General features: G+C 50.6%; 8 protein-coding genes across 9 annotated transcripts in view; 4 read left to right on the top strand and 4 right to left on the bottom strand.

Annotated features, from left to right (window-relative positions):
- Positions 1-11,417: 11,417 nt before the first annotated feature.
- Positions 11,418-33,002, top strand: SLC15A3 (solute carrier family 15 member 3). Its single transcript, XM_036764469.1, has 8 exons — positions 11,418-12,093; positions 17,992-18,278; positions 20,018-20,162; positions 27,726-27,842; positions 29,497-29,665; positions 30,625-30,783; positions 31,867-32,025; positions 32,726-33,002. The coding sequence occupies exons 1-8, from the start codon at positions 11,542-11,544 to the stop codon at positions 32,878-32,880; spliced, it is 1,743 nt and encodes a 580-aa protein (XP_036620364.1). The 5' UTR covers positions 11,418-11,541; the 3' UTR covers positions 32,881-33,002.
- On the bottom strand, positions 32,951-45,850 carry TMEM132A (transmembrane protein 132A). The gene is made up of 11 exons (XM_036764468.1): positions 45,626-45,850; positions 42,666-42,880; positions 42,059-42,277; positions 41,409-41,740; positions 40,605-40,754; positions 38,660-38,852; positions 38,148-38,291; positions 36,164-36,366; positions 34,992-35,268; positions 34,677-34,868; positions 32,951-34,301 (listed from the first exon to the last, which is right to left on the bottom strand). The coding sequence occupies exons 1-11, from the start codon at positions 45,723-45,725 to the stop codon at positions 33,240-33,242; spliced, it is 3,087 nt and encodes a 1,028-aa protein (XP_036620363.1). The 5' UTR covers positions 45,726-45,850; the 3' UTR covers positions 32,951-33,239.
- Positions 45,851-47,159: 1,309 nt separating this feature from the next.
- TMEM109 (transmembrane protein 109) lies at positions 47,160-56,244 on the bottom strand. Of its 2 annotated transcripts, none has more exons than XM_036764651.1 (4): positions 55,680-56,244; positions 50,367-50,611; positions 49,159-49,261; positions 47,160-48,820 (listed from the first exon to the last, which is right to left on the bottom strand). In XM_036764651.1, the coding sequence occupies exons 2-4, from the start codon at positions 50,598-50,600 to the stop codon at positions 48,432-48,434; spliced, it is 726 nt and encodes a 241-aa protein (XP_036620546.1). In that variant the 5' UTR covers positions 50,601-50,611; positions 55,680-56,244; the 3' UTR covers positions 47,160-48,431. The 2 variants fall into 2 exon arrangements, with proteins under 2 accessions (XP_036620546.1, XP_036620545.1); XM_036764650.1 differs by having other exon boundaries at positions 50,367-50,608; positions 55,680-55,982.
- Positions 56,245-56,351: 107 nt separating this feature from the next.
- On the top strand, positions 56,352-67,659 carry LOC118855198 (tigger transposable element-derived protein 1-like). Its single transcript, XM_036765287.1, has 5 exons — positions 56,352-58,007; positions 66,397-66,521; positions 66,662-66,816; positions 67,340-67,432; positions 67,544-67,659. Exons 1-5 carry the CDS (start codon positions 56,352-56,354, stop codon positions 67,657-67,659), a joined length of 2,145 nt encoding a protein of 714 aa, XP_036621182.1.
- On the top strand, positions 67,575-75,925 carry PRPF19 (pre-mRNA processing factor 19). The gene is made up of 15 exons (XM_036765473.1): positions 67,575-67,870; positions 69,020-69,169; positions 69,276-69,352; positions 69,938-70,153; positions 70,268-70,330; positions 70,591-70,632; positions 70,759-70,833; positions 71,354-71,429; positions 71,527-71,636; positions 73,273-73,428; positions 73,624-73,693; positions 73,788-73,873; positions 74,117-74,287; positions 74,395-74,500; positions 75,358-75,925. Exons 1-15 carry the CDS (start codon positions 67,852-67,854, stop codon positions 75,453-75,455), a joined length of 1,515 nt encoding a protein of 504 aa, XP_036621368.1. The 5' UTR covers positions 67,575-67,851; the 3' UTR covers positions 75,456-75,925.
- An 8,715-nt stretch (positions 75,926-84,640) lies between these two features.
- ZP1 (zona pellucida glycoprotein 1) lies at positions 84,641-93,261 on the bottom strand. The gene is made up of 12 exons (XM_036764541.1): positions 93,093-93,261; positions 91,867-91,988; positions 90,977-91,289; positions 90,731-90,790; positions 89,939-90,126; positions 89,745-89,842; positions 86,873-87,000; positions 86,592-86,781; positions 86,359-86,506; positions 85,447-85,528; positions 85,136-85,257; positions 84,641-84,863 (listed from the first exon to the last, which is right to left on the bottom strand). The coding sequence occupies exons 1-12, from the start codon at positions 93,259-93,261 to the stop codon at positions 84,654-84,656; spliced, it is 1,830 nt and encodes a 609-aa protein (XP_036620436.1). The 3' UTR covers positions 84,641-84,653.
- A 20,271-nt stretch (positions 93,262-113,532) lies between these two features.
- PTGDR2 (prostaglandin D2 receptor 2) lies at positions 113,533-114,714 on the top strand. The gene has a single exon (XM_036762501.1). The coding sequence runs from the start codon at positions 113,542-113,544 to the stop codon at positions 114,712-114,714; it is 1,173 nt and encodes a 390-aa protein (XP_036618396.1). The 5' UTR covers positions 113,533-113,541.
- Positions 114,715-115,059: 345 nt separating this feature from the next.
- CCDC86 (coiled-coil domain containing 86) overlaps positions 115,060-121,674 on the bottom strand; it is a 7,020-nt gene continuing 405 nt past the window's right edge. The window contains exons 1-4 of the mRNA XM_036762500.1: positions 121,119-121,674; positions 119,375-119,504; positions 116,227-116,301; positions 115,060-115,983 (exon numbers count right to left, since the gene is read on the bottom strand). The exon at positions 121,119-121,674 is cut by the window's right edge and continues 405 nt beyond it. Of these exons, the coding sequence (XP_036618395.1) occupies positions 115,864-115,983; positions 116,227-116,301; positions 119,375-119,504; positions 121,119-121,674 (881 nt within the window). The 3' untranslated portion in view covers positions 115,060-115,863. The remainder of the gene's footprint in view (positions 115,984-116,226; positions 116,302-119,374; positions 119,505-121,118) is intronic.

The raw sequence follows: 121,674 nt of genomic DNA, 5'->3' as shown, positions 1-121,674 counted from the left end.
GAATTATAAGCTTGTCCTCTTATGGTGCTCCAAATCTTCATAAATTTTTTCTTTCACCTCATTGGGGTTGTCATGGTGGGAGCATAGACACTGATGCCTGAGCACCCCACCCCTGCCTAAAGGCCCACGACTGAAAGATGCTCGGGGGAGTGGGGATGGAGAAATGAGAACGCTGGAAAAGTTGTGTCAGTGAGGTTAGACAGGACCCAGACCCGCGCCACCCTAATGGCCCATGGGGGGGGTCTGGCATCCAGCATGCCACCACTTACCACGTGCCAACCCGAGACAAAGGATGACAGAGGGGAAGGAAGGAAAAGAGAAGCCCGAGTCCAAGGGCCTGAACCGAGACGGCATCTGGGAACTCCCCTGAAAGAGGCAATTGCACTGTTGTGAGCTTGTCATTCACTCTTTTGGAAGGCATGTAAGCTTCTTGACTAGATTAGTTTTGATTGCAAAACCTACACCAGCTTCCTGGCGGTTCCCATCACTGTGAATACTCCAGAAAAAAACATACGTCCAGCTCTGACTTCACTAAGCTGGCCTTCATTTTCCAACCTTGTTTCACTCAGGGCTGCTATTTGGGTGAAATACCTGCTGAGTTCTCTCACAGCAAGAGCTGTTTGTCTTTCAGGTCTACTGGATTTTGTATCGTCCATAAGCATATAGTCCATGTACTTATGGTGAGTGGAATTATCTTGGCAGACATTTTTGTACCTTTTTTGTGTTTTGACCACAGGGTGGGATCCCCACCTGCCACAGTAATCAGGCCAGGGTTAGGGAAGCAGACAATTTTTAGGGCATCTTGTCTGGCCCTTTCTTCACACCAGCAGGTGAGAAGTGTGATCTTTAAAAGGCTGCTCGGACACCCAGGGGGCTGCTGAATCTCACTGCTGCTTCCAGTGAGAAGACAGCCCTTTGGCCAGGAAGGGGTGTGCCCACAGCCCCATTGTATCTGCCCATGCTGCTTCATCACTTACAAAGTCACCACATGACTTTGAGGTAGGAAAAAGTTGTAAAATAGTATGGGTGATAAATTTTGATCCATGCATAAATTGAATTTAAGCGAGGTGGTTACACAAAGTTGTCAGCATCAGAGTCCAGTGGCAAGACAAAAGTTAAGATGATAAACTGGATGACCATGGCATCTTTGATCTCTGAGTGCTCCACACTTGCTTCAGCCACTTTCATGCCCGTCATTCTCATACACCTATGGGGGGGTGGGAATCTTCATACACTTGGGGTAGACACTACCCTAACTCACCAAAGGGTTGCCCTCGACCTGGTTTAGGCTGTCTGCCAAGATGATTTTACTGAGACGTGGCTGCTGTGCATGATATGGCTTCTTGTAAGTAGGTAAGAGTTGGGTTAATCAGATGGACACCAAAGGTGGAAAGTGCCCTATACCCAGTCCCTAGGATACTCTGCTGGAGACCTCTTACCACATTGACGCTGAAGCATTAACAACTGGTCTTTGAAATGACCATCCAACCAGCTCTGAATCTATCTGCTCTGTTCCATATCACTCAATCTTCTCAGTAGTAACAGTGTGAGATGCTTTATCAAAAGCTTTGATAAAACCTATATCCATAGCATTCTCCTTAAGGAAAACCCCTCTCCATGTACAAGTAATTTCATTCCATCCCGCTGTCTCCAGTAGATTCTCTCCTCCATCAAACCTACTCTCTCACTAAGCTTTCGTTTCTTTGTGTCTGCTGCTTTGTGCTTCCCTAACATCTCCAAAAATGCCCATGTCTTCCCCATTCTGAAAAAAGAACTGATGGATCCATCCATCCTGGCTAGCTATTGTCCCATATCTCTCAGCCTCCTTATCCAATCTGATGCCATGGCCTGTCCATTTCACCTTGGCAGCATCTCTCCAATATTCTCCCTTCTTTCCTCTGACGCTGCCACCATCCTGGTGCAGCCCTCATCGCCTCACACCTGGCCTATAGCAATAAGGACCCTGCCTGCCCAACCTCCTTTTAGGCACCAGAGTAATGTTCCTAAAGTGCAGGCCCAACCGTTGTCCCCTCTCTCCCCATTAACCTCCAGTGGCTCCCTATTGCCTCCAGGATCATATAAAATGTTCTATTTGGTGTTCCAAGCCCTTCGTATCCTGGCCCCCTCCTACCTTTCCAGTCTTCTTACATCTTACCCCCAACAGATCCTAAGATCCAGGGACACTGGTCTCCTGGCTCCATCTCCTGATTCTGGGTATTTTTGCTGGCTGTCTCCCAGGCCTGGAAAGCATTTGCTCCTCCTCTCCACCTCCCAACTTCCTTAAGTCCTAGCTAAAATCCCAAGAAGCCTTTCCCGATACCCCTTCCTGATGGGGCCTTCTCTCTAGGATTACCTCCAATTCATCCTGCATGTGTCACATTGATTCAGAGGTGTTTGCCTGTTGCCTGCTCCCCACCCCACCTCAGACTGTGAGCAGAGGCCACTGCTGGCCTTTCTTTGTGTCCCCAGCACTGTGCAGAACAAAGACCTTTACAGATGTGATCTTAGTCGATCCTCACAGCTACCCTGGGAGGTAAGGGCTGTTACTGGTATTCCCTCTTCACAGATGAGGAAAGTGAGGGTAAGTGACTTGTCTAGGGGCTATGTGACTCCAGGCCCAGTGTTCTATCTACTGCACCTCCTTGGGCAATATCGTGCTTGTTGAGTGACTGACTGACTGATCGACTGATTCATTCGCTGGTTTTATAAACCTGGACAAAAAGGAAATGAGACCAGTCTAGCATGACCTTCTCTTGATGAAGCCATGCTGGCTCTAGGTAATAATCACCACTTCCCCTTTTTAGACAATTACCAACCATCTCTCTGATGAGCCAGTCTAGAATTTTCCCAGGAATAAAGTCAAGTTCACTGACCTATAATTTACAGACTGTTCTCTTCCTTTTTTTTTTTTTTTTTTGAAAATCAGGACATTTGCCTTTCTCTAAACTGTGATTCGTTGTGCTGACCTCATTGTCATATGCATGTGAAACCTGGACAGCTTCCATCTTGAATGGCTTCCATTTGAATTGTCTTAAGTAGATTCTGAAGATCGGCTGGCAAGATAAGGTACAGGGCACTGAGGTCCTTCTTCCAGCTGAACTACCATGCATTCAAACTCTACTGCAGAGAGTCCAGCTCTGATGGGCTGGCCACGTTGTTTGAGTGCAAACATACATTTACCTAAAAGACTGTTCTATGGAGAATTCACACAGGGCTAGTGCTCACAGGGAGGTCTGAAGAAGCAATACAAGGGCGCTCTCAACATCTCTCTTAAGAACTTTGGAGATGTGAGTGACACTGGCACAGGACTTCCTAGCACAGTATGCCGGCATCAAAAAAGGCAATGTGCTCCATGAGCCAAGCAGAATTGAAGTAGCTCAAAAGAAATGCAAGATGTGCCCATTTAGGGACATCTCCACTTCAAATGTTCATGTGGACAGATGTTCATATTTGAGCCTGACCTATGGTAGAGCCTTCTGAGCTCTGTTGGTCTGGTCGGCCACAGTCAAACACACTGTACCTTGACCCCAACATAGTGATGTCACTTTGGTGCTCTCCAAGAAGGAAGGACAACAACCTCACCTCCCCCTCCCCCTTCCACCAAGTCTTCCTCTTTGGGTTAGGGCACAGGCATGCAGAGCCATGGGGTTTAAACCACCAAGGCTCAAGGATGCTGCGAGGTCAAATTTGCCTCTTTGCATTCTGAACTCTGATTTCTCTTGTGCGTTGCCTAAAGTATGGACATATGTGTGCAGATGTTTGAGGCCAGAGGTTTTACTGCTGGCTTGTTTCTGAGATTTTGTCTCTGGAGAATTTCTGGATGTCTCAAATGCTATTCTTCATTTGCAGCAATGCTCTAAGGCAGAGGTTCTTAATATGGGGTCTATAAACTTGTTTTTAAGAAATATTTTGATAACTCTTTCAATAGAATTGGCTTCCTTTGTAATCCTTTGTATTTTAATTTTTGCATTTAAAAATCTGCAAAAATTATGCAAACATAAAAACCTTCAATTCTCCTTCCTTCCCCTTCCTGCCCCTCCCCTTTCCCTTCCCTTTCCCTTCCCCTTCACTTTCCCTCCCCTTCCCTTTCTCTTTCTCTTTCCCTTTTCCCTCCCTTTCTCTTTCCTTTCCCTTTCCCTTTCCCTTCCCTTCCCTTCCCTTCCCTTCCCTTCCCTTCACCAGACAGATTGCCTAAGGGAACCATGATGTGAAAAAGGCAAGAACACTTGCCTATGATATGTACAGAGACTGTACAGTCTTCTCCCACTCCCATCCCTTTTGTTTTAAAGCCATTTTTATTAGATTCGCAAAACACTGGTCAAACGCATTCTTTCAATCTTTCCTTAGTCCACTATCTCTGCCCAAGATCCATCATCTCAATGCTAATGCCAGGTCATAGCCAAGGTCAAGATCCCCTGCTCTTTGCTGCTCTCTCTGCCCGGGATGCCCACAGAAGCCCAATCAAACCTCCCAGGGCCCACAGCAATCAGTATTCCCAGCTTTCCTCTCATGCCCTGTTAAAACAAATGGAGGACAGAAACCCTCGGTGCAGGTTATGGTGGCTATCTGCCCACAGAAGATGCAGCCGCTTCCAGTGTGGGAACCTGGGCACAGAACCCTTTGGAATTTGGTCAGCTTGTGTGAGTGTTTGTGTGTGTGTGTGCATGTTTGTGTGTGTGAGTGTGTGTCTGTATGTGCTTTTGTGTGTGTGTGTGTGTATGTATGGGGGGGTGTTTGTATATGAGTTTGTGTGTTTTTGTGTGAGTGTGTGTATTTGTGCTTGTGAGTGTGTATATTTGTGCTTGTGAGTGTGTATGTGTTTGGGGTATGTGTGAGTGTGTGTGTGTGTGTGTGTGTGGTGGGGGAGGAGAGGCAGAGAATGTCAACAGACAATTTTCACGCAGTCCTCGGATCAGCCAGGCATTTGATTCAATTCAGAGGCTTCCTGAGCTATTTCTCATTCCCTGGGAAAGTGATTGGGTGCTGTCTGTCTCTTCTCACCTTGGATGGGATTGAACTGATTTTTTTTAATCCATCCTCTATTTCACGTCTGTCTGTGCTCTGAATATTGAGCAGGAGGCTGGCTCACAGCTGGTTGCTCTAATTAATTGGCTTGATTATATTTAATACAGTTGCAGTTTGGGCCTCTTGAACTCAATTTACAAGCTATAGGCAAACAGCCTGAGAGCTGGATGGTGCTTCATTGCTGAGAGCCCAGACCATCTTGACAAATTGTGTGCCCTCCATGCACAACACTCAGCGGGGAGCAGATAGGTAGAATACGGATGATTTATTCTGGGAATTCTAACTCAAGAACCGGACCACACTTCTCTCATGCTGACGGGTCAGTCATTCAGTCAATAAACATTTATTAAGAACCTACTAGAGCAGCTAGTAATGCAATGGATAGAGGGCTGGGCGTGGAGTCAGGAAGACTCATCTTCCTGTGTTCAAATATAGCCTCAGACACTTACTAGCTGTGTGACCCTGGGTAAGTAGCTTAACCCTGTTTGCCTCAGTTTCCCACCTGTAAAATGAGCTGGAGAAGGAAATGACAAACCACTCCAGCATCTTTGCCAAGAAAACCCCAAATGGGGTCATGAAGAGGCAGGTATGACTGAAAAACAACTGAATAAAAACAAGCACCTACTCTGTGCCAGGCACTCAGTCCTTCTGGTTCCTTCCCTCCCCTCTCCTCCCTTCCCCTCTCCTCCCCTCCACTCCCATTCCTTTCCCTTCTCTTCCCTTCTCTTCCTTTCTTTCTCATATAATGTCAGTGATGGAAGGCAGATGTGCAAAGCACTTTGCAAAGCTTAAAGCACTATATAAATGCTGGCTATTTCTGTCCCAGCTATTATTATCATTACCTCAGGGACCGGCTGGTTCCACACGCCCCTGCAGAAGGATTTCTATAACATCCTCAAGGAGTGATTAGCCAGCCTCCGCTTGAAGACCTCCAGCATTGGGATATCCACCAGCACTTAGAGTCGCCCATTCCATTCCCAGATGCCCAGATTGTTAGGAATCTCTTCTTGACATCAAACCTAAATTCATCTCTTTCCAACTCTCCCCATCATTCCCAGTTCTCATCCATCAGAGCCAACTCCAACGTCATCTCCTTCCAGAGTCTCCCCTGGCGATGCCTCTTCAGAAAAGATCTCCCCTGTCCTGGACTCCACAGAGAAGTCTGATCTCTCAGGCTCTTCTTTCGAGTCTTGTTGTTGCTGTTGTCCTTGTAGTCTCGCTGCTGCTGCTGCTGGTGGTGGTGGTCCTTCATTTTAAAAGAAAAGCCGTGACGTCACGTTATTGGTGAGTGACGTTTGGACTTGTACGTGAGTTGGATTTAAGTGAGGCAGAGTAGCTCAAAGTCATCGATCGGCCTCACTCTCTCTTCCAGAGGCATCGAAATCCAGTGCTAAGACAAAAGTCAGGATGGCTGGGAACAGCCCAGGGTGCGGTGGATGATGTTGGCATCTTCAGAGCCACAACACCTAGGACCTCATCACTCAGCTGAAATTGCTGTCTCCCAATGCTCTCAAATCCAGTGACTTTATCTCAGTCCTCAGTCTTTTTGAACTCACTGCAGCATTGGACACAATTGACCTCTCCCTTCCTCTGGATCCTCTATGGGTTTTCATGACTCTGTTCCCTTGGCTCTTCTCCTACCAATCTGACCACTCCCATTCAGTCCCCTTTGCTGGATTGTCATCCAGGTCCGAACCCCTAACAGTTGGCTATATCCCACAGCTTTCTCCTTGGCAGTCTTCTCTCTCAGTATACACTCCCTCCCTCAGCAGTTCTTCATTCAGATGGCTCCAACATCTATGTATCCAGCCCTAGCCTCTTTCCTGAATTCCAGTCCTGCATTGCTGACTGCCTGCTAGACATTCCAAACTAGAGATTCCGCAGACAGACATCTCGAACTCAACATGTCCAAAGCCAAACTCATTTTGCTCAACTCATTAAACTCCAGGACACCCCCAGGGACTTCTAGTCTCCCAGGACAGCAATTTCTGCCAAACTCCCTTATTTCTGATGAAGGCTCTGCTATCCATGGTGCACTGGATATCAAATTGTTTTTGAAGCCAGAGGTCCTGGGTTCAAATCCTGACCCTGCCATTTACTACCTGTCTAACCTTGGGCAAATCTCTTATACTCCCTGGGTCTTGGTTTCTTCATCCATAGAATGAGGGGGTTGTACTTAATGGCCTTTGAGGTCTATGATCCCAGGATACTCCCAGCCCCCAAGTCCATAACCCCCAAGTCATCTTTGTCTCTTCCTTCTCCTGTACCCTCATAGCCAACAGTCATCAGGTTTTGCCCATCTCACCCCCATACCACCCCCCACAGCCATCCCCTTTTCCACCCTCACATGGCCATCCTGGTCGCCTCTCACCTGGACTATGACAGCCTCCTATGGCTCTACCTACTTCTTCTCTGTCCCCACCTCCCTTCTCCCATCCATCCTCTAAATACCTGTCAAAATAATCTTCCTAGGGCTCTCCTACTCAGGATCCTTCCGTGACTCTCCGTTACCCACATGACAAAATGCAGACTCTTGGCATTTACAACCCTTCCCAGGTTGCCTCTGATCTGCCTTTCCAGTCGTCTTTCCCACGATTCTCTTTAGAACTCTGCTCCCCAAACCCAGCATTCCAACTGTCACTAGTTTGCACTGCCAGGCTGGGATTCCCTCCTCTCTGAATCCTTGGATTCCTTCAGTTGAGGTACCACCTCCCTCGGGAAGCATTCCTTGATTCTCTCCTTTCTCAATGTATAATATACACATAGCTACCATGTTTATTTAAATACATGTTCTATCCTTTGCTGCCCCCAGCCACAAGGAGATCACCATCCCTCTTTTACAGTGGCTTGCCTGTTTCCCTGCTTTGTTCAGGATACCCCTCCTTTTCACCCCTTTCCAGCCCTGGAACCACAATCAGATCAGTACTACCATGACAAGGAGTGCTAGTCTTAGAGGCAAGAAGACTTGGGTTGGAATCCTACTAGCTGAGTGTCTCTGGGCAAGTCACTTCCCTGCTCTCTGAGGCTCAGTCTTCTTATCTGCAAAATAGGGTTAATAAAAGCACCTACTCCCAGTGTTGTTGTGAGGATGAAATGAGATGTTTGTCAAGTGCTTTGTAAACCTTAACATGCTATAAACTATTATTATCGCTCTCAGGAAAGGCATGTTGTCAGTCAACTCCCCTAGGACTTCAGTCGCCTGCTCCTGTGGCTTCCTAGACCAAAACACCCAGCTCCAGGCACGACTCTCTCCTCTATATGTTGTCTTTCTTGATTAGAAAGTAAAATCCTTGGGGGCAGAGACTCAGTTTTGTATCTGTATCCTCAACCCTTAGCTCAGGCCTCGGCACACAGTAAGTGCTTCATAAATGCTTTTTCATTCATTTGTTCTTTGAAGGCAAGAGACTGTTTCATTTTTGTTTTGGTATGTTCCTGGAATGTAGATGCATTTAATGAATGCTAGTTGAATTGCCTAAGTAGTCATTACATATGTCCTTGTTTTGTCTCTCCAGAAGAACCACTTGAGGACTGAACTTGTTTCATCATTCCCAGGATTCTAGAATTTAAAACTGGAAGAGAGAGAAGAGCGAGATCTAAGCAAACTCCCTCATTTTACAAAGAAGGACGGCTAGGTGGCGCTGCAGTGGATAAATCACAGGCTCTGGAATACGGAAGATCTGAGTTCAAATGTGACCTTAGTCGCTTCTAGTGTGTGTATAACCCTGGGCAAGTCACTGAACGCTGTTTGCCTCAATTTCTTCATCCGTAAAGTGAACTAGAGAAGGAAATGGTGAACCACTCCAGTGTCTCTGCAACGAAAACCCCAAATGGGGTCACGGAGGATCAGACATGACTGGAAGGACTCAACAACATTTTACAAAGAAGGAGACTGAAGCACAGAGAGAGGTAGTGATGTATCCACCTACAGAGTTGATAAGTCACAAGACCAGGATACTACCCTGGTCTTTGGGCACCAAATTCAGTGATCTTTTCTGTAGGTCATGCTCACTGAAATGAGATCATATTTATAAAGCACAGGGTAGGGCACAGAAAAGGTACTTAAGAAATACTTATCTCCTCCTCTTCCTCCCCCTACCTCATTCAAGTCAATAAATACTGATTGAAGACTTTTATGGACAAGGCACCCTGATGGGGGCTCTGGGAATACAAGGATGTTTCACCTTGTTTCCCTTTCTGTGGGGAGCCTAGAATCCCTGTGTAGAGCACCTAGTAGTATCTGTTAAAATGAACATTTTCCTGCCACAGCATCAAAGGCTTTAGGCCTTTGGAATCATCCTGTCCAACCTTCTTAATTTACAGGGGAGGAAACTGAGACTTGGATATAAAGGGATGTGTGGCTAGATGTAAGACCCTTCTGGGGACTTCCTACTACATCACCTCGTCTCATGTGTGCTGACTATTCTCTCCCAGGACAGCTCCTACAGTTTAAGGCCATCTATGAGCTGGAGAGAATACAAAGAGGGCACCAAGGATGCCATGTCACATAAGGATCTGTTAAAGGAACCAGGATGTTTAATGTGGAGAAGAAAAGCCTGGGGATGGGGGAATGGAGAAGAGGAGGAACAAGATGACTGCCTTGAAATATTTGAAGGGCTGTTCTGGGGAGGAGGGATTAGACTTATTCTGTCCTCAGCTCCAGTGGATGGAACCTGAAGTAGTGGATGAAAATTACAAGATGACCAATTTAGGTAGAATGTCAGGGAAAACTTCCTAACGATGTTGTTGTTGAATCATTTTTTGGTTGTGTTCAGACTTTTGGTGACCCCATTTGGGATTTTCTTGGCAAAGATACTGAAGTGGTTTGCCATTTCCTTTTCCAGCTCATTTTACAGATGAGGAAACTGAGGCAAACAGGGTGAAGTGAATTGCCCAGGGTCATGCAGCTGGGAAGAGTCTGAGGTCAGATTTGAACTCAGGAGGATGAGTCTTCCAAACTCCAGGTCCAATGCTCTGTGCACTACAGCACCTCCTAGCTGTCCTCCTGACAATGAGAGCTGTTTAAAATGGGCTGCCTGGAATAGGGGGTGGGTTCCTGGTCGATCGGAGGTCTTCCTGGATGACCAGCCACTTGCGGTTGGGTTATAGTGGAGATTCCTTTGGTGCCTGTGTTGGACTAGATGGCCCCTGAGGTCCTTTGCCACCCTCCAACTCTGAGATGCTGCCACTCGTCGGCTCGAGGGCTGAGCCTTGCTCTTAGCAGCTGGCAGACATGTCATACTCACATGGCAGTTCCCTGCAGTAGCAATTGCCCCTTGCCTTTGTGTTTACAGGTGAGGAAACCGAGGCTCCGGCTTTTATAAGCTCTAGAGCTCTTGTCCGGGTCTTCTGACTCATCTTCCTGGCCCTAGGATAACAGAGCTGAGGGGCACGTCAGCAATCAGCCCGGCCAATCTCCCTCTCCCTCCACAGCCCCGGCCCCAACCCCCAGCTTATTTCACAAAGGAGGAAATTGTAGAATCAGAGACAGGAAGAGATTTGCTCAAAATCACAAAGCTTTGACAGCAGAGCCCTCGCCTAGGTCTCTTTGTTCTGATTTTAGCCCTGTTTTCATTACACCACACTCCCTCAAAAAGAAAGTTTCAGAAACTCACAGCTCCCCGATTTTCTCTCTCCCTTCATCATGCCTAGTAGAAGGCTAAACACATAGTCAGGGCGTAGGATTTGGAAGGGGCATTACAGATTATCGGGTCCCAACCCACCATTTTACAGATAGAGAAACTGAGGCCCCAAGTTTGTGCCTGAGGTTACACATGCAGCAAAAGACTGAAGCAGTCCTTGGATTCCAGGGATACCTGTTCATTCACATGGGGTGGGGTGGTATTTTCCCAAGAATTGAAAGTGAATGAGGACAATTTGGCTTCCTGACTCTTTGCAGCTGGGGAATGAGTGGGGGAGGGAGAGGGAAGCCAGGCAGGAAGGATTTAGAAAGCTGTATGGTGCAGCACTGCTGGTCTCCGACTTTCATTTCTCGTAATAGAACATCATGTGATGATATTGGTCTGGGAGAGAAAGGGGAAGTGAGGAGAACACGGAGAAATAGAGTCCAGAGGGTCATAAAGAGACAGAGCTCTCTAAGAGAGAGCCTGTGGAGGGAGCTGGGGGAATCTAGACTGGGCTAGAGGGATGGGGAGAGGGAAGAGGTGACAGAAAGGGAGGCAAGACAGACCAAGTGAGTGGGTTTGGGCCTGGAGCAGAGAGAAAGCCCCTTAGAAGGACAGGCAGACTAGAGCTGGGTGAGTGGATGGGTGGGTGAGTATTTGGGTGGGAGAACCAGAAAGGGAAAGGAGAACTTTGGAAAACAAGAGGAAGACAGAAAGAGTGGGGAAGAGAGGAGGGAGAGAAGAGGGAAGAGTGAGGCGGGGAAAGGGGAGAGTTGAAGAGAAGGACGAAGGAAGAGTGGGAAGAAGAGGGAAGAAGGGGAAGAGAGAGAAGCTGGTTCGAGGTGTTTAAGGTGAGGCAGAAGGATGGAAGGCTAGAAAGGAGTCAGTGAGAGCTATGGATGGGGATGGAGTGCCTGGGGAGCAGAGGCCCCTTCTGGGCCCCACCCAGAGGAGCCGTGGCCAAGTGGTCCAGGGACGCCGGCGGGCCGCATGCATTGCTGTGCTCCTGGCTGAGATGCTCGAACGAGCCGCCTTCTTTGGTATCTCCTCCAACTTGGTGCTCTACCTCAACAGCTTCAACTTCAACTGGGATGGTGAACAGGCGTCTCGGGCTGCCCTGGTCTTTTTAGGGGCTTCCTACCTTCTGTCCCCCATTGGGGGGTGGCTGGCAGACGTCTACCTGGGCCGTTACGCTACCATCATCACCAGCCTCCTTATCTATTTGGTCGCCTCTTGCCTGTTGCCCATTACTGCCTTCCCTGATGGCCGGAGGTCCTTCTGTGGGGAGATGCCGTCCTTCATCATCCAGCCCTCCTGCCCTGCCAAGGGCTGCCAAAGGGAGTCTCCCAGCCCCTACTGTGCCCCAACCATGTATGGAGGCCTTCTGCTGCTGGCCCTGGGCATCAGTTCAGTCAAGGCCAATCTCACATCTTTTGGTGCTGACCAGGTAAGCAGAATGTGAAGAGTCAGGGTGGGGGTTGGGGGAAGGGAGGGTCCTGAAGCAGGAGACCAACTTTTTGGTCCATGGCCTATTACTGAACATTTCTAAGAGGTGTGGAAGGAGTCACCTGTGCCCCCAGGGCTCCCAGGCCCAGTGGCCTGGCCCACCCTGTGGGAGAGACCAAGATGACAGTGGCTGGGTCTTAGTGATGTCAAGAGCCTCTGGGGCTAGGGTTGCTTAGACCACCCTGTGGAATGGGAGGAGGCAAGAGACACTTGTTAAAAGGCTGAATCAGAGAGCCATGTCAAGTTGGTAGCAGTCCCACGCCCACCCGCATCTTGGGGGTCCAAAGAAAAACAGGAAGTGGAGCACACTGGAAAAAATGTGATTGATCTTCTCTGTGACATCTTTGTGGGGCTTCAGAGGAGTCGCTAAATGGGAATGTCCAGAGGTGGGCAGCCAGGACAACGAAGCCACATGGGGTCAGTTGATAGAACTGAAGATGTTTAACTAGAAGAAGAGAGGGCAGAGGGGAGACATGAGGGTTGACCTCAAGGACTCCACAGGCTGGCCTATAGAGAAGGGTGAGACTTACTCTGCATGGACCCCAAGGAGGGGAAGTCTCAGCAAGATGACCTTGGGCTTGAGGTCAAGAGGAAATTTCTCAGTCATTGGAAATTCCTCAGTTCAAAAATGGAAATGGGCTGCCTGGGGTCAGCAGGTCCCCCCTTACCCTTGATGGGGGCTTTCAGGCCAACAGAAGATGCCTGTTTGCTGGGTATGTTTAGAGAGATGTTTGTTCAGACACAAGTTGTATTGGATAGTCTTGGAGGCCACTTCCAGCTCTGAGGGTCTGGGATTCTTTGAAGGGATGTTGCTTGAGAGCTAGGTTTGGTTCCAGTAGCCTGGCCGTCCTTACAGCTCCCTCCCGTCTCCTTTCTTCTGGGTTCTAAGGTCCTCCCTGCTCAGGCAGTCCACATTCTGGGGTCCTATAGCTCCAATATTTTGCTATAAGGTCCCTCCTAGTTCTGACATGCTGTATTCTAAGGTCTTCCCAGATGAAACAGCCTCCATGCTAAGGTCCTTCTAGCCCTAATATTTTGGGTTTTGAAGTATCCCCCATCTCTGAGGACCCTCCCCACTCTGACAGTCTACAAGTTTCTAAGTGTACTGTGTGATACAGAGAGATAAAGACAGAGATAGACAGAGAGAGAGAGATGAATATGAGAAGACATCATAACTGCACTCAGAGATGAGCTGTATCTGAGGTCAGTGTGGTGAGAATCACTTTGTCAGGCTCCTGGAGCCAAGCCAAAGGCAGGAAGGAGGAGGTGTTGAACGAAGATGCAAATTCTGAAGCCTTGGCTTCCCAGGTCTAGGGCACTCAGCACTCCCAGAGCTCTTCTGTTAAGTCGAGAGCAGGAGGGGGAAAACCGGTGAGATTTCCCCAGCAATCAGACCTTACAAGCTCTGGTTCCCTCCTCTGCCATTAGTACCTTGCTCTGTAACTCTGCATGAGTCACTCCCTCTCTCTGGGCCTCAGGAAACCCACTAGGCTATGACACACTAGATAATAGCAACATGTATCTCTAAGATGAGAACAGGACAGAAGGAAAGGGCCCTCACCCTCCTGAACCTGGCTCAGGAATATCTGGGAGGAGTCTTCAACAGAGCAGGGATTTTAGAGGTGAAACCAATATGCCCCAAGACCTGTTGCAAATATGGCCCCAGCTTTTGAATGGAATAATCATTGATCTGTGTCAGTGTAATGATGGACCCATTCCTGGAAGGTGGGGGAAGGGAGAACTCAGTCTGGCCCTAGGGGAGCTTGACCTCTCAAGAGAGATCTGCCTCTTTCTTGAAGTCTCTGGCTCTTTAGCCCCTACCCCAGAACTCTGGGGAAAATCACTGAGGTTTGGCTTGCATCCAGGATTCCCCCTCAAGAGAGGGAAGGGATACTCAATATACAATATAGATCAGTCATAGGACAGCTACTTTTCCACAAATGCAAGACTGCTTATAAGACAAAAGATTCCTAAGTATGCCCTGACCAAGACGTAAGAGGGAGGAAAGGAATAAGCATTTATATAATGTCTATTTTTGCCAGGCATTGTGTAAGCACTTTATAAATACCATCTCATCTGATCGTCACAACAATCCTGTGAGGCGGGTACTGTTATTATCTCCACTTTACAGTTGAGGACACTGAGGAACACAAGTTAAATGACTTGCCCAGGGTCTCAGACACCTTTGAACTCAGATCTTCCTGACTCTATGCCCAATGCTCTATCCACTGGGCCACTTAGATGCCTCAAAACATGATTTGGTAAAACAAAATACGGTAACGTATAATGCCTATACAGTAATCTATACTTTTCTGGGAGTCTGATAGTTAAAACACTAAAACATAGAAGACTTAACCAGACTAGTAAATGGGCATTTCGCCTTCATCTCATCTCAGTGTTAATGCCCAAGTTTCTCGAGGTCCATGTCTTCTAGCAAGGCAGGCCAGGGCTATTGATGGCCATCTTCTCCTCTAAAGAACATTGTAGTAGCTACAGGAAGCCTCTCCCCCAATGTGTCCAGCAGTGAATGAGGGACCCAGGAGCTCCTTGAACCCAAGAAATTGCCTCCCAGGCTGGAAACGTTCATCTCAGGAGCACTGTTTGGTCACCTATGTTCAGGGAAAGAAACACAAAGTGGAAGAGGCATTGAGGGCCTCTAGAATCTCCACTTAGGCTCACCTAGCTCACATGTGATGCCAAGTATATGCTCTAGATACCATATGTGAGCAGTGGCCATAGGCACTCCTCTCCCTTGTGAGTGGTGTGTGTGTGTGTGTGTGTGTGTGTGTGTGTGAGAGAGAGAGAGAGAGAGAGAGAGAGAGAGAGAGAGAGAGAGAGAGAGAGGAGGGAGCGATAGAAGAGATAGAAGTCAAAAGAGGTATGGAGTGAGACAGAAACAAGGAAAGAGACACAGAAACACACAGAGACAGAGAGATAGAAAGGAGAGTCAGGGTTGGGGGGGAGAGAGAGACACAGAGAGAGAGAGACAGAGAGAGAAGGGGCAGGGGGAAAGAAACAGAGTCCTACTTTGTGGACAAAAGAACAAGAAAACAAAAGCAGAAATTCTCTTTCCCTTTAAAATTTTCTGAGTGGGTGGCTCAGTGGTCACCGCTTGCCACTGTCACAGGACTAAGGGTTCCAAAAGAAGGCTCTTTAGTCATCCCAAAACACATGTTCTTCAATTCTGTGTCACACACAGCACTGGAAACTGGCAGGAGAGAATCTTGAAGTGAGGGAGACCTCAGAGGTCATCTAATCCAATCTGTGCCTGACCAAGCAACTCTTTTGCAGCACATTCACTTAAAGAGGAATCCACCATCTCCCAAGGCGACCCAATGCACTCTAGGCTAGCTCTGAGGATCAGGCAGTTCTTCCTAACATCCAGCCTAAATTTGCCTCTTTTCACACTCTCCCCTTCCACCCTTCCCCCCCCCCCCCCATTACTCCTGGTTCTGCCTTCTGGGGCCAAACAGAACAAAGCTGATCCTTCTTCCAGAGGATAATCCTTCAAGATACTCGAAGACAGCAGCCATGTCCCTTCCAAGTTTTCTGTTCTCTGGGCTAAATATTCTTGGTTCCTTCTCTGATCTATCTAGGTCTTTATAGACCTTGAATCATTACTGCCACCCTCTTCTGCAGGTAACTCAACTCTCTTCTGTCTTTCTGAAAATAGTGTCTGGAACTGAAGTCATTCCAGAGGTATTAGCTAGATTTGCTCTGGATGGGTCCAATCTTCAGTCTAGCACTGGATGTTCCAGCATAGTCTAAACCAAGCCCAAGAATTTAACCAGATCTCTAAGGAGTTATGAATCTGTAGCCAGTAGTGGCCAGTATTGGCCTTGAGTTAGAGACCAACTCTAGAGCCAGTAGGAAAAGGGAGGGTGGGATTTGGGGAATTAGAGCTGGGAGGGACCTTGAAGATTATCCAGGCCAAACCTGTCATTGTGCAGATGGGGAAACTGGGCCCCAGAGAAGGAAAGGACTTGCTTACGTATTAATGCAAAAACTAGTGTTAATAATAGCATTTCTAGAGTTGTTTACGTTTAACAAAACTTTTTCCTCATTTTATAGCCCAGTGAGGCATGGAGCAAGTTTTGCAGATGCATGAAATTTGAGGAAGTCAGACCACAGCCAATGGTTGGAAGGATGATAAGTCCCATTTTTATGGTGCCAGAATGTTTATGGAGTGGGAGTGAACCTGTCTGGGGCTCACCCAGGCAAGCATATGTTGATGATCACCATTGCCACATGCTGCCACCAGCCCTGGGCTTTGGGGAGGTTGGGAATCTGTCCAGAACAGAATCTATTTCTCCTCTTCTTCTTATAGCCTATTGAGGGGGTGGCTCATGCTGGCTCATTTGCCAATAATCTTCAACGCAGTCTTCTGGTCATGAGGGGCAGTCAAGGATCCCAAAGCATGAGTGTTTTTCCATTGAGACAGACCCTACATCCCTCCCCATGGAAACTGAGCTTGCTTCCCCAGCTCCTTGGAGGCACACCAGTCCAGCAGCTCAGGGCCCTCTCTGGGCATCCCCACTAGACTTACACAGTGCTGTTTCTCCCAACTACCCTCTGAGGTAGAAAGCCCAAAGACCGATTTTATAACAGGGGCCAGGGCAGTGAAGCAAAGTAACAAAAGCCACACAGACAAGTGTGAAGAAGAATTTGAGTGTGGGTGGCTGGGACTTCAAGGCCAATACATGTCCTGTGCATCTGTGCTTCCCTTGTCAGCAGACTTGAGCATCCCAATGGCCCAAACATCCTGAGAATATGTTGTAGAAGAAACAGCTCAAAGCTAGGGTTCAGAAGCCCTGGGGTCTAGTCCTGGGTCCAGCAGTGATCAGCTGTGTGACTCTGGGCCAGTCACTTTCCTTCCTGATCTCAGTTTCCCCATCTGTTAAATGGAGATAAGACAATGCTTTCACTTGGATTGCTGTAGGTCAAGAGGCTACAGTATAATAAGTGTATGTGCTCTCAGCAGCAGCAGAGTACCCATAATCTAGTCTCAGGGAGCAAAAGGATTCATATTCTTTATGGAGGGAGCTGGCCAAGAGTCTGAAAGGGTGGGGCAGTAGAAAGACTGTAGGAAGGTTGGTATTAACAGCTGAACCCAATCGCATACTCACAAGAGGAAGTTGGTTTGATACAAACTAAGGGAGAGGGCCCATGCCCTCCTCTCTGGCACAAGAAGGTACCTACATGTAGTTGTGTTAAGATAATAGATGACACAGGAGATAGAGTACCTGACCTAGAGTCCAGAAGACCTGAGTGTGAATCCTGCTTCAGACAGGTACTAGATTTGTGACTCTGAGGAAATTGCTTACCTTCTCTCAGCCTCAGTTCCCTCATCTGTGAAACGGGGGTTATCATAGGACCTATCTCCTAGGGTGATTGTGGGGATTGAGGGAGATAATATTTGTAGAGAGGGCTATCAAAGTGGTAGCTGTTATAATGGCTAACAATTAAGTAGAGGCTTTCTTACACGCTCTCCTTGGAGATTCACAACCCTATGGGGGCAGGGGGGGGGTCTTGCAGGGATTCTTAGCCAGGGTTTGCGGATGAGGAAGGAGGTTAAATGATTTGCTCACATGCAGTACATAGACAGTCGGTATCAGAGGTAGGATTTGAACTCAGGTCTTCCCAACTCCAGGTGCCAGACGTGGAGATGCTGCATAAATACTTTGCTAGTCTCCACAATGTCATGCTGCCTTGGTGGCACAAGGAACAAAGGTTGGAAGGGCAGGCTGGAGCAGGGCAATATGCATTGGGAGCTGGAGATGGGGGCTTGGAGCCCTATGAGCTCCCACCCCCTCACATCTGCCTCCCTCGCCCCCGGTAGGTGATGGACCTTGGCCGAGATGCCACCCGACGCTTTTTCAACTGGTTTTATTGGAGCATCAACCTGGGGGCAGTTCTGTCCCTGTTCCTGGTGGCCTTCATCCAGCAGAATATAAGTTTCCTGGTGGGCTACATCATCCCCGTGGTGTGTGTCGGCCTTGCCCTGACCGTCTTCATCTGCGCAGGCCCTACTTTCATCACCAAGCCCCCCACTGGCAGCCAGGTATCTTCCGTGCTGAAGCTTGCCCTCCAAAAGTGCTGTCCTCGGTGCTGCCCCTGTTTGGTCAGGTAAGGTGATCATTCTGGCAGTGATGATGACAGTGGTGATGTCAAGGAACACAGGACTATAGCTGGAAGGGAGCTTTGAGACCATCTACTGAAACTTCCTTCATTTGACTGATGTGGAAGGGGAGGCCCAGAGAGCAGAAGTGACTCATGGGATCCTGGATAGAGAGCCAGAAGGTCCTTCTGAGGCCCTCTAATCCAAATCCTTCATTTGACAGAAGGGAAACTGAGGCCCAGAGAGGTTAGGTAACACATCAGGATAAGACTCAGCTGATCAGTCATTTATTAAGAACCTACTATGTGCCAGACTCTGGGAATACAAAGACAGAAAGTGCAACAGTCTCAGATCTCAAGGGCCATCTAAATATTCTACTGACAAAAACAATGTATACATCATTCATAGTCTCCCTTGGAGACCAGAAGTGGAGTGTTCCATATCTTATCTGTCTAAATATATCCCTGAAACATGGGCCTATCCAGAGTCCCTTTGGTACTGGTGGAACCATTATACATATGTAAGTATACAAAAATAGACACAAAATCAATTTAAATTGACATGGGTGAGCCCTAGTGGTTGAGGGCAGGGGGTGGGGTGGAGAGGAATCAGTGTGTAGAAGGTGGTGATTGAGCACAGTTTTGAGGGAAACTAAGAGTTCTAAGAGACAAAGGTAAAGAAGGAATGCATTCTAGGCCTGGAGGACAGGCACAGAGACCTAAGGTGGGGAATCATGTGTGAGGAGCAGAGAGAAAGTCACTTTTGTTAGACAGTAGGAGAGCAATCTATGCAAATGTGGAATGGTGGGTTGGAGCCAGGTTGTGAAGGGCTTCAAAGTGGAATTTGTACTTGATACTAGTGGCAATGGGAAACCACTGGATTTTATTGATAAATTTGAAAGTTAATTTGATGGTCATGTGAAAAATAGGTTAAAAAGGGGAGGCTCAAGGCAGTAAGGAAGCCATCGCAATAATCCAGCTGAGAGATGATGAGGTTCTGAACAAGGGTGATGCTTATGTGGGTAGAGAGAAGAGAGGTGTTGGTGAAGGTAGAAGTGCCAACATCGATGACTGGTTGGATATGTGGGATGAGAATGAAGAATTGAAGATGGCTGGGCTTGGGAACCTGGATGACTCAAGGATAGTGATATCCTCAATAGAAATAGGAAACTTCAGGAAGGGGTAGGCAGCAGGTGGATTTGGGAGCAAAGATCACGAATTCTGTCTTGGAAAAGTTGAGTTTGAGGTACCAGTAGGACATCAAGGAAGAAATATCCAATAGGCAGTCGCTCACGTGGGAATGAAATTCGGGAGAAAAGATGGTGATCGTACATTAAATTTCATCTCTTACCTCCACACCTTTGTACAAATTGCCTCCTATCCCAGGAATGCACTCTCTCTTTATCTCTGCCTCTTAGGATCTCCAGATTCCTTCAAAGCTCATCTAGTGCCACCTCCAATACAAGGCCCATTCTGATACCCTCTATTGATACCCCATCTCTAAAATTATATGTATTTTGTATTTACTTATATGTTCCTCCAATAGACTGTAAGTTCTTCAGGCCAGAGATCATATTATTTTTATCTTTGAATCCTTCACACCTAGCACAGTGCCTGGAACACTGTAGACATTTAGTAAATGTTTGTTGAATGAATGAATGAATGCTGAGGTTGAGGTTGTGGAGGGGGTGATAAAGACAGAGATGATAACTACATTGGCTGCTGTCTGCACACTGCTCCCCTTGTAGATCCTCGCAAGATGCAGATGAACTGCCTGGCAGGCGGTCACTATGGGGTGCTTCCCACCATGAAGATGTCGCTAACTTCTGGGTGCTGATGAGGATCTTGCCAGTGATGTTGACACTGGTACCTTACTGGATGGTGTATTTCCAGGTGAGTGTCCCTCACCCTCTTCCTCCTCAGCCAGAGAGTTCAGTACCTGTGTTGCCCCTGAGGGCCAGCTTTCAAGATGGAATCTAGGCATAGGTGCAGAATAGGAATGGGAGATGCCAGGCAGTTCCCTAGAAGGTCTGAAATGTCTGGTGCAGATGTTGACTAACAAATCCTTACTCTTCACGAATCACTGTATGCCAACAAAACACTTTCATCTCCAGGCTCTTGTTTAATCCTTACAAAAATCCCATGATTGGGGGAGGGGTTATTGTTGTTCAGTCGTTTTCAGTTGTTTCTTGCTTTGTTGGCAAAGACACCCTTAGTGGTTTGCCATTTCCTTCTCCAGCTCATGAGGATGCTGAGGCAAACAAAGTTAAGTGACTTGCCCAGAGTCACACAGGTAGTAAGTATCTGAGGCTGGATTTGAACTCAGGAACATGAGTCTTCCTGACTCCTGACTCTGTGCTCTGTGTACTGTGCCATGATGAGGGGTAGGGCATATATAATGTTCTTTTTGAGAGCCAAGGCTCTGCTACAAACTGGCTTTAGGGGGCACCTAGTCCAATTTATGCCTGAAAAAAAATCCACCTTTTAACATCCTTGACAAGAGATCATTCGTTCTTGGCTTTCCAGTGGAAGGAAATCTCACTAGCTCCCAAGAAAGCTGTCCACTCCATTTCTGGACAGCTGTGATCATTGAGAAGGTTTTCCTGATGTCAGGCCAGATTTGCCCTCTGCTCCTTCTACCCATTACTTCCCTCAGAGCAATGGAACAAGCCTAATCTCCCCATACATGACAGACCTTCAAATACTTGAGGATGGCCATCCTGTTCCCCACCTCTTCTCTTCCTCCAACTTCCTTCAACCAATTCTCATGTGATTTGGACTCAAGGCCCTTCACCACGCCCGTGGCTCTCCTCTGGATACTCATCACCTCAGCAATGTTTTTTCCTAAAACATGTTGCCCAAAGCTAAAGACTACAAATGCTCTAGATGGAGTCTGATGACAGCCTGGTTTAGTGGGATGGTCACCTCTTTTTTTCTGTTTTGGCTGCCATATTTTACCACTGACTCATTTTGAACTTGTGGCTCACTAAAACCCCCAGATCTTTTTCACAGGAGCTATTGTCTAGCCATACATTTTCTACCTCCTACCTGAAAAGTCGATGTTTGAACAAATGTGAGCCTTTACGTTTATTCCTATAGACTTGTTTCATATTTGATTCAGCCTAATCTCCTAGCATGTCAAGATCTGTTTGTATACACATTCTGTCATTCAGTGTATAAGCTGTTCCTGCCTGCTTTGAACCATCTCCCAGTTTAATGGCTATGCCCTCAATGTCTTCATCCAAGTCATGGATAAACATGACAAATGGCATAGGATGAAGCACCGATCTCTGGGGCCCTCTGATGCAGACTTCTCTCTCCCTTAGGTTTCTTCTCTATAAAATGAAAGGGTTAGATTGGTGATCTCTTCCAGCACCACATGAATCCCTGAGATTAGGAGACAAAGGCACAGAGACTTTCTCCAGCTCATTTTACAGATGAGGAAACTGAGGCAAACTCATGAAGCAAGTTGGAGGCAGAACTGGAAAGAGACTCAGGACCCCAGACTTCTCTCACAGTGCTCTTTCTGCTCCATAGCCCAATGGCATTTGTTTTTAAAAATTTTGAGTTGCAAATTCTCTCACTATGGGACCCCCTCTCCCATTCCTTGAGAAGGCAGACAATTTGGTGTCAATTATACATGTGCAGTCATGCAAAACTTTCCATATTAGCTATGGTATGCTTCAAAAGAAAAAGCAAATAAATAACAAATACAAATAAATAAACAAATAAAGAAACAAACCCCAAAAATAATAAAGAAAGTTTAAAAAGTCTGCTTCAATCTGCATTCAGACTGCATCAGTTCTTTCCCTTGGGGTGGATAGCATTTTTTATCCAGAGTCCTTCTGAATTGTCTTGAATCATTGTATTGCTGAGAAGAGCTGTCATTCATAGCTGATCATCATATGCTATTGCTGCTACTGTGTACAATGTTCTCCTGTTTCTTCTCATTTTACTTTGCATCAATTCATGTAAGTCTTCCCAGGTTTTTCTAAAAACCATCCTACTCATAATTTCACACAATTATTCCATCACAATCATATGCCACAACTTGTTCAGCCATTCCCCGGTTGATGGGCATCCCCTCAATTTCCAATTCTTAGCCACCACAAAAGGAGCTGCTATAGATATTTTTGAACATATTGGTCCTTCTCCTTTTTCTTTGATCTCTTTGGGGTACAGACCTATTAGTGGTATTACTGGATCAAAGGATACACACAGTTTTATAGCCCTTTGGGCATAGTTCCACATTGCTCTTCAGAGTGGCTGGATCAGTTCACAACACCAACAGTGTACTAGCATTCCTATTTTTACACGTTCCTTCCAGCATTTCTCATTTTTCTTTTCTGTCACATTAGCCAATCTGATAGGTTTGAGGTGATACCTCAGGGTTGTTTTAATTTGCATTTCTCTAATCAATGGGGATTTAGATTTCCATATGACTCTATAAATAGCTTTGATTTCTACCTCTGAAAACTGCCTGTTCATATTCTTTGACCATTTGTCAATTAGAGAATGACTCACATTCTTATAAATCTGTCTCAGTTCTCTATATATTTGAGATATGAGGTCTTTATCAGAGAAACCTGCTGTAAAAAAAACTTCCCCAGTTTCCTGCTTTTCTTATAATCTTTGCTGCATTGGTTTTGTTTGTGCAAAAACTTTTTAATTTGATATAATCAGAATTATCAGTTTCACATCCTGTTATGTTCTCTATCTCTTGTTTTGTCATACATAAATCTGACAGTTAAATTCCATGTCCTCCTAATTTGCTTATGACATCATCCTTTGTGTCTAAATCATGTACTCATTTTGACCTTATCTTGGTATACAGTGTGAGATGTTGGTCTATACCTAGTTTTTGCCAAACTGCTTTCCAGTTTTCCCAGCAACTTTTGTCAAATAGTGATTTCTTGTCCCAAAATCTTGGATCTTTGGGTTTGTCAAACACTAGATTACTATTGTCACTTGCTACTGTGTATTGTATACCTAATCTATTCCATTGATCCACCATTCTATTTCTTAGCCAGTACCAAATTGTTTTGATGATTACAGCTTTGTAATACAGTTTGAGATCTGGTACAGTTAGGCCACATTTCTTCACATTTTTTTCATTAATTCCCTTGATATTGACCTTTTCTTCTTCCAGATAAACTTTTTTCTAGCTCCATAAAATAATTTTTGGTAGTTAGATTAGTATGGCAATGAATAAGCAAATTAATTTAAGTAGGATTGTCATTTTTTAATATGGCTCAGCCTGTCCATGAGCAAGTAATATTTCTCCAATTTTTTTAGATCTTACATTATTTGTGTGAAAGGTGTTCTCTAATTGTGTTCATATAGTTCCTGAGTTTGTCTTGGCAGATAGACTCCCTAGTATTTTATGTTGTCTACTGCTATTTTAAATGAAATTTCTCTTTCTATCTCTTGGTGCCAGACTTTGTTGGTAATACAGTTATCCTTTCCACATCGTGCCTTTCCCCATCATTTCAATATATTGTGGGTGAGCAAAAGCAATTAAACGGGAATTTGGGGAGAGTTTTCTGGAAGCCACAGATGACATGTGAAGGCCAGCAGATGACACAGAAAACGTTTAGAAACTCAGAAATGCATAAAATACATGTATGGTATTATATAATATCAACCCAAGTTTTACAACAAGGTATTATAAATACCCCATAAAAGAAAAATAAGGCATTCAGACTTCTTCTCTGATATGAAAGAGGGCATAAAATTTTACACAGATTTCCCATATTATGGAGACACTGTGTCCCTAACTCCTATGATATGGAAGGGATAACTGTATATGTAGGCTTATTTTATATTCGACAACTTTGCTGAAGTTGCTGTTTCCTGTAGCTTTTTTAGTTGATTCTATAAGATTCTCTAAGTGTATCATTATATAATCTGCAAAGAATGATAGCTTTGCTTCCTCATTACCTATTCTATTTTCTTCAATTTCTTTTTCTTCTTTTATTGCTACAACTACCATTTCTAGAACAATAATGAATAATAATGGCGATAATGGGCATTCTTTCTTCACCTCTGATCTTATTGGGAAGGCTTCTCGCTTATCCCCATTACATATAATGCTTGCTGATGGTTTCAGATAGATATTACTCATCATTTTAAGGAAAGCTCCATTTATTCCGATGCATTCTAGTGTTTTTAATAGGAATGGGTGCAGTATTTTGTCAAAAGCTTTTTCTGCATCTAGTGAGATAATCATGATTTTTGTTGTTTTTGTTGATATGGTCATGACTGATGTGGTCAATTATGCTGATAGTTTTGCTAATATTGAACTAGCCCTACATTCCTGATATAAATCCCACTTGGTCATAGTGTATGTTTCTTCTGATATATTGCTGCAATCTCCTTGCTAGTATTTTATGTAAAATTTTTGTATCAATATTCATTAGGGAAATTGTTCTATGGTTTTCTTTCTCTGTTTTTGCTGTTCCTAGTTTAAGAATCAGCATCATATTTGTGTCTTAAAAGAATTTAGTAGGATTCCTTTGCCTATTTCACCAAATCATTTATATAGTATTGAAATTAATTGTTCTCTAAATGTTTAGTAGAATTTGTTAGTGAATCCATCTGGTTCTGGGGACGTTTTCTTGGGGGGGGGGCTCATTGATGGTTTGTTTAATTTCTTTTTCTAAAACAAATTTATTTAAGTATTCTATTTATTCCTCTATTATTATGGGCAATTTATATTTTCATAAATATCATCCGTTTCCCTTTGGTTGTCAGATTTATTGACATATAATTGGGTGAAAAAGTTCTTAATCATTGCTTTAATTTCATCTTCATTGGTTATGAATTTAAAATATTTTGGTTTTCTTCTTTCTTTTCTTAATCAAATTAACCAATGGTTTATTTGTTTTATTGGTTTTTTTTTTCATAAAACCAGCTCCTAGTTTGATTTATTAGTTCAACAGTTTTCTTACTTTCAATTTTATTAATCCTTTGATTTTCAGGACTTCAATTTTGGTGGTTAATTGAGGATTTTAATTTGATTTTTTTTCTAAAATATGCACAATTCATTGATCTGCTCTTTTTCTATTTTATTGATATAAACATTTAGAGATATAAATTTTCTCCTAAGTATTGCTTTGGCTGCATCCCATAAATTTTGGTATGTTGTCTCATTGTTGTCTTTCTCTTTAATGAAATTATTGATTGTTTCTATGATTTGTTCTTTGACCCACTCATTCTTCAGGATTAGATTATCTAGTTTTCAATTATTTTTAATCTATGTTTCCATGGCCTTTTATTAAATATAATTCATTGCATTGTGGTATGAAAAGGATGTGTTTAATATTTCTATTTTTCTGCATTTGGTTGTGAGGTTTTTATACCTTAATACGTAGTCAGTTTGTGTGAAGGTGCCATGAACAGTAGAGAAAAAGGTATACTCCTTTCTTTCTTGTTGTTCAGTTTTTTTCAGTCATGTGTGACTCTTCATGACCCCATTTGGGGTCTTCTTGGCATAGATACTGGAAGGGCTTGCCATTTCCTTCTCCAGCTCATTTTGCAGATGAGGAAACTGAGGCAAATAGGTTAAATGACTTGCCAGGGTCATACAGCTAGGAAGTATGTGAGGCCAGATTTGAACTCAGGAAGATGAGTCTTCCTGACTCTAGGCCTGGTACTCTATTCACTGTGCCAACTAGTTGCCTATATATACTCCTTTCTATTCTCATTCAGTTTTCTCCAGAGGCCTATTATATCCAACTTTTCTAGAATTCTATTCATCTCCTTAACTTCTTTCTTATTTATTTGATTTTTAGATTTATCTAGTTCTGACAGGGGGGAAGTTGAGGTCCTCCACTGGTATAGTTTTACTATTTCCTCCTGTAATTCGAGTTTTCCTTTAAGAATTCAGATGCTTTAGCATTTGGTGCATATATATTTATAACTGATATTACTTCATTTTCTATGGTACCTTTTAGCAAAATGACCTTTCCCAGCTTCTCTTTTTTAATTAGGTCTATTTTTGCTTTTGCTTGTCTGAGATCACGATTACTACCCCTGCTTTTTTTTTTTACTTCAGCTGAAGCATCACTAGATTCTGCTCCAGCCTTTTACATTTACTCTGTGTGTGTGTGTGTGTGTCTGTTTCAAGCATGTTTCTTGTAAACAACTTATTGTTGGATTCTGGTTTTTAATCCATTCTGCTATCCACTTTGGTCTTAAACAGAGCCTTTCTTAAGTACTTACTATATGCTAGGCAAATACAAAAGCAAAGACAGCCCTAAAGAACACACACATAGGAGAGAAGTAGCCAGAGAGGAAGGGGCAATCTATGTTATCGGAATGGTGAGTGGGGCCATTGGATTGGAGATTGAAGCATTCCTTCTAGGAGCATTGTAACTGATTTGGTCTTGGTTCCAAGATCAATGAGTGATGACAGCAGGGAAAGGCAGGTGGGAACAAAGCAAAGGTGGTGAGGCCGTCTAGAAGAGGAGTGTAGAAGAGGGGACAGATGCAAAGCACAACAGATTCTGCCTGAAATGAAGGTCTGCCCCACTTGGGTCAGCTGGACCCATGGGAAGTTCAAATAAAACCGCTAATTTGAAGACAGAGAACTTGGGTTCAAATCCTGATTCTACTTATTCAAATCCTTTGTAGATTAAAATCCTACTTACCTGTGTGACTAAGTAAGTCTGTTTCCCTTTCTGGGTCTCAGGCTTCTCACAGGGAAAAAAGAGGGTTGGACTAGTGTCTAAGTCTCATGAAGACAACCAGCATTTATTAAGCCCCTACTTAATGTGCCAGGCACTGTGTTCAGTCTAAACCATCAAGCTTGAAATCAAAATACTGCGAATTTATTTTGTATTGTATTTATTCTGTATATACTTGTATAGTGGACATATTGTATCCCCATAGAATATATCTAAGCTCTTTGAGATAAAGAACCGTTTCATTTTCCTTTTGTCTTTCTATCCCCTGTGCCTCAGTGTTTGGCATATGGTAGGAACTTAATAAATGCTTGTTATTTTTTTAAGTGGCTTTCCCCTCAATTCAATCCAATCCAACACTCTAAGTGCTTGGGAAGTCAGTCTGGCAGGAGTAGGTTGAAAGCTGGCCATGGACAGGAAGACCTGAACCAGGCCACTCTCTAAGACCATAAGCAGCAGGGCAGATTTTCTTATTGGGCGTTCCCTTCAGTGTAGGTCTGGACAATGCCACAGACGACATGGAAGGCACTGTGTTGGGATAGCTCAATTCTAGGAAAAGGGACCCTGGGAAAGTCCCACCTCCCCGCCGATGCTAGAAATGTCACCCACTCTGTTCCTTAGTAACTTGAGGCAGACAGGGACTAAATGGAAGAGGGGAAGGCAGCATTTTACCTAAGAGTTGGGAGCATCCAGGAGAATTCTGGGAGACTCTTCAGGAATCTGGGGAAATCTGTGACCCTGACTCTGTCCTCTGTCTCTGTCTGTACCCCAGATGCAGTCCACCTACGTCCTCCAGGGCTTGCACCTCCAAATCCCACATATTTTCCAGACCCACTTGGACAATGGCAACAACAGCAACAAGCTTTCCCAGGACAGCAGCAGCTATAGGGTGAGGCAAAGTCTCATCCTTTCCATCTGATCCTCCTCCTCCCTGCCAAAACCAGGAGCCAAAACAGCCTTGCCCCGACCCATTGCCAGCTCCCTAAGGCTTCTGGGAGACAGGAAGTGAGTCTTGGTCAATAGATAGCCTGGGTCAATTCCTGTAATTCCGCACGAGGGCCAGTGTGCAGGGGTGGGGGATGGGGATGGAGAGGTAGCAGAACTGGGTCTGACACTTATTAGCTGTGGGACCTAGGCTAGGCTGCTTCCATTCTTTCAGCATCAGTTTCCTCATCTGTAGAATGGACTTCCTATTGACCAGGGTCAATTGAAGAATTATGGGTTTGTGGGAATTAGAGCTAGGAGGAACCTAGAACATCAGAACTAGCAGGAACCTTGGAAAACAGAAAATGGGTTGTCAGAGCCAGGAGAAACCTCAGAAAATAGGACTGGAACTCCCTTGAGAAACACAGAGTATCTGAGCCAGGAGGCCCTTAGAACAGAGAATGTCAGAGCTGGAAGGGCCTTAGAATGTGGAACGTCAAATCTGGAAGGAATCATGGAACACAGAATGTCGGCACCAGATAGACAGAACCTTGGAAATATTCCAAAATGGAATATTGGAGCTGAAAGAGGCTTTCGGAATGTTAGTGTTGGGAGGGACGTTAGAACACAGAATGCCAGAGCATCCACAGCCATTAGAAACAAGAACACAGAATGCTCAAATTAAGAGGCCTCAGAGACCAGTTGGTCCAGCCAGTCTCAAACTGTGGTTGGGGAGAGGGTCTCCTGAGGGTCCCTAAGACCCTGTCAGGGGGTCCTCAAGGTCAAAATTATTTTCATAATAATGCTAAGGTGTTTTATTCCTAATATTGGCAGATAGAACTCACATACGCCAAAGCACTTTGAAGGGGGTCTGCAGACACTTTGAAGAGTATAAAGGGGTCCTCAGACCAGTTTGAGAACTGAGATCCCAGCATGCCCAGCTCATTTGTCCTGTCAAGGATGCTCAGAGATGTTCATTCAGTTCAATTCATAGGAACATCTCCCCTTTCTCCAGTGCTCTGGTTACAAAGCCCTTCCTCCTGCCAACCTGTAGGGAACACAAATAGCCCCATTTTGCCTGTGAGGAAACGAGCAGCCCAGAGAGGCCAAGTAAAAGTTCATACGGCTGCTAAGTGTGTGGACCAGGACAGACTCAGGTCTCTTGATTCCAAATCCAGCTTTCTTTCCAATTAAAGCCCCACTTCCCCCCTGAATTTATTCCATACATTCTGTGAACAGAGGCCTTTACTGGGCCACAGGGAAGATATGGAGCTAGAGTGAGCCTTAGCTCCTGGCTGGACCCTGAGGCTCCTAGGAAGCATCTACTCAGCTACCCACTTATTTCTGCCTTTTCCCCCACCTCTCTGACCTATGGTTTCTGGGAGGTGGGGGTCCTTTACTGGGTCAGGGCATCCTGAATCTCACCTAACTGGTAACCTGAGCTGGTATGTCTAGTCTGGTCAACAACCGGTTAAGAGTATCCCCAGGCTCTCCTCCTCTGTCCCAGATACCTGGGGACACCCCATCAGCACATGCACTGACCCTGACCCAGTCCCCCCTCCCACCCTCTGCTTCTCAGGCATCATGATAGGTCCTGATCTGGTTCCCTCCCCTCCCAGTTTCCGGAAGCCTGGCTCCTTTTGGCCAACGTGGTCATGGTGCTGATTCTGGTCCCCCTGAAGGACCACGTCCTCGATCCGTTCCTGCAGCGGCGGAAGCTGCTTCCCTCACCCCTCAAGAAGATGGCTCTGGGCATGTTCTTTGGTTTTACCTCCGTCATTGTTGCAGGTCATTCTGGGAATGGGGGGCGGGGGCCCTACTGGGCATAGGGGAGGGCAGCCCGACAGCCCACAGTGTAGTGTGGGGGAGCTGAGATTGGATCTGGCCATCATAGGCAGAGATTAAGGTTGTTTTGTACCAGTGATGCAGGCCCTAAGGCTAAATCAGACACACCACGGTAGGAAAGATGAAGCTGCTAATCCTCGTACCAGAGCACATTATGCCAGAACTAAGTGGGGCCTTAGAACATGGGGCATAGAGTGCCAGAGCTGAATAGGAGTTTAGATGATGAGCCATAGAATTTCAGACCTAGAAAGGACCATAGAACATGGAACAGAGCATGTCAGAGCTGAGAGGGACCTCAGAACTTGGAATACAGGATGTCATAGAAGCCATTGGGCCCTAAAATATAGAATGTCAGTGAAGGGTGACACATTTTAGGACATATAAGATAGCACGCTGCAGTTAGAAGGGACTTTGGAACATAGAATGTCAGAGTTGGAAAGAACATTAGCATGTAGAATGTCAGAGCTGGGAGGGTACCTTAGAACATGGAATGTCACAGTTGGAAGGAACCTTAGAACATGGAATATCAGAGTTGGAAAGGTACCTTAGAACATAGAATGGGAAATCTGGGAGGGTCCTTCTGAGGCATCTAACTCAACCCCTTCTTTCACAGAGCAGAAACCTGAAGCCAAAGCAGGTCAATGATAAAGCAGGGTCAAACACAAGGATGACAAAGTTGGGTCTCAAACCCAGGTGTCCTGATCGCCAGTCAAGGGGCTTTTCCCTTATACTACACTCTCCCCAGAATGCTATCAGTGCATGGGCACTGTCCCTTGACTACTGGGGCAGTCCTGTGCTGTAGGGTTGTGTCCACTGGTGGGTAAATTAGTATTGTAGATGAGGCTGTGAGGCTGTAGCCCACAGTAGTCCTGAGTTTCTCAACCCTGATGACTCCCCAACAGGCATACTAGAGACCAAGAGGCTCCAATACATTCACCACAATGAGACGGTGGCTCAGCAAATTGGACAAGATGTGTACTTTGCCGCGCCTATGTATATCTGGTGGCAGATCCCTCAGTATCTCCTCATTGGCATCAGCGAGATCTTTGCCAGCATCCCAGGTACCACAGTGATCCTCCTTAACTCCTTCCCCACACAAGGCCAGAAGCCTAACAGGGGTCTGCGCATGGGTATTGAAGGAGGGATGGTTGGATGGTGGGTGCCATCTTGATTGAATGTAGCTGGATGACTCAGTGTGTATCTAGAAGTTCAGTCAGAAAGGCTCCCCACCTGGAGATTGCTAATTATGAAGCCAGAGGCCCAGAAACTTAAGAAGCTTTTTCCACCCCAATGCAGAAAAAGGGGCTCTCCCTGGATCCCCTGCTTTCTCAAAGAAAGAACCACCAATCTCAAAATTGGAAGTGACCTTACAGAGAGGGCCAAATCCCACCTCCAATTTGGCCAACAATTACTCCTCCAGCTGCCACCTACAGACCTTCAAGGAGAGGAAATTTACCACCTCTCAAGGCGAATTCCACCCGGGGATAGTTCTGTTAGGCAGTTTTGCCATGTGCCAAGCTATAATCTGCTCCTCGGGCACTTCTGCCCGTTGCTTTTGGTCTTGGGCAGAAGCTTGCAGAAATGTAGAAAGAAATCTGAGGTTGCCACCTGGAAACAAGCAGGGATGGTCACAGGGAAATTCTGTAAGGCGTGGGTATCTGAGTCTGTGATAATGGGCAAAGCCAGGACCAGGTCAGTGTTGGTCCAGAAGTGCCCTGTAGGCACCAGGCGAAGCTATCATGCTTCCCTGGGTCCAACAAGGAGAATGTCCTCATACAGGGCCAGAGCCAAAGTCTTTACCTGCACCCTCTGTAGCCCCAACATAAGCTGGTCCCATTCTTAGCTCAGTCAGTTAGGGAAGTGCAGAAGTCTGGACCTTCTCTAGAACAGAACCAAACCAGGCTGTCCTCCAAGGCTCATCAACCCAGGTCTCTGCTCTGCTCTGACCCTGAAATATGGTCACTTTCCTCTTCTTCAGAACTAAGCCCAGAACCAGTGAGCAAAGTGGGCAGGCAAAGGGGTTGAGTTTTAAAGGAGAAGCCCATTTCTATCTTCTGTGGCTTGGGCTTGGGGTTTCCTTCCCTGTCTACTCTCCAGCTGCCCTGGCCTCCCCTGCTCATGTCTGTGCCCTTCCTCTCTCCTAGGTCTGGAGTTCGCCTACTCAGAAGCTCCCCGATCTATGCAGGGAGCCATAATGGGCATCTTCTATTTCCTGTCTGGGGTCGGCTCAATTTTGGGCTCCGGCCTGGTGGCTTTGCTGTCCCTCCAAGCAGGGGGCTGGCTGCACTGTCCCAGGGATTATGGTATGTATGTATGTGGGGTGTGTGTGTACTGGGGGTGTGGACGAGAAGGGGGTACATGAATAAAGTTAGGGGTCAGGAAGGTTAGAGTCCCCTGCCTATTCTGTGCCTTCAGACACCCAATGCCCCAGAGGTGAAGATCAGATGCCTTTGGACACAGCCTTAGTGTTAGAGAGTCATGATCACCAGTTCAGAGGCACTAGTCCAAACTTCTCAGATGGGAAACTGAGTAAAAGAAAAGCAGCTTGCTCTGTCCCACAGTGAGGGAGCCACAGAGCCAGGGTCCCAACCCTGCTCCTCCTGCCATATGTTAAAATATGACACCTTCCCCACACTGGCATCTCAGAAAAGGTGATGAGCAAGGCATCCATTGTACAACCCAAAGGGATCCCCCTTTCCTGGGGAAGGAGGCCAGACTGACTCCTGGGGAGAGGAGAAATAGAGGGGCAAGCGGTAGTGATGCTGGAGCCCCCTGATGCCCAGGATTCAGCAGCCAAGTCCCACTCAGCCCTTCAAGGTGTGTGAGGGTTGGGGGGTAGTCCCACACTTTCCTTTCCCAGAGGGGGAACCCAGGGAAGTTTGATGACTTGTGGATGGCATCAAAAGAGACTTGAACCCAGATCCCTTGTCTCTGGCAGGTCCCTCTTGGGCTCTTGAGGGCAGGGGCAGGGGCCTAGTATACTTGATCCTCTCTGTCTTGCAGGAAACATTAACAACTGCCGGATGGATCTCTATTTCTTCCTGCTGGCTGGCATCCAGGCTGCCACTGCCCTCCTCTTCCTCTTGATCGCCAACCATTACGAGTGGTCAGCTCCTGCTCCCACCTGCCGCCGCTGCCCTGGGCGAGAGGGTGGCTGAGGGAGGGCTCCAAGGGCCAGGCCCAATCAGAGTCAACAACCACAAGGGACAGGCCTTGCCACCTCAGGGCTCTGATTTCCTTTCCACTTTATTTTGTACTCAACGTAAGAATAAAACATTTGTCATAAATAACAGGGCACCAGCCCTTCCTCACCCCATGGCATGGGGAGTGGGAGGGAGTGGGGAGCCAGGGCCTTGGGTGGGGGGGGTTGGGAGTGGCAGGCAAGGAGATGGGAAGACTTGGTTCAACACCCACAAGAAAAATGTCTGCAGTTGGGGAAGGGCGTTCTCTGACTCCCACCCCCAGGACTCTGGGCCCAACGGCCCTAGACTGGGCATCAGGGAGAAGGGGCTGGAGGTCAGGAGCTGCCCCGGATCCTCTCCATGTAGCTTCTCAGCTCATCAGGGTCCCTTAGCCCCATGTCCTCACACACCCAGCGGATGTCATCTTCCCCGGCCACCAGAATGGACTGCACCGCCGGGGCCGGAGGCTCCTCAGGGGGCTGGGCCGGAGGTGCTGCTGCAAAGGTCACAAACTCCACCCGCTTCCTTCGGCCCCCTGGCTCCTTCCGGGGCAGGGTGGCCCCCAGGGGTGGGGTGGGGTCCGGGCTGCCTCCTCCTCCTCCCCCTACCTCACAGTGGCAGCCCCCCTCTCCTGGGGCAGGGAGGGCTGGGCTTGGGGGCCTGTCTTCCCGGGGAGGTCGCCGGTCCAGCTGCCGGTCCAGCTGCCGGCTCAGTTCCTCCTGATCTGTCCCCAGCCAGACCCAGTTGTGGGGCTGGGGGGAAGTGGGGCCCCCAGAGGCTGGGGCATCAGGGGGCTCTTTGCGCTGGTAGCGCAGCACAAAGACCACGCCATTAACAAGGAAAATGAAGATGGCCAGGCAGAAGATGCTGAGCAGGGCGTAGAGCCCCAGCTCCAGGTCCGTCACCCTCTGAGGGGCCCTCACCATCTCCTCCTCCTCCTCCTGCTCTTTCTCGTCCTCCTCCTGCTCTTCCCCGAGGTCCTCTGGACGCTCAAACTTGCTCCTCAGTCCCCCCTCCCCCCCTGGCCCCTGATGCCTCCCCCCTCCCCCATTGCTCTCAGTGACCGGGGGAGCAGAGGGGACTGGGGGGACCTGCTCGTGCTGCTGAGGGGGCACGGGGGGCACCCCCAGCCATGCCGTGGCTGAGGCCAGCGGGGGCCGGTGTTTGCCCCGACGGCAGGACTCTGGGGAGTGCAGCCCCACCTGCAGGGGCATCCCCTCATTGGCCCCTCCACTCACCAGCCCCCCAAAGAAGGCCCCTCGCTCCCTGCCAGGGACCGCTGAGAAGGATCCCGGCTCCTCAGTGGAAACTGCCAGGGCCAAGTCCCTGTGGTCAAACAGCTCTGCTGGAGCCAGGGTGTGGTCCGAGAAGGCCAGCCATAGGGAGAAGGCAACTTCCTACAGGGCCACGGGGGAGGGAGACACCGTGCAATGGGAGACCAGAGACACATACGCAGACACACAGACACCACCCATGTGGACACATACACAGAGACCCACACGAAAGAGGCAGGAGACGAGATAACACAGAGAAGCAAACAACGGGGAGAGGGGCGAGTTAATCGCCTACCGGTCTTCAGCCCCCTCCTTTACACCCCAGAAGGGGTTAACCTGAGCATTTTCCTTTTTGTGGTCATTCAAGGGCCTCCCTCCTCCCTACTACCTCCACCCCTCTAGGCTCCATCCTTCAGTCTTTGGAGCCCCTGACCCTGTCTCCCTCTGGGGAGGTTGGCCCTGCCCATCCATGTACCCATCTCCCACCCTGGCCTTCACCTGTTTCAAGTCGGGTGGAGTGGTGTGGGCCCAACATGTTGCAGTGATCTCCCCAGGGTGGGCAGTGCCCCGGCTCAATGCCAATGAGATGCTCATCACTGGCTGTGCCCGAAGTTCCAGCACAGAGACCTTTTCATCTGTCACAGACAGAGTCTGTTCTCCAAGGATGGAGTCGGATAGTGGTGAACGGACCTAAGGCGGGAAGGAGAGCTTAAGGGGGAGGGGGAGAGCCTTCCTGGAAGGGCTCTAGACCCACACCTCCATCCCCTGTGTCAACTGTTTCTCTTGCCCCATCTTCCCCACATTCGCTCTCACCTCCAAAGAAGTAACCCCTGGCTCCCGTCCAACCAGTATGCTGCCACCCTCCAGAGTGGCCACTCGGGGGTCTTGGACATGGGCATGGGGCCCCACAAGGTGAGACACATCCAGCAGCCAGTCGGGGCCCAGGAGGTATGTAAGATGGCGGCCTCCATCTTGAGGATGGGCCACAAAAGGAACGAGGAACCGGACACCAGCACGCTGGTACTGCAGCCGGCAGCTCCGGGCCCGCCGGTCTGCCTCTTCGCCTCCTTCCTCGGGCTCGGTGGGGGCACTACCCAGCCAAGGACAAAGCGGTCAGTGGAGGATGGCCTGGAACTCCCCTCGCCGACCCATCAACTAGGCTATTCGCACCCCCTGTCCATTCTAGGACAACCCTCCCTTGATAGTATCTGCTCCTGTCCATTACTAGTCTACAATGGCCCTATTCCTTGCTCCTGCTGGGCTGACACAGAAGAATCCAGAAGTTCTGGATGGGACTGTGAACTTAAAGAGAACACCTGATAACTCCATTCCATAGAACTGGTTTCTTTTTAGATACTATGTAGTTTAATTTATGCCTTTAAAACATGGTTCTGAATAGGGATCCCTCGGTTTCTCCAGACTACCCAAGGGGTCCAGGACACACAAAAAAGATGAAGAATCCCTGAGGTTATAGGATCATAAGATCGGGGGTTTAGAGTCAGAGGGATCTTAGAAATCATGACCCAGTATGGAAATGAAGCCCAGAGTCTGGAGAAGCTCCACAAGAAGCAACCATATTGGTAAAGGGTCTCCAGGCCACAGGATCATGGTTGAAAGGGACCTCGGGGTCCCAGACCAGTGGCAGAGCCAGGGTTCTGGAGGGGTCAGTATATGGGCACAGGCCCCTTATGACTGCCCAAGAATGGTTCTCCTATTCAAGAATGCAGAGTCACAAAACAGGGCAAAGAGCCCCACCAGCTCCTTCTGACCAAGGGGCAGAAGGGAAGGAGTTATTCTGGTGACTTCCATCTTGCCCTCCCACACTTGCATCCCAGCACAGTCCGTCCCATCCAGAGGCTCCTGCTCCTGCCCCTCTTGCCGTATCCTGACACCTCTCTGCTCCTTCCAGTGTCCAAGCTGCAGAGACAGTTGGCCAACCCAACCAGACCCCTGAAGTGAGCTGGTTACCCATGTCCTGAACTCACCCATTGGCCGGCCCAGGTACCCTCCATCCTCGGACTTGTTCCAGGTTTGTGTCTGTCATCTCGATTCGCAGCGGCAACAGAGGAGCCCACACAGTCACCCGGAGTGAGGCCCGGAGCCGGCGCCACCAGAAGTCCACCTGAACCCCCCGGGCCCCCTGGCTCTCCTTGCCTTCCACAAATACCTCATCACAGGCCTCTGACACCTGAAGGGAGGCACGGGGCTCAGGAGGGCGAAATACACCTGGGCAGGTAGCTGAGAAAAGGTGTTTTATCTATGGCTGACCACGTGGTGAAGGCAGATGAGAGCTGGAAGTGAAAGACCATCTAACCTAACCTAATTTTACAGAAGAGAGGCCCATGCGGGGGAAGTGACTTGACCAAGGTCATAATTCAAAGACTTAGAACTGGAAGGAATCTCAGAAACCAACAAATCCAACCCTTTCATTTTTCAGAAGGGAGCACAGGGAAAAGAGCAGAGAAAGTGACTCCCTGTGGTCATCGATTCAGAGACAACACAACACCAGGGAGAGAGTGCTGGACGTGGAATTAAAGACCTGGGTTCAAATCCTAGATGGTTGACTCTAGGCAAGTCACTCAATCTGTCTGCCTCAGGTTCCTCTGCCACAACATGAGGTTGTGAGACTCAATGGTCTGGCTCTAAATCTGTGATCACCTGGAAAGAGCCTCAGACACCATCGAATTCACCTTCAAGGGAGGAGACGTAGGCTCAGGGGCAGAGAAGAGGAAGGTGACCACCTCCAAGTGGTAGAGACCAGCCTCTGACCAAGGACTTGTGACTCCAAATACACCACCCTCTTTCCACCACACTGACTTTTCACTGACACGTCTGTTGTGTTTTGCCTCTCCAGACATATCATCTTGATTACATTTCATGTAGGCTGATATTCAAACTAGTCTGGGTTCCCCGAGCACACATACACTGCTCAGGGGGCTTTGGAGAAGAGTCTGAGGGGCAGGCAGAAAGACCATGGAGACCATGAAGATGAAACATTGGCTGTAGTTAGATAATGAGGAGTTGGCCATATTACTGAATCATTATGGTTGTGGTTGCTACCAAGTCCTGGCCTGTTCTTCCCCCAGAGCTCAGTCCTAATCCACACCACTGAGAGCAGGCCTTTCACTTGGCTCTTCATACTTAAATTTGGTCTTGCTCAGAGTGTTTGGACAGGGTCCAGAACCAGGGGTAGGGAACCTGCAGCCTTGAGGCCACACGTGGCTTTCTAGGTCCTTAGGTGTGGCCTTTTGACTGAGTCCAAGTTTTACAGAACAAATCCTTTTATCAAGGGAATTTGTTCTGTGAAGTTTGGATTCAGTCAAAGGACTGCACTTGAGGACCCAGAGGGCTACATGTGGCCTCATGGCCGCAGGTTCCCCACCCCTGGTCCAGACAAAAGGGACCAGGATGGAAAAGGGTTTTGACACCATAGGAGCATAAATGCAAAGGACATCAGAGGCCATGTGTTCCAACCCCTCACTTTATAGGTGAGGAAAGGGAGGCCTGAAAAGGTTAACTGGTTTGACCAAAGTCACATGGAAAGTGACAGCCAGAATTTGAATGCAGGTCTTCGGATTCCAAACTCAAATGCCGGCCATTGTGCACCACGCTGTATGGAGTTGAGCTGAAGGAACTGGGGATGTGTAGCTGGCAGAAGAGACCTCCCTGGAAGGATCACTTTTTTCTGCTTGGCTCTAGTAAGCAGAACCAGGAGCAATGGGGATATGCCAGGAAAGATTTCCTTGGAGCCGTCTGAGGGTGGAAGAAGCTTCCTTGGGAAGTGGGGGGTTCCCTGTTTGGAGACCCTTAAGCAGAGTCTGAACCACCCCCTTGTGGGGAGGGCCCTGGGGGGATTCCATCTGGGAGAAGGGGGAAGGAGCCTCAATTCTGGGTAGGCCTAGAGAGAGAGCTGGCCGTGGGCAGAAGAAGCAGGTGCAGGGACAGGGCAAGAGGCCGCAGGCCACTCACCTGCAGGACTTGAGTGTTGGCTGATTCACAGCCCACCTGCTCGGTGACCTCCACTACAGCTCCACCCAGCTCCACAGTGACCAGGCGTATGGGTACTCTTCGGGGAATGCCAGTCAGGGGGGCAGTATTCACCAACTCCTCAGTCTGCAAGGCAGGGAGGGGGGTAGGTCATCCATTAGCAGGGCCAGTTAACTAGGATTCCTATGCCATCCTATGGTCCTCAATTCAAGGTTTTTCCCTAGGGCCCAACACACCCCCATGCCATCTTGGCAACCGTATGGGGGCCTGACACTGAATTCTGGTTATTTGGCACACACTGGCACTGACTCCTGGACTCTCCGAGAATAGTCCCTGTAGATGCCTGGCATACATTTTCTTGTACTCTATAATCATAAGGACCCCCAGGGACTTTCCTGGTATGCCCTTGGGCCAGGAAGAGGGTGAGACTCAAGGTCCCGAGGTGGTGGCTGTGAAGAGGCAACCCCACCGTAGCCTACCCCATGGTCTGTTACCTTTGCCATAGGGACAAGGGCCCGGATGTCCCGCTCAGACACCAGGATCTCCCACACCATCTTATCCTTCTTGGCCTCAGGAACCTGGCTTGGGTATTCCAGCTGCCACGTGACAGGACGGGTGGAGGATGTGGCCCCTGTACCATTCTCCACGGCAAAGTCCACCCATAGGAACTCCGAGAATCCAGGCAGGCTTCCAGGAGGAGGAGGAGAGTCAAGCCAGAGAATGGAAGGGAGGACCAAGGAAACTACCCCATCCCTCTTCCCATTCATGGATTCTCCATTCTCTCCCTCAATCACATCTCCTCCTCACGGTGAACCCTGGCCCTCCTGTTTTCCTCCAATCCCCTAAAAGAATGCCATAAAACAACAGCAGCTCACGCTGCTACCTTCTAGGACTGGCCCTTCCTTCTCTGGTCAGCCTTTGCTCCTGTCTCTAAAGAAGTGGTTCTCCCCTAGAAGAAGTACCCTTAATCCGGCCCCCCTTCTCCCTCTAATCTTCAATCCCTCCCACCTACTGGCTCCTTTCCTGCTGCCTTCAATACACCCAAGTCTCTGCCCTTCTTTACAAACCATCAGGAGACCCTCCCATCGCCATTCACTACTACCCTGTATGTCTCTGACCTCTCAGACAAAGTCAAAACAGCAGCTCTCTTTCTCTCCTCCAAGCTCTCTATAATGTGGCTTTCACCTGATCACTCACCTGAGATGCCTCCTCCAAAGTCATCCAGGATCTCTGGGCTCTAATGGCCCTTCCTCAGGCTGTGTCTTTCTTGACCTTCCTGCAGCCTGTTACACCACTGTCCACCTCCTCCTCCTCCTCCCTGGGTTTTCAGGACCCTGCTCTCTCGGTTCTCCCCTACCTGCCTGACCTCTCCTTCTCCGCCACTGTTTCTGGATCACCATGCGGCTGTGATCCCAGACTCTTCTAGACAAGCTCCTTTTTCTCTCTAGGCTCTCTCGGCTCTTACAGGTTCACAATTCTCCTCGCTATGCAGGGGACACCCAGATCTACAGAGCCCACCTCGGTCTCTCTGGGGAGCCCCAGGCTCCCAGAACCACTTGCTTGTCAAGACTTTTCAAACTGGGGGTTACCCCAAACTCCCTATGTCTGAAACATAACTTGTAACCTTTGGTCTCCCACACCCCAACCCTCTGTCCCTCTACCAAGCTTTCCTGCTCTTGTCAAAGGCACCAGCCAGATCTGCAGCCTTGACATTCTCCTGGACTCCTCACCCACTCCCCATATCTGGTCAATTGTCACATCTCGCCATTTCTACCACTGACTCCCACAGCCGCCATCTTAATTCAGACCCTCATGACTGCTGGCCTAGATTGTTAGCCTCCCAACTGCCCTCTTTGCCTCAAATCTCTACCTACTCCAATTCAATGTCAGCGCAGCTGCCAAAGGGATTTTCTTACAGCCAAGTGTGACCACATCACCCTTCTCCTCACTCAAGTGAGGCAGTAGTGACTCCCTACTACCTCCAGATATTAACTTCTCTTGGGCATTTAAACTCTTCCCAACCCCACCCCTTTCTACCTTTTCTGGTCTTGAAACATAGAACTCCTCCCTAGAAATTCTATGGTCAAGCCATACTGGCCTGTTTGCTCCATCTCCCACCTCCACGTCTTTGCTTTGGCTGTCCCCATGCCTGTAATGTACTCCCTTCACCTTTGTCTCCTGGAATCGCCAGCTTCCTTCAAGGCTCAACTCCCACCTTCTGGGAAAGGCATTTCCTGATCCCCGTAACTGCCACTGTCTTCCTTCCCCCAAACTACCTCAGAATCATTTTGCATATAATTATTCTCATACATAGTTTGTCTATCCCACAAGAATGTGAGCTCCTTTGGGGGAGGAGCAGTATCTCTTTTGTCTTCATACCCCAACACCTGGTACACAGGCATTAACAAAAGCCTCTGGGATGGAGGGGACCAGTCCTACCTGGCGTCTGACCACTTAGGGCCAATGGCTTGGCAGGTGATGAGCACCGTGTGATGTTTGGAGCCTTTTAATTTTTCCAGTTTGGCTGTCCATAGGGAAGGATGAGCAGGATGGGCAGCTGTCACTTGTAACCCCTTCTTGACCTTGATCCTGGAGATGGCAATCAGAGTCACTTACCTGTGTCAGTTGTAACACAAGCTGAGTCCCAAGCTAGGCATCTTGGAAGGATGGGAGTAGGTGGGAAATTGGGAACACAGCCCTCATTCTCAAGGGGCTAATAGTTTAAGGAGGGAGGGAAGAAACATGTGGAAAAGACTTGAGAGACCTTCATGAACCAACTCACAAATGTGGGGAAAGTAGGCACAGCCCCCAAAACTACCTGTCAGTACTATTACCATTGAGTATTGGAATCGGGGGTGAAGTGGGGAGGGGAGACATTCATGGAACCCCAGAATGTCTGAGCTGGAGGAGACCTCTGAACATAGCACAGAGAATGTCGGAGGGACGAAGAAGCTCAAGACACAGAATGCCACAGCTGGGCTGGAGACCTTAGAACACGCAATATCTGAACTGAGAGGGACCTTAGAACATAGGATGTTAGTGCTGAAAGGGACCTAAGAACACAGACATAGGAGCCCAGACTGCTTCCACGTCAGCTGGTATCAACTTGTTGTGGGCCCCCAACCCGCTTCTCTTCTATGCCTACACACTCTCACTTGGGGATCCTATCAGCTGGTTTTTGAGACTGGCAAAGCTGGCACAAAGCAGTGGAAGGGGAGGGGAGGTGTGTCTCAGGAGACTCACCAGAGCGTTAGGGAGTTATCAGTAAAGTTGTGTCTCAGCAGGATGGTAGCATTAAAGGACTGCCCTGGCCTCATGGCAGCATCGGATACTCGTAGGCGGACAGCATCATCCAGGGGCACCTCTTGCTGGCGAGGGGGATCAGCCTGCTGGATCTCTACCCACCCGACAGGGAGGGGCCGATCTGGAGGAATCCCTTCGCTGGCTGGAGCACACTGGCCAGGGTCCTCTGCTGCTGGCTCCAAGGTATAGGCCAGTTCAGCCTTGGTGGTGGCGATGCTCGAGAACCAGTGCCGTGGAAATTCCATTTCTACCACGCAAGCCCCCAGGGATGGCTGGAGAAATGGGAGAGAAACCTCTGATTTCTAATCCAGATCCCTGCTTTGGGAGATCCAACCATCCCAAAAGGAACTGAACCCCAGCAGAGCCTTCATCTCACCCAAGGTAGCACATACCCTGTAACCTCCCCCAAGCCACCACGCCCCCCCATGATAGTACCACCCATCAGCCTTCCTTCAGTGGTTGAGGGACCCTATCCCTCTCCTGCTACTTATTCATCTCTACAGGGACTCCCCCAACCCCATTACATTTCTGTCATGCCTTGAGACTTCCCCCAGGTTCACAATAGGATGTGGTCAGGGTGCCCTACTCACTTGGAAGCGACAGGCCTGGTGTATAGTGCCCAGAGGGTGGATGGCATGGAGCCGGGCACAGGGCAGATTTCGGGGGCCAGGCTGCCAGTCCTGCCCTTTGAGGTAGAAAAGGACCCGGGCATGGGGGTCCACTGGTGTGAGTACGGTCTCCACTGACACAGCCCGCACATCCCAGGTGGCGAGCAGACCAGTGGGCTCTGTGGCCCAGGCTGGCACAGCCTGGGGGGTAGAAAGAAGAGACTGAGCCAGAACTTGGCACTGGAACAGCAGGGCTTCAACTCTAGTCAGGGAAAAGGACCTTAGGGAGCCAGAAGGAACTTGAGAAAGTATCTGACCCAACTGCCTCATTTTTACCCAGAAGAAAACTGAGGTCTAGAGACAAGTGACTCACCCAAGGTCACAAATGTAGCTAAGCCTCAGAGGCAGGATTTGAACCCATGTCCTCTTTCTTCAAATCCAGTACCTTTGTACTGTGCCCCACGTCTCCATTTCTCCTGCTAAATGGGAAGGGCCTGAAGCCACCGCTGCTGGAGCTTGGGCTCTGGGAGCCTCTCTCTGCTCACAGCTCCCACCTCCCAAAGCTTGCCCTTGGGGGCAGCCCCCTTACCTGCTGGGTAGTGAAGGGTGGGTAGGATGCCCGGAGGAGGGGCTGGGCCGTAGGTCGGGGCTGGAGGAGCAGGAAAGTCTCAGAACGGGAGCCCAGAGAGGAGTTGGCAGGAGGGTAGCGCCCAATCTGCTGGAGGCGGAAATACTCTGGGGCATCTAGGAGTTCCAGAGTGGCTGGCAGGTAGATAGGGTCAGGGGACTCAGTGTCCCCACTCCCTAGAAGGGGAAAGGGCAGAGAGGATGGTGGCTGAGCAGGGTGGGGGCAGAGGAAGTCACTGGGCCAAGTGAGCAGTGGGCTTCCCAAGTGGAAGAATCACAGAATTCTAGTGCCTGAGGGGGCCATACAGGCATCTCGTACATGCCACACCTGAGCCTGAGTTCCACCTGTAACATCCTGTGTTGTCCATTTCCAGTGATAGGGAGTTCACTACTTCCCTAGACAGGTTAGACCTAAGAGCAAGGGGTGAGGAGTGGGGGGCCCTTGGGTGCCCAGGATACCTGTGCCACCTGTCTTTATAACCTACTCAATCCCTCCCTCCATGTCCCATGCTGCTTTCCTGAGCTTTCCTTCTGGACGAGCTTGAAAGGCCAGATCAGTGTGACTCCTGAGGTCCTGGGGGACCCTTCTCTTCATAACTAACAAAGACTGCCATATCTGTAGGACTTTCATCATGACCCCTCCCACTCCTGCTAGGGAGGCAGTGAAATATCATTGTCTCCATGTACTAGCCCAGGAAACATGTTCAGAACAGGGCAAGAACTAAGGGGACATGGGCGAGATTCAGGACCAAGGGATAATCAAGAACGCCCTCTCCCTTAAGGCTGCGGATCCCTGTCCTTCTAGAAGGTGGGACTGGTAAGAAAATAGGGTCATGAGACTTGATTGCTGGCTAGACAAGGGAGGTATGGCTTGGCAGAAGTACATCTGGGGGGAAAAACCTGGGGGTCTCAGTGGACCACAAAAAACACATTGTGAGTCAACCATGTGATATGGCACCCAAAAAGATGATGTCATTTAAGGCTGCTTTATGAAAGGCCTGGAGCCCAGGACTAGGGTGACGGGAGTCCTGCCATCCTCTGTCCCGGTCAGACCTCATCTGGGGAGCTGGAGAATGTCCAAAGGAGGGCACACAGGAGGGTGAACGGCTTTGGGTCCAGGCCATGTTTGGATGGGTTTGGCCAGAAAGGAAGACTCGGGGGGAAACATAACTGCCTTCAAGTATTTGAAGGACTGTCGTGTGGAAGAGGGGTTCACTTTGTTCTGTTTGGTCCCAGAGGATGTAACGAGGAACAGTGGCAGGAAGTGACAAAAGGGGAAACTGAGGCTTGGGGTCAGGAGAAAACCCTCCTATGATGGGAGCTTTGGGAAGCAGGTGGAAGGTGGAGGACTTCCAGGAGCATCCAGATGCCTCCCCCAGCCCTTTCAGGGATTTGGCCACGAGGAGATCCTTGTTCAGGGCAGGTTGGGCCAGGTGGCTGTGTGGGCAGCTCACTCTCTTTCCAAGCCTCAACTTTCCCATCTGTAATGAAGGGATAATAACACCCGCCATCCCTGCCTCTGGGGTGAGTGATGGGGTGGATCCAAGGCCAGGGGCTTGATGCATGGGAGAAGCATTTCAAAGGACTGCCCTAGTGCCGGTCTGGAGGGAGGGGAGCAGGTGGCTGAAAGATCTCAGTCCCCTCCAAGAAGGAGGGAGGCCCTGTCTGGGCTGGCATGCCCGGGCCTGAGAACTTCCCCTCCTCTTCTCCATGCTCCAGGCCCCAGAGCCAAGCTTGTAACAGGTGGATGGCCCCATAGAGGCCCCGTCCTCCCTCCCACTGGGCTGCATTTCCCAGCTCTGGAGGACTAGCTTCCAACCCTACCCCCTAGACCTCCTGCTTACTCTCCAGCTGGTGCTAACTCAGGCCATGTTTCCCATCTGCCCCAGAATGGGATCATCCTGCTGAATTCCCTGAGGAAGGCTCAAGGGCCTCCAGCCATAGCTCTGCCCTCCCCATCCCGCCACATGGAGAAACAGGGTGGATATTCCCTGCCCCATCCACAAAGACATCATGGTCCCTCAGTGGGGAAGGGGCTGTCCCCAGCACATCTGAGCTTCCCCAAGTAACAACTGACACAGCGAGCTCAGGCTTCCAAACCACTTTATCTCATTTGTCTAACAGGTGGGTGATGGCCTCCTCCTCCTCCTCCTCCCTGAAGGTAATGTCTACCCTCTTTCTCTCCTTCCTTCCTACTGGGAAGCAAAGGACCAGTGAAGACCAGGTGGGAGGAAGGGCTCCTGAGAGGAATGACTGCTTTCCCATGGGCCCTCCCAGGAGCAGAAGACACAAGAGACCAGCTATCTGAGGCAGGAAAGTCAGGGACAGAATCCAGGGGATGCTCCCTCATCAGAAATGTAAGCAGAGGGGGATGTCCAGGTGCTAGGGCCCCTTGGAAGGACACTGAGAAGCCCAGACCAATGGATTTTCCTGGGGTAAAAGCTGAGAAAGAAGGCAGAAGTATCTGAGATATCTGGGAAAAAAGGATCAGACCCCAGAAGGCCAGAGGTGTCTGGGGAAAAGAAGGGGTCAGACCCCTGGAGGCCAGAGGAGTCTGGGGAATAGAAAGGGTCAGACCCCTAGAGGCCAGAGATGTCTGGGGAAAAGAATGATCGGACCCCCGGAGGCCAGAGGTGTCTAGGAGAAAAGAAAGATTGGACCCTGGAGGATGCGGGTCCCAGGGGAAGCTGCCCTAGACTCGGGGATTCCAGAAGGTCTTTTGGGTGGGGAAGAAAGGTAGTGAGGTCAGGGACCCTGGCGTCAGGGGGTTGGGTCCAGGACTAGATGCGAAGGAGTGGGGGGAGCAGTGCTCCTCAGTCCAGCAGACGAGACTCGTCCTCTGGGGCCTCCCGCCCCAGCAGCCCCCGCAGCATGCGGCAGCCCTCCGAGGGCTCCCCCATTCCGCCCCAGGGGCCCCCTCACCTCGCACAGTCTTCAGCGCGAGCAGGGCCACCCAGAGGTAGCCGAGCCCGGGACGCCCGGGGGCCCGCGAAGGAGCGCTTCGGGCACTGCCGGCGCCCATGCTCCCGGCACAGGCTTCAGGGGGCGCCGCTCCGGCCGCCAGGCATGCCCAGACTGCGATGCCCGCACTGCCCGCCTGGCCCCGCAGCCCCGGGGCCGCCGCTGCTCCGAGCCGAGCAGACAATGGAGCCCGAGCAGGCGGGCGGCGGGGGTGGGACCCAGCTAGGGACGCCCCGCCCCCGACCCGCTGGGTCTTAGCGCCCGCAACTAACTTCCCCGCTCTCGGCCCAGGGTCCTGGCTCCTCCTGGCCCCAGGCCCCCGCCCCTCGGGGGCCCTGTTCGGGAAGGGAAACCTACAAGGGCAGGGGGTGGGGAGGGGGGAGGAAACCGACACCAGGGAAGGAGGAGAGGGGAGAGAGGAGCTGATCCAGGCTTGGTACCTAGGCTTCGGTGCAGACCCTGGGGGCCCTCGAGATCGTGGGAGAGAGGGGCGTGCCTGTGTGCGCTAGGAGAAGAGTACCTGGGGAGGGAAAGCTTGTCCCTAGGGGTGTGTGTGTAGGGAGGGGAACATCTAGGGGTGTACAAATGTGTGTAGGAGAGAACATGGAAGGGGAGGCTTGTCCCTAGGGGAGTGTGTGTGTGGGCGCGCGCGTGGGAGATGGTGTGTGTGTGTGTGTGTGTGTGTGTGTGTACAAATGTGTGTGCAAGAGTATATGAGAGGACATGGAAGAGAAGGCTTGTCCCAGGCAGGGTGTGTGTGTGTGTGTGTGTGTGTGTACAAGAGTATATGAGAGGACATGAAAGAGGGTGTGTGTGTGTGTGTGTGCGCGCGCGCCCGCGCCCGCAGTATCTGGAGAGGGAAACTCAATCTAGCTGTGTGCGTGCTTGTGTGCTAGGAGGGGAGCATGGGTGGGGGGGTGTGTACAAATGTGTGTACTCCAGCTCTAAAAGAGAACTTATAAAGAAATGCTTGTCCCAGGTGGGTTGGGGGGAAGGGGTGGAGCAGCACCGGGGAGAGGGGAGGTGGGGCGGGGACATCCTGGGGAGGGGGGAGCGCATTTCTGGGAGGTAGGGGGGAAGGTTTGTCCCAGGTAGGATGGCTGTCTGTATACGCTGGGAGGGGGGAAGCACCTGGGGAGGAAAGGCTGGGCCCGCCAGGTCAGCCGGCTTGCTCTCCCTCTCTCCCCGGAATCCTCAAATCCTTCGGCCCTAAACCTTGAACTCCTTTTTTGCATTGCGCAAGCGCAACTGCGCGGAGCAGGGAGAGTCCGGGTGCGCCCCTCTGCGCTAGGGCTCGTTCGTTCGCCCCCTAGGGCAGCAGCCGTCCCAGACCTGCGCCCTCCTCCAAGCTCCCCCTGGTGGCAGCGATTGGAACTATGCGGAGTTTCCGCCCCCCCCCCCCCCCCCCCCCCCTGCTGTGAAAGGGGGAAAATTGAAATCAGGGAAAGGAGGTGGGGGTGGGATTAAGTTGGGAAATCACAAGCAACTCTGAGACTTTGATTAAACATGTTTTATATGGAACAAGATAAAATAGCGTGCATTTGTTTAATTTAAAACCCAATGAGCTTCAATACAAATCGAGATCACTGGCAGCCGATTCCTCATCAATCCCTGGGCATTTGCCCTAACCCCACAGCTGGGCCCCTTCCCCAGACTTCCCGGCAGAAGCTGCCGGTTTTCCCTTGCCTTCCTCTCCCCCAGATTCCCCGTGATAGCGGACAGAAGTCCAGTGATGGTGGACAGTTTCTTCATGGGCACTGTTACTCACAGGCCACCTGGCTGGGCTGGCTGGGCAGTGATGCTGGAGGGGTAGGGGATAATGAGGAAGCTGGTTCAGGCTGCTATATTGATTTTCCCCAAAGAAGCCTTGGGAGCTTGGTGGTGGGGGGGGTCCAAAATCCCAAGTCCGTTCTGATGGATCCATTCTATGGGGCGCTTACTCCTTACAGGCCCAGGGACACTCGCTAACCACCAGAACAGAACCCAGAGAGGCTGCAATATTCCCTAGCTTGCTCAATGGGGGCTCTTTGGCTGGTGCAGTGTCAGGATTCCAGGAGGCTCCTCCTTTCTCGACTCCAAAGACACCATGATACACATTCCTACATACAGCAGGCAAGAAGCAGGCACTGCTGGCTTGATTGAAGGCACTTGTCACAGATTTTACACCCATCCCGGCCCCAAAACTGAACCCCTAAGACCTCAGGGGAGCTTCTGTTTCCAGCCATCCTCAAGTGGCCAGCTCATGTTTCCTCCCCACCATGTGGTTGGTGGTGCACAGGACACATGGAGCTGCCTGCAGGACGCGGGCCCGGGAGGGCCAAAGGGAAGCAAAGAGGGGGTCAAAAGCAAGAGGGGGTAGGGGCACCAAAGGCTGGGGTCCCAGGACAGCAGCGAGAAAGAGGCGGGGCATGCTGCCCTGAGGTCCATCCGTGCCATGAATGTCTGGAGGTCTTCGTGAAGGCCACGGCAGTGGTATGTTTGAAGGGTAGGAACAGGAGATGGAGAATAGTCAGGCCCTCCCCCAATTCTCCATGGCCCTGCTAGGCTGGGGGAGAGGGAAGGCTTCTACAACCAATCCAGCAGAGACCCTCTTTAAAGAGAAGGGCCCCTGAGGAGGTGAGAGGGACAGGGACAGAGCGGGGGCATTGGCCTTCATCTCCTGGCTGGGGGCAGGTGGAGGGCTCGGGGACCAAAAGCAGCTCAGCTCTTTGGTGTGATGACAGTGGCAGTGACATCCAGGGCTCCCTCGCCTCTGCCCCAGGCCCCCTCACTCCTCAGCACTCCGGGAGGCCTTGGCGGCTCTCCGCTGCCTCCAGCGGAGTTCCTCCACCTGCCTCTCCAGGCCTCGAACTTTGGCCTCCAGCTGGGCTCCCGAGGCTCGGCTGCCGGTCAACCGGCTTAGCAGAGCATACAGGGTCAGCAGCCCCAGCAGCATCAGGGCCCGGATGGAAGGGTCTGGCACAGACCTGACCACAGCCACAAACCCCACAAGGAAGATGACCAGCTTAAGGCCCCACAAGATCCGGCCCAGCAGAGCCAACAGCAAGCCCAGGAGCAGGGCCAGCACCCAGTAGGCAACGAGAGACCCCACTCCCCACAGGAGAAAGGTCTGTACTTGGGCAGGGCTGAGCTTCAAGCCTTGGGTGAGGTGGTCACCTAGAAGAGGAAGGCAGAGCATTAGCAGAACCCACAGAGAGAGTGCCAACAACACTCAAAAGAAAGCCTTGGGGTGGGGGGGGCAGTTTCTTCTCCCCTCCCCTCAGGATGAGAAGAACCCCATTTAGGGAGAGGGGAAGATACGCACCCCTCAAAGAAGTAAACCTATTTTTCCAGCCTCTCTAGGCCTAGAATCCTCCCCCCAGGACAGCCAGAAGCATGAGAAATATCAAAGTGCTTGGAAACAGAGCCAACCCCCGCCCCATCCCCTCCAGAAGAGCAGGCTCTAGGCCCGGATGTCTGGCCTGGCCTACCCAGCCAGTCCTCCCCCTCCTTACCATTCAGCCCCATGGTATTCAGGAGCTGTGCTGAGATCCCGGACAGAGCAAAGAAAGCCACGGAGATAGCTGAGGAGATGGCCCACAGTGCCTGAGATGTGGTCTAGGAAAGAGGAGAGGGCAGGGTGAATCTCCCCTGGAGGCAGGACCAAACAAAAGCTCGGGGGCTTTTGGATCCAGTGGCAGCCATAGTACTAGCTACAGTGAGATGGGGGATTAGACACTGAAGAAAAAACAAACCCCAGACTCAGAAGACTCTCCTGGGATCCAGCTCTATCTACCGAAGGATTTCTCAAGTAGCAGCAGGAAGGGGTCCCAAGGGCTCCGTGGAGAAAAAGCTGGAGGCCTGTGAACTTGGCTGGGGCAACATCTTTATTTTCACGAACCTCTAACTGAAATGTAGCATTTCCTCCTTCAGTGATCAATGTGGGCCACAAACCATAGTAGCATCAGGTTTCACCAGGCTGACTGCCCAAGGGCCCAGGACACAAGAGAAGTGAAGGACCCCTGCCCTAATGATCGATGATGATGCTATGTGTCCATCTAGTCCCCTAGCCTGGGATTCTGGGCAGGTCAGCTGCAGCTGACGGTGACTGAAGCAGGAACAGAGGCCTTATTTTACATCTACCAGCACTATAACCAAGGTCAGCATAGGCCTGCCTTCTCCCCACCAGAGGGACCCTGGAGGCTTAGGACCAACTTCTGAGTTTGAACTGGCTAAGCACTCAACGAGCAGGCCTTCTGTTAACGTTTACACAATTAAAGGATATTATCAGCCCGGTGGAACTATCCAAGACATGGACTCCATTTGAAAAAACTTAAATCCCCAGCCCCAAGCCTTTACACCAAATCTCACTCCTCTCCACCAAGAAGGCCAAGTCAGACTTGACAGGCAGGCAGACTTGTCCAGTGGACTGGCTCTTTTCCTACCTTTCTCCCTTAAAGAAGGGAAGGAATCAGGGAGTGATGCACACACTGGGACAAGGATAACAGCTGAAGGGTAGGCTTACATGTAGCGCTGAGCCAATCCTTCATGCCATATGTTTATCTTACTCTTCCCTAAACACTTAACTTCGGGGATCCTGGTACCCAACAGAATCTGATCCTAGAAGCGATGGCTATAACCTTAACTGGGCCTGTCATCCAGCCAATTTCCCCTTCCACAGACAACCCTCCTTGCTCCCTGAGTCAGGAAATCTCATTCTTACCTCAGCCACAACATGCATGATCTCAGGTCCGATCCATGCGTCCAAGGTCTGCCGAACTGCTGACCCTGTTTGGGACAGGAAATCAGCCGGGGGGTCCCTCTTCTGCTGTTTTCTGGAATGGAAGTCTTGCTGGGAACTTGCCATGTGCAGGACAAGGAGGAGGGCCACAAAGGCCACCAAGAGTGCTTTGGGCATAGTTCGACCCATTGAAAACCTATCGCCCAATCTCAGCATGGCTCTGCCTGCTAGAAAGAAGAAGAAAAAGGCACTATTATAGATTTGGTCTCTAGAGCCCCATAGAAGTCTTATCCTCTTACTGCCTGATGTTCAGCCAGGTGGGCTTACAGACCAAGCCCCGACTCTGGAAAAAGACCAGATGCTGGCTGGAAAGCATTCATGATGGAGACCATGGGGCCTAGCACTGGAGCCACAGGTAAGCAGCTAGTGCATGGCTCCTCTTTCATTAAGCTTCTCTTTACCTACTGCTAACAACCAAGACTACAAGGGGCAGGGGGTGCACACTGCTAGATTCTGTAAGGTAGGGCACTTGCCCTCAGGGAGCTGAGAATCCAGAGCGGGGGCAAGGAGGAAGGGCATGACACCTACACGATGTCTCACACAAAACGCTGTTCAAGGGCCAAGGACGCTTTCCTAGAAGACAGGGTGTGAGAATGGGGCCTCAGAGGGCAGCAGAGACAAAGCTGGAGGCGTTCCGGAAATGAAGAACAGGGTGCTAACAGCACGGAGGCTCCGAGCTGACCTGGAGGGCAGTGTGAGGTAAGGACACAGAGGTACCAGGGACCTCGGGGCTGTTGTCCAGTCGTTTCAGTCAGGTCTGAGTCTTCTCGGTAAAGATACTGGAGTGGTCGCCACATCCTTCTCCAGCTCATTTCACAGAGGAGGCAAACAGGGTCCAGTGACTTGCTCAGCGTCACAGAGCTAGTGTGCGAGGCCAGATCTGAACTCAGGAAGAGGAGTCTTCCTGACTTAAGGCTTAGTGCTCTATGCACGGCTGCACCCACCTGCCCTACAGGGCCTCGCTACCAGGCTAAGGAGCTCAAACTTGACTTGATCGGTGATAGAAGGCTATTGCAAGATTCTCAGCAGAGATCAGCCAAGTTGAGTTGGGCCGGCATGGTAAGAGATGGTTTGGAGTAGAAAAAGGAACAGGAGCAGAAAGACTTCTTAGAAAGCCATGACATCAAACTGGCGACAGTGGCACATGTCCGTTCCAGATGAGCACACACGGCCCAGGAACCATCAGACAACCAAAGTGGGCCAGAAACAGTACAATGAACAGTGTAAAGAGCAGACGTGACCCGGGGCCAAATCCTGGCTCTCACTTACACCTGTTCAACCTCAGACGAGTCACCCTCCGAGGGGTGGACTCAGTGGCCTAGTCTGTCTAGTCCTTACATTCTCAGCTCCTGTGAGTCTTCCCAAGTACCAGAGTTATTACTATCCTTATTTTATAAATGAGGAAACTGAGGCTCAGAGAAATGACCTGGCCAGACACACACAATAAATGGCAAAAGCGAGACTTGAACCCAGGACTTCCTGACTTCAGGTCCAGCACTCTCCTCTCAGCGTGCCCTTCTGAGTCTAGAACCGTCAGTCCGTGTGCCTCAAAGGCTAAGTGGGGCAGCAGATACAAGCATGAAAGGAGTCAGGGCTATGAGGAATGACCTCGATCCTCCAGTGCTGGTTCTGATACCCCCAGATGATGAAAATGACTGTAAAGGAAAGGCCAAAAAGCAGAACGTGGTGAGCATTTCCAGCACCCAGAGTATTCAAGAGTGGAAACTGACAGCCAGGGGGTGATTCACTGAAAGACTGAGCCTTGACTCCCCACCCCAAGCACTGCTGGGGGCAAAGAAGCACAAAGGAAGGTAATCCATGGGGTGAGGAGCAGCCAATGCAAAGGCCTGGAGGTCAGCTCTGGGTTTGCAGCAGCTCCCCTGAAATGCCCAGCAGGAACCAGTTGTCTTCTTCCTCTTCTTCTAGGGGCATGAGGGAGGGAGCCTGAAAGGGAATCTGTATGCTTCAGGGCGTTCCCATGATTCACCTGATACTGAGACAGGGAAGCACAGCCAAGTGTGCTTGGCTACCGCGGAACTCAAACAATTAGCTGGAAATCTCAGCCCAAGAGCACGAACGGGAGAAATTGTTTCCCAGCTTTGAAGGAAGAGAATCCGAGATGGCCCAGAAACTGCTCTTCCCTCTCCTGCTTGAAGTAGTGATCTCAGGCCTGAAGACAGCTGCTAGAAAAGCAGCCCGTGAGGAGGCAAGTTGTACCAAAAAAGCCTCTGATTCCACTGTGTGCCAGGGACAGATGGCTGCTGCTGTCAACACACAGAAAATGAGGCAAGCCAAAGGCGGAGGCATCTGGGTCATAACCAAGTCAGGAACTTGCAGAGGAGGACTGGGAGCCTGAATTAAGATCCAATATCACAACCCCCCTCCAGGGATGATGGAACAGAATATCACCTCCTCCGTTCCAAAAGGTCAGTGCGGGTGATCACTTCTGCTCAGCTGGCTAGATCAGCCTTAACTCCAAAGCTGGCTGTGGGCTCAAGGCAAGAAAAGGAGACATCTGCTCCTCTGACCTGTCAGCTGATCTCCGTTTGGTCTTCTTTTTTTTTTTTGAGGAGGAAGGCAGGGCAATTGGGGTTAAGTGACTTGCCCAAGGTCACACAGCTAGTAAGTGTGTCAAGTATCTGAGGCCGAATTTGAACTCAGGTCCTCCTGACTCCAGGGTCGGTGCTCTACTCACTGCAACACCTAGCCGCCCCGCTTGGGTCTCCTTTTACAACATCCTAAAGCTGTCTGACTGTCGTCTCTACCCCAGTCTTGATCTAGGAACGACAAGAGGCAGGGAAAATCCAGCAGGAGCCACTCACTGTGGTGCCCCACCATCCAAAGAGGCTGTCAAGGAACAGACACAAAGATCACAGCTCACGGGGCCTCGGGCTCCCCTGAAGCACCCAGCCCTGGGCACAGGAGGAACTCAGTGGGTCTAGATGAATGAGAACCTTAAAACTGGGAGGGACCATAATGCTCTTTGGGCCTCTCTTATTTATGAGAGGAGATCTGAGGCAGCAGAAGGTCAGAGTGGAGGGAGTGTCACATGGATGTGGGGTCCTGAGGCCCATTTTAACCTCTCACCGAGGCAGGCGACTACACCGATAGAAGCCATTCTTTCATCCATTAGTTCCTGATGCCAATGAAATCACAGGACCAGTGTCTATCACACCCATTTTACAGAAGAGAGAAGGCTCAAAGAGACAAAAGGGTTTGTTAGGATCAGGAAGGTTTTTTCTTCTCTACTCTGTATGACAAGGGAAGGCTCACTCAGGGAGGGGAGGGGTGCCAGGAATGGCGCACTGGGGAATGAAGTGACATCCCAACAAAGAACATCGGTTTTTTAAAGAGCTTCTGTAGCAGCGGAGCTGGGACCTGCATTTGGGCCTCCTAACTCCCAGTCCTGTGCTCCTAGCAGAGAGCTGCCCCTGCAGACACAGTCCCTGCCCTCCAGAAGCCCAAGGCTTTAACCAGGCAACATCGACAAGTTTAAACAAAGACCCACAAAACAATAGACAGCCAACCCAGATATGACCCACTTGTGAAAGCCAAGTCTCCCAAGGCCTAAAGCACAGGGCTTGGAGTTCCTGGTTTTGTGTCAGGGGCATTCGAGGAGGCAACGCCTCTTTTTAAAGGTGGTTCCACGGAGTTAGAAGCCGCAGAGGGAAGGTTCTAAATTCTTTAGCAGAGGCATGCAAAGCTGACAGGGTGGGGCAGCCCAGCTCATCCAGATGCCCCCAGTTCCTTCCTTCTACCTTGGGCTTCTCTGAATTCTGAGTCACTCACTGGATGGTGGTTAAGGTCATTAACTTGCTGCCCTCTGCTGGCTCCTGGCCACCTGGTTCCCTTCAGGAGATGCTCCTAGGGCAGTTACAGAACTCAGGATAGCCTGGAGCTGGACCAGTAAGAGGGAAAGTGAAGAGGAGTCAGGGAGGGCTGAGATGAATGGGAAGGGGAGCTATTACTAGGCAGCTAAATGAAGGCTCTTGGAGGGCAGGGGCTGATTCTTGTCTTTGTATCCTGGAAGCCTGACACTTGCTGGCACTTAATAAATGTTAGCTGAATTGAACTGAATTCAGATGCTACCATTAAATGAACTAAAAAGCCATTATCTGGGGCAGCTCAGTGGTGAAGTGGATAGAGCACCGGGCCTAGAGTCAGGAAGACTCATCTTCTGAGTTCAAATCCAGCCTCAGACACTTCCTAGCTGTGTGACCCTGGACAGGTCACTTTACCCTGTTTGCCTCAGTTTCTTCATCTGTAAAATAAGCTGGAGAAGGAAATGGCAGAACACTCCAGTATCTTTGCTGAGAAAACCCCAAATGGGTCATGGAGAGTGAGACACGACAGAAAAGCGACTAAACGACAAGAAGCCATCAAGTCAGAGACAGAACCATGTCTGAGCAGCTGTTGGCAGCACGGTGCAGCAGCCCGGATGGATGGGTCTGGAGCCAGAGGACCAGAGTTCTGATCCCAGCTCCCGGCCCCTCCATTTATCACCCGTACGCCTCGGGGTCTGTCACTCATCCTCAGGGCGGCACAGTGCAGCAGGAAGTGCTCCAGATCTCCAGTCCAATGAACCAGGACCACCGCCCTCCTCTAACACCCCGCAAACGACTAGCCCAAGGTCACAAGGTCCGGGGCCGGGCAGGTCGGGGGCGTGGAGGCTGCTACCTAGGGGCAGGGGCTCCGAGCCCTTCCCCCCCAGGTCCTGGCAGCCCGGGCCGGCCGGCTCACCCCCTGACAGCTGCTGTCTAGCAGCTGTCAGGGAAGGCCCCGCAGCCTCCCGGGGCCCCGGGGCAGTGACCAGGGCTATATTCGCACGCGGGGCTCGTTGCCAAAGCCTGCTGGGCGGCGCCTCCGGCGGGGCAGGGAGCGCAGGCTGAGCCCGGAGGCCCGGAGGACCCCCGCGGGGGCGCCTCCCAAGGGGCCAGGGCTCGGGGCAACGCCTGGCCGGGGGCGCCTTCCGCGCGCCCCCGCCCTAGCCCAGCTCCCTCCGGACCCTGGAGAAGCGCTTTGCTGGGCGCTGGGTTGCCTAGAAACACCGCCCCCGGTTGCCTAGCAACGGGTCCCCTCTCTCGCCCTCCCCCGGCCCCCGGACCCTTCCCGGCTCCCCTTCGACAGACCCCCCGCGGCGCCCCGCTCCGCACACGAGAGCCCGCACGGCCCCAGGAGCCAGGTGTCTCGCCTCCCCGGCCCGAGATGACCCTCCCCGCCTCAGTTTGGACTCACGGGCGCAGGCGAGGTCGGCCCTTCACGTGGGGATCCGCTATAAGCGAGCCGTGGCCGGCCTCGGCGCCTCAACTTGGGAGCCTCGGTTACGATCTGCGCCTGCGCGATGCGGGAGGTGAGGGGGGGAAAACCGCCCGCCCCGGAGAGAAGCAGCCTGCGCGTGCGCGCGGAGTCAAAAAAAGTCTCCGCACGTAAATTGCTCTCCCTGTGACCACATCCCCAGCCCTAGAGCGCCGCAACTCGGCGCATGCGTTGTGGCCCGTTCCAAAAAAAATTCAGAAGCGCTCGGAGTCCCTCCCTCTCCCAGGCTGGGAGGCTGGCGCATGCGCTATGTGAGGTCAATTTGCACCCCCACAGACCGCTTCTTCTCCTCCTTGCCTTCCCCGTGGTTCCATTCAAAGGGACATCAGTTCTGCCATAAGGCGCGAATTTGTCCCAACTTGATGGCTACGTCAGGCTAGCTCAGCGCCGCGCGTTCCGCATCTGCTCGTGGGCGAGAACGGCGGAATCGCCCCCGAGTCCGTGCCCCAGCCCCCTCGCAGTACGCAGGCGCAAACCGGCAGCCGCCGTCGGGGGTCCGCGCCCCGGGGGTTCTACTCCGAGGTCAGGTGGGCTGCGGTGCCCGCGTGACTGTCTCCCGGCAGAAGGCCCGCACCCGCCCCCGGCCCGACCATGTCCAAGCGCCCCGGCTCCAACCTGTCCGGCGGCGGGGCCGGCAAGAGGAAAGCCCTGAGCATCAAGGAGAAGCTGGACATCATCAAACGCTTTGAAGGCAACGAGAGGACTTGCGACATCTCCCGTGCCACAGGCCTCAAGGAGTCCACGCTGCGCACCATCCGGGACAACGCGGTCAAGATCAAGGAGACGTCCCGCACGGGCAGTGGCACGAGCGCGGCCAAGTCCATCCGCGCGCGGCCCAGGGAGATCGAGGAGATGGAGAGGCTGCTGAGCCTGTGGATGGAGGGCAAGCGCTCGGGCACCACCTTCCTCACGGCCAAGGGCAAGGCGCTGTCCATCTACGCCGACCTGAAGCGCAAGTCGCCCAACCCCGGCGACGTGGCGCCCTTCCGGGCCAGCTGCGGCTGGTTCAGCGGCTTCAAGCACCGCTACAACTTCCAGAGCCTGCAGCTGCTAGGCGAGGCGGCCAGCGCGCAGCTCAAGGCGGCCAAGGAGCTCCCCGCGCTCATCCAGAAGCTGGTCAAGGACGAGGGCTACACGCTCGACCAGATCTTCAACTTCGACGAGACGGGCCTCTACTACAAGCGCATGCCTCGACGCACCTACATCTCCAAGGCGGAGAAGCACAGCCCCGGGATGAAGGCAGCCAAGGACCGGGTGACCGTGATGTTCGGGGCCAACGCCAGCGGAGACTTGAAGCTGAAGCCCGTCGTGGTGTACCGCTCTGCCAACCCCCAGGCCCTGAGAGGCATCGTGAAAGCCAGCCTCGGCGTGCACTACCGCTACAGCAAGAAAGGATGGATGACCGCCCAAATCTGCATCGACATTTTTGCTGAATTCTTCCCCGTTCTAGAGGATTATTGCAAGAAAAAGAACATGGCTTTTAAGATTCTTATAATTATTGACAACACGCCAAGCCACCCCCTGACGATAGCTGAACTCAACCCGAATGTCAAATTCATCTTCTTGCCTCCGGAAACCACGTCCCTGATTCAGCCCCTTGGTCAAGGGGCGATAGCCCTGTTTAAGGCTTACTATCTCCGGCGAACATTTAAGATGTTACTCGCGGCTACTGGAGGTGAGAACGCAGAAACTGTCATCGCATTTTGGAAGAGATTTAACATCAAAATGGCCATTGATATCATCGTTGAAGCCTGGAATGACGTCACCAAAGAGTGCTTGCATCGGGTGTGGAAGAAGATGCTCCCTGACTTGATTCACGACTTTAAAGGATTTGAACCTTCAGAGCAATTAAAAAAAGTCAAAGCAAGCTGTGTTGATCTGGCAAAACAAGTTGGATTTGAGGGGGTCAAGAAAGAGGATGTGGACGAGCTTCTAGAGTCTCCCCTTGACCACCTGACCACCGAGGACAGCCAACAGCTTGCCGCCGATGGCCAGGTGGAGGCAGAAGATGACGAAGACGACGACAGCCAGAAGGCTGCGCCGAGGCAGCTCGACACGTCCCAGTTATCGGATGTTTTAGGTGTAATTGAAAAACAGTTGCAATGGCTGGAGGATAACGACTATAATGCCGAACGCAGCAGAATAGTGGCTCGGGGCATCCGGACCAATTTGGAGCCATACCGGCGCCTTCAGTATGAAAGGAGGAGGCTAGCCAAGCAGCAGAAATTGTATGTATATTTTAAGCCGGTACAGAGGAGACCAGAAGTCAATGACCCAACCACATCTGGTGGTCCAACTTCTCTTGTGACTTTGGATAACCCTCCTTCCACCGCTTCAAAATAATTCACAGGCTGCAACCCTTCGGATCTAACCCATTTCGACAAGCAAACTTCAGGTCTTTTTCAAGGTGAAGTGCCATTTAACATGTATAAAACTGTGCTACCATTTTAAAAATTATGTTTCTATTTTTTTTAATGTGTTATTTACAAAGTTTTTGAGTGTGGTGCCCCAACTTCCTCTTCCCCATATACCCTGTGGCTTTTATGGCACAATTTTGCATAGGGAGGTGATTTTTTTAAGAACATGTAGATCAAGTTATTGCATAACTGGCTGTATTTTATTAAGTGACTTCTATGTGAGCACCCTGAGTTGGGGGACACAGAGGTAACAGACAATGGACCAGTCAGCAGGCTGAGCCAGGCACTGTGCCAAGCCCTGGCATACTGAGAAAAAGTTGTCCTTGCCCTCAAGAAGCTTACAGCCTTAAAAAAAAAAAAAAACTCTGGTGGCGTTCCTTGTCTCTACACTTTCCCATGTCCACTTCCCAGTAAAAAGAATGAATGACCTTTAATTAAAACCAATCCACAGTCTGAGGTTCTGTCCCTGAAGAGCCCATCATACTCTACAGCCACAGAACTGGCCTCTCTGTGGAGAGAAAGGGGGATGTCTTTCCTCATCCACTTCTATTCCCAGGTGCAGAGACAGGCCATTACAATTGTTTAACCAGGTTCCATAGTTTCTTCCAGAGACATTAGAGATAATGTTACTGTATCATGCAGAAGCAATGGAATCTTGGAATGATGGTTTGCCACTGGCTGAGGAGAGCTTAAATGTGATTTAGGAGTCACTGGAAACAGTGATGGCTGAGGCCAAGGCTGGGAGAAAAGGACTAAGAACTTATTTCTTAAGAGAACTGAAGGGAAAGGCGGGGGAATGAGAGGGACAGAAGTCAGAATTTGCTGATTTTTAAAAAACAAAATTTAATTAAAAAAAGAAATTACGTCTTCCAGGAACTGTTTCCCTTTGAGTCAACAAGCATTTATTAGATGTTTGCTATGTATGCACCAGGGCCTGTGCTAGCTCTGGAGATAGGAAGACAAAAAGAAAACAGCCTCTGTCCTCAAGGTGCTTACAGACTCGCTACTGGAGAGTCAGGTAAACAGAGAAGTAAATACAATATATGGACAAAGTAAGTAAAAGTAACTTTGGGGATAGGACACAGGGGGAAGGCACTAACCATCAAGAAAGGTCTCAAGTAGGAAGTGGCTTGAGCTGAGTGAGTCTTGAAGGCAGGTAAGGAGGCAAAAGTGAGGAGTGAAAATACACCAGGCCTGTCTCATGCAAAGACTTGGCAGTGGTAAATAGCTCCAGAGATGAAAGAAACCTCAGAAGCCACAGCTCAGGCCTCATCAATTTGTACATTGTAGGTAGGGGACCTGATGCCCAGGGAAGGTAAGTAACTAGCTTGAAGGCAAACAGGGAAGCATCAGAAGTGGCATTTGAATTGAGGTCCTCGGATTCCAGACCTGGGTTGTGTCCCGTGAAATGTCATGTCCTGACAGAGAACGATGGATTCAGTGCAGATGAAGACATATCTTTTTTTGGCCATGGCCAAATTGTTTTGACTAAGCATAATTGTTACAAAGGTTCTGTTTTTCTTTCTTGGGGGGGGGGGTTAGGGGGAGAGGACAATACAGAGGTGAGAGGGAGAGAAGGTATATTTTTAACTGACAAAATAAAATTCAATTTTAGACAGATGTTATATGGGGAAAACTACCAGGAAAACTGGTGATCTGTCAGAAAATACATTTAGATCACCGTTTGCACTACATTCTACCATAAGCTCCAAATGGATACTTGACCTAAATATAAAAGTAACATCAGAAAAAAGAATCAGCAAATCAAAGGAGGTGCCTTTCACAATTATAGGCAGGGAAAGAATTCTTAACTAAAGAAGGGTAGAGCTGTTCATAAAAGGTAAAATAGAAGTTAAGGAAAAAAAACCAGAAATTAACCTTTATCTTGGGAAGAAACATGAAGAGAATTCATGAGAAAAGATTTTAACGGGTACTCTGAGAGAAAGCAAATGGTGGGCCTGTGCCAAACCAGAACCAAGTCAGCTCTCACAGTAATGGCTGAAGGGAACTGTGAGCTTTCTCACGGCTGACATAGTGTAAATAATTTTTTGCCTGTTTGTTTTTATTGTTGATTGCAAATAAATTTTATGGCCAACAACCTTGATTATTATTTGTCTAGAAGATTAAGGGATTTAACAGAGATGAGCAAAAGCTCTTAAGAATAGGGTGAGAGATCACAGCTAATGGATGAATTAATGAAAGATGTGGCAATCATATTTGTGTAGTGTACACTGTGACCTTCTTTCCTAGAACCAAGAAAGTACATCTCTTCTACCTCAGGGGTTGCCCCACCAGCTGTTTCCCTCATTTTGAGGGGCATTTCCCCACCCTCTAGGAGCATGATACTCCCTCCCCCTCCCCCTGGCTCTCCATACCCTCTGAATTACAGCACGATTAGATGCCTAACTTAGCTTGAGTTACTACACAGCATAGGCTATACCAAGATCATGCCCAGAGGCAGCTCAGATGCCAGATGAGTCCTACTGAGCTGGAGTCTCCAAGGTCACTCCAAGGTTACTGATGCCAGGCTGGGCAACACCTGAGCTGGATTCCTATAACTCTCACTCCTGACCTAGATAAGAGGCCCTATTCCCTTTACCTAGAACAGAAAAGAAGAAACGAACAGGCCAAGGAGGCCTCATTTCTCAGGAACTGCATGGTCTCAGAGGAGAGGGTGGGAGGCCTTACGGCCCTTCCCTTCATCCCATGCTATCTTCACTCTTGATGAGAGTCACAGAGTACCTCCAGGAGTGGAGCAAGAATGAGCCAAAGTACTGACTCTGACTTTTCTGAAGACATCAACGTTTCCAGATACAAACCAACAAAACAAAGACTCCTCCCAGCCATGTGGCAGGTCAGCTGGAGCCAGTCACAGAACATCCATGGGCACTGCAGTCTTTCCAAAGCACTTCCATATAATGATGGTTGTGATTACCCAAGGAGTAGGCTCTGAGCCCCTTCACTTGGAAAGGCGCTGTCTCAGGGGATCTGAGCATTGGCTGGATCTCAATTATGCTTGCCAATTTAGGACACTGCTTTTTGGCCATTGGAAGGGAGCTCCTTGCTGTCGCATTCTCTACATCTCATCACCCACTCTCTTCTCCTTCCCCCACCAGACATCCTTCTGGCCAAGGCCAGCACCTCTGTTTTTGGACCAGATGCCATCCCCTTGTGTCTTCTCCAGCGGATGGAATCCTCAGTCCTCTTCAGCCTCACCCTGTCAGTTGGTATACAGGGTGAATTTAATTAGAGGGAAGGCACTAGCCTTGAGAGAGTCTCACTCCTCAACGTTTAGCAATCTGGCTTTCCACCTAACTCATACTGTTCTAAAGTTACTGATGGCCAAATTCAATGGCTTTCTTGATCCTCTTCCTTCTCTTCACCCATCGGCTGCATTTGAGGTGGTTAATCAACTTCATGTTCTGGAAATTCTCCACTCTTTCCTGGTTAACCTCCTACCTGTCTCAGCACTCCTCAGTCTCCTTTGCTAATTGTTCATCCTAACATCTGTGCTATACCAAGCTTTGTCCTAGGTCCTGAGGCAGCTGGTAGCATAGTGGCTAGAGGTCTGGGCCTAGACTCACAAGTTCAGAACTAGCTTCAAAAACTTACTGTCTCTGTGACCCCAGGCAAGGCACTTGTTTGCCCTAGTTTTGTAAAGTGAGGATAGTAATAGCACCTACCTCCCAGGGCTGCTGTGAGGCTCAAAGGAGATCTTTATAAAGCGTTCGGCCCAGTGCTTGGCACATGGTTGGCCCTATATGAAGGCTCACCCCGTTCCCCTCTTCTCTTTTCCTTCTACCGGGGGTTCTCAACCTTTTCTGTGCCTCCGACCACTCTGGAAGTCTGGCGAGGACTCTGGATCCTTCTGAGCAGCCTTTCCTGACCCCCCCACCCCAAACTAGCTTGTGTTTTAAGTACTTTGTACATGTTTGTATTTGTCCACCTTCTATTGATGCTGTCTACGGTTTCATATGTACTTCTCTCCCCACTGGAGTGTGCGCTCCTACTCCCATTAGAGCACTGATTATTCCATACTTTGCACTTATTTCCCCAACACACCTCCAGTTTATCCTGTATATAGCTCATCAGTACACAGTTGTTTCCCCCATTAGACTGGGAGCTCCTTGAGGGCAGGGAATGTCTTTTGCCATTATAGCCTCAGAGCTAAGCACAGGGGCTGGAATGCAGCAGGCACTTAATAAGTGCTCGTGGGTTGACTTGACTTCTCCAAGAATTGAACCCTTAAGGAAATCTCCCCCTAGCCTGGTGTTCTTTACCTAGAGACCCCACCCAGCCACCCAGGGGTCTATGGATAGATTTCCGGTAGAGTCTATGAACTTGTGTTTCTAATATATCGATAAGTGAATTTCAGTATAATTGGTTTCCTTTGTAATCCTCGGTATTTTGTTTAATTCACTTATATCATTCTGAGAAATGGTCCATGGGTTTCATCAGACACTGCCAAAAGGGCCCATAACACAAAAAAATGCTAAGACCCCCCTACTTTAAAGAGCTAATGGCTGAACTCTCACACTTAGGACCTACTGAACCTGGAAGTCTCAAACATGGGGTTACCTATGGGGCAAGCCCCAGGACCAAGCAGGCACACTTTTGCCATATGCTTCCCCAGGAGATCTCTCAGGGGCCTGGCTGTTACCATCTCTAGAGCTGGGAAAGTCCCCTCTTAGGATGCTTGAGCAAGAACATGCCAATCTCCTGGGCCTTGACCCCCACGTCAGCCATTTTTAGTTGGGAAGGGAAGGAGGAGAATTCTGTCCCCTCTCAGCCTCCGGAATCCAGACCCATTTAGCGGAGCACTGCTCTGTCTTCTGAACTAGGAAAGCCGGGTCTATTAGCTCATTTTTATAAACCAGAGAGGAGAGAATCTTCTAGCAAAAGCCAAGCTTCACAAATCCCATCAGATTATTACCCTGGAGGTAGCCCAGGTCTCTGAAACCCAATGAATAGTTCTGTGTTTTCTCAGCAAGCCATGCTGAAATTCCATGCGGAGGCGCCCCTCAGATGCCACAGGGGCTCAAACTGCTTTCTGTCATGGACCCTTTGGGCAGTCTAAGGAAGTCTATGGACCCCTTTTCAGAGTATTGTTATTAAATGCGTAAAACAAAAGACAGGATTACAGAGGAAACCAATTATAATGAAATAAAATTATCATTTAAAAAAACACACAAATTTATAGACCCTTATTCTAAACTCCTGTCCTATAGTTTCGCTGAGTTGACTGGGGAAACTCATCAGACTGAACAATGACTCCTCAGATAAATCCCCCTACATATATTATTGAGGTCATTCTCTTGTTTATGCTTTTTGGTATCATTTCATACAAGTTCTCCTAGGATTTTCTGAATCTATCATAATAATTATTTTTACTATGCAATAATATTCCATTACGAGATTCATTCATCCAACAAATATTTGGTAAATGCAATATGGAGCACACATTTCCCCAAATGACAGGCAACTACTTTGTTTCCAGCTTTTTGCTATCATATAAAAAGTAAGAAGATTATAGTTTACTGGAGGACCCAAGACATACACAGGGAAGTCATTAAGGGAACATTTGCAGAGGGGGAGAAGATCAGCGCAGGCTTTCCAGAGGAGGCAGCATCCAACTGATCCTTGAAGACAGATGAGGATTCTGAAATGAGTGGTGAAGGGGTCATCCTGGGTGTGGTGCACTGTGTTTAGGAGATGGAGAGGGGATTCACAGAAGAGCTAGGAGACTGACCAGAGCAGATCATAGAGTCTAGGAAGGTCAGGAACGTAAAATGACAAGAAAAGGCCTTAAACACCAGGCTTGGCATTTCTGATTTTCTCAGAAGCCACAGGGAACCAGTGAATATTTTTGAGGGGTAGAGTGACACAGCCACAACTATGTCTGAGGAAGATGACTTTGGTGGTCATTCAGGGGGTCAACAAGCATTTAATAAGTACTTACTATGTATAAGGCAGCTGGGTGGCACCACATTGGATAGTGTTGGGCCTGGAGTATGGAAGACTTGAGCCACTTCTTAGCTGTATGACCCTGGATAAGTCACTTAACCTGTCTGTCTCAGTTTCCTCATCTCTAAAATGGGGGTGATAATACAAGTACCTACCTTACAGGGCTTTTGTGAGGATCAGATAAGATAATCCACATAAAATGCTTTACAAACATTAAAGCGTGTATAAATGCTAGCTATTATTGCCAGGAACTGTGCTGGAAGCAGCTTCGTGGAGGATATGGGCCAGAAATTACTAATCTTTTCTTGGTCACTTTTTTCTTTTGGTAGTAAGCCTAATTTTTGCTGAATATTTTGTCTCCTGCCCTCCTGAGAACTGTCCCCTGCCTCTCTCTGAGCCTCCTCCACATCCGTGGTCCAGCCTGGCAGTTCTTCTTGGCCCCTCCTCCAGGGCTGTGCTGTGAAGAGTCCACTCTTGGTGACTGCCCTTCACTGTCCACAATTCATGGAGCAAAGAGAGTTTGGGCTACAGACAACACCAGATCTGTTCCCTCTTTATCCTTTCATTTGTCTCTAAATGCCCGAAGAATGGCTTTGCCCAGTTGTGTCTCTTGCTAAATTTTCGGTACCTTGTTTTCCCAGTACTTTTGATGACAGGCAACTACTTTGTTCAGTCTTCCACTGCGCTTCTCCATAGGATTTCACAAATGGGATTATGGTCTAAACCAGGACTGCTTTTGGCCTCCACATTTCTCTGCTTGGCAAGGAAATCAAGCATCTGTTGACTATGGCAGCATCTCTTTGATAGGGCAATTGATTTCCATCAGTCAAAGGTCCATGGGTGCAGAGGACATCCTTGCTACAGATATGAAGAAGGAGGAAACAGGGTTTCCCAAACTCAACAGTCACATAAATGATTGACAAATAGAGAGATGCCCACATGATGCTTATTGTTTCTTGACACTGAAGAAGGATTTGATTTGGTTGAGCCAAATGCCACTTGCATGGCTCTCTTCCACCAAGGAGTCCCCTACATATGTCAAAATCCTTAAAAGATATAATGATATGGATAATTCTGGTTGATGAACCTTCCAAATTTAGCATCAAGCAAGACAAGGCAGGGAGATGGATCCAGGTCACCAAAGGCATCGGCCACTGTCCTGGAGAGGGGAGCCAGTCAGCCATTGATCAGTCAACAAACAAGCACTTCCTATGTGCCAGACACAGGATCCCGTAGAGACGGCGAGGTCTTCCAGGTCTATCCTTGTCAGAGGATAACATTAGGCTAACTGGGGGAAGGGAAAGGAATAAGAATTTACATAATGTCTACCATGGACAAGGCACTGTGCTAAGAGCTGTTCACAGATATCTCAGGTGGTTCCCCACAACAGCCTTGGGAGGTAGGTGCTATTATTATCCCCATGTTACAGGTGAGGAAACTGAGGAAGACCGTGGTTAAGTGACTTGCCCAGGGTCACACAGCTAGGAAGTGTTTAAGACTGGATTTAAACTCAGATCCTCTTGACTCCAGGCCAAGTGCCCTATCCACTGCAAACTTGACTGCCTCAAGCTCTGGAACGTTCACCTCTTAAGATTCCTAAGCAATCAAGAGAGTACAGAAAAAGCTCAGTGGATGAGGATTTTTTTGTATCCCCAGAACTTAGGGCAATGCTTGCTACTCATCCAGACTGTAATGTGTACTCGGACATGTCTTGGAGCTAATCTACAATTATGTATGTATGTACGTACATACAAAGTACATGTGTTTATACACGTCTCTTATATATAAGTAAACAGGCATACATATATTATGTAAAAACCTATTCTTTTTTTCTCTCTGGGCCCAGTGCCTCTCTCCTATACCAGTTTGTAATACTTTTCTTGGTGTAGGTGATGAGTGAAATCCCAAGAACAAATGGGGTCACTGGGGGAGTGTAGACAGAGAACAGAGAGCTCCTGCCCAGCAGGGGCTGGGGCTGAGACCCAAATGGTCTCTGAGGTCCCTTACAGTGCTGGATCCCACAATTCTAGCCCTGATCCCAGGACTTGCCCAAGGTCATTCACCTGGTAAGCTGGTGGGCTCTGGCTCCTGAATGCATTGCACGCCCCTTGCTCCACAGAGTGCACCAGTCCGAGCTTGCCTCTTTCTCCCCGGCTGCCTCCCCAGCTTCCTGCCGCCTCTGGGCCCTCTACCTGGCCCTTTGGCCCAACCTGGCCCTACAGAAAGAATGATGTTGCCATCTTTCTGCTCCCCAGGAGCCAGCCACTTTTCCAACTCTGTCTCCCCGCCCTCCAGCTTCCCAGGTTAGAAACCTGGGGTCTGCCATCGGGCCCCTCCGGGTGCCTCGTTCCCTGCCGCATCCTGTGCATCACCGGGTCTGGTGGGGATGCTTGCAGGGCTCTGACCCTACATAAGCTGTGAGCTGGTACCCCCGGCAGGAGAACAGGGACAGCGGCCGGGCTTGCCCTCCCTGGCCGTTGTTTGGGGGCTTCAGAACGTTCATCTTCTTCCTGGGCTCAGCTCGGCTCGGCTCTCGTCCCCTCCCCTGGGAAGCTTTCCTGGATCCTCCCGGATCCCCCGGGCTTGTCAGGCGGTTCTCTGCCTTTGGCTGAAAGTGTCCTCGGAAGCCTCCAACCCTCTAACTTCGCGGATGCAGAGAGCCCAGGAACCGGCACGTCTGGCCTTGGGACCCCAGAATCATGGAGTTAGGGCCAGAGAGTCCAGCCCCTCATTTTACAGGTGGGGAAACTGAGGCACCGGCAGGTTATTGGCGACCCACCCGCGGCCCCACAGCCATGACAGGGTCTGAGGAGAGATTCAAACCCAGCTCTCTCGGCTCTACCAGGACGCAGCCTGGGCTTAAAGGTGTTGCAAACACTTTGTACGCTGTACCCTGCGCCCCACCCCCCCCCCCCCCGCCCCCCGCCTGAAGGTACTAGCGGTTGTATTGGTGTCTAATACATTCTGAACGGGAGCACCAACATACAGTCTTTACCCGGCCAAGCCACTACTAGGTAAGGGCTGCACTCATGACTGTGACGGGAAAGTCCATTATCGGTATTTTGTGCTCTATGATGGGAGCATTATTCCTTCCCCCTCCCTGGGCCTCAGTTTACCCATCTGTAAAATGGGAGGGAGGGGGTCTGGATGGTGTCTAAGGTCCCCAACTGCTCCACCTCTGTGGTCCTGTATCTTTAGATTTAAAACGCGGCCGGCTCATCCGGGCCAAGCCCCTCACTAATACCGAGACCACCCACAGGTCCAAACAGATACAGCGGTTTGGAGGCAGAGGTAGTTTTAAGGCCAAGGCCCGTAATACCAAATCTCGCGATCTTTCGACCTCCCCTTAGACCTCCGGGGAATTGGGCGGGTCCTAGTCCCTCTGCATCATGGGAAATGTAGTTCCTGATGCCATGTTCTTCCGGAAGAAACCGAGCACGGTCCGGAAAGTCCGAATAGGAGGGCGGGAGGGCTCCTTCCGGGCCCATTGCATGCCGGGAAGCGCCAGTTTCCGTTAGTTGCCCCAGGACCCTGCGCGCAACGGGTTCCCCCACGTGAAGCCCCGCGCTCCCGGTCCTCCTCTTTCCCCCTCGAACCGGAACAACCCCCGGGAGAGGGGGGAGAACCGGAAGTAGAGGCCGCGGCCCCGGAAGCAGAGCCCGGCGGGAAGGGAGCCCCAGCGCGGCGGCGGCAGCGGCGGCGGTGGCGCCATGTCCCTCATCTGCTCCAGTGAGTAGTGGCCTCCGGACCCCCGACCCCGGCCAGGCCTCCCTAGGTGGAACCGGGACCACGGCCCGGCCCAGCGGCTCCCTGCCGGAGTGACCCGCCGCGGCCTCAGTTTCCTCATCTGTAACATGGGGCCGGGAGGGTTGGACGGGGTGCTGGGGTGGGAGTGGGAGAGCCTCGGAGCCGGAGCCAATGCGTCAGCCTCTTGGAGATCGGTCCGTCAGCCGTGAAGCATTTATTAGGCGCCGCCTGTGTGCCGCGCAAGGCGCGGAGCCAGGGCACGGCCTCAGGCAGCCCCGTACCTCCAGGAGTCGCTAGTCTAAGGGGGCGCGGGCAGAGGTGGGAGGGGCGGGTCCGGGAGAGCGTAGGAGGGGAGAGGGAGGGTCTCGTCTCCTTCCGCACCGGACCGGGCACGGTGGGGGTGCTCACCCCCTGCTGCGCCAGCCGGGGAGGGACCCCAGGGGACCAAAGGTGGGTCAGCGAAGGCCCGGGGGCGGCGGGTGGTCCCTGGCACCCGTCCTCTGCCCTCCCACCTCCGGAACCCTTGCAGGGAAGCCCCCCGGGGAGGCGGGTCCTGGGCCCTTTCCCCTCGACCCTGGAGTTTCCTCTTCCGCAGGACGGGGGGCTGGAGCCGAGCCCCCCGCCGCCTCGGGGCATCCCTCCTGACCGCCAGACCTTCCCTTCCCGGGTGCCCCAGATGCGCTTGTTGGGTGCGCAGTGTCCGAGGAGGGGGGGCCCCCCCGGGGCAGGAGGACTCGGCCGCACTGGGCCTCAGACGCCTGGGTGTGTGACCCTGGGCCAGTCACTTCACCCCAGTGGCCTGAACAAACACCAAGAAGCCTTTGGTGCGTCCTCTGACCCTCCACACCCTGTGAGGGAGGAGGCCGGGCCGCCCCCCCACTCCCACCCCCCAAGGATAGGAAAGAGGCGCCCAGAGAGGCGGGGTGTCTGTCCCGCTGTCACCCGGCTGGGTCCGAGATGTTCATACCCTCCAGTGACTCTGGCCCAGATTATTGCGGTGTAGCCCCGGGGGGATCAGCGAGAAGCTGCCCCCCTCCTCCGCCCGGGCACCTGTGCCCCCGTGGTCCGGGCCCCCGGGAGCCCTCTGCCCAGACCCCTCCAGCAAAGCCCCTGACGCCTCTCTCTTGGCAGTCTCCAACGAGGTCCCCGAGCACCCCTGCGTGTCCCCCGTGTCCAACCACGTGTACGAGCGGAGGCTCATCGAGAAGTACATTGCAGAGAATGGCACCGACCCCATCAACAACCAGCCCCTGTCCGAGGAGCAGCTCATCGACATCAAAGGTGCCTCCTCCTGCAGGGTCTGCCCGTCCAGGGTCCAAGGGGAGCAGACGGGGAGGGTAGACTGACCCAGAAATTTGTCAAGAACCTCTCTCTGTCTCTCCGACAGTTGCCCACCCCATCCGGCCCAAGCCACCCTCAGCCACGAGCATCCCGGCCATCCTGAAAGCCTTGCAAGATGAATGGGTGAGAGCCCCGAGGAAGAACAGTCTCTCTCCAGCGCAGGGCAGAGGGTGGGGGGTTGTGTGTGGGCTGGGGCTCTGGGAGCCAAGGAGTCACTCACTAGTAATACAGCAGTTCTGTCCTGAGCAGCCCACTTTTCCTTTCTCAGATGTGTGGATTGGAGGGGGGTGGGGTTGTAAACGTGACCTTGTCAGCTCATTTCAGCTGTGCCCTTCGGTGCAAGGGGGCTATGGGGACAAGGATGGCTTCTTGTTTCTTGGGTACCCACAGACTTCTTGGTGGGAGCATCATAGCTCCCCGAGGGCGATGAGGGTCAGCTCTTCTTAGTCAGGGCCCCAGGGGGCCCGGCTGGCCTCCCAAAAGGCAGAATCATTGAGAGTGGGCCTCTCCCTGTTGGTGTGGCCAGACTGGGCTAGGGGAGGGCTGTGGGAAGGAGACACACATTGTACCCAGAGCTCCATCAGCTTCCCTCGAATCTTGTCCGTCATCCTCTCCCTTTCTTCCTGGGGCAGCATCAGCTGCAGACGTGGCTCAGCCTGGCATCAGGCTGGCTGCTTCTGCTCTCACCCGGGCCCCTTTCTCCCCAAGGATGCGGTCATGCTCCACAGCTTCACCCTGCGCCAGCAGCTGCAGACCACCCGCCAGGAACTGTCACACGCACTCTACCAGCATGACGCTGCCTGCCGTGTCATTGCCCGTCTCACAAAGGAGGTCACTGCTGCCCGAGAAGCTCTGGCCACACTGAAGCCCCAGGCTGGTCTCATTGTGCCCCAGGCCGTGCCAAGCTCTCAGCCCAGCGTTGTGGTGAGTGCTCTGCTGATCGGGACTGTGTGTGCCCACGGCCGAGTCCTGATGGGCCTCTTGCCTGTCCTGGACTTGCTTTGGGCTTCCTCTCAGCCTTGCTCTTCTTTCCTTTAGGGTGCTGGTGAGCCGATGGATTTGGGAGAGCTGGTTGGAATGACTCCCGAGATCATCCAGAAGGTAGATACCTTGATTCTGTGTTTTAAACTTGGCAGAGCTCCTGTGTCTTCAGCCTTTGCCTCCCTTCTTCTGTCTTTGCTGGTTCCCTGGATAAAGACTTAGTGTCCTTCCTGTGAGATTCAGGGGGTCAGATTGAGCCCCAGCTCCCTTTATTGTCCCTGGGTCTGGAGAAGGAAGTAGGTGGCGACCTTAGGCCTCCACATGGGGTGAGCAGTCGGGTCTCTAGCCTGAATTTCATGGTCCTTTGCTCTCCTCTCCAGCTTCAAGACAAAGCGACGGTGCTCACCACAGAGCGTAAGAAGGTAAGTCCTGCCCGCTAGAGATGGGGACCTACATGAATTCGGGCAGTAGCTCTGAGGGAGGGGGCTTAGCAGGGACCTTTGTCTCCACTCACCAGCATACACCTCTGGGGCTGTTCTTTTTGTCAGAGGGGGAAGACAGTGCCGGAGGAGCTGGTAAAGCCAGAGGAGCTCAGCAAATATCGGCAGGTGGCATCCCATGTGGTGAGTGGCGCACCTCAAAACCAGACCCAGGGCCCAGTTGTGGCATTTTCTTTCTCGTGATCCCTGGGAACCAAATCTTCTCTCTGCTTCTGTGTAATCTCTAGTTCTCCAGTAGAAGGGCCTCCTGCTTCGTGCCCATCTCTCCTTTTAGGGAGATGGAATGCTAGTGTCCTGGTGGAAATCTGCCAGGCCCCTGGGCCTCCCGCATGGAGGCATCAGGTGATCACAGTGGGAGGGGAGGTTGTCTTTGAGAAGAGTGGTTTGAACACTCTTTTTCTCTACTCAGTTCAGACCACCTCTCCCACTTGGTAAGGTCCCTGCCTGAGAGCAGAATGAGAAATTCCTGACTTTTAGTCAAGTCGGGTATTTGGAGGGAGATAAGTAAATGCAGGCTTTGAGTCACAGGGCAGTGAAAGGGAAGCAGAAGCTACACTTGTGCCCCTGGCCTAGGATCAGACTTTAGCTCCAGGGACAACCTCAGTTAAAATTGGGTTGGTGAGCCACCCTTCTCTCTGTAAAGGGGCTGCACAGTGCCAGCATCCCAGGAATCCTTGCCTTGGACCTCTGTCCCTCGGACACCAACAAGATCCTCACTGGTAAGTGGCTGGGTCATCACGCCCTGCATGTTCCTTGGGGGGGGTTCTGGAGGGTGGGGCCCTTCTTGACAGCTCTTTGAATGTGGGTCATTTTCAGGAGGGGCGGATAAAAACGTTGTCGTCTTTGACAAGAGTTCAGAGCAGATCCTGGCCACACTCAAAGGCCACGCCAAGAAGGTCACCAGTGTGGTGTTCCACCCATCCCAGGTAAGGCTCTTGCTTTTTGAGCATCTCTTGCGAGCAGCTTCATAGGCCTCGGTCACTTGGAAGTTACTTCCACAGGCCCATGGTTACCAGGATGCTGGTGGGCTAGATTGACATGAAGGTCAGAGGTCAGAGTGGTTGCCTTTTCTCTCAATAACCCTTCAGTGGGCTGGGTTTTACTTGGAGGATTCCAGCCCTTAGACCTGGAAGGACCTTCAGAGGTCACTTAGTCCAACCCTCTCATTTGACAAGCGGGAGAACTGAGCCTGAGTTGAGAAGGAGTTATTGAGTTCCCCGTAATGACGTCCTATGACCGAGTGCCCCCATTCCCACTCAGTGTGCCCACCGACCTCCTAGGGAGAGTTTCAGAGACTCAAGGGGCCAGACTCCAAGAGGAAACATCCTTATCATGTAACCTGTTGGGTGGAACAACAGGTTTGCTCTTTCTGCTGGGCTGTGTTTGTTAACAGTGGTCATTGGGGCAGCCCTGCTGCTGTGACACACATGTGAATGAAGCTGTCCGGGACTGTAGGACATCCATTGTGTGTCACTGCTCTAACCCCTATCGGGGCTAATTAATGGACACTGGAGGCTAGGAGGCAACAGAGTCTGCAAGAAGAGTTCTGGGTTCTAATTCTGTCTCTTCTTGCTTCTTGGGTTACTTTGGACAAGTTGCATCACCTGTGGGCCTCAGAGGGGATCAGAGGAGGTGAACTCGAGGACCTTCTAGCTTTAGTTTGATGAATCTGCTGTCGGTGAATGTGTTGACGCTTGTCCTTAATGTTAACTAATGACTGCTGTCTCTGTTTAGAAGTTCATTGTGGAAATTGGGTCCTTTTGATTACTAGGAGGTGGTTGGGGGGATGGTTGAGTGGACCCTGAAGCTGGTCTGGATGGCCTGTTGTACCCATCCTGTAGGAAGGATCATTAATGACCTCTCATCACAATGTGTCCTGTTTGGGGAACTTTGGGGAAAGCCAAAGATGAAACAGTCACTACATTGGCCTGCCCTGCCGCTAGAAGGCGGCATGGCCTTGTCGGCGAGACGACCTGCTGGTTCCATTGTGGGCCACTGTCTATACTGAGCTCAGACCTGGACTCCAGCAGTGCAAGGGCAGATGGGCTTGGGGGGGAGTGGAGAGGAGTGTCGCTGAAAGCTTTACAGAGACAGTCCACTTGTTGGGGTGTGGGGAGGCATTCCAGCCCCGGGGCAGCAAGAACAAAGGCAGAGGGCAGAGCAGTAGTTTTGCTAGACATGAGGCACATGAAGGGGAGGGGTATAAACTAAGGCTGGAAGACACGGCATTGCTGAGGAGCTCAGGAGCTGACCCTTTATTTGATGGGCATTGAAAGTCCCCTGATGGTGTCTGGTGGTAGAGTGAGAGCACTAAGTCAGGAAGATCCTTCAGACAGCAGCATGAGGACCAGAAAGGCAGGAGGCAGGAACGTGCCCAGGACACTCCTCAAACCTGGGGAAAGACACAGGCCCTTTTTTAATGGGGTGAGCCAATGGGCAAAATTGGCAATGGTGAAGATGGGGCCCCAGAATTGTGGCCCTCCCTGGTTTCCATTCATCATAGTCTCATGTTCTGTCTGTCTTGTTCATTTCTGATTTCTTGTCTCTTTTCTTCCTCCCCAGGATCTGGTGTTCTCTGCTTCCCCGGATGCCACCATCCGTATTTGGTCAGTCCCCAATGCTTCTTGTGTGCAAGTTGTCCGGGCACATGAGAGTGCTGTGACAGGACTCAGTCTTCACGCCACAGGCGACTACCTTCTGAGCTCCTCTGATGATCAGGTGAGTTCCTCCTCATTGGGAAGCCAAAACCTTCACCTCCTTGGAACCCTGCGACCATGAGCAGGGAATGCCTTGCCTTTTTGCGTGACGTTAAATCGTGGAACCCCCTCTATCTCCAGGCTTCTTGTGTTCCCCAGGGGGCAGCTGTATCCCCCCACCCTTCATCTTTGCTTGGTTGTCTGTGTTTGTTTATAGTACTGGGCCTTCTCAGACATCCAGACGGGACGAGTGCTCACCAAGGTCACCGATGAGACTTCAGGCTGCGGTAAGTGGCCCAGAAGGCCCTGCCGATCCCTCTCCTTTCCATTTGTCATGGTCAGGCAGGCATGGACTCAGCTAGTTTTCCCTTCCTTCTGCAGCTCTCACTTGTGCTCAGTTCCATCCTGATGGGCTTATTTTTGGGACGGGGACCATGGACTCTCAAATCAAGATCTGGGACCTGAAGGTAGGCGGGAGGCCTGGACTCTGATGCTGTTTGACCAGCATTATTTAGTGTGCCTGGCAGCCGTGGCGGGTTGATGTTGGAGAAATGGTTGCAGTGATCCCTTTGTTGCATGCAGGGGGTGCTTTCCTATGCTGGCTTCCCTCGCTATCCTCCTTCTGCCTAAAATACCCCTGTATTCCCTCCTGAGGTCAGACCCCAAGAAGCACCTCTAGAGCTGACTTGTCTTCTCTCCCCCGGCTGCAGGAACGCACCAATGTGGCCAATTTCCCTGGACACTCTGGCCCCATCACCAGCATCGCCTTTTCGGAGAATGGTTATTATTTGGCTACTGCGGCCGATGATTCATCCGTCAAACTCTGGGATCTTCGCAAACTCAAGAATTTCAAGACACTGCAGCTGGATAACAACTTTGAGGTGGGTGGGGGTCCTCGTCCCTGCTTTGAGCTGGACCCTCGTTCTGCTCTCTGTTCACCCAGGGTCCCCGCCTTCTGAGCCTGATTTTCTCCCTGTCTCTCTGGCAGGTGAAGTCACTGATCTTCGACCAGAGTGGCACGTACCTGGCCCTGGGAGGCACCGATGTTCAGATCTACATCTGCAAACAGTGGACAGAAATCCTTCACTTCACAGGTAGGAAGTTCTTCATTCGTGGCCCAAGTCGGGGATGGGCGGGAGAGCACTGGGAAGACTCCCTGGAGGCCAAGGCCCGCCCACCAGGGGTGTCCTGTCCTCTGGGTGCAGAGAAGGATGACCCCAGAGCTTTACCAAGGCAGAGATGGGCTGGGCTGGGGCCGCCGGGCTTCTCTGTGCTCTGCTGTCCAGTGCTTCTCCCAGTTCGGCAACAGCCCAGCCAAGGCCACAGCTTCTGCTTTGTTCCCTGTCACAGGAAGTTCTGATGACAGTCTCTTGCTTGTGCCCCTGCGCCCCTTGGCCGTGTACACCTAGCAGTGGGTCTGTGGGTCAGAGCACGTGGATGTCTCTCCACATTGCTTCTCCCAAGAGTTAGGCCAGCTCTTCTTCGTCCACAGTCGCTTGCCTGTTGTGAGCTCCTTGAGGGCGGGGCTGTTGTTGCTTTTCTTTGCTGCCTGGCACACGGAAGGCGTTTAATAAGGGATTGTTCCCAGCTCCATCAACAATGCATGTCCCTCCAGCACAGTCCGTTGCTACCACCTTCTGTCCCAATTTGATTGGTTGGGTTTGTGTTGAGAACCCTTTGTCCACCTCCCTTGACCACTCGTTCACCGGGGCATGGCTTTTGGGCTTACTCTCGAGCTGGTTTCCTCTGTGACTTGGATGTAACCGTTATGGCAATTATTGGGCACAAAGATTTTTCTTGTCCAGACTTCTGGAGGTCACAGTGCACGGCTTGTGTCGTGTTGGCCTCTGCTGTTGTGGAGCGGTTCTGAAAGTGGAAGGGCAGATCCTCTGAGGAGAGGACTGTCCACCATGTCCTTGTCGGTGTTAATGGGCATCTTCTCTCCCCTCAGAGCACAGTGGCCTGACCACGGGGGTGGCCTTTGGGCACCACGCCAAGTTCATCGCTTCGACAGGCATGGACAGGAGCCTCAAGTTCTACAGCCTGTAGGCCCCTTCCCCTCCAGAACAACTGAGGCCTTGTCTCTGTAGTGGGTAGCGTTAGGGGTGGGGGGTGGGAAGGGGAGAGACTGAGGGGAGGGGGGAGGAATTTGGGAAGGGACACTCACATCATTTCACTCTGGTCTGAATGTTGGCCTCAGCAAGTGTTGACTGTCCTAGAGGTGTGGATTGCCTGCCCTGGGCCACCACCTCCGGGCACCCTCACTGAAGGTGGATGAGGTTGCTGTGATGAGCCATTGCCCCGGAGGCAACACAGAAGGGGTTCGGGGACCCAGAGCTTCCCATTCTTTTAAATAGAAATGATTTGGGGCTCTCAGCCTGTTCCACATCCAGTTTGCTTTGGCTCCTGAGGGAGGCTGAGCAGAGGGGGAGGGCACAGGAACTTGTTCAGGTTTTTGTAAGCAGTGATCTAGTTTCATTAAAAAAAAAAATAAACGAATGTTTTTTAGTGTCTCTCTAGCTGAAATGCTTGCTTAGGAAGGCTCTGAGCTTCCCTTGGAGAGGAGGGAGCAGATGAGCAGCAGAAAGCATTGGGTCAGGGACAAGGGGGGCTGCTGCTCCCTGCCGGGGCCCTTGGTAACCCCCCAAGCAGCGAGGGAGTCGTCCTGGGGCTACCAGGGATGGCCTTCCATAGATGCAAGACCACCATGGCTGGTACCCTGGCTCCAGCCTCCTTTCCTGCCTCAGTGTGGTCACAGAACCTGAGAACTGGAGGGGCTTACTGACCAGGAGGTCCAAGCCATACCCTGAGGGAATCCGTGCCATGGCTGCATCTGACATGTGACCGTCCAGGTCTGCTCCAAGGCTTCAGAGAAGAGAAGGCCCCACACCCCTCTCCCCTTTCCTCTCCCTGCTTTCCTCTCTCTTCCTCTCCCTCCCTTGCCCACCCAAAAGACTCCTCCCCATAACAGCACTTTAATTGAAGGCAGTTATTATGTTCCCCCAAGGACCCAGGCCTAGCTTGTAGGTGACCAAGGTGACCATTAGGTGCAAGAACAACCCCTGGCTCTTTAATGCCTGACTTCTCAGGAGGGATTTGGCACAAAGGAAATGCTTTTTCCCCCGAGAGGGCCTTGGCAGGGCCTGGGACATCATCTTTGGGAGCCTTGGGGAGAAATTTCCCATTAAATCTTGGTCCTGTTGCGCAGTAAATAGAACCTGGAATGACTTGGCTGGACTCAAACAGCTAGAAAGTGTTAGAGGTGGCATTTGAACTGGTGTCCTTCCTGACCTGGTCCTGCACTTGGCATTCCACAGGTGCCTTCCCAACATTCCCCGGGCTTCTATAACTAGGCCCTGCAGGCCAGGACATCTCTGGATGCTGGTGCTTTGGGATTAAAGCCTTATTCTTGAGCCATCTCTCCAATCCCTACATTGAGCCAGGGCTCGTACTTTCCCACACTTTCAACCACCCAAGAAAATAAATAGCCCAGTAATCATAAATATTTATCTAGTGCTTCCTAAGGTTTGCGAAATACTTGATCTATAATCCTCCCAAGAGCTTGGTGATGGAGGTGCTATCATTAGTCCACTTGATGGAGGAGGGAATGGACTGGGAGAGCTTTACCCAGGATTCCAGGCCTAGCACTCCATCACCCAGCTGCTCATTGAACGGTCACAGATTTCACCTTAGCTGGGCGTTGGGGCCCAAACCCTGACCATGCTTGGGCACTGCTTGTGTGCCTCTTGGGACTCCTTAGGAAATCTCAGGGTTTTGTCTTGGCCATTTGTAGTGAAGGGGGCAGGGCTCCCCCCAGATCCAGGACTTGGTGCCACCCCTACAGTAGGCTCTGGTGGGTTCTCTGTCCATCAGATTGTTAAAACGTCGGAGAGATCCTTTCTTCGTGGGTCCGTTTTGTACAAAATGACCCAGCTCCTGCCCCTCCCTCGGCCCCATCCAGGCTCCACGCAGGAAACTGTCCATTGCCGGGTCAGCTCTGCCTCACCTCCACCTTGCCATCCTTGGGCCTGACCTGGGCTCCTAATCAAACCAGTGTGACGGTCCTCAGCTCTGGGGGGTTATATCCCAAAATGCCCACGAGAGGGCGACAGGCCTACAGGACAGGATTCGAGCCTGGCCTGATTCTTCCCAGGCTGCCTGGTCCCTTAGCAGATGGACAGTTACGAACCTGCTTCAGGCTTGGCCATGAGGGCACCTGGCCTCCCTGCATGCTCCACTTCCAAATAGCCCTGGAGCCCAGACCAGCCTGTCCCCTCTCACTGATGGCTCCTGGTTCCAACCTCTTGGGCCAAGAACAACCTTTAACCTCTTTGTGCTTGTCCACCTGCAGACAGTGAGGAAACAGCCATCACTCCCCCTGCTTGTTGCTCCTCTGGGTCTCACCTTCCTCAGAGCCGAATGAGACTGCACCAGACAATCTTTGAGGTCCCTCCCAGTCCTAAAATCTGGGCTTCCCCTATGTCTCTGAACTAAACATCCCCTGGATCCTTTGGACTACATGGCCCTTCACTGGTTCTGATTGCCCTCCAGACACACCCCAGGTTCCCAATGCCATTTCTAAAGCATAGCACCCAGAATATGGGCTGACCAGTACAAAGTCCAGCACAGGGATGGGGAACCTGTGGCCTCGAGCCCATATGTGGCTCTCTAGGTCCTCAAGTGTACTTTTATTCTGTAAAGTTTGGATTCAAAGGGCTACACTTGAGGACCTAGAAGGCCACATATGGCCTCACGGCCGGAGGTTCCCCACCCCTGGCCTCTGCAGGAGAGCCACTGCCTCATTTCTCCCTAGCTGCCTCAGTAGATTGAGTGCCAGGGCTGGAGTCAGGAAGACCCGAGTTCAAATCCAGCTTCAGACACGTGCTAGATGTGTGACCCTGGGCAAGTCACTTAACTTTTATTAGTGAAGCTATTGCCTTGGGAAAATGTTTTATTAACTCTCTGGTAAACCACCCTTTGGGCACTAGATGGTGCAGTGGATAGGGCACCAGGCCTGGAATCAGGAAGATCCATCTTAAGTACAAATTCCACCTCAGATGCTTACTAGCTGTGTGACCCTGGGCAAGTCACTTCACCCTGCTTGCCTCAGTTTCCTCATCTGCAAAATGAGCTGGAGAAGGAAATGGTAAACCATGCCAGTATCTTTGTCAAGAAAACCCCGGACGGGGCCAAGAAGAGTCAGACACAACTGGAAATGACTAGCGTCCAGCCCAAGACCGCAGACGCTCTGCTTACCCCCATCACACCGTCGGCTCGGAGCTTGCAGTCCACAGAAACCCACGGATCATCTTCTTCGGAGAAACTTGTCTGATCAAGCATCCTTCGTCTTGTACGTGGGCCCCGACTGCAGGTTTCTGTAAGCAGCAATCTTACATCTTCCACAGTGGGGGACGGACGGACGGAGGCCTTCATCTTGTCCCCCCAAACAAGGGCATGCCCTTGTTGATACCCTTTCTCACCCGGTGTTTCTTCTCTTTTCTTCACTTCCCGAGCCTGTTCTCCCTCTCCACCCCCGCCCATGGACATCACTTCATTCCTGTTTGGCCAAAAAGAAGAAACATTTGTAGTTTATTCTACTTCCTGATATATTTAGAGCTGAGGGAACTTCAGACCATTTAATCTAACTCCATCTCGCACATGAGGAAACAGGCTGAGGGAGGTGGATTTGCCATGGTACGAGGTGAGAGGGGAAGGGACAGGCATTTATTAGGCCCCTACTGAGGGCACTGTGCTACATACTTTATGAATAGGATCTCATTGGGTCACAGAGGAAAGCACTCCAGCAGGAGAGGATCTGGGTTCTAATCCCACCCTTGATGCTTCCTCTCTGTGTAATCTCGGGCAAATCGTGTAGCCTTCTGAGTCTCAGTTTCCACATTTGTAAAATGAGGGAGGTGAAGACAGACCTTTGTGCACTAGATCTGTGACTTATGGCCATATTTAATACAAAGCAAATTCAAAGTAGCAAGCAAATGGGGGTGGGGTGGGATTTGAACCCAGATCCCTGGGCTCCCTCACTGGGCTGGCCATCCTAGCCCACCCAGGACCATCCCCTTTTCCACACCTGCTACTTTCCCCCAGAAACATCTTTGCAGACTGAAGCTAGAAAAAGTCTCTCTTACATCAGGGTGGTCAGTCTCACATCCATCTAAATAGAAGACGCGCTGACCCTGGTCTGGCATCTTGTAGCATCCAGCTCTGTGCATCAGAAGTGGGGTTTGCAGCAGAGCAGAGGCAGGGGAGACTGGCCCCCAGAGGCAGGCCTTGCTCCATACAGGTCAGGGCTTTGGCTGTTGGGGAGTGGCTGAAGAAGAGGGAGAATGCAGGGGTTTCCTAAGGTTTCCTGCACCCTGGCCCAAGAAAAGAGAGCAAAGAAAATGCTGAAGCTTCCCTGTGGAGAGGCCCTGGTGTTTTTTCCTCTCTCTGCCTCTTGGCAAACAAAGATTATCACCCCCATCTCCCCAGACTTGGCTGTTTTCTTTATTCTGCGGTGGCTTGAGTCACTCGAGAAGATGTGAAGCAATGAGGCTGGGGGCAGGGACAGGATGCTCAAAAGCCTGCCCCTCTCCCACCAGTCAAGGCTGGTGTCTCTCCCAGCTGCATGGGGCAGGGTGAAGGGCCAGTGCCCTAGGCCACTGGCATTCAGGGGAACTCCTCCTCCCTTGTGGCCATTTGGATAACCCAGGCCTCTATCCCTCTCCTACCCACCAGCTGGCTAGTGTTGGAAAGCTGGCAAAGCACCTTACCTGTATAACCTCATTTCATCCTCACAACAACCCTGGGAGGCTGGAGAGGCGCCATGATGATCCACATTTTACAGATGAGGAAACAGGCTTGCCCAGGGCCAGAGAGCTGGCAAGTATCTGAGGCCGGATTTGAACTCAGGTCCTATCCCCCATGCCATCTAGCTGCCCTGCTAGTCACTCCAAAGCAGAGCTCTGTTTGCCGGGAAAGCTAGAGGAGGGTGGGGTGGGGTGGGGTGGGGGAAGGGTGCTAGAGGCCTTTTTCTCCACTGGTGACCTCACCCTCTTATAGGCCCAGCTTTGTGCCTGTTGCCTGATATGAGAGAGAAGGTAGGATAGAATTAGCCACTGTATCTTCAGGAGACCTGGCCCAGAGGAGGCAGAAGCATAGCAGAGGATTGTTGACTGACTGATAGTAACAACTGAGTGTGAAGGCTGAAGGTATTTGGATTCCTAGCCTAGCTGTGTGACCCTGGTGTTTCAACAACCCGGCTAGCAGCTTCTGTGGGGGTATAAGATTCACCCACAGCCAGCACCCAGAAAGCTGCCAACAGCACAGGTTCTCTCGATCTGCTTAACTAAGGAAAGCAAGGTGAGGGGGTTGACAAGCTTACTTTTAATTCAGCATTCAAATATCATTCAGTTAGCCCAGGGGAAAAAGCCAGCACCCTGAACTTCAAAACAAAATGCAAACAAATTTCAAACATCAACAGACTTTGTCTGATTCAATCCCAACACATAGTTACCAGAGTTCAACAAAGTTTCAGCATCCGGGTTTACAAGCTGGGGGGCTCCTTAGCTACAGCTGCCCAGAGTCTCCTCATCAACACCATCTCCAGAGCCCCGCACAAATGGCTCTGTCCTCCCTTCTTATAGGGCTTCAGGCATCAAACATCATCTGAATCACCAGAGCTCAGGCTCTGGTGATTGGTTCTTGAGTTGGCCCCTCCCCTTAGGACCCTGGGAGGTTCACATCCACATGGATTACATTAACACCTAATGGGGTTTGGCCCGGGGCTTAGCACCTAGTAAAGCTCACTGAGATAAATTGAGTCACTCAAAGAAAACAAAGGCCATTCTAGTTACACCTGGGTAGGTCACTTAACCACTCTGTTCAGTGTTCATATCTTTGATGAGGGAGGGGCACCACAGGAGGAGGGAAAGGACTAACCACACCTGAGGTTCTGCTACCACCCAAGGTTATATTATTAAGTTATATTACCCGTCAACTATTACTTAGAGACCAACTTGTTTTATACACTGAGGAATAAGGCCAAAGAAGGCTGAGGGCCTGCCCCAGGGCAGCTAAATTCATCAAAAATACTCACTGAAAAGGGCTCTATAAAACGTGGCTCAAGTTTCCTGAGTGTCCACTACTCCCAAACAGCCCTGGAAGGTCTAGGGGTCCTGGTATAATTCCAATTTTAGAGGTAAGAGACTAAGACTCGGCGATGAAAGATGTGCCAGGAATCCTGGTCACCTCCCGAGCCAGGCTTCTACTGCGCAAATCAGAGAAAGCAGCACATCCTTGGTAAACTGAGGACTCAAATCCTCAGACTGCACTTCTTGAAAGACGAATTGGGACCCCACCCCACTTTGCACCAGTTAGTGCCAGGTTTCAGGACAGTCTTCATGACAGTTCCCGTGCCCGGGTGCCCAGGCTTGCCTGGCTCACCGGGAAGAGCAGAGTCTGGATTTCGTCTCACTTCCCTGCATGACTTTGGCCAGGCCCCTTGGAGCCTCAGTTTGCCCTCCAGGAAGAGGTTGGACTAGATGGTCTTGAAGGTGCCTCTCAGCTCCCGGTGCTTCTGCTATGGTTTTCCATATAGCCAGAGATGGCTCCTTGCTTCCACCCAAGAAGCTGCCATAGAGGGCTGCTCCCCAGCTTGGATCCTTAATGCACGTGAAGGGAGTTGCCCCAGGTCTCCACTTCAGCCTAATCTGTCTCTCACCCTCTGAGCCACATGGGCACAGCCACCTTCACAAGGCCACATGTGCCCCCAGGGGATAAGTCCACCTTAGTCAGCCTGGCCTCTTCTGTTCAGACTTGTATCAGCTCCTAACCTCCAAACATTGGGCTCCAGGCCGCTGCCTGCCTTTTAGGTCTGGCCTATCTTCCACTCAGTCTCTTCCTTCTCCTTTCCCCAGGTTACATCCCACCCCCTCTCCTGCCCAGTTTTGTATGAGACCCCTGTAATGGAGGCCCCCCGGGTCACCAGTGTACCCGAAACCTGCTTAAGGACTCTCACCACCATCAGCCAACTGAGACACCGTAACATTCCAACCACCCATTGGGAGCCACAAAAAGGAAGAAGGGTCTTCTCTAGAAGGGGAACTGGGACAATGGATGCCAAAGTAGAAGCCCATGCTCTTCACCGAGCCGCTCCCTCCTCCCCAAGAGATGGCATCTGATAGAGGACTCTACCCTCAGACAAATAGCCCAGCAAAGAGGGCCGAGATCAAGGATGATGACCCGAGGAAATTCACTTCTCACACCCAGGGGCAGAGCTGAGACTCCCTCTGCCTCTGCTTGAGGCCCACACCCCACTTTACCAAGCATGGTCCCCACCTAGAGTTCAATTCTATACACACGGAGATATTGGCAGAAGGTAGAAACTAGAGGTGATGGCTGAAAATGGCTCAAAACCCAGCACAGGTAGAGTCGATACCTCCCCTGTAACCCGTGTAGGCTGAAAAGGATACATCTAGGACCACAAGCACAGCATAGCCTCAACCCTATTTCTGTGAGCTAATCTTGTGCCAGCACCAAGTATGGTCAATTCTGGCTACAAGAAAAGCCCGTTAGGAGAAACACCTATTGACTGGGAGGACTTTTTGGTTTGGCGGAGGATCTCGATCATTGGCAGCCCCAGGGACCACTTCACCTTGCATTCTGGGGGGTACTGCATGAAAACCTCTCTAATCCTTGGAGCTCTGTGGCCTCAAGACCAGCCTTGGTTCAGGCAAACTGTTGGCCAGAGACCCAGTACTTGGAGTTGGGGGTTGGAAAAGATGAATTTAGAGGACGTAGAGGCAGTTTCTTTTTGAAAGACCCAAACTGGTGTTCAGGAAGAGAACAATGATTTTAGCCAAGCTAGGACAGAGGAAAGACTAGCGGGCAGCACGTCACATAGAGAGCACCAGACTCGAACCAGAGGGCCTTGAGCAAATCCTGGAAGGCAGCACAGGCCTAGAAGTCCTGTCCAATTAGGGGACTGGCCTAGATGACCTTGCAGGGTCTTTGCCAGCTCCAGTGCTCCAACTGCAGGCTCACAAGCCCTCCCTGCCTTGGACCCCCAGGGACCCCACCCTTTTGGCTTTATTGCCCAGTGGACCCTTGGGACTTGGAACTGGGGACTGGAACTTAATGGGGAGAACAGACCCCAAAAGAACTTTGGACTCTTTATTTGAAATTGGGACTTTGGGTGCCACGTGGAAGCCTGCAATGGCAGTTTGGGGAGGAGACATCCCCAAGAGAACTCTATTTGTTTGTCTGTTTGCTTTAGGACTTTACTAACTAAAGCATGCCTGTGCCTCAGGGCACTGGGAAAAAGCCTGCGATGGCAGTGTGCTTTAAGAAGCACTTTATTTGGACACTTTATGAGCTTAAGAGATTAACTTGCTTTGACCTAGGGGTGGACATTTGAATAGTTAACAATTATTTTGGGAATGATTGATTGAAGAAATTATCTTGCTGGGACCTAGGGGTGGGTCACATTTGAATTGTAAACCAATATTTGGGAATGTCACTGAATATGTTTTGCTTTATTACGAATGATATATTTTAGTTTCCTTTGTAATTGGATCACAATGTAAGTGTAACCAGAATGGCCTTTGTTTTCTTTGAGTGACTCAATTTATCTCAGTGAGCTTTACTAGGTGCTAAGCCCCAGGCCAAACCCCATTAGGTGTTAATGTAATCCATGTGGATGTGAACCTCCCAGGGTCCTAATGGGAGGGGCCAACTCAAGAACCAATCACCAGAGCCTGAGCTCTGGTGATTCAGATGATGTTTGATGATGTCTGAAGCCCTATAAGAAGGGAGGACAGAGCTATTGGTGCGGGGCTCTGGAGATGGTGTTGATGAGGAGACTCCGGGCAGCTGTAGCTAAGGAGCCCTCCAGCTTGTAAACCCGGATGCTGAGACTCTGTTGAACTCTGGTAACTATGTGTTGGGATTGAATCAGACAAAGTCTGTTGATGTTTGTCATTTGCTTGCATTTTGTTTTGAAGTTCAGGGTGCTGGCTTTTTCCCCTGGGCTAACTGAATGATATTTGAATGCTGAATTAAAAGTAAGCTTGTCAACCCCCTCACCTTGCTTTCCTTAATTAAGCAGATCAGAAGAACCTGTGCTGTTGGCAGCTTTCTGGGTGCTGGCTGTGGGTGAATCTTATACCCCCACAGAAGCTGCTAGCCTGATTATTCAAACACTCCCCCAAGTCAGAACAGGACACCGTTGGTGCAAAACATCAACTTTCTGGTTTATTGACCTTGTTCACATTCCCTGCTCTGCTCTTGAAGCTTCCGGCTCCTTCCAAGGAGAGCTGCTACCACCAGCAAGATGGTGATGACCACCAGAGAGAGGGTCACCCACAGCAAAGGTTTCAGGGTCATGTTCCAGGAGAATCTTTCCGGAAGAAGGGGCTCTGAGATGTTGGGCCACAAGATGACAGATCCTTCCTTGGAGTCAGGCTTCATGGAGGGTAAAGCTATAGCATTTATAAGCCACTCCTAGTTAAAACTATGATCACTCAGTGCAGTCCTAAGATTTTAGCCAAAAAGGACCAAGAACAACCTGGATAGGCCACAGGTGCCAAGGTCTACATCAAATGTTGACCAAGGTCATGGGAAGTTGTAACTTCCCCCATCTGAGGGCCATACCCTAGGGGTAGTTCTTGACCCAGGGGAATATATACAAATGTCTATATGCCCCCCCCCACCCATGCCCCAGCCCTCCAGCACACACCTTTATTCTGTAAATTAATCTTCTGTTCTTTAGAATCTCCAAATTCCACAGGTCCTGGAGAGCCCACAATGTCCTGGACTCCCTGCATGTATTTGTGGTGATCTATGAAGCGTCGCCTCCCTGTCAAAAGAAGTCAGAGGCTCTATGTTGTACCTGGTCATATGCCAGGTTAGATAATTAGGTTAGCATCCCCAAAGGGTATTATACAAATGGGGAGGAGGGACAGACATGCAAACCAGGTGATCTGGTACTTATGCCCAAGGAGCAGATGCCAACTCCCCCAACATGACCCCAAATCTAAAAACTTACTTGTAGCCCCTGGGTGACAAGCAGCCCTGCAAGTTTCTGTCTCAGATGGATAACAGGCTGAAGTGCTACAGAAGAAGTAAATCTGGGCCAAGGGAGAAGGAGAGGAAAAAGAAAATCAGGCATCTTTCCAAGTCAGCATACCATGACTGGTGGCTCCCATTGATGTCAACACCCTCTAATCTCAGCAGAGTCTAGAGGTCCTGCAGGGACCATCTCTTGGTACGCCAGTTCTAGGATCAGCTTCTTGAGGCCAGTAGCCCAAGATGGAGGTCCAAGAAGGGAGATGGGCCCTTTGCCCTGCCTCTTGGGGAAGTAAGATGGTATCTGCTACTAAACTCATGTCCCTGTGAGGACCTAGTTCTCAGCTAGATCAAAGCCTTCCCTCATGTGCCCTAGCTCCTTGAAGCCAACTTTGAGATCATAATGGAGCATCTCCTGAGTCTAGAGTCCCATCGGACCTCAGCAGAGGAAAGGGCGGCACACTGATGAATCTCCAAGTCCTTGAGGCCAGTTTCTCAGGAACGTGCTTCCCAGTCTTGTCCTTCTTCTCTCCATGGTCTCTCTTTCTGGTCTCCTTCCTACTCATACATTTGTTGCCCTAAACTGGGCCCTCACCCTCTTTTGTAATGGCCTCCTAACTGGTCTCTTGGCCCCAAATCTCTCTGTAACAGAGGGATAGACTCCTGTTTGGCATTTAGATCCATTCATACCAACTCTTCCTTGCCTGTGTACTCCATACACCACTCCCCTATGCTTGTACTCTTTTGGTCCTCTTCAAGAACCAAGGACAACAACCAACCAACTCTACCATCCAACCATCCTGGTTGTTCTGTCTCCTGTCTCTGTCCCTGTCCCTTCTGTCCTCATAGGCAGTCTCTTCTCCCCTGTTCAAAATTGAGCCATGGTCCTCACCGGTCCACTGAGAGCCCCCTGGGAGACTGAGTCCACAAAGGTAAAGGTGGAGACAACGAAACGCTGATAGTGAGTTGGGAAAAGGTGCTCCAATGTTCCCTTCTTGGGTGCCAACTGGGTCTTGTAACCATCACCAGCAAATGGGCATCTAGGAAAGATATCAGTGAGGCCTTAGCTGCAACCTGCTGGGAAGTCAGGCCCTGTTCACAGCAGATCCCCAACTAGCCACTCACCCATCAAACAGAAGAGGCCACTGGGGTTCCTTGAAGGGATTGGTGCTTGGGGTAGCCCAGCAGTGATGCAGAACCAGCACCAGGTTGGGATCTGTCCTTCTGAGGAGTCGCACCTCTACATAGATGGGTTCCCGGAGCATCTTGAAGATGGGGAAGTCCTCCACATGGTAGTAGGAGCTATATTTCTGATCTACGGTTGGGAGAAGAGGGAGGTCCTGTGAGCCTTCAGGCACAGACACTGATAAGAAGGGTCTGGGGAGGCAGGACAGAGGTCTCATTACCCTTGGCGATTCGAAGCTCAAGATGCAACGGGCCAGACCTGAGCACAGGAGCAGGCAGTGGTGGCAGGAAGACCTTTATCTGGACAGGCAAGAAGTTGCTGGCATTGTAGATGCAGCGCGCGTGGAGACTGCAGAGGGGTAAGAAGGTGTAGATGGGTTTAGCTGTCAGAAGATGCAGCCTGGGGATGACCTGGAGCCTTTTACAAGGCAAAGCTGAATTCACGTTGTCCCAAGGAGCTGGGACACTGCCGATGGATGTAAGCCATCTGGTAGATGGTGGAAAGCTAGATCTCGTCAATGAAGTAGCCAGTCCTTACCTATTGAGGAAGCATGACTCCCTTCTGAGAGGTGGTGGACGGTGGGGAGAGAATGGGGCATGCGTCCCTGGAGCAAGACAAATGCATCATCCCTGACTGATTCTGTGTTGTTATGAGGGTGGGTTTGGTAGTCATGGAAAAGTAACACATGCCTCAATAAAATAACTGCAGGCCCCAAGTAGACTTGGAGTGGCAAGGCATGAGACTTGGGTCCAGTGAGATTTCCTAGTCCACATCTCTAATTCACTACATTCTGCCCCCAAAGAAGAATTGGCCTAGAGTCAGAAGACTTGAGTTCAGGTCTGGCCTCAGATACTTCCTAAATCTGACTCAACTGGGCAAGTCACTTAACCACTTGTTTGCCTCAGTTTCCTCATCTGTAAAAATGGAGATAGAACTAGTACCTACTTCCCACATCTGTTGTGAGAACTAAATGAGATAATATTTACTCTCTCCAGCTACCTTGAGTTAAGCCCTGAGGAGCCAGGATGAATGAAGAGAGAAATGAGTTCATTTAGTGAAGCGGAAATGGCAGCTCTGAGGGGAATGTATTTGTCCAAGGTCTCACAGGCAGGAAGGGTCAGAGCTGGGATTCCAAATTCTGATCAGACTTAGTGAATTGCTTACCATGATGTCTCCCTAGTACTTTTAGGAAAAGGGGTAAGTCTTAGGAGAAAAGTCACAGGCCAAGGAGAACCCTCTGACCCTGAGATCTACTAACCAAGATCTCCAAGAGCCTTGACATTCGGTGTCTTGAACCTCCCCTTCCTCCTTGTAAAGTTAGAATGGACAGAACCTGGACAAGACTTTGGGGAAGAAATCCATCTTTTTTTCATTCCCAAGTGAACATCCCTGTTTGTTCCCACCCCTGCCCCCATTTTCACTCCTCTGGGGAATGCTGCCTGAGAATATCCCAGCCTCCCCAAGGCTGCCTCCAAGTAATCCAGAGACGAGGCCAGCTCACGTTTAAATAGTGCCTTAAGGCTGGACAGCCCTACTCTCATAAGCACCCTGCAAAGGAGGGGCCGTTATGTCTATTTTATAGGGGGCCAAAAGGACTCTGGGCCAGGGCTATATAACTGAAGTCTCTGAAGTCACTCTCTTATTTCTAGCCTTTATTAACTTGGTGGTGACAAGGACTGAGTAAGCTAGTAGTAATGGGCCATGGTCGGGACAGCCTTCCTCAAGTATTTGAAGGGCTGTTACAAAGAAGAGGAGCTAAAGATCACTAGCATTTAGATAGCACCTACTATGTGCCAGGAGATCTGTGAAGCGCTTTACAAATGTTCTCATTCGATTCTCATAACAAACCTGGGAGGCAGGTGCTATTATTACCTACAGATGAGAGAATTGAGACAAACAGGTTAAGTGACTTGCCCAGGGTCACACAGCTAGTACTTGAGGCTGGATTTCAACCCAGGTCTTCCCAACTCCAGACCTCGTGCTTTATCCACTGAGCCACCCAGCAGCCCCAGTGAGATTTAGTCTTGGCAGTCGAGGGTTTCAGACCAATGGGTTGAAACCTGTTTCAGGTACAGGAGGGAAGTTACTAACCATCAGAACTGACCCAGAGCCAGGGAGTTATCACTGGTTGATCTTCTATGAGAAGCAAAGCTATGTATCGGAGATGTTGAAGGGATTAGGGCCCAGGTATAGATGTTTCTAGTCTGATTTCTACAGTATTATTGCCAGCTTGGCCATAAGTTCACAGATCTAAAGTTGGAAGGGACCTTAAGAGACTAGTCTATCTCCTTCATTTTACAAATGGAGAAACTGAGGCACTAAGCAGTTAAGTGATTTATCTAAGGTCTTGCAGGTGGTAAGAGAAAGAGGCAGGATTTGAACCCAGCTCCCTGGACTCTAGAGACAATACTCTATCAGGTACATGGTAGCTCTATAGGACAGACCGAGTTTCCGTGCTTTTTGGAGGTGGGGCATTTCTTACTGCCTCTAAGTACTTAGGCTGCCCCGTAGAGCTAAGAGACTTGTTACCTCCAAGAAGCGGGGCGTCTTCTCTTGCCGAGACATAGGCCCAGAGACTTGAAAGAGTCTTCTGACACCATCCCCACCTCCCCTTGGAACGTTTTGTGGCAGAATCTGTACCTTTGGCTTCCTGTTCCTTGGGCCAACTCAGAATGTTCTTTATCAATATTGAAACCTCAAGGCCATTTGCTACAGGGAGCAGACACCTTACTTTCAGATTAATACTTGCTTTTACAGTTTCTCAGCAATGAAATCCCCCAACCAAGGCTTTTGCAGGCTTCTGCTGGCCACGCCCAGATACCTATCTTGATGCTAAAAGGAAGCCTCCTTCCCCCTGCCCCCCACTACTCTCAGCTCCCCTGTCAGTACCTAATTATGGTATGGTGCAAAGGATGATGGCATTGCATTCTGAAGCCCCAAATTCATGCCCTGGCCCTTCTCTGTAACCTTGGACAACTTGTTTAATTCTCTGGGACACAGGTCATTGAGTCTAATCCCCCTGTACTGTGTAGATGAAGAAACCAAGGCCCTGCCCCAAATCGGTGCCCAAACATTTCGTCTCCTCTACTCACAGGAAGGTGCTGTCCCGAGTGATGGTACCTTCTGGCCCCGTCTGGATGTCAATGTCTGATACCAGTTGGTTCTCATAGATGAGTTGGTTATTGACCAGCTAGGAAAGGGGAGGCAGAGAGAAACTAGATGAATGCCTTCCCACCGTGAGACACAGTAGCCAGGTCACCCCTAGAGAGCCATCTCTACCCCTTACCTGGATGGTGGTACCACACTGGGTGACTGGAAAATGGAAGACCACAAAGTTTTCTGTTCTCTGGGTTGGGGGGCAGCCACCTGAGGCATAGGCTAGCTTGATGCTCTCGAGACTGACCTGTTTTTCAGAGGTGGTATTCTGGGAGACCACCAGGACGAAGCTGCCATCTTCGAAACACTGGACGGTGGCTGGGACAGAAGGCCAAATGACCAAGGCCAGTTAGCGTCAGAGATGCCCAGGGGCCAAAGGCCTAGGACTCAGAAGTTAAACTCTAATCCTCACTCTACTAGCAAATAGCTGTCGGACCTTGGCCGAAGACATGTAGCTTCTCCACGCCTCATTTTCAGCATCTTTAGAGTGAAGAGTTTTTAAGACATGAGCACTCAGGTCCTTCCCTGGAACTTAGCCCCTCCAAGGCCTGGTATACTGAGAAATTCTTAGGGGCTGGTGGGTCTTCTAGACAATTCCTTTCAATCTTTAGAACATCCCTTTTCTTCCTCATCCCCCAACTACTAGTACCCTCCCCAAATACCTTATATATTTGTATTTATTAACTTTACATTTATGCTATATGTTTATGTTATTTGTTATCATTCATAAGTTCCCTGGTTAGTAGGGACCATATCATTCTTTGTACCTCTGCGCCCTGGGCCTAGGAGTAAGGAACATTTAATTAAAATAGCTGATTGCTTAGGGATGTGAGTGCACCTGTGTCACCATAGTAACATGGAACCTTGGTATCTGTGTTGTCATAGCAGCAACCAGCTTGGAGACACGCTTCAGAGTGTGCGCCTTCTGCACAGGGGACTCGGCCAGAGATGACCTGGCATTGCTTCCGGCTCAAGGGGTTGCCTGGGATCACAAGAAGTCTGTTGTGAGCTACCAAGAAACAGTTAACCCAACCTAGTTGGATTCACTTTAGCATCAGGCAGTTCAGTAGAGATGCTTCATGGGGACAGGGGTGGGAATCTGCCTCAAGAGAGAAGCTAAGAGATTCTACTCAGGCAGAAAGTACCTAGGGAAGGGAGTCAGACTCACCTGTGTGATATGGTGAGCTCCGATGTACTAAAGTGACAGGGCCGGAGGAGGGAGAAGACCAGGTGGGGTGGATATGGGCAGGTTGATGGCGATCAGCAACAGGTGGGAGAGACAAATGTCTCAAGTCCAGGTGCAAAGGGCGAAGGTGAGGACGGAGCCGGGCAGGGGAAGGAGAGGGTTGGAAGACAGGAAGAGGAGTGCCTGGGCTCTTGGGAGGCTCAGGTTTGGGGCAGATCAAGGTCACGTCTTGAGCACCATCAAGCTGGGTGCCCAAAATCTCTTCTACAAATACACGTAAGTGGTATTGGGCATCCTAAGGTAGAGACAGAGACAGATCAGGGCCCAGGGGAGAAGGCCGCTCAACTTCTCATGCTCACATCCCCATTCCTAAGTGAGCTCTGAAACCACCTGGCGTATTAGTGAAAAGTACTCCAATGGAGTTCTTCTCCAGAGCACACTGAAGCTGACAGGTTCTGAAGAAGCTTGGTACAGTGACAAAGACACTGGCTCTTGAGTCAGAGGGCCTGGGTTCAAATCCAACTACGTTTCCTACTTGACTACCCCATTACCTTGGACAAGTCACTCCCCTTCTCTGGGCCTCTGTAAAATGAGGCATCGGTTAGATGGCACATAAGGTCCATCTATAAGCCTATGAACCCCTGAGCCTCAGCTTGCTCACCTGTAAAATGGGTACATGTGATTTCCAGGACACACAGCCAGTGTCTCAAACCTGGGTCCTAGCCCCAAGCTCAACTTTCTGTTCTAAACTATAGAGGAGAATAGGGTCCTGCCTTGCACCACAGGCAGGCCTCAGTAACTAGCAGAATGGACTCATGACTGGGGCAGCCAAGGCCATACCCCAGCCCAACAGAACAGGAAGGACAGCTGACCTTCTTCATCATGTGACATCCATGGTAGCCTGCAGAGAAGGTGGTGGGGCCCTGGGGCTCAGAGGTGATCCAGTGGAGACAGATGGAGCAGTTGGTCGCTTCAAAGTGGGTCCCAAACTCATCTGGGGAAGAGAGAGGTACGCATCCATCACCCTGAGCTGCAGGCACCATATCTGGCCTAGCCAACTGAGTATAGCCCTACACTTCTCACTAGAGGGCTAACCTCAGAAGGGGTGTACTCTTGAAGAACCCAAACACTTATTAAGCACCTACTGTATTCCAGGTGCTTGGGAGGTGAAGGCAGAAGTGAACCAGTTCCTGCCACTTACACTTGGGTAGGGGGTGGGGGTAGGGAACAACAACAGGCATTCAGGTACATGTGCCAAATATACAAAGTAGTGTGGGTTTTTTTTTGGTGGGGGATACTTCTCTGAGGAGGGAGGAAATCTTCTGAACCAGCTCTCCACTGGTAGGGACCCCAATTGGGGTTCTTGTAGGCATTTAGGCCTCCCACATTCAAGAAGGGACCCCCTTTACAATGTGCCAGACAGGCAAGTATCCAGCCTTGGCTTGAAGGCCCCTAGCCAAGCAAAAAGCCCCTCCTTTCTAAGGTGAGTTTGGTTGCCTCCGCTAAGCTTTCAAGGTCAGACCCAGTGGCCACAGCCTGGGCCCATCTCGCCATGCCTGTCCCTTCCAGTTTGTTCAACCTCAGGCTTCTGATGATGTTCTCCATCCCCTTGGCTGCCTTGGGAGCTGAGAGCACATACAGTGACCCTTCTTTTAGGGGCACCCTGAAGCAGCTGGCTTCCTGCCCAGGAGCATTATTAAATGCCTATGTGCCGGGCACTGTGCTAAGCCAAAGAGAGGGGAGCTCTGAGCCCAATCCTGAGGGCCACAACATTAGGACTCTGAACCAACAATTTGCCCTTCCTTAGACAAGCAGGAGGGAGTAGCCTGGGAATTCAAGGATGGTCGGACTTAGAGATCCACTTTACGTAAGGAGAAACTGAGGCCAAGGTTGATTAAGTGATTTGCCTCCAGTCACAGCAATGTTAGAGAGCCAGGATTCAAACCCAGGTACTTTGATTCCAATCAATCAACCAGCATTTGTTAAGTACCTACTATGTGCCAGGCTCTGGGGATACCAAATGAAACTTCCTGCCCTCAAGGAGTTTACATCCTGTCCAGCTAGAAACTCCAGTGCTATATCAAACAAAGCCACTCACCTACCACCTTGAAGCGGATCTTTCGACCAGGTCTCGGGAAGACCAGCAGCTGCATGCTGTAGGAGCCACATTCATGTCTGAGCTGCAAGCCCCAGGCTCCAGGGCTGTGCCCCAGGCCTAGTCCCAGAGCCAGGAGGAGCAGAAGCTCCAAACAGGTTCCCCAGCTCATCATGAGACCTCCAGCCCCAAGCCTCAAGACAGGCCCTACGCCCCCTTCTGCCAGTAGGGAGGGAGCTGAAGCCCCAGGCTTATATGGATTGTGGGAAAGGTGGCTAAGCCCAGGAGGAGAGAGGTAGCACCTGGAGAAGCCCCCACCTGCCGGAGAAAGGGACTGTGTGGAAACTACCACGCTGGAGGGAAGAGGAGATGTGGCCTCCCTGCAGAGCCCAGCCTGGGCTCCCTCCCTGGGGGTCTGGGTCTGTCACCTGAGGTTGCTCCCTAACCTCTCTAGGGTCTTTGATTTCCACCCCACCTGGGGGGTGGGGGAACCTACTGACCAATTTGGTGTCTTGTTTCCTATGCAGAGCTGATGAGGAGCTGAGAGAAGGAACTGCTCAGAAAACAGGGAACCGAGAGTGGGGGCGTGGGCCTGTGCTGATCAATACAGCTGTGTCCCAGCCCTGCACCCAAGCCAAGTCTGGCTGGTGCCCTGTGTGCAGCTCCTGGGAAGGAAGAATGGCACAGGGGAAATACCACTGGACTGAGCTTACATCCTCCCTCCTCTCCTCCCTCTCCCTGGGAGACCTTGGGTGAGTCACCTGGCTCTCTGTTTTCTCATCTGTAAAATGGCAGGGTAGGACTAGACAGCCTCTGAATTGCTTCCTAGCTCTATGACCCTGTGATTCCCTAAGGTTAGAAGGCCTGGTCACTTCTTTAAGTGGGTATTACCCTCCTTAATTTAGTGTCACTGAGTGTTAGAAATCTTAAATCATGTTTTAAGATTGAGGAAGTATTTTTCTCCGAATCAACGAATCTTAGCCACTTAAGGAACCAGGTGCAGGGACACAAAGACAAAATGCAAATATCCTGCCCTCAAGGAGCTTACTTTCTACCGGTGGGGCTAGAGTTAAAATAGAGTTAATTCGAGGAAGGAGAGAGTGCCCCCTGCTGGTCGATCAGGAAAGGGTTCCTATAGGAAGCATCACCTGAGTAGAGGAGCCTTGATAGAAGCCAAACCTGAACTATATGAGGAGGAAGTGTTTCCTAAGAGGGGAAAACAGAGAGGAAATGGAGCCTTGAGTTCAGGAAGCCGCTATGGGTCCAGTTTGCCTGGAATGCAAACATTGTGGAGGGGAATAACTTGAAGTCAGTCTAATAAGTGGGTTGGAGCCAGATTGGAGCTAGAGTTCTTTTGGAGGTAACCCATGGCCCAGGGCACCTAGCTCTAAGTAAGGCCAGGTCTGATTTGGGGCACTGATCCCAAAGATACTAGTCTCTCTTTGGCATGTTAATGCCCGTATCTCTGGGAAGACTCTGAATGTAGCTTGTGTCTAGGTTTCTACAGATGTGAGTAACAGGGTCCTTGGTTCCCCTAAAAGCATTCAAGGTAACATGTTTTTGGGGGAAGGATGGCATATTACCCCTCAGAAGATGCAGAAGGTCTGGAGGACTAGAAGGAACTTAGAAACCATCAACACAACCAGGGTTTTTCAACCAGGGTCCTAAAGACCTTTGGACCCAGTCTTACCCCATGGTGTGGGCTCCCTCAGAATGGACCTGAACTTGGGGTGGCCACTGGGCAGACTCCCTCCCTGCCGCAGTCCCGCCCAGACTTGTTGTGCCGGCTACTCTGTGGTTGGACTCCCCAAATGATTGTCCACATTTTACCCCCATGGGTCACAGAGGAGAAGTGAAGAGCCTAGAGTCATACACTTCCAAAATTGTTGAACTGAGATTTGAGATCAGGTCTCTCGTCTGCAAGTTCAACATTCTTTCCATCACATCAGGCTGCCTCCGCAAGCACAACTGATGGATGCAAGCACAGGAAAAGATCTTAAAGAAATAAAACACAGTGTGGATTCTCTTTTTATCTTAACATTGCAACTACTCTCTAATGACTCCTACTCCCGGCATAACCCTCCTGGGTGATGAAGCCATGCTGTTAAACACAAACAGAACAAGATTGAAAGATCTCTGGAGGCCGCAGCAATAGTCAAGAAAGGGTTCAGTGACCCACAATATACTTGGGAAGATGAAGGGCTCTGAGATATTTGTTATGACCCAGGAAAGAGATATTGAGGTCACTGCGGACTGTTCCCTGAAGGCCCTCACTCACTAAATATGCTACTGAGGCCAACAAAACTCCAACAGAATGGATGTCAGAGCTGGAAGGGGCTGGAGAACATTGATAGGAGTATCTTCTAAGTTTAGGGGTGAGGGTAGAGGGCTTTGGGGGGCAGAGAGGCCAATTTATCTGGAACATAAAGTATAGGGAGGAAAGGTTAGGATGATACCAGCCTGTGAAAGGTGTGGAAGGAAACTGAATTTAACTTGGTTGGCAAGATGAAGCCATTGAAGATTAGGTCATATGGTGGATCATGAGTCTGCAATGTATCACTGAAGGAAAATAGAGTGTGGGGCAGTTAGGGCCCCTGAGGACTCCCACACTTCCTAGAGAGTGCGGCCCTCCTGGTCCCTGGTGGCCAAATTCTTAGAAGGGCCCAGAAAACACAAAGGACTGAGGTCTTGTTCCCAGTGCAGGCACCAAGGGAGGGAAAGCCGTCTGGATTTGGTTTAGGATCCAAGGGAGGCCTTCATCTGCTTCTTTGCCCATAGTGTTCCTGGTCTCAGGCCCGGCTCAGAGATATTTGAGGTCTGCTGTGACAAAGGCCTGTGTTGTGCCCCACTGCTTCTCCACCCTCCACCCTGCTGCAATGGACTGACTGTGTGTGTGGTTTGGCTATGCAAATACTGGAGCCCTATTAAGGGAACTGGTTAGAGCAGGATGTTCTAAATAACGCAACAAAGCAAAAAACAACCCCAAACTTCTCCCTCAAATACCTAGAAATTAGTTATTTAGTATAATGATATTACTAACATTTGGGGTGTTATATATCTCATTTATTTATTTTTTTTCCAATTCATTATATTGATGTCTTTTGTTGCTGGCATTTCCTGCCCCATCTCCATACTGGACCTTGGGACAGAAAGAAAGCAAGAAAGCCAGCAAGATTAAGAAAAAAATTAAGCAAAAATATAAAATACCAGTATATGCGATAGAAACTTGTGTGTATAGTATTCAGTCCTGGAAGGCCCCCCACCTCTGCTGTGCAAGAGGAGGTGTTTTGTTATTTCTTTTCTGTAGTGTCATTGGGTTTTTTCCCCAGTTATTCCAAGTTCAACCTTCTTTTAGTAATCTTTTCATTTACGTGCCTGTAATCATTGAGTGCGATGTTTTTTCTTGCTTCTGTTTATCTCTGTAACAAGGCAGCCTGGCCTGGTGGGAAAAGAGCTGGTCTCAGAGCCAGGAAGACCTGAGTTCAAGAACTACCTCTCACACGTACTGACCGTGTGACCTTGAAAAAGTTACTTACCTGCCCAGGGCTCAAGGCAAAGTCCCTAAGATGAGAAGGTGCAGACCTGCATGGGTGAAGGGAGTTTCCTCACCCAGGAGTCCCTTTATCAGTGCAATCACAGGCCCCATTCTCTAGTCCAAACAGTTCACACGGATTGTTCCTTGTTTCCCTGGATCCCTTGTATTTGTCATTTCTTACAGCACAACAATATTCCATTCATACGTCAGAGTTCCAGTTGTTCCCCGATTGATGGCTACCCATTCTCTATTAACACAGAGGGGGCTACTAGGAATATTTCCGTACATGTTGGACCTTTGCTTCTCTCTCAGTCCATCCCCAGGAGTGGGATTCCTGGATCAAGGAGGATTAGCATCGGTGGCATCATCTTGGCCACAGATGGGTTCCTTTCACGGAGTCTCAGAACTGGAGATCATTATTCAGTCCAAATCAACCTGGGTTCCTCCCTGCTTCCTTTTGCCAAGGTCCATAGGCTTCAGTTGACCCTTGTCTTCACTATCTCTGCTCAGCTTCCCTCCGTAGGTCTTCTATAAACCTTCTCCACAGAGTGATGCTCTCTGGGTGTTTAGAGGTCATGAAATATTAGAGCTGGGAGAGAAGTAGAAAGAGAAACATCAGAGCTGGAAGGAAACTTAGCAGAGAGTTGGGAGACACCTTAGAATGGAGAATGTCCAAGCCGGAAGAGGCCTGGGGACATGGAAGGCAGACTTTCAGAGCTGGAATGGACTTTAAATATAAAATATCAGAGCTGGAAGGGACCCCAGAACATACGAGAGGCATTATGTAGAGCATGCATCGAGAGCTGGAAGGAACCCCAGAACGTGAACTGTTTAATCTGGAAAGGACTTTAGAACATAGAAAATCCAGTGTTAGAGTTAGGAGAGAATGTAGGACATAGGACTGAGAATCTCAGGCCTGGGGAGATTTTGGAGACCATCTGAGTCAGCCCTCTTGTTTTACAGAAGAGGAAAGTGAAGTCTAAGGAAGGGATTGACTGGCCCAAGGTATTGAGTTGGTCTCAGAATGAGAACTAGATACCACTTTATTTTCAAAATCTCTTCTTCCCAGGTGAGCTCTCCAGGGAGCTCCAGGAGCTGGGAGGGAAATCTCTGCCCACTTCCAACTGGTGCCAGAGAGAAACCAAAGGGTTGGGAAGCCTGGAGGGAGGGGCTTTTCTACACCCCACCCCCTCTCTTCCATCTCCCCACCAGAATGGGTTGCTTGGCCCCTGGCAGAATTGGGGTATCTTCAATATTTCATTTATTTCCCCCTCATTTCATCAGCATTCAGTCTTCCCCCAGATCTCCAGGTTCTCCTGTGGCCCCAGAAGTCTTAGCAAGGGGATGGAAAGAGACAAGGAAGGGGACAGAGGTGGGAGGCAGGGCTCAGGGACTCTGGGAAGACACAGCACAAAGAGTGTTGACCTCAGGGTCCCAGGGCCCGAGTTTGAATTCCAACTCAGCTGCTGATTACCTGCATGACCTTGGGCCAGTCACTTCAACCTTTAAGGACCTCAGTTCCCTCATCTGAAAATGAAGGCATTGGCCTAGATGACCTCAAAGGTCCTTTCAACCTCGTCTTACACTATCCTTCCCCAGAGAATTAAAAGTGAGGGCAGTACATGGTCCAAGAAACGAGTGACCAAACCAATCAGGCCATCAGCACTCAGTTATTAAGCACCCGTCTGGTTCCAGGTGCCATGTTAAGTGCTAGAGCTATAGAGATGAGAGTGACATAGATCCTGCCCTCCAGAAGGTTACAATCGAAGGGGAGAGTTAACATGTAAAGACACATGGCTGCAGACAAAGCAGACCCATGGAGGTGAGGACACTACAGGAGAATGGGAAGGGGGTGGGGGAAAGGCTTCCTCCCCAATCTGGTGATTGAGCCCAGCCTGGAAGGAAAACAGAAATGCTAAGAGCTCCGAGTGAGGGAGAATCAAAGACCCCGAGACTGAAGATGGGAGCGGGGGGCGAGGAATGGAAGCAACTATGATGAGAGCTGCCCCCATTTCTAGCAAACTTTAAGATTCACGACAACCCTGTGAAGGTGGATGGTGAAAGGAGATTAACCCCCATTTCACAAGCGAGAAAACTGAGGCCCCCAGAGGTGCTGAGGTCACACAGCAGGGACGGGATTTGAATCCAGATCCCCTCTCTTTCTCCTGGATGTCACCGCCTCCCTGTGGCTCAGACAAATCGAATAAAAGTCCTGGGGATGTTTAGCCTAGAAAACAGATGTGAAGATGGGCCTTCTAATGTCTGCAGAGCTGCTTTGGGGAAAGAGGCCTCCAACTTGTTCTGCTCCTGTTTCTGAGGAGAAACAGGAAGGACAGGTGAAAGTTGCAAAAAAAAAAAAAAAAGTTCATTGCTAAGAAAAGCAAACATTCCGAGCTCTGGGTGTGCTGGAGCAGCCTTGAATTGGCTCTGTGGAGCCGATTGTTAAATTTTCAGTGTGAATATTTACACTTCAGAAATTGGCAAATGCTATAAATCGGGGCTTGATTTATCATTTTTTTGGTGGTCTGGACTTAAGAAAGTGACAGGAAAATGGTATTAATGCAGACCAAACACACCAAAGTGTGCCGGACCTTTCTTTCCCAGAGGGCCGGTTGTTGAACACTTGCTAGCATATTCCTGAAGGGGCTTCCTGGCAGGGCGGTGGGCTCCCCTTTGTTGGCAGCCTTCCCAAAGGGGTTGTGGGAGGTGGTATAAAAATTATTGACAAGGAACGGGATGGGAGAGATGGCTGCTGATGTCCTTTCCCATCTATCGTTCTGCAGAATTCGAGGTCCCTGCTAGCCCTGAGCTTCCGTGATCCTTTGAAGGCCGAGCTTCTAAAGATCAAAAGGGAACAGAGAGCGCTCCTCTGTCCCGTGCCAGCTTCAAGAGCTCTTCATAGACGCAACGTTTAGCTTAAGACTTTGTAACCAAAAGGATTTCTACCCATACCCGATGACTTGAACTATTTTGTTTGTATTTTCAGTGTTAAAAAAAGAAGTTGTTTGGGAACAAAATGCATGTGATTTCTAAATATATGTCCATGAGTGATATCTTATTGTCCTCAAGCTTTGCTGTCTCCATCTCCCATTTCCTCTTCTCATCTCAGCTCTGTCAGGAACACGGGAGCACAGATTTGGGGCAAGAGACCATCTAATCATTTTACCAGTGGAGGAAACTGAGGCCCAGAGACAGTGCACGCCTTACCCATGGTCACCTCCCAGCTCTGACATCCCATCTTTTGGGTCTCTTCCAATTCTAACATTCGATGGATGAGTTTTATGAGTCCCACTCTTGACCCTGGCTTTTGCTCAGACTCTAATATCTGGGGAGCTGCCTCCCTTCCAGGTTCCACGATAAGGCATCAGATTGTCCCCCAAGATGAGAACCACATCCTGACCTGATTAATTAATCCAGGTTCCTGAGAGGCGCAGATGGCGGACGTGCTAGTGGGCCAGGAAGCTCCGTGGGAGAGTCAGAGGGAGGGGGCTGTGGGAAAACAAACAGGGACTTTGTTTGGAGAGATGTCTTCGTTTGGTGTCCTCACATCCTACAATTTTCTCATGTTCTACTTCTGCCAGGTTTGGAGGCTAGGGGAAATCCCTGGAGAAAGCCACGTGGACAATTCTGGGGCTGGAGACGAGGGCACAGGGACTAGCATTTCACCCAGGAAAGAGAAGGCAGCCAAGCCCCCAAGCTTTGGGCTGGGGAGTGAAATGCTATGGGATTAGCTTTTGCCGAAGCCAGAACAGGAAAACCATAGGCTTAAATTGCAGCAGGGAGGCTTGAGATGAAGGAGGGAAGAAGTGGATGATGTTAGAGCCCTGAGCCAGCAGTCAGGGGACCAGGTTTCTGGTCCTTGGCTCCACTACTTAGTAGCTGTGTGACCTTGAGGAAGTCACTTCCCTGTCTGTGAACCTCAGTTTCATCAGGTATAAAATGGGGGTAATGATAATGGCACTGCCTCAGATAACAGGGCATCATGAAGACTGAGTGAGACAATAGATGTGAATGTGCTTTGGAAGCTGTGCCTGTCATTATTTTGCATGTCAAAGCTAGGCATCATTATGAGCATTCTCAAAAACCCTGATGGATCTGGGATCTTATCGATTCAGGGTGCCACCAATGAGGCAGTTTGTGCCCCATCCGTGCAGGTCCATCCTGTCTGTATTCTCCCAAAAGTTTGCCATAGAGGATCTACCAAACACACTGGAGGCATGAGGATCAGAGAAAAATGTCTACTCTTCTTTCTTGTTGGTCATATGACCTAGAAATGCAACAGACATTTTTCATCCACTTGGTCTTTCTTGTGTACATGGGGCCGATCTCTTTTAAGTGGCTGCAAATCTCTTCCGAGAGACTCTGTAATCATAACATGTATCATGATGGTCTCCAGTAAAATCTTCCTCTGATACTTCATTGTGGCAAGGAGGGGATCCTGGGTTCTCAAAGGCTTTGCTGTTGGAGCACAAGCTAAAGCAAGTCCTACTGAGCTGAGCAGGCTTAGAGTTTAGCCTAAGTAATAGACTGTGTGTCTTTTTTCCGGTGACCAGCCTAGATAAGTCTGTAGGGGCTCATCACCAAGCTGGCTTCGGGGGGATGAATTTTTTGGCCCTAGCAATTCTCTAAGTCAATCTATTGAAAGGTTGTTGATGAGTGGGGGTCTGCACCGGTGAATGGGGAGTGCCCATGATCATGTAATCAGAAGTCCTCAAAACGTGGAAATAGTGTCAACCCAGTAATCCTTTACAGACTTTCTTAACCTTTTTTGTGTTCTGGCCCCTTGGGCAGTTCCTCTGGTGAAGCTGCGGGCCTCTTCTCAGAATGATATCTTACAGATGAGGAGCCAGAGAAGGCAGTGACTAACTTTAGGCCATGCTTGTTCATCCTTTCACTTTCCAGAGACCAGTGGCTTCATATGTTGATGAGTGATGTCTTGACTTTCTCATGAATTGGACTTAAGCAAGACAAGAGCTTCACAAAGTCATTGCCTAACTCTCTTCTTGCCTCAGCTTCCTCCTCTGTAAAATGAGCAGAAGAAGGAAATGTATTTTTGCCAAGAAAACCCCCAACGGGGTCACAAAGAGTCAGACGCAACTGAAAAACAATTCAAAAACAACTCCTTCTAAGCCTTGTGCTAAATAGAAAAAGTGAGGATCTCCCTGCTTTACCTGGGGAGATGACACATAATGGAAGAGTCATTTGCAGGGCAGAAGGCAAGGTCTGCTGGTCCTCCATCTCCCCCTAAGGAATAGACCTAGGGACTCTCCTCTCATCCCAGCTGGACGAACAGTCAAGCAGCCGAGATGGATTGTGGATGGCCTCTAGCCTGGGGATCGGGACGGGAAGGGGAAGGGCATCCTCTGGTGGGGTTGGAAAAGACACTGATTATGAAGTCACAGAACAGCAGGCATAACCTTGGCAAGTCACCTAATGCCTCCAAAGAATAAAGACTTCAGTTACTCATGTGTAAAATGGGCTGGGGTGCACTTGGCCTCTGAGCCTCCTTGTAACTCTGCATCTATGACCCAGCAGGTCACCAGTTGAATCCAGGGAAGTGGGTGCCCTGCCAGGTGGGTTCATACATTCCAATCCACTCTTATTTGCCTTTGGTGGAGAAGGGTGGGGCCAAATCCCTTTGCCATGATTCTGTAATCACCAAGCAACCTGTTAGGGCTGTGCATTTTTGCCAGGGGAGAGTCGGCCTCAGGGACCTGGACCTTTGGAGTAATCAGGCAGCCAGGTCACTTCCTTCCAGAGAACATGTGAAATGGCATCCAAGCATCTAATCACTGGAGAACTTTCTACCCTCTCCAGCATGGGTGTCCATCATACCCTCCCGGCTCTGCAATCTAGCCTGGGGCAGGGGGCGGTTCAGGGTCACCTCACTCTCTATCCAGTACTCCATGTTACCTCTCATCATTACAGGAGTCCAAGAACCTGTGTTTTTTCTTAAAAGGATTTTGGTAAGTGTACTTCAATAGTTTGCTTTGTGTGGAATCTTATGGATTTCACTTTATGCATTTATACATATCATTCTGAGAAGGGGCCCATAGCTTCACCAGAGGGACACAAAAAGGTTAAGAAAGTCTGTGAAGGATTACTGTATTAGTGCTATTTCCATCCGTCGAGGACCTCTGATGACACGATCATGGGCACTCCCCATTCACCGGTGCAGACCCCGGCTTATCAACAACTTCTCAGTAGACTGACTGTGAGAACTGCTAGGAAAAATTCACCTGCCTCCAAGGGTTGTTATGAGGAACAGAAGAAATAATATTTTTAAATCATTTATTTATTTTCAGTTTTCAAAGTTCAATTTTACAAGAATTTGAGTTAGAGAGAATTAAACCTGTAATACCTACCACGCAGGACTGAAAAATATTATTTCTTTTCCTCCTCATAACAGCTCCAGGAGGTGGGTGATAGTGTTGTGCCGAAAAGAGCCAGCAAGACCCGGATATAAATGTTGATGTGGATTTATTCAAGCATGTGACTGTTCGGAGTGAAGACTCAAATAGAACAGCCCCGAGCAGGGGTAGGGTCAGGGTACTTAAAGGGAAAGAACACAAATTGATTTCCATGGAGATGGGAACACAAACAGTGGGGTGAACTGAGGCAAGATGGAGGATAAACTGGGTGGGGGGCAGGGCACAACAATATTAATAATCCCTTTTTACAGATGAGGAAACTGAGGCAGATTCAGTGAAATGACTTGACCAGGGTCATGCAGCTAGTCAGCCTCTTAGGCTGGATTTGAACTCAAGTCTTTCTGACTCCAGTTAACTAAGGTAATTGAAGCGGAGAGAGGTTAAATTACTTGTCCACAGATAATCAGTATAACCCATGGCCCAGCATTCCTAAGTCTGAGGCTTACACGAATTAACTGTGATCTTGGGGCTCCCCTAAAAGATCACTTCCTCTTTGGCTCATATGGCTGAAACCAAGCACTTACTCCAAGAAAATCCGCTGACTATAAATAGCGTCTGTTGTTGTTTAGTTGTGTCTGATTCTTTCTGACCCCATTTGGAGTTTTCTTGGCAAAGATACTGAGGTGGTTAGGCCGGACAGCTAGTAAGTGTCTGAGGTTGGATTTGAATTCAGTTCCTCCTGACTCCAGGCCTGGTGCTCTAACCACTTCGCTACCTAGCTTCTTACCCCCTCCCCCCCATGACTAACAGTGTCTAGGTCTCCATCACTGGGTAAGAGAGACCTCAAGTCCTGTACAAACACTCAAGCTAAAAGCAACACCAACAACCCACTAACCTGACGTAGGATCACCTCTATTTCACCACCACCTAAATTCAGAAAGAGCTCATGAGCAATGCACAGACCTCATAAAGGATTTACAATAGTTTGTAAATAATAGAATTCTTTTAGCTTTCCTGCGGCTCTTACTATTCTATGAAACCATAGTGAGGGGCCTGCCCACAGAGCAAATTGTTAAATTTTCAGTGTGAACATTTACACCTCGGAACTAGCTTTGGAAACACTGCACATCTGGGCTCGATTGTTTTGTTGACCATCTAGACCTAAGAAAGTGATAAGAAAAATGTTAATACAGATTAAACGTAAGTGTGTCATACATCCATTTCTTCCTCTCTGTCCCCATCCATGAGAACTGGTTGTTGAACATTTTATCAGCACATCCCTGACTGGAGTCAGACTCCTGTTAGAAGGAACTGGGCTTGGGTTGTCAGCAATCTCTCTGACATTCTGGTGAGTTCCTTTGTCAACAGCGATGTAAGTGGTTTGCCTGCCACAGGCCACTCCCTGTGGTTTGGATTCCCCCTGCGGCTCCCAGAAAAGCAGCATCCTTTCCTATCTGGTCTACATAGATCAAAACTCACTGTCTTAGTGGAATGCAAAGCCCAAGTTACTGACTCCCCCATGTCCTAGCTTTAGTCCCTGGCTCCTTCCAGCACAAGGGGCCATGGGGGAGATCCTCTTCTCTCTCCAGGAGTCCCTCAGCTCAGGGAATTCTCCTCCTTTTGCTAGAAGTCCTGATGCCTAGACTTTTGACCCTCGGGTTTTGGGTGAGGCGAGACCTGAGGTGGGCCCTGCTGAAGGAAGATCTCCTTTTGGGTAGAACATTAGCTTCCAGGACTTTGACGCTTTGGAAACTTCCCCATCCTATAAGTAGAAGGCTAAGGTTCAGGAAGAGCACCGTGGAGGAAGGTCCTCTTGTGCCCTGGGGATGAGCACGTCTGTCTTCTTAATTTTCTCTTTAGAACCATGAATGACTCTTAGGGGAAGAGGGGATATGGCTGCACTTTGACTCCCTCTAGAATAGGGGTTCTTACCCAAGGGGTAAGATAGATTCCATAGGGTCCGTGAACTTGGTTGAGAAAAAAATTACATCTTTTTATTTCAATATATAAGTACTTTGTTGTTCAGGTGTTTTTCAATCATGTCCAACTCTTCATGACCTCATTTGGGATTTTCTTGGCAAAGATACTGGAGTGGTTTGCCATTTCCTTCTCCAGCTCATTTTACAGATGAGGAAACTGAGGCAAACAAGGTGAAGTGACTTGTTCAGGGTCACTAAGCTAGTAAATGTCTGAGGCTAGATTTGAACTCAGATCTTCCTGACTCCAGGCCCAACACTATCCACTGTGCCATCTAGCTGCTCCCCCAGTATGATTACAATATGATTTAATTCAATATAATAATCCTTTGTAATCTTTTGTATTTTATTTTATTTAAAAGCAGAAATATCCATAGATCTTGCTAACCTGCTCCAGGTGTCAGTGACACACAAAAGAACCCCTGCTCTAGAAGGCAGGTGGAAGGAACAATACAAAGATGATCCCTCCTAGCTCCTCTCCCGATTCTCTGCACTCTGCAGCCCCCTTCATCAATAACAGCCTTCTCACCCTGGTGATGTGTCCACCCTCTGCTCCTCTCCTGTGTTTGGAGAGTTCCTGGCTTAGGCCACCCTCTGAGAAGGTGCCTGTGTCACCCTCACCACTCCCAGCTTCACTCCTGGCTCTCTCGACTTTTCAGCCTCCTCTTCATTAGCTTTGCCCTTGCATAGGTACCTCTCCCCTCTTCTTCCTCCACTCCTTAGAGTTCCTTTTTATGTGTTGTCTTCCCTCATTGGAATGTAAACTCCTTAAGGGTAGGAACTCTTTTTTTTTGCATATATATATACATATACATATATATATATACACACACATATATATATATATGTACACACACACACACACACACATATATATATATATATATATATATATATATATATTCACTCAGTGCCAGGCACAGAGGAGCATTTAAATGCCATATCTATCTATCTGTCTGTCTGTCTGTCTATCTATCTATCTATCTAGTTCTCAGTGAAGATTCCCTATTATATGCCAAAAAGTTGTTTCCTCCTTCTGAAATCCATCCTTCCAAGAGGCTAAGCCAACTAGTATCTGGAGGGGGGGCAGCCCTTATCAGTGAAAACTCTCCCTCAGGGGGTGCCAAGGGGAGTGTAATCCTATGTTCAAATCTGTCTTCAGACACTAGCTGTGGGACGCTGGGCAAGTCACTTCACCTGATTTGCCTCAATTTCCTCATCTGTCAAATGAGCTAGAAAAGGAAATGGTAAACCCCTCCAATATCTGCCAAGAAAACCAAAATCCCAGATGGGTCATGAAGAGTCTGAAACGACTGAACAACAACAGATTGGCTCCTTCCCTGCTGCTTATGAACATTCCCATTCTTCTCCCCAGTTCTTTGAAGGAAAAAAAAATTGTGATGACCTAGTGAATCCTCAGTAAATGTGACCATTTCCTACCCAAAGGTCAGAAAATGGGGACTGGGCATGAAACAATGGCTCTGCAGCCATCCAACTTGCTCCTTCCAATAACTGTTGAATTGGTCTCCTTTTGTTCGTGTCTTCCTCTGAAGCCCACTTAGGGTTCATTCTGTGCATCTTGTAAATGGTTCATTGATGCTCTTTCTCCTTTTTGGGGGAGTTTCACTATCCCTACTCTCCTACTCTATCCCTCCCTCCAAAAAAAAGCTCTCGCTTTTAGTAAAAATCAAGGAAGACAAACGTTTATTTTAATGGTGGGGTCTGGAAATGCATGTTACATTCCGTGCATCCAGTCCATCCTCCTCCCCCTCCCCAAGCCCTCTCAAGGCGGCAGGCACACTTTCTCATGAGTCTTCGTTAGTCATTGCAGTCATCAGTCTCTCCCTCCTTCTAAACAAACACTTTCCCTGGGTCCTTCCTACCGGCCCCTCAGGGACTCTGCTCTCTAGTTCACAGCCAAATGCCTAGAGTAAATCAGTCCTTGTCTACTACCCCCACTTCCTCCACTCCCACTCATTTCTCATCACCTTATAATCTCATCTCTGACCTCAGAACTCAAACTGCGTTTTCCAGGATCGTATAGATCTTATAACTCCTACCTCCGGGGACTTTTGCTCGGTTCTCATCCTGTCTCATTTCGCTCAAGACAAACCAACAAGCATTAATTAAGCGCTTACTGTGTGCCAAGCACTGTACTAAGCCCTGGGGATAGAAAGAGGTAAAAGACAATCCCCGATCTCGAGGTGCTTACAGTCTAATCGGGGAAATGGCACGAAGACGTGTTGTACGGAGGATTTGATACTTGGCGCCCCGTCTCCTTGATCTTAGTGCCTTCCCCCCTCACCATCTCCTGTTCCCGGCTCTTCATTCTTGTACTGTAAGGCCCTCTTCTTTTCTCTCTATGCCCCACCCCCTTTGGCAATCACATTAATGCCCACGCATTCAATTCTAAGCCCCGTGCCAATGACCCCTGGCTATATATACCCAGTCCTAATGTCTCTCGGAAATTCTAGCCCACGTCCTCGACCACCTGTTAAACATAGCTAATTGCACGTCCCATTGGCAGCTCAAGGTCGCCATGCCCAACTCATCACCTTCCCCATCTTGGTCTCCCGTCTCCTCCAAATTTTTCTTTTTGTGTGGAGATCAGCATCATGTTTTGAGTCACCCAGGCTCACAAGCCCACAGTCATCGTGGGGTTTGATTCTCCCTCACCTGCGGGTGGGTGGATAAGGCGGTTGGGGGACAGAGTGGGTAGGACACCGGACTTGGGGTATTCGCTCCCCAACTGGGAAAACCTCCACTTTTACAAAGAGGGAGTTTGAAGGACAGGGAAGAAAAACTTTATCTGTTACATGGATTCAGAGAGAGGGATCCAGACCTGGGGACTTAGAGTACATAGTCAGTCTCTGCCTCTCCTCCTGTTCTGGGTGAGCTCCTATGAGGCAAATGGCATAGTAGCAGAGAGGGGCAAAGAGAGAAAAAGAGACGTATTTCCCTAGTCGCCTAGTCGTGAGGGTTAGATCTCTCTCCCCTTCCCTTGGTCCTGTCTCTCTCTCTCTCTCTCTCTCTCTCTCTCTCTCTCTCTCTCTCTCTCTCTCTCTCTCTCTCTCTCTCTCCATCTCTGAGATCTCTGACTCTGTCTTTCTTTCCTTTCTCTTTCTCTGACACATGCTCTCTCCCTCAACACTTTCTTTCACTAACACACTTAAACACATGCCTCTCATGTATTTTCTCACGTTCCCATCCCCTTCCTTTCTCACACTAGCTGTGTGAACTCGGACAACTTATTAAAATACCTTATTCTATTCTACTATCACCTTACTGAAGCTGCCGCACAAACTTTCTCATGTACACATTTTTCTTCTCCCCACCTCCCCCCCCACTTTCCCCTCAACTGTTACACACTTTCATTTTTTAAAATTGATCTTTGGTTTCCCTCCTTTACAACCTCAGTTTCCCTTGTAACAAAGACTAAGAAGTTTAGGAAAACCGGAACATTCGCTGAATCGATGTATTTTTTTTTTTACACCCATAGTCCCTTCCCGCATCTTGCCATCTCTTTGGGGACCGAGTTTGGACAGTAGTAACCCAGTGGTATTGTTCTGATATTGTCGCGGTTGCTCTTTCTATTCATACTGTTGTCATGATTGTGTTTTCCTGGTCCCTGCACACTCACACCACTTGTGTCTCACGCGCAGACACACTCAAAACTTCTCTCTCACTGCCGGATTTCTAAAAAGCAGTCTGCAATGGGAGGGGTGAGGGCTCCGCGTAAAATAGGGGGCGGGCTAGATGACTTGCTGCGTTATCTCCCATCTACACTGAGATAAGGACGCCGGGAGAGAAACTCGACAAAATTAACTCTCCCCAGAGGTTACAGTCATTTCCACCCCCTCCCCCGCCCCACCCCAGACTCACTTGTCTTCCTCCCCACCAACCTCACCTCTGCTCCTGTCCAGCCTCCGAGACTCAACAGCTTCGTGCAGCCTCCTGATGGGAACCGGCAGCCTGGGCTCAGAAGACTCCCTCCATCTCCACGTCTCCCTTCCACCCGGGACTCAGGTAAGAGGGGCTGGGGAGAGGCCAGGTATCAGGTTGGCTGTGCTGCCCCTTCCTCGACGGAGGTTGGAACGCTTAGCTGTGTGCATCTGGCAGGGAGAGATTATGGCCTTAGTAGGGACCACCGCATCATTGGCCGCAGGGAGGCAGTGAGAGCCCGACTGGCTGACTGAGCAGGGCTCCCGAATCCTCCCCGAATGGACCTCTCCAGGTTGGATGGGCACCGTGAAAGAACTCTGGGGGAGGGAGGCTAGGCTGGGGCCAGAGCGGATTTGGCACGTTCATTTTCCTTCATGCTTTCTTCCTCTGAAATGAGGTAGCTGGATTAGGTGACATTCCAGACCTACATCTAAGATCCTTTCCCCTCTCCCGCCCGAGCCTCAGTTTCCTCACCTGTAAAGTGAGGGGGTTGGACTAGAAGCCTGTCACGTCTACATCTGTGGTTCTAGGAACCCCTTCAGGTTCCCTAAAACCAACGCTCTGTCTTTGTTTTTCTTCCAAGTTATCAGCAGAGGATCGGGTCCTATACAAAATGCCTGGGAATAGCTCACGCTATAATCAAATGAATTGTAGAATAAAGTCAGTTCGACCATGGATCACCACAGTGAAAATAACTGCCTGCCTTCCCATAGCACTGTCAAGTCTGAAAAGCAATTGATAAATATCTCATTCGATCCTCAAGACAGCCCTGGGAGGTAGTGGTTACTGCAATTTCCATTTTACAGATGAGGAAACTGAGGCAGAGGTTAAGTGACTTGCCCAGAGTCACACAGTTAGTGTCTGAGGTAGGATTTGAACTCGGGTCTTCCTGATTCTAGGTCCAAAGATTATGTAAGCCACCTAGCTGCTCCTAATTTATGCTGCATGCTAATCAGTCAAATGCTAAAGGGTTAATAATAATGTGAGTGGTTTTAATTAGTGTTCTAAGAACCAAACCCGATTTTTAGTCCTCTTCTCTTGGATTTCTAGTATCTATAAAGGTACCAGTGTCAAGATGGCTTTTTTAAAAATTTATTTATTTCATTCCTGGGGAGGGAAGAAAAAAAAAGTAAAAAATTTTACATGATGTAGAGCTGCCAGCTGGCACAGTGGATAGAGCACCCACCCTGGAGTTAGGAGGACCTGAGTTCAAATTAAGCCTCAGATACTTGACACTTACTAGCTGCATCACCCTGGGCAAGTCACTTACTCCCGATTGCCTTGCCAAAAAAAAGGAATAGTAAGTTGTACACAATATATTGGCAGTTTCATGTGCAATCATCTTTTAAAAATTCTACTATGTTGTGGAAATGCTTCTTTTGTTTTATAAATGAAAAATAAAATAAATAAAATTAAAAAAACACACCGGGCAATAACTCACACATGCACATCCACAATCTTGGCTTGCTCTTCACCACAAGTATTCTCTTTACAGATGAGGAAACTGAGGCTCAAAGAAGTTTAAAGTGGCCTCGAGCATCCCCCCAGCTCTAAGTTTGTGATCCTAGATCTAAAAATGATACTATAGGGCTCCGAGGGAAGTTAGAAGGCATCTAGTTCTGATTTTACAGGGGAGGAGACAGAGGCTCAGTGTGCTAAAGTGATTAACTGTGGGAACTGGGATTCCAACCTCTGTCCTTCACCTCCAGCTTGTACTCCTGACATGCCCTGGCCTGGAACACGTCTCACTGCCCATGCCCTTAGCCCTGGCTTCAGAGCGGGTCCTTCGTTGCCTAGGTTGCTGCTGGGGTCTGCTCATTTGGAGATGATGCCAGGGTCTGAGGTTGTACTCTCTGGGAGGACTGTGGGCTCTTGGCTAGCACAGAGCTGGGACCTTTGGCGCTGGAGGCACCATCTCTGAAATGACTCCAGCTGTGTTTCGCTAAAGAGATGGGGGATGGCCTGTCTGCAAGAACTCATCTGGATCTGGGAGCTGCTGTGATATCTCGTCCATGTGGGCCACAGGCCAGGCTGTTTCAAGCTGTTTTCCCAAATCCACCTCCTGCAGTCTCTGCTAAAGCAGAGAGCCTCCTGACCTCAGCCAAGGCTGGGAACAGAGCCAGGCAGGCTCATAGATTTAGAGCTGAAACAAACCTTAGAGGCCAGCTGGTCTGATCTCTTTATCTTGCAGTGCCGTAACCTGAAGCCCGCCATAATCTCGGCTTGCTGAGAAGGTGAGATGACTTGGCCAGGATCACACAGGCAGTAAATTTCAGCCTCAGGACAGGTATACCGGATCTGGTGTTGGGAAGTGCTGAGTTCAAATGGTGACGCAGACACTTCCCGCTACATGATCCTGTCTTTCCCCATCTGTGAAATGGGGCCGAGCAGCCCCAACCTTGTTGCCGGCAAGGTCTTGTTGTCAGGACCCCGTGGGCTCGTGCATGACAAGAGCTCTGTAAGCCTGAGAGCCTGAGTGTGAGCGGGGAGTCTTAGTTCTGGGCATTTGGCAGATCCCACAACACCCCAGCTGTGGTTTGTCTCTTGTTTGGGGGACGGGACATCGTCTGCTTCTCCACTCCCCCTCCCTCCCTCAGCTTTGCTACTTCCTGGGTGAGTCAGGCACCCTCTCCTGCCTCAGCGTCCTCATCTGCAAAGTGAGGGGGTTAGTCTAATGACCTCTAAGGCTCCTTCCAGCTGAAGGAGGATCAAAGATCCTTCCTGAATTCTGAGTATCCTTTAAGGCTCGGCTCAGAGCCTTCCTGCACACCTCTCCCTCCACCGACCTAGAAGCAGTTACACGGCACAGTGGAGAGAGTGCTGGACCTGGAACCTGGAAGAACTGAGTTCAAATCCTGCCTCAGACACTAGTGTGGGAGCCTGAAGTGACTTAACCTCTCTCTGCTTCAGGTTCCTCAGCTATAACACGGAGATAAACACCCAGCTTACGTTCCTCCCTCTCCTCCTGCCCCCCCCCCCCCTAGCGTTTGCTCATTCCATCATTACATACTCTTGTATCTTGTTCATGACTGTTTTCTCGCAGCATCTCCCCAGTTGGAAGCCCCTCAATTGCAGGGGCTACCCTGCTTGGGGACCTCATAGTGCCTAGCTCCCGGCTGGTGACAGGCATGGCCCAGCTCCATATTTGAGGAGGCACAGGGTTTCCTCAGGCAGTGGCCCACAGCTTGGTTGAAGGCTCTTGGGCAGCCTAGCCCTTGGCCCTGCATCCTCAGGAACTGGAGGAATCCGTTCCTGCTGCCCTTGTCAGTGGGTAACAATGTCCGGGACTGCCCAAACCTGGCCCACTTCCTCCCGTGATAGGGCGGCAATCTGCGTTATCTGGGCCTCAGCCCTCTTCTTTCTGCTGTTGTTCCTATCTGGCTTCCTCTTGGCACATCAGGTGGGGGTAGTCGGCGCTGCCAGCCTCAATCATCACTGGGCCTGCAGTTACTATTGGAGACCAGTCACTGGAGAGGATGGTCTGGGAAGGGTGAGGGGTATCTGAGAGCGTCAGGTCAAGACCCAAAGCCCTTAGCTGCAGGATGACCCAGCTCCTTGCCCTGACCATCCATCCCATCACCCACTGCTGCTCCGTAAAGGCTTGGAGGACTTAGGAATGCCTCTCTTTGGGGAGAGCAGGTCAGAAGCAGGATTGCCCCCCAACCCCCGCTCCCCACCCCAGCAGCTGAAGGGGCAGAGCACAGACCTGGCTCTCTAGGGGTCTAGCAGGGGAAGGGACATAAGGATGATGGTGTGAGAAGGCATGGCTAAGGGTGTTTTGTTTTGACACTAGGGGTGATGGGAACACATCTGTGAACAAGAGGGAAGGAGACAGGGTAGAGATGGGAGAGAAAGAGAGGGAACAGCTTGTTAGGTGAGTTCTTAAACTGTAGGTTTATCTGTGGATAGATGTGAGGGAGAGGGGGAGAGAGGGAGGGTCTACCCAATTGCTTTTTAAAAAATGCTTCTGTGACTGGATTCCTTTGTGATCCTGTATATTTTATTTTATGCATTTAACAACATTATTCAGAGAAGGGGTCCGTGGGTCTCATCGGACTGCCCAAAGAGGACCATGACACACAAAAAAATTTAAGAGGTTTTATCTTAGAGGATGGGGAGGGAACAGGATGAAGGGCCAAAGTCTTTGGAGACCGAGGTTAGGTGTTCTCTGGAAACAGTATTGCAGGTCTACCTCTGTGCTTTTGTACAGGCTGTGCCCCATGCCTGGAATGCCTTCCCTCCTCTCAGAACGCTCAGCTTCCTTTAAAGTTCAGCTCCGGGACCACTTCCTACCCTTCAAGTGCATTTGCTCTCTCCAGCAGAAACAGCACAGTTGACTGCATAGATTTTGCATTTACTTTTCTGAATAGGTCAGGAGAGCAGGGGGGGATTGACCTGGAGGCTAAGGTCTTGGGGAAGCCTGGTTTTATTTCTTAAGTTCAGAACAAAATTAATATAATAATGATAGACAGAAAGCCAAGGCTGTAAGTAGCAAAGTGGGATTGGCACAGGGTAAGGGATGGACATGGGCAGGGGGCAGAACTCTGGCCCTGCACGGCTCTGAGGGCAGAGGGGAGGACTTAGGGGCCCTATGGCTCAGCACAGCCTTTCCCATGCAGGACCCCAAGATGCCGTCCAACATCACCCTGTGTCCCGTCTTGGAGTTCATGAGCAACATCACGGGCCATGCCAACTCCAACAGGCGCTACATTGACTACGCCTCCGTGACCCTGCATGGGCTGGTCTCTCTAATGGGCATCGTGGAGAACACCATCATCCTCTTTGTGGTCAGCTGCCGCATGCGTCAGACGGTGGTCACCACCTGGGTGCTGCACCTGGCCCTGTCTGACCTGCTGGCCACAGCGAGCCTGCCCTTCTTCACCTACTTCCTGGCCGTGGGCCACACGTGGGATCTAGGCACCACCTTTTGCAAGCTGCACTCATCCATCTTCTTCCTGAATATGTTTGCGAGTGGCTTCCTGCTCAGTGCCATCAGCCTGGATCGCTGTCTGCAGGTGGTGAAGCCCATCTGGGCCCAGAACCACCGCACAGTGGCTGCAGCCCAGAAGGTCTGCTTGGTACTCTGGGGCCTGGCCCTGCTCAATACCATCCCCTACTTCCTGTTCCGTGACACCATTACACGGAAGGATATGCGGATTATGTGCTACTATAACGTCCTGCTCCATAGCCCCGGGGCAGACAGGGATGCCACCTGTGGTCACCGCCAAATGGCCCTGGCGGTCAGCAAGTTCCTGTTGGCTTTCGCCATGCCCCTGGCCATCATCGGAGCCTGCTACTTGGCTGTGAGCCTGCAGGTGCGCCACCGGTGCCGCCAGCACCCCAGCCGCTTTGTACGCCTGGTCATGGCAGTCATTGCTGCATTTGTGCTCTGCTGGCTGCCCTACCACATCTTCAGTCTGATGGAGGTTCAGGCCCACTACGACCCCAGTCTGCGGCCGCTGGTGCTGCTGGCCCTGCCCTTTGTAACCAGCCTGGCTTTCATCAACAGCGTGGTCAATCCGTTCATCTATGTGTTGACCTGCCCCGACGTGCTACAGAAGCTGCGCCACTCCCTGCGCTGTGTGCTCGAGAGCGTGCTGGTGGAGGACGCCGAGTTTGGCTGTGTCAGCGGCCGCCGGCGCCGTAGCTCCCAGGCAGCCTCCTTGTCCCGATCCTCCTCCACCGCCAGCTCCTCAGGTTTACGTGGCCGCTGGCTCAACTGGGTGGGGGCCAAGATAGCTGGGCAGCCAGGGAAAGCCCCAACCCCAGCTGAGCTGCAGGAGGAGGTTTCCTTGAAATGAGGCTGCTGGCGGGGAGTTTGGATGCCTCCTCCTCCAACTATGACATGCCACCATTCTACTGGGCTAAGCATTGCCGTTTCCCATCTCTTGTAGCACACGAATACCTCTGGGAATGGCCACTCATCAGGCCACAGGATCAAACATTTAGATATGGAGAAAGCCTTGGAGATCAACTAAATCCAAACCCACTGTTTTAGAGATAACTGAGACCAAACCCATTTTAGAGATGGGGAAACTGCAGTCCAAAGAGATGAATAAGCTTGCTAAAGGGGAACAGGTTAGTAAACAGAGATGGAATGTGAAGTTCCACCTTCTGATTCTAAATCACTTAACCAAATCATTAACTTGAAAGAGAATGAGTTTATTGGATCAATTTCTCCAGGAATGGGAACATCTTCAGGTTATAGGGCCACCAGTGGCCATGATGTCAGTGGTTACAGGGACAGCTCCTGTGCTCCTACATCCTCCCCACCCAGGATCTTCCCAGCTGACCACCAAGGGGCCCTTCCCTCCCTCCCATATCCTCTCCAATGTTATCTTAAGTCAGGGGGAGAAGAAATCCTGATTTGCTGTTTCTCCCTGGGCCGGCCCATGGGCTCTTGAGTCTTGGCGGCAAAGGTGTAAAAAATGTAGTGGGGTATCCCTGCAGGACCTACCCCCTGGGCCTGGCTTCCCAACACTAGGCGGGGCATGGAGTGTAGGGCACAGACACTCCTGGCTGGCAACCAGATGTCCTCTGGGGGTCCCCCCCATTCCTGGACACAAGTTCAGCCAGCAGCTCATTCCTGCCTCCCCAAAGACCTGTGACAGACAATAAAATGGCATGTGTTGCTTTGCCTTGCATCCATATTGTGAAAGGGTAGCCGGGAGGAGACAATATTTACTGCTCACAAAAAGGGACAAAGAAAGTCTATTCCCCTCCCTTGGTCCAGCCGCCAAACCATCCACCGGCCCTTCTGCGCAGATCTCAGGGCTCCAAGGGGTGAGGCCCATCCCCAAGTTCCCCACAGTACCCAAGGTCTGGACCTGGGCTTCCTCCAGTGCTGTCCAGGTGGATCCAGTCTCCCTGGGCATCGTGGTCCCTGGAGGTGCCAGTGACCAGAGGGCTTGGGCTAGAAGCTGAGGGACAGCCAGGCCCCCTGCACCCGCTCACTCCTTGGCCACCGGCCGCTGCGGGGGCTGCTTCTGCAGAAGTGCCAAGGTATCCCGCTTCTCGATGCGCCGAAGTTGCTTTTTCTTGGCCCGCTTGAGCTTGGTGGGGTTCCGGATCTAGTGGGGAGCAAGAAAGGGGAAAAAGTCCCTGAGAACCCTCTGGCCCTTGGCTTCTCCTCCCTTTCCCATGACTCCAGAGACTCACACACAGGTTCCTACTTCTTGGGGTCCAACCTCCCCCAGTGCTCAATACCCTGAGATAGCGACAGCTTGAACAACTCCGCCTCCTCCTGCCACATGATCCAATGCTGCCCATCATCCCAAGTGCCGGGCCGGGGCCAGGGCCTCTGCTACACTCACCACTTGGACGATCTCCGCCTTCCGCTCATTCTCCAGGCGCCTCTTCAGATTCTCTGCTCGCCGCCTTTTCTTCTCCTGGAGGAAAGAAAGAGCAATAGGACAGATGCCAGCAAGGACGGGGGAGAGGGCATGGATGGGGAGGGAATCCTTGGCAGGCTCAGAAGTACTACTGCTCACCTCTGGGCCTCTCTTTGCTCATCTGGGAGCGGGGTTTGCATAAGCCTGAGCTCCCTCTTACCAGTCCTGATGTTCTCTGTTCCAAGGCCCCTCCTAGCCCTGACCTTCCCTCCTCTGAGACCTTTCCCAGCTCAGACATTCCCTGTTCTAAGGCCCCACCCAACTGTGACATTCCCTGTTCTAAGAGCTCTCCCAGCTCTGACATTCCATGTCCTAGGGCCTCTCTAGCACTGACAATCTAGACTTATACATGGATTCTATAAAGGGCCTGAAGGGACCTCAAATCATCTATTCCAACATTTCTCTCTCATTTTATTGACTTGCCCAACGTCCCAGAACTGATACTTGACAGAGGCTGGATCTGAAAGATGTGATGTGCTGGAGTCCCCACCCCCTGGAGAGCAGGGGTGGACAGCACCTAACTTGGCCGCGGCCTATGGACAGCTGGGACATGGGGGGGGGGGGCAGATCATCTCAAGGCATCATTTTTGTGTCAGAATGAAGAGAACGCTAGACCCAGTCTGGGACACTTCCCAGCTGGGTGACCCTGGCCAAGTCCCTTAGGCCCTGGCCATCTGTTTCCTCAACTGTAAAACAGGGAATGACATTCATAGTGCCTACTTCCCCAGGTTGCTGTAGAATGCTTTGAAAATCTTAAAAGTACTACATAAATGTCATTATTATCACATCCCCATGTCTGACATCTCGCTCCCTGGGGCCCGGGCATCTGGTTGAGTTTTGGCCATCAAAGGAGGCTCCCTAGAGATGCAGGGGCACCAGGTCAGGGGAAGGGGAACGAGGGTGGGGCTAGCAGCCCAGGAGGATGAGGGGGAGCTAGCCTGGGAAACAAAGGCGGGGCCCCTCCATCCCTGGTCCAGGGCGCCTTGGTCATCAAACACCCATATTTGGCGTGGGACCTTCCAGCCTGTCTGATGCCCTCCAGGGACATGGCGGCAGCTGACTCCAGGGCTGGGCTGCACTTGAAACCTCCTGGTAACATCCAAGCAAACCCTGGCACGAGGTCGCTCGCAGGACAGTAGTAGCAGAGCTGGGAGCTCCGAGAGTATTTCAACCTCATTTTAAGGATGAAGAAAATGAGGCCCAGAGAGGCATGTGATACAGGGCAAAGGGCACTGACTGGACCTGGGTTCAAATTTTACCCCAAACACCTACTAATTGTGGGACCATGGGTAAATCCCTTAACCTCCGTGGGCCTCAGTTTTGTCATCTGCAAAACGGAGGAATTAGAATCAATGGTCCCCAAGGTCCCTCTGAACCTCTGACTCCAAGACCAGAGCTTGAATCCTGCCTCAGGCATGTTCTTGCCCTGTGACTCTGGTCCAGTGACTTAGCCTGATCAGCCTCAGCTTCCTCTCTTGCACGATGGGGATCATCACAGCGCCTCCTTCGTAGGGTGGTTGTCAGTGCCACATGAGATAATAAAGCCCTTCACAAGCCTTCATTTATATAGAAATATTAGCCTTTCCCCCTCCAATATTACAAGGTCATAGATTTGTATAAATGAAGAAGCTGAGGCCCAGAGAGGGGAAGGAACTTTCCCCAGGTCGCACACCAGGTAACAATCATGCCGGATGACAGCAGGATGAACAACTCAAAATGGAATCCCGATAAAGGTGAGGTATCCCAAGTCTAGGCGGGGAGGCAGGGCTAGACATTGGGTTATCCGACAAAGACTTGGGGCGTGGGAGTGACCTGCAGGCTAGAATGTCCAAGCCAAGCTGGGCTGGATAAGGACCTGGGAGGAGGTGAAGAGTCCCCTGGGAAGCTGCCGAGGTCAGGCCCCCACTGGAGTGTGGCAGTCACTTTGGGGCCTATGGTGGGAGTGAAAGCGTGAGGATGGGGGTTGTGGTGAGGACGTGTTACCTTCAAACAAGAGAGATCAGGCTTGTTTTGTGAGCTCAAAGGCAGAGCCAAGAACATGAGGTGGAAGGGGCAGATTTTGGCATGACGTAGGGAAAAACTGGCTAGGTTTTACTGATGTCTGCGGGAGGATAAACTGCTCCAAGAAGCAGGGAGTTCCCTCTTGCTGGATAAGGCCAGCTCACCCTGCTCAGCTATAACTTCACAGGGCTCCTTCCTACTCTGAAATCCCGTGGTTCTCTGAAGCAGCAGACGCCCAGCTGAGACGTCCCATCTGGCTCTCTTCCTCCGCCCCCTGGGCATCTCCCCCACATTGGAAGGGCACTCCGCAGGAATCCCTTGAGAGGACTCATCCTGCCTTCACCCCCCTGCCCGGTGTTGGTGATGCTGCCCTTCCTTTGGCCTCTTCATCATCTCCCATGTTCAATGAGCTGTCACTTGCTGCTGCTCTGACCTCTCTGCCATGTCTCTCCTGTAGATCTCATCCCGCCCCCCGCCCAGGCCAGGCCCTGGTTCCTGCCTGCCTGGTAGAGTCCAACAGTCTCCTAACTTTTTTGTCTGCCTTAGGGTCTCACGCTCTGGCAGAGGGGATGGAAAGCTGCCCCTGGAATCAGGATGAACTGGGCTCAAACCCTGCCTAACACTGGCCAGCCGTGTGACCGTGGCTAACTCACTTAATGTTAACCGTCCTCCCTAAACTGGGCTCCACCCCTCTGCACTGCCCCTCAAGGTTCCCTGCCACCTCCCGCCAAGCTGGACTGGTGACCGACCCCTGTGCAGATGCCTGGCTTTTGTTCACGATTCCTAGGCCTGACACACTCTACCCTCTCATACTGTCTCCTCCAGGAAGCTGACCCTGATGGTCACCCATCCAGAATCCAGCGGGTACATGTGGCCATGCGCTTGTCCTCCCTGCACTACAGAGAACTGTGCTCACATCTCCTGCCTAGATATTACATTCCCAGCAGGCAGGAGCCTCATCTCATCTCATCTCGTAGCCGCCTGCACCCAGCACGGGCCTAATAAATTCCTGCTGACTCCATTAATCGGCCTCACCACCCGCTGCCCCCCATCCCAGCCCAGGCCTCACCTCTTTGCGTCTCTGCTTCTCCTCCTCCAGGTGTCGGGCAAAGTCCTTGGCCAGCTTCCTCTCCTGCCGCTCCTTCATCTTCCGCTCCCAGGAAGTGCGAAGTGGCTTGTCCTGGACCATTTGGGAAAACCTGGAGGCGGGGGGAGGGAGCTCTGTAGGAGGACCCCAAACACCCACCCCGTGACAAAACCTAGCACTAACATGCCAGCGCTGGGGATGAAAGACAGAGGTCCCGGCCCTCAAGGAGCTCACACTCAGGGTGGGGTAGGGGTCCAACAGGGCTACGGGATGTCTATGCCAAGCACATATGAAGCAGCCAAAAGGTCACCTCTGATGGGAAGGAAACCCGCATTTATAGAGTGCCTTACTATATGCTTATTTATACTGACTGGGAGGTGGAAACTATCGTGATCCCCTTTCTACAGCTAAGGAAGCTGAGACAAAGGAGATCAAGTGACTTGCCCAGGGTCACACAGCCAGTGAGAGCCTGAGGCCCAGTCCAGTTCCATGCCACACACCCCCAGCTGCCTCTCTGCCAGTCCATGGGGTTGGGGCACCTCCTACCTGACCTCTAACTCTACCAAGCCGGAAGGGCCCTTTGAGATCATCTCACCTTCAGGGATGGGGAACTTACTACCTCAGGAGAAGCCCCCTTCACTCAGAGGTGGCTCTACCTGTTAGGAGGCTTTCCCCCTCCCCTCTGCCCTTTGGGGTAGCCCCTCTCTTACAGGACAGGCCAAAGGGCTGGGGCAGAGGAGGAGGGCGCTGTCTGCCCTTGCCCGGGACCCTTGGCTTGGCTCCTGCACGTGGGCAGAGGGCATTGGTACCTTGGCCCTGCCGCTCGGGACCTGTGTGACCTTGGAAGTGCCTTCCCCATCCTTAGCCTCAGTTTCACCACCTGTAAGATGAGGGGGTCAGCCCCCTTAGTCTCTAGCATCCCTGTCAGCTCTAAATCCTCTGATTCATTCACCAGATGTGAAACACACACCGTGTATGGAGTGAGAGGCAGTGTAGCCTTGTGGGTGGCAAGCGGGCCACAGAATAAGGGGGACCTGGGCTGGAGGGCATGACCAGCCAGGAAGCGCCCAGGCCTCTCGAGCAGAGGAGGTGCAGACCTGCATTCATGGCCAGGCACCTCAGGGATGAATCAGATCCCTTTGGGGAGGGGGGCGGGCAGCAGCCAGAGTTCTGTGTGATCCAGATTCCCCCCCCCATCTACCTCAGTGTCATCTGTAAAATGGGGGTGACAAGCAGGGCAGCTCCCTCCCAGGGTGGTTGTGACGATCAAAGGAGGCATTTACAAAGCACAGGACAGCACTCCACCCTGTGGCGCAGGGGGCTCTCTGAAGGCTCCTTCCCTTCCTCTCTTTGTCAGTGGCCAGAGGAATCTTCTCTGACCTCACCAGGCCTCAGTTTCTTTCTCAGGCACGACCCAGAGGGCTGAGATAAAAGATCACATGGCCCCTTTTACAGGCAGGGAAACTGAGGCTCGGGCGTGGTTTACAGCCCCTTCCTCCAGAGCAGGCTTCCTGACTGCCCCTGCACCTCTGGCCCAGAACACACTTTTGGTACCCTCCTGTGTCGTTATGGCTAGTCCCATAAATGGCTATCTTGCGCCCTGGGCAGCCTGGGCTGCCTCAGTTTCCCCGACGCTGCAGCAGTGCCCTGCTCACCCCGGGGAAGGGCAGCTCCAGCTTCTCTCCCAGAGGCTCTGGCCTAAGAAAGCAGCCCTGTCCCCCCTCACCTTTTCTTGTTGCGATCTTTCCACACTCGGCCAGACTTAGGCTTCCCTTTGGGAATTGCCAGGGCCTCCTTCGGCTTGGTCTTCTTGGGGGCCGGGCTGGGGGCCGCGGAGCCGCTCCGCTTCCTGGGTCGGGATGCCTGGGTCACTGGCTGTGTCTCTGCGGCTCCATCCTGGGGCAGCACTCCCGACTTGGGGGTCACTGGCTCGGGCTGACCCAAGGGGCACTCTGTGCCGGGCTCAGGCTGCCCTCCGTGGGACCCCGATCCCTTGTCTCTCAGACTTTGGGGGGACGCCGAGCTGGCTTCTGGGGGGGATCGGGTGTCGGGCTCCTCTGGAGCCGCCTGATCCCCGGGGGGCCCAGAGCCCTGAGCTCCATGACTCTTTGGAGGGCCCACATGGGGCTTCCTAGGCCTTTGCGAGGGTCCCAGGCCCAGCTCCCTTTCACCTCCAGCGCGCCTGGCCTGCTGATTCTGCTGTCTCTTGGGGGACCCCAGACTAGGCTCTGGAGGATTACGAGGGGGCTCTGGGCCCTGATCTCTTCTCTGGGGGGACCCCA

Source organism: Trichosurus vulpecula, chromosome 6 (genome assembly GCF_011100635.1).
Source record: "Trichosurus vulpecula isolate mTriVul1 chromosome 6, mTriVul1.pri, whole genome shotgun sequence".
Taxonomy (NCBI): domain Eukaryota; kingdom Metazoa; phylum Chordata; class Mammalia; order Diprotodontia; family Phalangeridae; genus Trichosurus; species Trichosurus vulpecula.
This window is presented reverse-complemented; position numbering and strand designations above follow the sequence as displayed.

Bases quoted from the DNA above. Each gene is read 5' to 3' on its own strand.
- SLC15A3 (XM_036764469.1), top strand. From the start codon at position 11,542: ATGGATGGGGATGGAGTGCCTGGGGAGCAGAGGCCCCTTCTGGGCCCC. The intron at 29,666-30,624 runs GTCATTCTGGGA...ACTCCCCAACAG, and splicing joins TACCTCCGTCATTGTTGCAG to GCATACTAGAGACCAAGAGG. The intron at 30,784-31,866 runs GTACCACAGTGA...CCTCTCTCCTAG, and splicing joins GATCTTTGCCAGCATCCCAG to GTCTGGAGTTCGCCTACTCA.
- TMEM132A (XM_036764468.1), bottom strand. From the start codon at position 45,725: ATGGGCGCCGGCAGTGCCCGAAGCGCTCCTTCGCGGGCCCCCGGGCGT. The intron at 38,853-40,604 runs GTAGGACTGGTC...TCCTCCTGGAAG, and splicing joins CCTAAGTGGTCAGACGCCAG to CCTGCCTGGATTCTCGGAGT. The intron at 38,292-38,659 runs GTAACAGACCAT...CCTGCCTTGCAG, and splicing joins CCCTTGTCCCTATGGCAAAG to ACTGAGGAGTTGGTGAATAC.
- PRPF19 (XM_036765473.1), top strand. The intron at 70,331-70,590 runs GTAGATACCTTG...TCTCCTCTCCAG, and splicing joins CTCCCGAGATCATCCAGAAG to CTTCAAGACAAAGCGACGGT. The intron at 73,874-74,116 runs GTAGGCGGGAGG...CCCCGGCTGCAG, and splicing joins TCAAGATCTGGGACCTGAAG to GAACGCACCAATGTGGCCAA.
- TMEM109 (XM_036764651.1), bottom strand. From the start codon at position 50,600: ATGCTGAGATTGGGCGATAGGTTTTCAATGGGTCGAACTATGCCCAAA. The intron at 49,262-50,366 runs GTAAGAATGAGA...CCTCTTTCCTAG, and splicing joins TCATGCATGTTGTGGCTGAG to ACCACATCTCAGGCACTGTG. The intron at 48,821-49,158 runs GTAAGGAGGGGG...TTCCTCTTCTAG, and splicing joins GAATACCATGGGGCTGAATG to GTGACCACCTCACCCAAGGC.
- PTGDR2 (XM_036762501.1), top strand. From the start codon at position 113,542: ATGCCGTCCAACATCACCCTGTGTCCCGTCTTGGAGTTCATGAGCAAC.
- LOC118855198 (XM_036765287.1), top strand. From the start codon at position 56,352: ATGTCCAAGCGCCCCGGCTCCAACCTGTCCGGCGGCGGGGCCGGCAAG. The intron at 58,008-66,396 runs GTACAGAGGAGA...TCTGCTCCCCAG, and splicing joins TGTATGTATATTTTAAGCCG to GAGCCAGCCACTTTTCCAAC. The intron at 66,522-66,661 runs GTGGGGATGCTT...TCCTGGGCTCAG, and splicing joins CCTGTGCATCACCGGGTCTG to CTCGGCTCGGCTCTCGTCCC.
- ZP1 (XM_036764541.1), bottom strand. From the start codon at position 93,261: ATGAGCTGGGGAACCTGTTTGGAGCTTCTGCTCCTCCTGGCTCTGGGA. The intron at 91,290-91,866 runs GTCAGCTGTCCT...TCTCTACCTTAG, and splicing joins GATGTCACATGATGAAGAAG to GATGCCCAATACCACTTACG. The intron at 89,843-89,938 runs GTAAGGGGTAGA...CCCCTTTCCTAG, and splicing joins AGTGTGGTACCACCATCCAG to CTGGTCAATAACCAACTCAT.